Consider the following 121896-nt stretch of genomic DNA (forward strand, 5'->3'; position numbering starts at 1 on the left):
CACAACGTCATTTTAAGTTAAACCCTAAAGTCAATCTGTACGAAAATTACATTAGTCAGATGAATGCACGAGATAAATGAAACGCACTGCAGGTTCTATTGGTAGATTTTGGATTTGATTCGCAAGGTCTTTGAGTGAGATGAGAATGTTTGATTGATTTATTTGGTTTATTTTACTTCGCATTTCTGCCACTTTTCGCTAATCGCAAAGATGAGGATGGGCGATGATATCATGAAATTGATGAACACTCACATGCCCTACCTCTGGCGTCAAAGCGCGCTATGCCAACCCCTCCGCCACGGAGGCTGGAGAGGTGGGAATGTTTTGGATTTTCCTTGTAGATGCGAAAATCTTTAACTCTGACGCGCACATGCTTTTGCTTACATTAAAGTTTACCTTTTCACATAAACGAGAAATTGACATGTCACCCTAAAACACGCATGTATCTGCATTTAATACCACTACATACGAAAAGAGACCTTGGGCGGTTCTTCATATTGTCCACCAAAGATTTAGACTAAAAAAAAAAAAAAAACATTTTGAGCGTATGATTGTCCTTGCTTCCTCTGACATCTTAAGGATTTCGGTTTTGCATATGTAATGATAGTACTTTCAGTGCTTGAAGAGTGTCATTAGGTACAGCTAATTATATAACAAATAAATACTTTGTCAAATGTTTCACAATATTTTAAAGTTAGACTTCTTACGAGTTGGTCGGGAACCATCTCAACTCAGTTTATTTCTTTTTCTAATACAACGCCCTACAGATGTCTGAGTAAATACCAAATACATTGGATGTGGTACACATATGCCATAAATTCTTTAAAGATATTTTTATGCGTAGCTATGGGAATTCAAAATTAGAATGGACTGAACTCAAGTGGAACTCTATAGGTATGATATATTCATAATGTGGTTTCTATATTCAGTGCGTGGGAGCTGATTATTCCTGGTTGGGGTGGCTCAAGATCCTCCTCACCCCGTTTAATCTCAACCTGCATTAAAATGAATAGATGTATCTTTGTTCGCAATATTCACATTTCGAACTTCTGATTTTCCGTTCCGTTAAATTCAAATAAGGCCAGAACGAAGTCCAGAGCTTTATATGTTTCAGAATTGTTATCTGGTTTTAAAATCTGTTTAAAAAAAAAGTTCTAAGAAAAACAAAGAAAAAATAGTTATGCAAATTTTGCATTAAATAACAGGACATTCGTGTGTGCTGTTCTAAAATAGAATATTTCCCATGCCTTCACATTATACCTAAGTATCAAAGACATATTTAGGAGGGGTCCGGACACTCCCCCGAAAGACTTACCAAGAAGTAAAAGTAAATAATCAAAATATAATTGTTTAGCATTTGTTATATAATCGGTGGTTATTTCCGCTGAACTTATGGGAAGGCAAGGAATTTGGCTCATACGGCTTTGAAGGGTTCCAAAAGATTTATGCACACAACTAATGATAATATCCATAAAATATTATTCAGAAACTTTACTTTTCGTTAATTGGATCTCCTGTTTGTTATTCAATAAATATTCAATTATTTTTATATTTGACATTAAATTCCTTGCCAGGGCAGTTGTTTTTTATACAAATCTTGGCGATCTTAACTACATGTAACTTAGATAATGAATATATGCTTTTATATCTCTATTATTTTACTATCTCTTACCTATTCATGTAATAACAACAATACAATATTAATTAACTTACATATTTAATTAATATTTTTATTTAATTAAATATAATAATTATAATTATTTATTATTATTATTATTATTATTATTGCAACACTTGGTTGGACCCCGAAATGTATTTCTAGGTGCTGAAGCATGTGTGTTTGTACAATATATATGGGAGGCTGAATTTTGTACCCCCCCCCCCCCCAAATGAAAAACGTTCCTGCACCACTGCCTGGGCACACCATTGAATGCGTCCCTCCCAACCAAGACAAAGCCTACATCACGCCGGAAAAAGACAGCACGGAGTTTGGGGGTTGTTTTTAAAGAAATCGTTGACGCACGACATCACTATGGTCAATGGATTCGTCTCTCCCCCAACTTTCCCTCGCTCAAGGACGACTGGTCCCATGGGGTTCCTCTATGCTTCGCAAGAAGTCGTCCCTTCTCCCCGCAGGCAAGTTCCGTCCTGTTCTCTGCCTGAGAAAGCACATTTTTGCAAGGCTAAAGCGCTAAGGCTTTTGTTAACCCTCGCGGTCTGAAAATTCTGTGACGTCATCGTCGAAGCTCCAAGAACTTGCCTTCCTGTGATATCGTGTGAACTGTTCACGTGGAAGCACGTACAAGGGATACAAGATCTGTGGCGCATAGAAATATTAATGATTGATTGATTGATTGAATTGCTTTATTTTACTTCGCTTCTTGTGCCACTTTTGGCTAAATTTGCGAAGATGAGGATGAGTGATGATATGATGAAATTGATGAATGGACACTTACAAACATCCATGCCCACGCCAGGATTCGAACCCGGGACCCCTGCATAGAAATATTAACATCAGTGGCGTACGCAAGGGGAGGGTACCGACGTTAAACCCCCTCTTGAGTTTTTAAAAGATAATGGAAAATTATGTGGTAAAAATGGCAAGTTTATTATTATCTGCGACAATAATAATAATAATCATTTGAATTATTATTCCCATACAGCACAGCATTCCGTATATTTAAGAGTAAATGCCTTGAAAGTAATCACGAATTTTTGAAAATAAAATATGAGGGCAACTATGAATTAAAAGAGAAAAAAGTTTGTTTTGTATCTTCTGCTGCAACAATGTTCACCGAACATGTATTTTTTTCCTGTGAATAATGAGCATCAAGTAAAGAAAGTTCTTGGTCCATTGTAATCGGCTAATAAAGACAAAGGCTAGGCCGACAAGAATACGCAATAACCAGTCCGCCACCCTATTGTTTACTACAGCACGTTTGAATTTTAGAAATCGGACGACAATAAGCCTAACTATTGTGAAATATTTTGTTGGTAAGAACAGCGAGGCAATCCAGACGTAAATTATTGTACATGTGCATGGTAGATTTTGAGAGCGGTATTGGAGATTTCTCACGAATCTTTACAGTGTCGTTTGAGAACTTTCGATATGAATCCATGTAAGCTACCGCCACCGCAAAATTCAATTTTGTACCCCCCCCCCCAAAAAAAAGAAATCACTCAGTGACTCGCGAAAAAAAGGGGGAATCTAATCAAAATATCCGAGAGCTATTCATTGATTTCAAAAAAGCATATGATTCGGTCAAAAGAGATAAAATTATATATCATATTAGTCGAGTTTGGAATACCTAAGAAGCTTGTTAGGATGATAAAAGTATGCACAAGTGAAACAGAAAATAAAATTCGTGTGGGTATTAATGTGTCTGACAAATTTACAATTCATGATGGGTTAAAAGAAGGAGATACATTATCCTCATTGCTCTTAATTTTGCCTTAGAATATGCTGTTAGGAAGGTAAAAGAAACTAACCTTCATGCGGGCGCGCCTTTTTTTAAACACTAGTGGGCGCGGGGCGGTAATCTACCGCCACCTCGTTTTCACGTATTTTACCGGTTATATCTCACCATAAACCTTTGTAATCGTGGATATTTTTAATAGAATCGTGAACACACATATTTAACCATGAAAACATTTATTAAAACTTGATCAATATATAAAATAAAGTGCAATATTCAATGAGGTTTTTAAACTCTCTCACAGCACACAATTTATTTTATCTTACAGCAGGAACTAAAAATATCACTCAGTCTTTTAAGTATTTAGGTAACAAAAGTATTCAACATTGAAAGAAAGTAGTTATTCGTCTCACTAATTTAATCAAGTAACATAATGTGTAACGTGTAGCAGTGTTCACGTTACAAGGATGTATATAAACTTAATATTTTCCTTTGTTTGGTATTTATAATTTTTGGGTGTTAATGGTTAATTACCAAGAAAAGTGGAACCACCTCGTATATAGACTATACATCCAGATGTTAAATAAAAGTTCAAAGATTTTGTTTCTTTCTGCCAGCAAGCTGAGCTGGGAATTTTTTTTTATCGGTGACAACAATGCGATAAAACAATCGCTATTGTATAGAAGCCAGGCAGACTCAACTTTAAGTAAACGTTGAAACCGGGGAAAAGACGAAAGATTAGGCTGTCTTCCCCACGCTATATCTGTCGTGTCCCTTGGCGGACAATAAGTTAACTAATATCATATTAATCCCTGATTCTTTTACTGCAAGACGGTATAATCAGAATTTAGTTATGTTAAGGTAAACGGAAGTTATGCCCGCGCAAGACAAAACCTGTATTTAAAGAATTTTTTGCTTAACATTTTAACGTTGTAAACTTTCTTTCTTTTCTTTGTTGCCTTTTCGCGTGGCCGTTGCAGGGAGAGAGGGGAGTTGGAAGAAGCAATACTCCCTAGTCAAGTTAAATGCTGAGTGTAACAATTAAAATTATCTTGCATATTTAATATTCACGAAAGGTTAAAAATAGTAATTTCTGTATGTAGCTAATTATGTTCCTCTTTGATATTTTATTAATATGTATTTTATTGTAATGTAAAATTGAGGTAAAGATAAAAGTTGGTAAATCCTTCACGGCACCGAGAGATCCTATATAAGCAACAAAGCTCGGTGGCCCGGGGCCTTTGTATTCGAACTCCAGATAAATACGAAACTCGTATTACCGTCTTTTCTTTTCACACCCGTATTTCTGCGCTTACTTCCACGTCGCTACTAGGAATTAGTTTATTCTGGATTACCTTAGGACAATTACTTAGCTCTTCTGGTCAGAAGGCTTATGTTCTCTCGGTTCTATGCTCCTGGTCAGGAGATATAATTGAGAGGATTGTGATTGTCGTAGGATATACCAGAATTCGGGATCGGTCGATAGACTGTTAGTAGTCAACGTTTGTGTCCCTGGTCAGAGAACATCTTTTCTTATTCTGTGGTCACAGATTAATTTTCAGTTCTCTGGTCAGAGGCTGAAAAGAGAAAAGGAAGTTGGATACTTAACTGAATATCGACAGAACCTAGTGGGAAAAAGGATTGTTGATTGCTTATAGAATCTTGGTCAAGATCAGTGGCGTATGCTGAGACCAAGATCAGGGCTATCTCCAAATATAGTAGTGTTTGAATTTTAAATGAAAATGTGTCCGGCAAAAAAGAGGGGGGGCTCTTCCTCGTTCATTTTGGATTTTATTGTTTACATCGATATCTTGCCATTAAAAACAACAGTAGTAGGCAATGGACATAAACTATTTCGTGCTTATTTATAAAGAGGAGCGGTCTATAACATGCAATATGTAGGACCTACATGCGAGTATGAAATAATAATTAACTTCTTACCTTACTTGAAGGTAAACTCCATTCTTCTCTCCTTTTCCGTAAATTTTTTTTGTCACTTTATCGAAGAATGTGTCCTCACATGAATTTCTGATGTTGATTAGAACCCCTTTCTCAATAGAAATTATAGCTAAATTGCTAAGCCGCGCTTGTTCCTGTGTTGCTCATTGTGGCCCCTAAATGCACATTCTTGCTTCCCCAGAAATGCTATTGCATCAATTACTCTTCTTATAATAATTCTGTTTTCCTTCAATTTTTCATTATGCTAACTGTCAGCAATCTTCTTTTGCAAATTTAAGGAATGATCAATTCTTTGAGAACCGAATGTCTGTAAGTTACTGAACGCACGTATATGACTAAGTGATTTTTGGTGTTTATCGCAAGCAGTTACCAAATAGTTTAAATTACTAAATCCAGTTGTATTCTAAGGACTTTTGTCTGTAGAAAAAAGCAAACATGCCCAGCAATACAACTTATTAAGTGCACTCGACCCAGTCAACCAAAGATATTTTTTGTAACTGGTCTCGTGAAAACGCCTAATATATACCTTATTTTTGTCTTTCTGCACGACTGTAAGATCCGGAAGAGGTGGAAGAGGCCTGCCTGTCTCTATTATTTGCATCCTATCCTCGTAAGGAAGCCGTAAGAATGTCGTCTTGGAGACAAGTTCGGTGATTAAATCCATTTTCACACGCCCACGGAACAAAAACACAGAACAACACAGCACAAGAAAAGGGCCTCGGTCACTGAATTTTTTTTAAAAAGGATTTCCATCCATGAACACGATACGCGGGCGACACAAAGAACTCGGATCTCGGACACAACAAGTTTGACCATATATCCCTTCCTTTTGCGGAAACTACCACCGACCTGCGTGGTTGAAAACACGTGCTTGAATGGTTGCTACGACAACATGGATTGTTTATGTTGCCAAATGTATTTCAATGGGATGACTCGGGCCGAAACCCCCACCGCGAGGGCGAAGGTTTTGACATTTTGACAGCGGGGGGAGGTGGGAGGGGGGGGGGGTTGCTTGAAACAGAAGTAAACAGGATGGCAACATGGCTGACGTCATCAGAATGTCCCATATAGCTGCGACCCATGGTGGCTGCGACCGGCTGCGACCACAGTCGAATTTCATGGAGAAGCAGAGTGCCACCTTCAGGGGAAAATCACTAAATTTGGCGGATTTATAATGCTTGTATGTGACGAAATTCATGGAACTGGAAGAGAGACGGGCAATGCTCGAAGGGATGGAGAGGGGGGAGGTGATGTAATTTTCATGAGGCATCCCCCTAGCTTGAATAATTTGCATTGGCACCCCCGCCTATATTTTTTTTCCCCAGCGATTTAGCGAATTTCGTATTTCCATTGTTGGCAACACTACAACATCGCCAGGTTGTAGAGAAGTCTTCATTCTCCAGCGCTTGGGGTTGGAAGCCAGCACCAGGGACCACCAAGGTCGTCCCTGCCAGCACAAATACGTCATGGGTTGAAAGGACCGCCTGCTGGTTCAAAGACTTTTCCCTCAGACGAAGAAGCCAGGCGATAAATAAAGACGACCTTACACTATCGCTTTATCCCGTGGTCGTTACGTGAGAGTGAAGCATCGGTTAAATTTGCTAGTCTATTATTTCCTGTATTTTAATATGGGCTTCGGCGATAGCCTAGGTAGCCTAGAATATACGCGCCTGGTCAAGATCTATAAGTACATTGAGAACCTTTGACCTAGAATTACGAGGGACCTTACATCGAGGATTGAAGAAGCCGGAATAACCCGAACCTTGAGCCGAGGAGACTCAAGCCCCGAAGCGAAACTGAGTGTGAAGCCGAGGCTCTATAGACCCATCGAACCAAGTACGATCCAGGGCGGATCCTTACAAGTGGCGCTGCAACGTTTGGGGCTCGAAGTATATATCCGGTGGTTCTTCTGAAATTACGAAACATCGAGATGGCAACAAGAAAGTCTAAACGCAATTCATTGCCGACGATTGTAGAGGAAGACGGAAATTTGCACTTTGATTGTTGCTCCGATCAAGATGAAGATAAGGGGGCGTTTCGGTGCATTTCCTGCAGCCAGTGGAAGCATTTCGTTTGTGAATTTGAGGCTGAATCCGTGGAAGGGCAAAATTTAGATGCCGTCCGGTGTAAAGGTTGCCAGGGCGATGACGATGAGAATAAGGAACCTGCTATTGAACTTCCTCCGTGGTTGACAGTTTGGTCCGAAATGGAAGAAAAGAAAAGAAAGAAAGAAAGAAAAAGCCGCAGAAGAAAGAAAGCGACGTGAAGAGAAAGCAGAAGAAGAAAGGAAACGTCAAATAGAAAAGGCTGCAGAGGTGAAAGCTCGGAAGGCGGAAGAGAAAGCTAAAAAAATCGCTGAAGAGAACAGGTGGCAACAGTTCTGGAGTATATTAAGAGAAGAGAAAGCAGAAGAAGAAAGAAAGCGACAAGAAGAGAAAGCAGAAGAAGAAAGAAAGCGACAAGAAGAGAAAGCCGAAGAAGAAATAAAACGACGAGAAGAGAAAGCAGAAGAAGAAAGAGTTGAGTTGGTGTTTTAAGTCCACTTTATGCACAGTAAGGCTAATTGGGACTGGACCTACAGTTTAAAGTGGGATCCGAACCACTTGTGCCTCCACCGGGTATCGAACCCGGGACCCCTTGATTACAAGGCGACGACGCTACCACTGCGCCATCGGGGAGGCTGCAGAAGAAGAAAGAAAGCGACAAGAAGAGAAAGCAGAAGAAGAAAGAAAGCGACAAGAAGAGAAAGCAGAAGAAGAAAGAAAACGACAAGCTGATAGATCTGAAAATGAAGAACGGTGGAAACAGCTGCATGAAACTCTAAGCAAGGAACAGTCCCAAAATAATGAGAAGTGGGAGGTACTCCACACAACGCTTACAGTTGAGCGAGAGCGTGAAATAGAAGGAATTACTCGTTCCATGGACACTCTGGGAGTGAGTGTAACCGAGATTAAGGAACAGATGACTGCTTATCTAGGGAAAAATGAGGAAGTAAGTTCTAAGGTTGCTGAGTGCTTTGAGAGGTTAGAGAATTTTGGTGAAGAACTACGTCAAGGAGAGAGTAAGGTTTCCTCTTTCTGTGAAGAGATAAATACTAGCATTTCCAGCTTCCGTGAAGAAGTAACCCACAATATAACCAGCGTTCGTGAAGAAGTGGATAACATTGCAAAGAATAACACTTATGTGGCCACCGAGTTACGTCAGCTGAAATTAAACGTGGAACAAAACATAAGCTCCCTGAGAGGCAGGCTTCAAGGACTTCACATAGATCCATCTCAGCAGGAAACCGCTGTTAAGTCACCTTATGGCTTTGATAACCATCAGTCAGCTGGAGAGACGTCAGATTACGTTGAGTGTGAGGGTGCACGCGGATCTCCGAGTAAGAGAAAGATCTCGAGGAAGAATAATGTTAGGCCCACAGTGGAAGATCTAATTGTTCGAGGTATGGAAGAAAGAATTAATCACAGTAAAGTTGTGACCTCCATTGGAAACTCTGATGCTGGTAGGTTTGGGAAAGCCTCGAAGACAGGAAAAAATCGGAAGAGACCTTCTTGTGATTCCTCTTCCGAGGACGAAAGACCACTGACAAGGATTCGTCGGAAGAGGCGGAAACCCGGAAAGAACTCAACTCCATCTTCAGATTCGGAATTAGATAAAAAAAATCGGAGGACGATATGTCAAATTACCTCGAATATCTGACTTAAATCAACTCCCTAAGTTCAGTGGTAACATTGAAGCTCAAAGTGCACAGAAGTATTTGAAGGAACTAAATGTTAACTTTGAGCTTATGCAAGTTCCAGAGAAATATCGTCTCCAGTTACTATCCAGATTGTTTACCGGACAAGCCGAGCATTGGTTCCAGGCCCATTACGAAGAGTTTAGGGACTACAATGGATTTTGTAAAAAGTTTACTGCTACATTTGCTTCAGAGGAAGCAAAACAAAGACAACTGGACGTCTTGAGAAATAGAAAGTACACTAAAGGCTCCAATCAAACCATGGAAGAGTATGCGTGGGGAATCTATGCTGGGTTTAAGAATCTTTCGCCAGTACTCATAGAAAGTGAGGTCTTGAATTTGATAATTAAACAGATGTCTTATAAAGTCAGACAACTTTGCCTCGTTAACCCACCAAAGACAATGGAAGAGTTAGCAGCGTTCCTGAAAAGATATGAAGTGAATGAGGAGGCCGAAAGCTGGAGAGCCGATTGGTTCAAGAGAAGTGAAGCTGGGAACAGTAATAATGGAAGGTTTAGAAATCAGCAACCAATACAGAGAAATACAGCAGTGAGACAAGTCGTCCGAGAAAACCACGGACCTGCGGGAAGAAATATTAACAACAACGTCCGTAACCATGAGGAACCAAGGACAGGTAATAATGGTTACCGTCAAACTAGGGAGTTTAGAGGAAGGACGTGGTATAGAAGTCGACCTAATAGACAAGAACCCAGATCTGATCCCGAGACGAGAGCACCAGAAGGAGGTTACGTCGAGAGAAGAAGAAACTCTGCATCTCCTCCTCGAAGAAGAGTCTACAATTCTCCTAACCGGCAATTCGTGACTTCAGGATCTCAGACATATGAATCCGAGTTACCGAGGACCTTTGAGCAACAAGCTGTTGATCAGACTCGTCAGTTCTATTGGAGCGCTCCAGTGGTTCCCACTAACCAAGGTTTAAATGGGAATCTTGCTTAAGTTCCGTTCCGCTTGGGCAAGGAAGTAGTAAGGAACGACTAATATCCAATGGCGAAACTTTTAACAGGGCTTACGAAATCCATTACAGCTACTCCTTAACCAAAGTAGAAGAGAAAGCTGTGGAAGAAGGGATTAAGAGGTCTGTTGAATTAACTACTTTCCATAGTACGCCCAAAGTTAAAGCTCAAGTTGCAGACATTCCTGTCGTTTGCTTACTCGACACTGGGAGCGAGGCTTCGTTGTTAAATTTCGACATTTGGATGGAACTACTTGAGAAGTACAGGGGAATGAAACTACAGAAGGATCCAGAAATTCGAATAGTTGGAGTAACCGGTTCGAATCGGATAAGGATTTGTGGGAGAAGGAATATTAGCATTAAATTTAAAGACCAAGAATTGAACACTGAAGTATTTGTGATAAAGAAGTTAGGTGTTGATGTTTTACTGGGCATGCCGTTTCTTAAGCCCTATGGAGCCAATATCTGTTTGTTGGAGAACGAGTTGACACTGCAAAGTAGCTGCACCCCGCTCACTGTTAATATAGATTACGACGGAGGCAAGGAAGCCAGAGTAAACGTCGCTGTGTTGGATAAGTGGAGTGCCAGTGAAGATAAAATTAGGGAAAAGGTTGAAGAAAGTCAGTTCTTGTCCAAGAGTGAACAGGATAGTTTGTTCCATTTGCTTATGAAATATCACCATGTATTTTCAGAAAAACCTGGCTGTGCTAGAGACGTTCAGTGTGAGATATGGTTGAAAGATTTAGAGCCAGTGTTTAGGAAGCCTTATCCGATCCCTGTTGCCAAGCGTGAAGCTTTAGAAAAGGAACTAAATCTATGGAAGGAATGGGGAGTCATTCAACCTTCGAATTCTGCCTATTTGAATCCTTTAATTGTAGTGGATAAACCTCAAGGACAAATACGCCCGTGCATTGATTTTCGCCAGCTCAACAACAAAATGATAGTTCCAAGAAGTTCCGTCGAACCCATCCATGAGTCTTTGCAACGTTTCCGAGGATCCAGGTACTTTTCCAGCTTGGATCTCGCGTCTGGCTACCTTCAGGTAAAAATACACCCTAGCCACAGAAAATACACCGCTTTTTCTTATCGAGGTCGCTTATATGAATTTACTCGGATGCCTTTTGGACTTTCGAATGCGGTCAGCACTTTTGTCTCAGTCATGCACAAATATTTTGGTCCAGAGAGTGAGGAGTATCTGACCGTGTATCTGGATGATTTACTTGTTCACTCCAAGACGCTTCTAGAGCATTTACAGCATTTACAATTGGTCATAGAACGATTGAGAGAATGTGGAATGACCATTAAATTAAGGAAATGTGAATTTGTCAAAAAGGAGATTCGCTTTTTAGGGCATATAGTATCAGGAGAGGAAGTAAAACCTGACCCCGCTGGAAATGAAGCCATTTTAAGATTTCCTCGACCGACTTGTAGGAAAGACCTCCGGAAGTTCTTAGGTCTTGCTAATTGGAGAAGAAAATTTTACCCTGGATTAGCACAGGATGTAGAACCCTTAAGTCACCTCCTAAGGAAGGATGTTAAGTGGAGCTGGGGTGAAGAGGAAGAACAGGCGTTCCAGAAAATTAAGATTACGTTAGTTACTACTGGTGCCTTGTCTCAGCCAGACTTTAATTTAAGCTTTTGTCTACAGTGCGACGCCTCTGCTAAAGGGTTGGGCTGCATATTGTTCCAAGAACCAGAGGGTGGCGAGAAAATTGTAAATGTTATCCAATATGCAAGTCGAAAACTGAGGAACAATGAGAGACATTATTCCATCCATGAACTGGAGTGTCTGAGTATCATTTTTGGTGTGGAGAAATTTTCAGTTTATCTAAAAGGCCAATCATTTAAAATATACTCAGACCACAAGGGACTCGTCTGGTTAAAAAACTCTCAGGATCTTAATAGCAGGTTAACTAGATGGGCTTTGAAACTACAGGCTTACCAATTCCAGATTATTTACGTCAGAGGAAAGGATAATGAGATAGCTGACACTCTTTCCCGGTATCCTGTGTCCGATTCACCAGAAGGAGATATTCCGAAGACACTTTTTAAGGTGAACTATATTTGGCAAGAACGGGAAGAAACTGAGGAACTGGAGAAGTGGATTGAAGCTCAGAGGGAGGACTTATTTTGTCAAAGCATCTTGAAGATCTTGGAAGCACCAGAAGAGACTGATACCATTACTCAAGGTAGAACTAGGAAGAATTATTGTCTACATGGAGGTTTATTGTTCAGAAGAGTTCAGGGTGAATCCATTATTTGGAAGCTTTGTGTGCCGGCAATATTTGTTTCCCAGATACTTAGAGAAAATCACGATAACCTAGGACACTTTGGCATTACAAAAACCAAAGCTAAAATAAAATATAGATATTTTTGGCCCAAACTATCCGGAGATGTTATTCGGTATGTTAAGGACTGTGAGATGTGTGCCAAGACAAAAATGGATAAGATAGGAATCCTGAGAGAGAAGCTTCACATTTCACCCAAGGATCCTCATGAGATGCTGTCTATTGATATTATAGGCCAGCTACCAACTTCCCATGGGTTCTCCTACATTTTTACCGCCGTTGACATTGGCACGAAATTCGTTTCGGCCTATCCTCTGAGGAGAGCTACATCTCAGGAGATCGTGAATTTATTGGAGAAGATGTATTTTGCTCACTATCCTCGAGTAAAAGTCATCCTCTCAGACCGAGGTACCCAGTTCACTTCGACAACCTGGAGCGAGTATATGAGAAGGAAGGGCATTACTCATGTCTGCACTACAGCCTATCATCCCAGCAGTAATGTGGTAGAGAGAATTAACCAACAAGTCGTCCGTCTTTTGAGGCTGTTTTGCTACAGAGAGCATACTCGTTGGGCCACCTTCATCAATGATGTGGTTTGGTTATTGAACAATTCCGTCTCCTCTGTGACGGGATATGCTCCTTCTGAACTTTTCTTCAATAGAGCCATCCCGGAGGAACCTCATGAAAGGTTTTATTGGCCTGTACCACAGGATGAGAAGACGACTTGGGCCTTTAAATTATATCAAGCTCAAGGGAGAGAAAAAGCCCAACAGAAGAAGAGAAGAGTGAAGAATCAAGGACAAGCATTGATCTTGAAGGAAGGAGATCTGGTCCTAGTGAAGAACCGTAAGCTGAGCTCCAGTCGTCTCCAAACCATCTCCAAACTCTTCGAGGTGTACGTCGGTCCATACATCGCTACCCAGATGAGGGACAACTCCGCACTTCTCCTGCAGCCGTCTACAAAGGAGCCTGTAGATCGGGTTAACTACCAGAACCTAAAGAAGTTCACCTGCTCCCAGGAACGACGGAGAGAAATACTCGGAGAAAGCCAGATTTCTTGTGACTAGTGTGGAACGTCAAGAGTAGTCAGTGAATTGTTTATGAACATTAAGTGAAGTTTTGAAAATTTTCACAATTTTTCTGTGAAAGAGAAAATTGTTCAAATTTTCTCGTAGGAAGCGGGGCAATTGTAACGTGTAGCAGTGTTCACGTTACAAGGATGTATATAAACTTAATATTTTCCTTTGTTTGGTATTTATAATTTTTGGGTGTTAATGGTTAATTACCAAGAAAAGTGGAACCACCTCGTATATAGACTATACATCCAGATGTTAAATAAAAGTTCAAAGATTTTGTTTCTTTCTGCCAGCAAGCTGAGCTGGGAATTTTTTTTTATCGGTGACAACAATGCGATAAAACAATCGCTATTGTGTAGAAGCCAGGCAGACTCAACTTTAAGTAAACGTTGAAACCGGGGAAAAGACGAAAGATTAGGCTGTCTTCCCCACGCTATATCTGTCGTGTCCCTTGGCGGACAATAAGTTAACTAATATCATATTAATCCCTGATTCTTTTACTGCAAGACGGTATAATCAGAATTTAGTTATGTTAAGGTAAACGGAAGTTATGCCCGCGCAAGACAAAACCTGTATTTAAAGAATTTTTTGCTTAACATTTTAACGTTGTAAACTTTCTTTCTTTTCTTTGTTGCCTTTTCGCGTGGCCGTTGCAGGGAGAGAGGGGAGTTGGAAGAAGCAATACTCCCTAGTCAAGTTAAATGCTGAGTGTAACAATTAAAATTATCTTGCATATTTAATATTCACGAAAGGTTAAAAATAGTAATTTCTGTATGTAGCTAATTATGTTCCTCTTTGATATTTTATTAATATGTATTTTATTGTAATGTAAAATTGAGGTAAAGATAAAAGTTGGTAAATCCTTCACGGCACCGAGAGATCCTATATAAGCAACAAAGCTCGGTGGCCCGGGGCCTTTGTATTCGAACTCCAGATAAATACGAAACTCGTATTACCGTCTTTTCTTTTCACACCCGTATTTCTGCGCTTACTTCCACGTCGCTACTAGGAATTAGTTTATTCTGGATTACCTTAGGACAATTACTTAGCTCTTCTGGTCAGAAGGCTTATGTTCTCTCGGTTCTATGCTCCTGGTCAGGAGATATAATTGAGAGGATTGTGATTGTCGTAGGATATACCAGAATTCGGGATCGGTCGATAGACTGTTAGTAGTCAACGTTTGTGTCCCTGGTCAGAGAACATCTTTTCTTATTCTGTGGTCACAGATTAATTTTCAGTTCTCTGGTCAGAGGCTGAAAAGAGAAAAGGAAGTTGGATACTTAACTGAATATCGACAGAACCTAGTGGGAAAAAGGATTGTTGATTGCTTATAGAATCTTGGTCAAGATCTATAAGTACATTGAGAACCTTTGACCTAGAATTACGAGGGACCTTACATCGAGGATTGAAGAAGCCGGAATAACCCGAACCTTGAGCCGAGGAGACTCAAGCCCCGAAGCGAAACTGAGTGTGAAGCCGAGGCTCTATAGACCCATCGAACCAAGTACGATCCAGGGCGGATCCTTACAAGTGGCGCTGCAACGTTTGGGGCTCGAAGTATATATCCGGTGGTTCTTCTGAAATTACGAAACATCGAGATGGCAACAAGAAAGTCTAAACGCAATTCATTGCCGACGATTGTAGAGGAAGACGGAAATTTGCACTTTGATTGTTGCTCCGATCAAGATGAAGATAAGGGGGCGTTTCGGTGCATTTCCTGCAGCCAGTGGAAGCATTTCGTTTGTGAATTTGAGGCTGAATCCGTGGAAGGGCAAAATTTAGATGCCGTCCGGTGTAAAGGTTGCCAGGGCGATGACGATGAGAATAAGGAACCTGCTATTGAACTTCCTCCGTGGTTGACAGTTTGGTCCGAAATGGAAGAAAAGAAAAGAAAGAAAGAAAGAAAAAGCCGCAGAAGAAAGAAAGCGACGTGAAGAGAAAGCAGAAGAAGAAAGGAAACGTCAAATAGAAAAGGCTGCAGAGGTGAAAGCTCGGAAGGCGGAAGAGAAAGCTAAAAAAATCGCTGAAGAGAACAGGTGGCAACAGTTCTGGAGTATATTAAGAGAAGAGAAAGCAGAAGAAGAAAGAAAGCGACAAGAAGAGAAAGCAGAAGAAGAAAGAAAGCGACAAGAAGAGAAAGCCGAAGAAGAAATAAAACGACGAGAAGAGAAAGCAGAAGAAGAAAGAGTTGAGTTGGTGTTTTAAGTCCACTTTATGCACAGTAAGGCTAATTGGGACTGGACCTACAGTTTAAAGTGGGATCCGAACCACTTGTGCCTCCACCGGGTATCGAACCCGGGACCCCTTGATTACAAGGCGACGACGCTACCACTGCGCCATCGGGGAGGCTGCAGAAGAAGAAAGAAAGCGACAAGAAGAGAAAGCAGAAGAAGAAAGAAAGCGACAAGAAGAGAAAGCAGAAGAAGAAAGAAAACGACAAGCTGATAGATCTGAAAATGAAGAACGGTGGAAACAGCTGCATGAAACTCTAAGCAAGGAACAGTCCCAAAATAATGAGAAGTGGGAGGTACTCCACACAACGCTTACAGTTGAGCGAGAGCGTGAAATAGAAGGAATTACTCGTTCCATGGACACTCTGGGAGTGAGTGTAACCGAGATTAAGGAACAGATGACTGCTTATCTAGGGAAAAATGAGGAAGTAAGTTCTAAGGTTGCTGAGTGCTTTGAGAGGTTAGAGAATTTTGGTGAAGAACTACGTCAAGGAGAGAGTAAGGTTTCCTCTTTCTGTGAAGAGATAAATACTAGCATTTCCAGCTTCCGTGAAGAAGTAACCCACAATATAACCAGCGTTCGTGAAGAAGTGGATAACATTGCAAAGAATAACACTTATGTGGCCACCGAGTTACGTCAGCTGAAATTAAACGTGGAACAAAACATAAGCTCCCTGAGAGGCAGGCTTCAAGGACTTCACATAGATCCATCTCAGCAGGAAACCGCTGTTAAGTCACCTTATGGCTTTGATAACCATCAGTCAGCTGGAGAGACGTCAGATTACGTTGAGTGTGAGGGTGCACGCGGATCTCCGAGTAAGAGAAAGATCTCGAGGAAGAATAATGTTAGGCCCACAGTGGAAGATCTAATTGTTCGAGGTATGGAAGAAAGAATTAATCACAGTAAAGTTGTGACCTCCATTGGAAACTCTGATGCTGGTAGGTTTGGGAAAGCCTCGAAGACAGGAAAAAATCGGAAGAGACCTTCTTGTGATTCCTCTTCCGAGGACGAAAGACCACTGACAAGGATTCGTCGGAAGAGGCGGAAACCCGGAAAGAACTCAACTCCATCTTCAGATTCGGAATTAGATAAAAAAATCGGAGGACGATATGTCAAATTACCTCGAATATCTGACTTAAATCAACTCCCTAAGTTCAGTGGTAACATTGAAGCTCAAAGTGCACAGAAGTATTTGAAGGAACTAAATGTTAACTTTGAGCTTATGCAAGTTCCAGAGAAATATCGTCTCCAGTTACTATCCAGATTGTTTACCGGACAAGCCGAGCATTGGTTCCAGGCCCATTACGAAGAGTTTAGGGACTACAATGGATTTTGTAAAAAGTTTACTGCTACATTTGCTTCAGAGGAAGCAAAACAAAGACAACTGGACGTCTTGAGAAATAGAAAGTACACTAAAGGCTCCAATCAAACCATGGAAGAGTATGCGTGGGGAATCTATGCAGGGTTTAAGAATCTTTCGCCAGTACTCATAGAAAGTGAGGTCTTGAATTTGATAATTAAACAGATGTCTTATAAAGTCAGACAACTTTGCCTCGTTAACCCACCAAAGACAATGGAAGAGTTAGCAGCGTTCCTGAAAAGATATGAAGTGAATGAGGAGGCCGAAAGCTGGAGAGCCGATTGGTTCAAGAGAAGTGAAGCTGGGAACAGTAATAATGGAAGGTTTAGAAATCAGCAACCAATACAGAGAAATACAGCAGTGAGACAAGTCGTCCGAGAAAACCACGGACCTGCGGGAAGAAATATTAACAACAACGTCCGTAACCATGAGGAACCAAGGACAGGTAATAATGGTTACCGTCAAACTAGGGAGTTTAGAGGAAGGACGTGGTATAGAAGTCGACCTAATAGACAAGAACCCAGATCTGATCCCGAGACGAGAGCACCAGAAGGAGGTTACGTCGAGAGAAGAAGAAACTCTGCATCTCCTCCTCGAAGAAGAGTCTACAATTCTCCTAACCGGCAATTCGTGACTTCAGGATCTCAGACATATGAATCCGAGTTACCGAGGACCTTTGAGCAACAAGCTGTTGATCAGACTCGTCAGTTCTATTGGAGCGCTCCAGTGGTTCCCACTAACCAAGGTTTAAATGGGAATCTTGCTTAAGTTCCGTTCCGCTTGGGCAAGGAAGTAGTAAGGAACGATTAATATCCAATGGCGAAACTTTTAACAGGGCTTACGAAATCCATTACAGCTACTCCTTAACCAAAGTAGAAGAGAAAGCTGTGGAAGAAGGGATTAAGAGGTCTGTTGAATTAACTACTTTCCATAGTACGCCCAAAGTTAAAGCTCAAGTTGCAGACATTCCTGTCGTTTGCTTACTCGACACTGGGAGCGAGGCTTCGTTGTTAAATTTCGACATTTGGATGGAACTACTTGAGAAGTACAGGGGAATGAAACTACAGAAGGATCCAGAAATTCGAATAGTTGGAGTAACCGGTTCGAATCGGATAAGGATTTGTGGGAGAAGGAATATTAGCATTAAATTTAAAGACCAAGAATTGAACACTGAAGTATTTGTGATAAAGAAGTTAGGTGTTGATGTTTTACTGGGCATGCCGTTTCTTAAGCCCTATGGAGCCAATATCTGTTTGTTGGAGAACGAGTTGACACTGCAAAGTAGCTGCACCCCGCTCACTGTTAATATAGATTACGACGGAGGCAAGGAAGCCAGAGTAAACGTCGCTGTGTTGGATAAGTGGAGTGCCAGTGAAGATAAAATTAGGGAAAAGGTTGAAGAAAGTCAGTTCTTGTCCAAGAGTGAACAGGATAGTTTGTTCCATTTGCTTATGAAATATCACCATGTATTTTCAGAAAAACCTGGCTGTGCTAGAGACGTTCAGTGTGAGATATGGTTGAAAGATTTAGAGCCAGTGTTTAGGAAGCCTTATCCGATCCCTGTTGCCAAGCGTGAAGCTTTAGAAAAGGAACTAAATCTATGGAAGGAATGGGGAGTCATTCAACCTTCGAATTCTGCCTATTTGAATCCTTTAATTGTAGTGGATAAACCTCAAGGACAAATACGCCCGTGCATTGATTTTCGCCAGCTCAACAACAAAATGATAGTTCCAAGAAGTTCCGTCGAACCCATCCATGAGTCTTTGCAACGTTTCCGAGGATCCAGGTACTTTTCCAGCTTGGATCTCGCGTCTGGCTACCTTCAGGTAAAAATACACCCTAGCCACAGAAAATACACCGCTTTTTCTTATCGAGGTCGCTTATATGAATTTACTCGGATGCCTTTTGGACTTTCGAATGCGGTCAGCACTTTTGTCTCAGTCATGCACAAATATTTTGGTCCAGAGAGTGAGGAGTATCTGACCGTGTATCTGGATGATTTACTTGTTCACTCCAAGACGCTTCTAGAGCATTTACAGCATTTACAATTGGTCATAGAACGATTGAGAGAATGTGGAATGACCATTAAATTAAGGAAATGTGAATTTGTCAAAAAGGAGATTCGCTTTTTAGGGCATATAGTATCAGGAGAGGAAGTAAAACCTGACCCCGCTGGAAATGAAGCCATTTTAAGATTTCCTCGACCGACTTGTAGGAAAGACCTCCGGAAGTTCTTAGGTCTTGCTAATTGGAGAAGAAAATTTTACCCTGGATTAGCACAGGATGTAGAACCCTTAAGTCACCTCCTAAGGAAGGATGTTAAGTGGAGCTGGGGTGAAGAGGAAGAACAGGCGTTCCAGAAAATTAAGATTACGTTAGTTACTACTGGTGCCTTGTCTCAGCCAGACTTTAATTTAAGCTTTTGTCTACAGTGCGACGCCTCTGCTAAAGGGTTGGGCTGCATATTGTTCCAAGAACCAGAGGGTGGCGAGAAAATTGTAAATGTTATCCAATATGCAAGTCGAAAACTGAGGAACAATGAGAGACATTATTCCATCCATGAACTGGAGTGTCTGAGTATCATTTTTGGTGTGGAGAAATTTTCAGTTTATCTAAAAGGCCAATCATTTAAAATATACTCAGACCACAAGGGACTCGTCTGGTTAAAAAACTCTCAGGATCTTAATAGCAGGTTAACTAGATGGGCTTTGAAACTACAGGCTTACCAATTCCAGATTATTTACGTCAGAGGAAAGGATAATGAGATAGCTGACACTCTTTCCCGGTATCCTGTGTCCGATTCACCAGAAGGAGATATTCCGAAGACACTTTTTAAGGTGAACTATATTTGGCAAGAACGGGAAGAAACTGAGGAACTGGAGAAGTGGATTGAAGCTCAGAGGGAGGACTTATTTTGTCAAAGCATCTTGAAGATCTTGGAAGCACCAGAAGAGACTGATACCATTACTCAAGGTAGAACTAGGAAGAATTATTGTCTACATGGAGGTTTATTGTTCAGAAGAGTTCAGGGTGAATCCATTATTTGGAAGCTTTGTGTGCCGGCAATATTTGTTTCCCAGATACTTAGAGAAAATCACGATAACCTAGGACACTTTGGCATTACAAAAACCAAAGCTAAAATAAAATATAGATATTTTTGGCCCAAACTATCCGGAGATGTTATTCGGTATGTTAAGGACTGTGAGATGTGTGCCAAGACAAAAATGGATAAGATAGGAATCCTGAGAGAGAAGCTTCACATTTCACCCAAGGATCCTCATGAGATGCTGTCTATTGATATTATAGGCCAGCTACCAACTTCCCATGGGTTCTCCTACATTTTTACCGCCGTTGACATTGGCACGAAATTCGTTTCGGCCTATCCTCTGAGGAGAGCTACATCTCAGGAGATCGTGAATTTATTGGAGAAGATGTATTTTGCTCACTATCCTCGAGTAAAAGTCATCCTCTCAGACCGAGGTACCCAGTTCACTTCGACAACCTGGAGCGAGTATATGAGAAGGAAGGGCATTACTCATGTCTGCACTACAGCCTATCATCCCAGCAGTAATGTGGTAGAGAGAATTAACCAACAAGTCGTCCGTCTTTTGAGGCTGTTTTGCTACAGAGAGCATACTCGTTGGGCCACCTTCATCAATGATGTGGTTTGGTTATTGAACAATTCCGTCTCCTCTGTGACGGGATATGCTCCTTCTGAACTTTTCTTCAATAGAGCCATCCCGGAGGAACCTCATGAAAGGTTTTATTGGCCTGTACCACAGGATGAGAAGACGACTTGGGCCTTTAAATTATATCAAGCTCAAGGGAGAGAAAAAGCCCAACAGAAGAAGAGAAGAGTGAAGAATCAAGGACAAGCATTGATCTTGAAGGAAGGAGATCTGGTCCTAGTGAAGAACCGTAAGCTGAGCTCCAGTCGTCTCCAAACCATCTCCAAACTCTTCGAGGTGTACGTCGGTCCATACATCGCTACCCAGATGAGGGACAACTCCGCACTTCTCCTGCAGCCGTCTACAAAGGAGCCTGTAGATCGGGTTAACTACCAGAACCTAAAGAAGTTCACCTGCTCCCAGGAACGACGGAGAGAAATACTCGGAGAAAGCCAGATTTCTTGTGACTAGTGTGGAACGTCAAGAGTAGTCAGTGAATTGTTTATGAACATTAAGTGAAGTTTTGAAAATTTTCACAATTTTTCTGTGAAAGAGAAAATTGTTCAAATTTTCTCGTAGGAAGCGGGGCAATTGTAACGTGTAGCAGTGTTCACGTTACAAGGATGTATATAAACTTAATATTTTCCTTTGTTTGGTATTTATAATTTTTGGGTGTTAATGGTTAATTACCAAGAAAAGTGGAACCACCTCGTATATAGACTATACATCCAGATGTTAAATAAAAGTTCAAAGATTTTGTTTCTTTCTGCCAGCAAGCTGAGCTGGGAATTTTTTTTTATCGGTGACAACAATGCGATAAAACAATCGCTATTGTGTAGAAGCCAGGCAGACTCAACTTTAAGTAAACGTTGAAACCGGGGAAAAGACGAAAGATTAGGCTGTCTTCCCCACGCTATATCTGTCGTGTCCCTTGGCGGACAATAAGTTAACTAATATCATATTAATCCCTGATTCTTTTACTGCAAGACGGTATAATCAGAATTTAGTTATCTTAAGGTAAACGGAAGTTATGCCCGCGCAAGACAAAACCTGTATTTAAAGAATTTTTTGCTTAACATTTTAACGTTGTAAACTTTCTTTCTTTTCTTTGTTGCCTTTTCGCGTGGCCGTTGCAGGGAGAGAGGGGAGTTGGAAGAAGCAATACTCCCTAGTCAAGTTAAATGCTGAGTGTAACAATTAAAATTATCTTGCATATTTAATATTCACGAAAGGTTAAAAATAGTAATTTCTGTATGTAGCTAATTATGTTCCTCTTTGATATTTTATTAATATGTATTTTATTGTAATGTAAAATTGAGGTAAAGATAAAAGTTGGTAAATCCTTCACGGCACCGAGAGATCCTATATAAGCAACAAAGCTCGGTGGCCCGGGGCCTTTGTATTCGAACTCCAGATAAATACGAAACTCGTATTACCGTCTTTTCTTTTCACACCCGTATTTCTGCGCTTACTTCCACGTCGCTACTAGGAATTAGTTTATTCTGGATTACCTTAGGACAATTACTTAGCTCTTCTGGTCAGAAGGCTTATGTTCTCTCGGTTCTATGCTCCTGGTCAGGAGATATAATTGAGAGGATTGTGATTGTCGTAGGATATACCAGAATTCGGGATCGGTCGATAGACTGTTAGTAGTCAACGTTTGTGTCCCTGGTCAGAGAACATCTTTTCTTATTCTGTGGTCACAGATTAATTTTCAGTTCTCTGGTCAGAGGCTGAAAAGAGAAAAGGAAGTTGGATACTTAACTGAATATCGACAGAACCTAGTGGGAAAAAGGATTGTTGATTGCTTATAGAATCTTGGTCAAGATCTATAAGTACATTGAGAACCTTTGACCTAGAATTACGAGGGACCTTACATCGAGGATTGAAGAAGCCGGAATAACCCGAACCTTGAGCCGAGGAGACTCAAGCCCCGAAGCGAAACTGAGTGTGAAGCCGAGGCTCTATAGACCCATCGAACCAAGTACGATCCAGGGCGGATCCTTACAAGTGGCGCTGCAACGTTTGGGGCTCGAAGTATATATCCGGTGGTTCTTCTGAAATTACGAAACATCGAGATGGCAACAAGAAAGTCTAAACGCAATTCATTGCCGACGATTGTAGAGGAAGACGGAAATTTGCACTTTGATTGTTGCTCCGATCAAGATGAAGATAAGGGGGCGTTTCGGTGCATTTCCTGCAGCCAGTGGAAGCATTTCGTTTGTGAATTTGAGGCTGAATCCGTGGAAGGGCAAAATTTAGATGCCGTCCGGTGTAAAGGTTGCCAGGGCGATGACGATGAGAATAAGGAACCTGCTATTGAACTTCCTCCGTGGTTGACAGTTTGGTCCGAAATGGAAGAAAAGAAAAGAAAGAAAGAAAGAAAAAGCCGCAGAAGAAAGAAAGCGACGTGAAGAGAAAGCAGAAGAAGAAAGGAAACGTCAAATAGAAAAGGCTGCAGAGGTGAAAGCTCGGAAGGCGGAAGAGAAAGCTAAAAAAATCGCTGAAGAGAACAGGTGGCAACAGTTCTGGAGTATATTAAGAGAAGAGAAAGCAGAAGAAGAAAGAAAGCGACAAGAAGAGAAAGCAGAAGAAGAAAGAAAGCGACAAGAAGAGAAAGCCGAAGAAGAAATAAAACGACGAGAAGAGAAAGCAGAAGAAGAAAGAGTTGAGTTGGTGTTTTAAGTCCACTTTATGCACAGTAAGGCTAATTGGGACTGGACCTACAGTTTAAAGTGGGATCCGAACCACTTGTGCCTCCACCGGGTATCGAACCCGGGACCCCTTGATTACAAGGCGACGACGCTACCACTGCGCCATCGGGGAGGCTGCAGAAGAAGAAAGAAAGCGACAAGAAGAGAAAGCAGAAGAAGAAAGAAAGCGACAAGAAGAGAAAGCAGAAGAAGAAAGAAAACGACAAGCTGATAGATCTGAAAATGAAGAACGGTGGAAACAGCTGCATGAAACTCTAAGCAAGGAACAGTCCCAAAATAATGAGAAGTGGGAGGTACTCCACACAACGCTTACAGTTGAGCGAGAGCGTGAAATAGAAGGAATTACTCGTTCCATGGACACTCTGGGAGTGAGTGTAACCGAGATTAAGGAACAGATGACTGCTTATCTAGGGAAAAATGAGGAAGTAAGTTCTAAGGTTGCTGAGTGCTTTGAGAGGTTAGAGAATTTTGGTGAAGAACTACGTCAAGGAGAGAGTAAGGTTTCCTCTTTCTGTGAAGAGATAAATACTAGCATTTCCAGCTTCCGTGAAGAAGTAACCCACAATATAACCAGCGTTCGTGAAGAAGTGGATAACATTGCAAAGAATAACACTTATGTGGCCACCGAGTTACGTCAGCTGAAATTAAACGTGGAACAAAACATAAGCTCCCTGAGAGGCAGGCTTCAAGGACTTCACATAGATCCATCTCAGCAGGAAACCGCTGTTAAGTCACCTTATGGCTTTGATAACCATCAGTCAGCTGGAGAGACGTCAGATTACGTTGAGTGTGAGGGTGCACGCGGATCTCCGAGTAAGAGAAAGATCTCGAGGAAGAATAATGTTAGGCCCACAGTGGAAGATCTAATTGTTCGAGGTATGGAAGAAAGAATTAATCACAGTAAAGTTGTGACCTCCATTGGAAACTCTGATGCTGGTAGGTTTGGGAAAGCCTCGAAGACAGGAAAAAATCGGAAGAGACCTTCTTGTGATTCCTCTTCCGAGGACGAAAGACCACTGACAAGGATTCGTCGGAAGAGGCGGAAACCCGGAAAGAACTCAACTCCATCTTCAGATTCGGAATTAGATAAAAAAATCGGAGGACGATATGTCAAATTACCTCGAATATCTGACTTAAATCAACTCCCTAAGTTCAGTGGTAACATTGAAGCTCAAAGTGCACAGAAGTATTTGAAGGAACTAAATGTTAACTTTGAGCTTATGCAAGTTCCAGAGAAATATCGTCTCCAGTTACTATCCAGATTGTTTACCGGACAAGCCGAGCATTGGTTCCAGGCCCATTACGAAGAGTTTAGGGACTACAATGGATTTTGTAAAAAGTTTACTGCTACATTTGCTTCAGAGGAAGCAAAACAAAGACAACTGGACGTCTTGAGAAATAGAAAGTACACTAAAGGCTCCAATCAAACCATGGAAGAGTATGCGTGGGGAATCTATGCAGGGTTTAAGAATCTTTCGCCAGTACTCATAGAAAGTGAGGTCTTGAATTTGATAATTAAACAGATGTCTTATAAAGTCAGACAACTTTGCCTCGTTAACCCACCAAAGACAATGGAAGAGTTAGCAGCGTTCCTGAAAAGATATGAAGTGAATGAGGAGGCCGAAAGCTGGAGAGCCGATTGGTTCAAGAGAAGTGAAGCTGGGAACAGTAATAATGGAAGGTTTAGAAATCAGCAACCAATACAGAGAAATACAGCAGTGAGACAAGTCGTCCGAGAAAACCACGGACCTGCGGGAAGAAATATTAACAACAACGTCCGTAACCATGAGGAACCAAGGACAGGTAATAATGGTTACCGTCAAACTAGGGAGTTTAGAGGAAGGACGTGGTATAGAAGTCGACCTAATAGACAAGAACCCAGATCTGATCCCGAGACGAGAGCACCAGAAGGAGGTTACGTCGAGAGAAGAAGAAACTCTGCATCTCCTCCTCGAAGAAGAGTCTACAATTCTCCTAACCGGCAATTCGTGACTTCAGGATCTCAGACATATGAATCCGAGTTACCGAGGACCTTTGAGCAACAAGCTGTTGATCAGACTCGTCAGTTCTATTGGAGCGCTCCAGTGGTTCCCACTAACCAAGGTTTAAATGGGAATCTTGCTTAAGTTCCGTTCCGCTTGGGCAAGGAAGTAGTAAGGAACGATTAATATCCAATGGCGAAACTTTTAACAGGGCTTACGAAATCCATTACAGCTACTCCTTAACCAAAGTAGAAGAGAAAGCTGTGGAAGAAGGGATTAAGAGGTCTGTTGAATTAACTACTTTCCATAGTACGCCCAAAGTTAAAGCTCAAGTTGCAGACATTCCTGTCGTTTGCTTACTCGACACTGGGAGCGAGGCTTCGTTGTTAAATTTCGACATTTGGATGGAACTACTTGAGAAGTACAGGGGAATGAAACTACAGAAGGATCCAGAAATTCGAATAGTTGGAGTAACCGGTTCGAATCGGATAAGGATTTGTGGGAGAAGGAATATTAGCATTAAATTTAAAGACCAAGAATTGAACACTGAAGTATTTGTGATAAAGAAGTTAGGTGTTGATGTTTTACTGGGCATGCCGTTTCTTAAGCCCTATGGAGCCAATATCTGTTTGTTGGAGAACGAGTTGACACTGCAAAGTAGCTGCACCCCGCTCACTGTTAATATAGATTACGACGGAGGCAAGGAAGCCAGAGTAAACGTCGCTGTGTTGGATAAGTGGAGTGCCAGTGAAGATAAAATTAGGGAAAAGGTTGAAGAAAGTCAGTTCTTGTCCAAGAGTGAACAGGATAGTTTGTTCCATTTGCTTATGAAATATCACCATGTATTTTCAGAAAAACCTGGCTGTGCTAGAGACGTTCAGTGTGAGATATGGTTGAAAGATTTAGAGCCAGTGTTTAGGAAGCCTTATCCGATCCCTGTTGCCAAGCGTGAAGCTTTAGAAAAGGAACTAAATCTATGGAAGGAATGGGGAGTCATTCAACCTTCGAATTCTGCCTATTTGAATCCTTTAATTGTAGTGGATAAACCTCAAGGACAAATACGCCCGTGCATTGATTTTCGCCAGCTCAACAACAAAATGATAGTTCCAAGAAGTTCCGTCGAACCCATCCATGAGTCTTTGCAACGTTTCCGAGGATCCAGGTACTTTTCCAGCTTGGATCTCGCGTCTGGCTACCTTCAGGTAAAAATACACCCTAGCCACAGAAAATACACCGCTTTTTCTTATCGAGGTCGCTTATATGAATTTACTCGGATGCCTTTTGGACTTTCGAATGCGGTCAGCACTTTTGTCTCAGTCATGCACAAATATTTTGGTCCAGAGAGTGAGGAGTATCTGACCGTGTATCTGGATGATTTACTTGTTCACTCCAAGACGCTTCTAGAGCATTTACAGCATTTACAATTGGTCATAGAACGATTGAGAGAATGTGGAATGACCATTAAATTAAGGAAATGTGAATTTGTCAAAAAGGAGATTCGCTTTTTAGGGCATATAGTATCAGGAGAGGAAGTAAAACCTGACCCCGCTGGAAATGAAGCCATTTTAAGATTTCCTCGACCGACTTGTAGGAAAGACCTCCGGAAGTTCTTAGGTCTTGCTAATTGGAGAAGAAAATTTTACCCTGGATTAGCACAGGATGTAGAACCCTTAAGTCACCTCCTAAGGAAGGATGTTAAGTGGAGCTGGGGTGAAGAGGAAGAACAGGCGTTCCAGAAAATTAAGATTACGTTAGTTACTACTGGTGCCTTGTCTCAGCCAGACTTTAATTTAAGCTTTTGTCTACAGTGCGACGCCTCTGCTAAAGGGTTGGGCTGCATATTGTTCCAAGAACCAGAGGGTGGCGAGAAAATTGTAAATGTTATCCAATATGCAAGTCGAAAACTGAGGAACAATGAGAGACATTATTCCATCCATGAACTGGAGTGTCTGAGTATCATTTTTGGTGTGGAGAAATTTTCAGTTTATCTAAAAGGCCAATCATTTAAAATATACTCAGACCACAAGGGACTCGTCTGGTTAAAAAACTCTCAGGATCTTAATAGCAGGTTAACTAGATGGGCTTTGAAACTACAGGCTTACCAATTCCAGATTATTTACGTCAGAGGAAAGGATAATGAGATAGCTGACACTCTTTCCCGGTATCCTGTGTCCGATTCACCAGAAGGAGATATTCCGAAGACACTTTTTAAGGTGAACTATATTTGGCAAGAACGGGAAGAAACTGAGGAACTGGAGAAGTGGATTGAAGCTCAGAGGGAGGACTTATTTTGTCAAAGCATCTTGAAGATCTTGGAAGCACCAGAAGAGACTGATACCATTACTCAAGGTAGAACTAGGAAGAATTATTGTCTACATGGAGGTTTATTGTTCAGAAGAGTTCAGGGTGAATCCATTATTTGGAAGCTTTGTGTGCCGGCAATATTTGTTTCCCAGATACTTAGAGAAAATCACGATAACCTAGGACACTTTGGCATTACAAAAACCAAAGCTAAAATAAAATATAGATATTTTTGGCCCAAACTATCCGGAGATGTTATTCGGTATGTTAAGGACTGTGAGATGTGTGCCAAGACAAAAATGGATAAGATAGGAATCCTGAGAGAGAAGCTTCACATTTCACCCAAGGATCCTCATGAGATGCTGTCTATTGATATTATAGGCCAGCTACCAACTTCCCATGGGTTCTCCTACATTTTTACCGCCGTTGACATTGGCACGAAATTCGTTTCGGCCTATCCTCTGAGGAGAGCTACATCTCAGGAGATCGTGAATTTATTGGAGAAGATGTATTTTGCTCACTATCCTCGAGTAAAAGTCATCCTCTCAGACCGAGGTACCCAGTTCACTTCGACAACCTGGAGCGAGTATATGAGAAGGAAGGGCATTACTCATGTCTGCACTACAGCCTATCATCCCAGCAGTAATGTGGTAGAGAGAATTAACCAACAAGTCGTCCGTCTTTTGAGGCTGTTTTGCTACAGAGAGCATACTCGTTGGGCCACCTTCATCAATGATGTGGTTTGGTTATTGAACAATTCCGTCTCCTCTGTGACGGGATATGCTCCTTCTGAACTTTTCTTCAATAGAGCCATCCCGGAGGAACCTCATGAAAGGTTTTATTGGCCTGTACCACAGGATGAGAAGACGACTTGGGCCTTTAAATTATATCAAGCTCAAGGGAGAGAAAAAGCCCAACAGAAGAAGAGAAGAGTGAAGAATCAAGGACAAGCATTGATCTTGAAGGAAGGAGATCTGGTCCTAGTGAAGAACCGTAAGCTGAGCTCCAGTCGTCTCCAAACCATCTCCAAACTCTTCGAGGTGTACGTCGGTCCATACATCGCTACCCAGATGAGGGACAACTCCGCACTTCTCCTGCAGCCGTCTACAAAGGAGCCTGTAGATCGGGTTAACTACCAGAACCTAAAGAAGTTCACCTGCTCCCAGGAACGACGGAGAGAAATACTCGGAGAAAGCCAGATTTCTTGTGACTAGTGTGGAACGTCAAGAGTAGTCAGTGAATTGTTTATGAACATTAAGTGAAGTTTTGAAAATTTTCACAATTTTTCTGTGAAAGAGAAAATTGTTCAAATTTTCTCGTAGGAAGCGGGGCAATTGTAACGTGTAGCAGTGTTCACGTTACAAGGATGTATATAAACTTAATATTTTCCTTTGTTTGGTATTTATAATTTTTGGGTGTTAATGGTTAATTACCAAGAAAAGTGGAACCACCTCGTATATAGACTATACATCCAGATGTTAAATAAAAGTTCAAAGATTTTGTTTCTTTCTGCCAGCAAGCTGAGCTGGGAATTTTTTTTTATCGGTGACAACAATGCGATAAAACAATCGCTATTGTGTAGAAGCCAGGCAGACTCAACTTTAAGTAAACGTTGAAACCGGGGAAAAGACGAAAGATTAGGCTGTCTTCCCCACGCTATATCTGTCGTGTCCCTTGGCGGACAATAAGTTAACTAATATCATATTAATCCCTGATTCTTTTACTGCAAGACGGTATAATCAGAATTTAGTTATGTTAAGGTAAACGGAAGTTATGCCCGCGCAAGACAAAACCTGTATTTAAAGAATTTTTTGCTTAACATTTTAACGTTGTAAACTTTCTTTCTTTTCTTTGTTGTCTTTTCGCGTGGCCGTTGCAGGGAGAGAGGGGAGTTGGAAGAAGCAATACTCCCTAGCAGTGGCGCAGGAACGGGGGGGTACAGGGGTACATTGTACCCCCGCAAATTTTTGAAGGGGGGTACTGTACCCCCTAAATCCGTATATCGAGTTGTACCCCCTGTACCCCCCTTTGGTAATTTGACAGCAGACGGAAGGTGCTACTGTTAAAATTACCTATTACACTGGGGAACAGTGAAATTGCGGCACAGTGTTTGAGAGCTAATTTAGGGCAATTTCATGCTGCTGAATAATGATATAATAATATATTTCCTTAATTGGCTCTAATTTATGAAATAAATGCAACTAAACCAAAATGGCGGAAACATAAGATATACATATAAATGAACTTCCAACAACAATTTAATATTTCTTTTTGTGATTACAATCATTATTATAAAAATAAATGTATATAGGCCTATGATCCAAATAATTAAGAAAATATGTACGGAATGAAGTAACACACTATGTGAAACGTTTTCTATACGATTTCCTGCTGTATTGCCTTTTAGGACAATCCCTCTGTAAGCTCCAACAGTAGTCGGCCATCATGTGGCGATCAAACCGTCCCTGGTACCTTTCGTCCATTATCCTTATATCCTGATGGAACCTTTCTCCCCGTTCTTCACTAAAATCACCAACGTTCTCAGGGAATCTGTCAATGTGGCTATGTAGAAAATGCATCTTCACACTCATATTAGCTCCCAATTTCTCAAAATTTTTCAACATATTTCCAACTATATCGGGGTACTTTTCTGCGCTGTGATTCCCCAAAAAGTTTTTGACGACGGACACAATGCTCAGCCAGGCCTCAGATTCGATGTAAGACATGTAAGTTGTAAAATTGGCATCATTTATAAGTGTACGAATTTGTGGTCGTCCGTCAAAGATTCCTGCCTTCAATTTTTCAATACTTAGTCCTGGAAAAGTGTGGCATATATATTTGAAACAATCAACACTTGTATCTAAGGCCTTGACAAACTGTTTTATCAACCCAAGTTTGATATGCAGTGGCGGAAGGATGATTTTGTCCCTATCTATCAGCGGTTCATGAATGATATTAGCTTTTCCCACTGTAATATTTTCCCTTGGGGGCCAAACTTTTATCGTCCAATGCTTTTCTCTAGCACGACTATCCCACAAACATAGCAAACAGGGATATTTTGTGTACCCACTTTGCTGTCCTAGTAAAAAATTCACCATCTTCAAATCCACACACACACGAGCCACTTATGTTCAGCATATTCAATTTTTTTCTAAAACCATTTTTATGTTTTGGTATTCTTCCTTAAGGTTTGTTGAGTGTCCGATATATTGCCTAGCAATGCTTCATAAGTTGCCTAGCAACAATTTACAAATAAATAAATAAGTTTCTTATGGGAATTTCAGCCCATTATAAATTTTGATATTACCGAGAAAAGCGTAGAGTAATTTTACCTCCTACATTTTCCATGGTGTGTTTATTTTTATAACTGGAGTCAATTCAACTGAACCAATCATACAATTGGGAATCACAGCTGTTTTGTGTGCTGAAACTGTTATTAAACTTTATGCCGCAAAATAAAATCTTTTTTTTGTTCCCCAGTGTTATCAATTCGCCCAATAAAAAATGTATTATTGTTTATAAATTTTAAGCATTATAGTCCTTACCACAGAAATTCAAAACAGTTAATTGTAAACTTATTATACTACATTGTGCTTGCTACTAGTTAGTTCATTGACCTAAGTTCTTGGAAACCTCTTTAACGAGATAAAAATTGTTTAAAATGTGTGTAGAACGATGGAATCCAGTGACGTGCGGTGATGTCGACACTTGGGGTAGCAATCAGTGGCTTGCCCAAGGGAGGTTGGTGTGGGTCATAATCCCCCTCCCCCCTTTAGGGCTAAGTATTCCTAAAAATAGAACGTCAAAGAAAGGAAAGGATTGCAAAATGAGGAAGAACTAGTGAAAAGAAGCATGTGTTAATCCCATCCTCTTTCGAAAATCCAAAACATGTTGATTTGACTATTAAGCCAGAGATCTCGGGTTCGAATCCCTACCTGGGCATGGGTGTTATTTGTGTTTGTCCCTTCATCAATTTTATCGTACCATCTGAACGATTAGCCAAAAGTGTAGGAAAAGCGAAGTAAAACACACCAAATTAAACAATCAATTAATGATTTGATTTATGCTACTTAGCGTCGCTGTCACATTTGGTTAATCGCGAAGATGGTACAATACAATTAATGAAGAGACAAACACAAAAAAACACCCATGCCGAGTTTGGGGTTCGAACCCGGAACTCCTGGTGTCATAGCGTGCAGTGATAACCACTACCCCGCGGTTGGTTAATTTGGTGTTTAAGTTCACTTTATGTACATAAAAGCTAATCGGGACTGGACCCACAGTTTAAAGTGGGATCCAAACCACCATGTGCGTCCACCTGGTACCGATCCGGGACCACTTGCACTTCCCCCACGGAGGTCGGCCGACAACAAAGATGAGTGGAAAGCTCAAACTATTCGGATACTTGGGTATCGGAAAAGCAAACTGCGTATTTATTCAGTGGTACGTAAATTTCAATTGGATTTTTGAAACACCATATTTGCATATGATTAACATTTTTCCAAAAAATTTGCATTCCTTGATTTCCCTAATTTCTTCATCTCACGATCTCGTTACTGAAGGATCCGGGCTCGAGCCCTGGCCTGTGCATGAGTGTTCCTTTTCATCCGTTTATAGTAATCAACGTTCATCGTCATGGCAGAAGTTAGGTAAAGTGATGGAAAAGCAACGCTAAAGAAAGGAAAAAGAAAATACAAATAATTTCCTCCCAGTGCATCTGCAGGGCACTGTGAAATCAGGAGTCCAGAGTTCTCTGTTTATGATTGTCCCTCGTGACTTCCATAAGCTCATTAGCTACTTATCGCGATTAAATCTATACAGCTAGAAAAAGTTATGGAAGGTGGCAAAAATTAAATATATTAGAGGGGATGAACAGGTAACAAATCACACTTTTTTGTAGTTTCTTCAACCATATTCATTTGGCTTTTTTTAGTTCTGGGATACATTTTACATTCCAAATTATTTCATTATTCACTGCAGAGTACAAGATATAGGAACAAGAATGCGCGCTCGTCACGGGTTAGAATCCCGGCCTGAATTGTTCTTTGTGATGTCCCTTCATCAATTTCATTATATCATCACTCATCCTCATTTTCGCGATAACCAAATGTGGCAGAAAGGTGAAGTAAAATAAACCAAACCAACAACAACAATTAGAATGCGCGTTTTCTTGCCCAAATTAATACATCCGTATTCATGACTGTTTAACTTACCCATTTTTTTATTGGAGGCCAAATTATTATAATATTTAAATAAAATACTACTGAAACGAGAGCGAGAGAGAGCGTGAGCAAATATTTGTTATTTAATCTGTCACGGGCTGCTAATTTAATAATAACTAATTAACTCAATTGACTCAACTGAACTGAGCTTAGCAACGCAACAACGAAGAATCTCTTGCCTCACCTGCTGGGCGAATTAAACATTACATGAAATATAATACGGTCAGGATAAGTGCCTAACAGTCGGAGTTACCGAGAATAAACCTAGGAGGATTTGATTTTAAATACCTGAAATGACGTTACATAATACTACGGTGTTTCTGAATATACATTTATATTAAAGCACAGATAAATACACAGTACATCTTGCCCTCTTTCACTCGATCTCACATTCATTCTCTCATTCCATGGCATATGGCGACAATATGACAATTACAAAGGTTAGATTATTTACTACTTTGACCATACTCTTGCTATGTCTTGGCTACATTGCCTTTTACAATTTATCGTTTAGGATTTTAAGTATAAAGTGAATAATTGTTCCTTGTGCGAACCCCTCCTATCTTTTTCTGAAGGTATAATTATATTTCAATGAACTATTGTTTGCTGTTAACATAAACTCTCATCTTTAACATTTGATTACTCCGCCGGAAAACAGATGTCTAGGGTTGCCATAGCACTGATTTAAGTTATGCAATGATTTGATTCACGCAGATTCGCGGTAGATAGTCGTCATCTTTCTCACACACGCACATGGTTGGATCTTACCTTCGCTGCATTCCCTCTAACCTGGGTTGGGTGAAAGTGGTCCTACAGTTCTGGAAGACATCTGCACTCCAGGGTTGCACTTCACGGTTATCCTGGTCGGCGAAAGTGGATCAGTCGGCGGCTCCATCTGGCCTCATCGGATCCTGGCTTCAGTCGTGCACTTCGCAGGGACGTCCCGGACGGTACACGTTCACTGTCGACTCCATACGACAACTTGCGCAATAATAGGTCAGTTCTTCGCGGTCACTCGTAAGTACAGATACGTGACTTGGGCGATGAGACAAACATACGCGATGAGCCATTCGCGGTTTTACATGAATATCAAATATTATTAACTTTCACTACTTTGGACGTTGTTTCGGACGATTGACACGGGTGGACGTGTCTGGCGTTATTCTCACATAACCACACGTATGTGCACGGATGCGTTGACGGCAAGGGGAGGAGGACCCCCTGGTTCTACTTTGCTCTACTCCATGGCTCTGAAACACTCACTCGAGGAAAAACAAATCCAGACCTCGAGTCTGCTTGCAACTCGCAGCTCGGTCGCGCGTAGCTCACACTCCGGTGGCGATTGTAGGCAAAACTGTGGCAAACTGTTCCAAATCATCCCTTTTATTCCAGATTTGAACGTAGTGACGCTGTACCCTCTATGATCAGGTGCTTGTTTATTGTTTCTGGTGCTTTGACCGTTGTCCTCCTATCTTGGCCAATGCTCACTCAGGTCCTTAACCTCTGGCAGCAGCTCCTCGCGCAGAGATTAGGCTAACTCTTCCTCTTTTGTATTCAGTCACGAAAACCAAAGACAACTCGGCAGGGTAGCTTCTCCCTTTCAATCCGGCGATGAATCTTTAATAATTCATAACTCCCGTAGTTCTGTTCTGATTAGGCTCAAATCTTGGAATCAGTACTTTCATGAGGTGTTCTTCCGCTGGTGAAAATCTCATCCAATTCGGTCCATTGGTTTAGAAGTTGCATTTTTCTTGATATTCCCATAAGAATGCATGTAAATCCGAATTCGGGCGGAAAACTGTGGTTGAGCAAGCTAGTGCTGGCTAAGACAGTTCGCTGTATTCGCGACGGATATTAATATTACAAATTGCAATTAATTCCTACTAACGGGCAATTAGACTAATTACTTGTCACTCAATATTTGACCGTTATAACATTCCCCTCCTTTTAATTATGAATTTTTTTTCAGAACGAACTTGCGAGTGACAGGAAAAAATTCATACCACATATTAATGATATTTGTTAATGATCGCACACATAGGCGTCTGAATAGGGACTCGAACCCTGGACTGTATAACTATTAACTCAACATTAGAATGAAGTTATACTTTCTGCCATTGTACTATAATTATGAGAATATAAACGAATATAATAAAGTATACAAGAATACAATATAAAGCACATTTTAACATCAATATCTCAACGTATACTACCACATACCTAGTAACTTTGGGTACACCCTGTAGTTTTATACATAATAATGTGAATACTGAATAATAAGCTAAATAAGATACAAGTAAATATTTGATTTGCAATTTGTTCCCTCTCACACATATGTTTGCATACTTCTTGCATTAATTATAAGAAAGGTCTACATTTTTTGCCTTTTAATATAAAAAAAATAATCTCTAATTTTCCTATTGTTTACTTTACAATCGGAGTGGCTCTAGTGCAATATTTTCTTCAGTGTCTCCTTTGACATGAGCCGGACTGACAAAGGAGTCTTCTAGTCTCCTGTCGGGCCTTGAATATCGGTTATCTGCTCCAGAGATCGCTGTTCTTGCCTCAGTCCACTTCGTCTAGGTTGGTAATCCGGGGAGAGTGAGTCCAAGTTACGGCTAGTAGACGGTCTATTCCAGTCGGGTAAATTAGCAGTAGTCTGTGGGGACACGACTGTTCTAACCGCATTCACAGCACGATTCCTCTCAACTTGTCTCGGGTTGTTTTGACCCCTGCAGTGTTGCCATCTCGCGTTTTCTCCATCCCTATCATCTCTGAAGTGTTGCTGTTGTGGGCGGTGATTGCTGTACTGGCCTCGCTGGGGATAAGCTTCTCTATAGTTCCTCCCAGAGTTCTGTCTCCGACTATTGTTTGTCGCCAAGTTTACTTTCGGGAATCCCCCTTGCCTTCCTTCATCAAAATCTCCAAACTTTCTTCTGGGATTCTTGTTTTCCCAGGATGCTCGTTTCTCTTGCTCCAGCGCGTCCAAATCACAAAGAATCATCGACATCGTGTCCAGGTTGGAAAGTGCGTCTCCGGTTAGCTGGCGTTGCACATAATGCGGAAACATTGCGCGTATTGCGGCTAACATTTCAACTGGCTCAATTCCGGGCTTCAGGGCGTGGAAATCACTCACTCGCTGCCAAAAGAATTGTTTATAGGTGATTTTCTGGCTCTCATCAAACCTGCGATTTCTAAGTAAAGTGATTTTTCTTTCTACTAGCTGGCGACCTTGAAACTGTTGTAGAAATGCTCGTTCAAACTCTTCAAAGCTATTAAATTGTGGATTACGCTGCTCGAGCCAGATCCTTGCACTCCCTTTGAGTAATTTTCGCATTAGCCTCAAGCAGTCTGGGCTATCGACACCGTACAATAAACAATCTTCCTTGAAGTCCCTTATGAACATTGACGGTAAAGTCTCGTCGTGATCGGGGTTGTACGTTTGAAAATTATCTATGCCGACTTTTGAGAAGATTCCGCGAGTATTCGACTCCGGGTTGGAAACACTGCGTGTCTCCTGCTGGGCGAAAGCGTTCAAGCTCGGCGAGCTCCCGCTCCGGCCGATGACGTCACGCGCTGCTTGGCGATCCAAGGAAGTTGGTGCTGATTGACAGGTCAGCTGGTTGGTCACGTCTGCTGCGACGAGCAAAGGAGTTGGGCTCGCATCCCTGGACGTTGCCTCCAATCGGCGAATCTCTTCGTCCTCATTTCTTGTCCGTTGCGTGATTTGGAAATCCTTCATTTGGTCAATTTTTGATAGCAGCACTTGGAAACGGCGATCCAATCTTTCTTCTTCTTCTCTCCTTTCGGCAGCCTCTATCTTCCGCCTTTCTTCTTCTTCTCTCTTCCTCTCCTGATCTCTTTCTTCATCTCTGGCTTGGATATAGCTGATTAGCTGAGAGAACATGGCCTGCACGTCCATCTTCTCTGGAACTGGCAACCCTGTTACCGACTGATCTTTCCCTAGATCCTTATCGACGTTATCGGTTAAGGAAGCGCCTGCGTCTGTGGAATGCTCAACACCTGGGCGGTCCATCCTATTGTCGGCTAATCTCTTGCGGTGACGAGTGGTCCTTTGCATGCCAATCTTCTTCTTCTTCTTCTTCTTCTTCTTCTTCTCGTGGCTGGCTATCGCCGAAGGAAAAAGATATCAAAATTCTTTTCCTGGTTTCTGGTTTCAGATCCCGGGGATCGCACCCCTCACCTGCTTCCGTGTCATAACGCGTGTCCTTTTGTCCTTTATCGTCCGAAGTTAATAACGCCCATTGTTAATAAAATAATAAAATTCTCTAATAATTCTGCTATGGAAAAATGCTATAGTCGCAACAAAGTATTTCACTATTACACCATAAGAAACACACAAAATGGTTCTAGCTACACATCGATTGCATATTCAGTTAATTAAAATCACCGTACAAATTACACATTAATACTTTAAATGAACACGTCTTTATAGATTCTTATCAGGATTTTCAGTTACAGGTTGCAATTATTTAATTTTCAACAAAAAAATCTTAGTTCCCCCTTAGCGTTAAATTCTGGTACCCTGTCGTAGACATTCGTAGGCTGAAAACTCTCTTTAACAACAAGTATTAAATCCCCTTGGGTAATAGACATAACTGATTGTTAACCATTACAATCAAACTTCATAAAAATTCACATTGAGTAGATAAGCAACTAATTAGAATACTCGTGACCTCCAGGTTCCTTACTAGCCTGCCTGTAACATCGTTCTACGAGCCTAATTCCTATTTGCTTCCTATTTGCCTACTCTTCTATTTGCCTATTCGTCGATTATTCGGGCCTACTTTTTACACCCCTACTTGTCTATTCACATACTCGTCGATTATTCGGCGTACTTTTTTACTTGCCTACTTATTTTATTTGCCTACTCGTCGCATGTTCGGGCAACCTTTTATATGCCTACATATTTATTTGCCTACTCGTCGCATGTTCGGGCGCCATATTTTGTCACGGGCTGCTAATTTAATAATAACTAATTAACTCAATTGACTCAACTGAACTGAGCTTAGCAACGCAACAACGAAGAATCTCTTGCCTCACCTGCTGGGCGAATTAAACATTACATGAAATATAATACGGTCAGGATAAGTGCCTAACAGTCGGAGTTACCGAGAATAAACCTAGGAGGATTTGATTTTAAATACCTGAAATGACGTTACATAATACTACGGTGTTTCTGAATATACATTTATATTAAAGCACAGATAAATACACAGTACATCTTGCCCTCTTTCACTCGATCTCACATTCATTCTCTCATTCCATGGCATATGGCGACAATATGACAATTACAAAGGTTAGATTATTTACTACTTTGACCATACTCTTGCTATGTCTTGGCTACATTGCCTTTTACAATTTATCGTTTAGGATTTTAAGTATAAAGTGAATAATTGTTCCTTGTGCGAACCCCTCCTATCTTTTTCTGAAGGTATAATTATATTTCAATGAACTATTGTTTGCTGTTAACATAAACTCTCATCTTTAACATTTGATTACTCCGCCGGAAAACAGATGTCTAGGGTTGCCATAGCACTGATTTAAGTTATGCAATGATTTGATTCACGCAGATTCGCGGTAGATAGTCGTCATCTTTCTCACACACGCACATGGTTGGATCTTACCTTCGCTGCATTCCCTCTAACCTGGGTTGGGTGAAAGTGGTCCTACAGTTCTGGAAGACATCTGCACTCCAGGGTTGCACTTCACGGTTATCCTGGTCGGCGAAAGTGGATCAGTCGGCGGCTCCATCTGGCCTCATCGGATCCTGGCTTCAGTCGTGCACTTCGCAGGGACGTCCCGGACGGTACACGTTCACTGTCGACTCCATACGACAACTTGCGCAATAATAGGTCAGTTCTTCGCGGTCACTCGTAAGTACAGATACGTGACTTGGGCGATGAGACAAACATACGCGATGAGCCATTCGCGGTTTTACATGAATATCAAATATTATTAACTTTCACTACTTTGGACGTTGTTTCGGACGATTGACACGGGTGGACGTGTCTGGCGTTATTCTCACATAACCACACGTATGTGCACGGATGCGTTGACGGCAAGGGGAGGAGGACCCCCTGGTTCTACTTTGCTCTACTCCATGGCTCTGAAACACTCACTCGAGGAAAAACAAATCCAGACCTCGAGTCTGCTTGCAACTCGCAGCTCGGTCGCGCGTAGCTCACACTCCGGTGGCGATTGTAGGCAAAACTGTGGCAAACTGTTCCAAATCATCCCTTTTATTCCAGATTTGAACGTAGTGACGCTGTACCCTCTATGATCAGGTGCTTGTTTATTGTTTCTGGTGCTTTGACCGTTGTCCTCCTATCTTGGCCAATGCTCACTCAGGTCCTTAACCTCTGGCAGCAGCTCCTCGCGCAGAGATTAGGCTAACTCTTCCTCTTTTGTATTCAGTCACGAAAACCAAAGACAACTCGGCAGGGTAGCTTCTCCCTTTCAATCCGGCGATGAATCTTTAATAATTCATAACTCCCGTAGTTCTGTTCTGATTAGGCTCAAATCTTGGAATCAGTACTTTCATGAGGTGTTCTTCCGCTGGTGAAAATCTCATCCAATTCGGTCCATTGGTTTAGAAGTTGCATTTTTCTTGATATTCCCATAAGAATGCATGTAAATCCGAATTCGGGCGGAAAACTGTGGTTGAGCAAGCTAGTGCTGGCTAAGACAGTTCGCTGTATTCGCGACGGATATTAATATTACAAATTGCAATTAATTCCTACTAACGGGCAATTAGACTAATTACTTGTCACTCAATATTTGACCGTTATAAATCATTATATATTCCATATTTGAAAAAAAGAAAAGAAACCATAATATTTTTGTCTGCACATAATACAAGTACGTTCCCATTCATATACAAATAAAACTACATTCCATATTATACATACATATTGTACAACGTTTAAAATGTTGTGTAAATACAGAGAACATAAGTACTGCAGAAAATGTTCCCCTGAGTTCTTTAGAGGATTTACAAAGGAATCGAAGGGAAACCAATCCCCTATCTGTCCTATAGGAGATAGACTGGAGGACCTGAAACCACGGGCTTTCAACCATGTGAGCGGGGGGTGAGGGGGCAAGGGAGGTACAGGCAGAAATCTTCCCTTTCGCTTCAGGCGGTTGTCTATACCTGGAACTGGTAAGGCGGAAGAAGAGCCAGCTAGGGTATTCAGCCTTGCCAGCTAATCACATCGAGGGACGAGAAGCGCGTGGAAAGAAATGTTGCATATGAACTGAGGCTTCAAGATAATAAATATTGTGATTTGAAAATAATTAGAGATGTGAGATTGATTGATCTATCTCTGCTAGACTAGCTACTCCTCAGTGACGTCACTGATGGAATCAGATTGACTCTCAGACAATTACGCTGCAGACGATTGCTGCTTTGCGTAAGGGGGGGGGGGGGGTTACACATTTCTAAAGCAGTGGTCGCGTCGATTCGAAGATAAGATACAAATCTTCATCTGAAGAGTGTATGACTGACCCCATTTTCTTTTGAATATTTATAATGGAATTTTCCGAAACGGAACACTTACACGAACGAGACGAGACACGACAGACCAACTGGGGGGGTTACAATGCACTCCTGTACCTCACCCATATTTCTCATAAATTTGTAAGATGGTGTTGGGAAAACTATACTTAAACCTATATATTAAGATATATATTTTTTAAAAAAAATAGAGTGCCGATTAGCCTATCTGAGAATAAGGTAAATTTGGAATAAGTTTTCATAACTTCAGAGTGGAAACCGAAAGAAAAATAAGCACAAACAAGAACGAGAAGGACCTCACCACACATACATGATGAGGCTGTGACAATTCTCGACTCATCGCATCGCGATACCATTCCTAGGTGGAATGAAATCTTTCCTAGACATTTAAACAGGGTGCAATTTGCGATTTTATCAGAGGGGGGACTATTTTTTACCTATGTATTAGGTATACTTATAATTGAACATAAATTGCTTAAAATCTAATTGTGATATCGAATGCAACACAAACACAACGCCATTTTATGTTAAACTCTAAAGTCAAATTGTAAGAAAATTACATTAGTCAGATGAATGCACGAGATAAATGAGACTCACTGCAGGTTCTATTGGTAGATTTTGGATTGGATTTACAAGGTCTCTGGGAGTAAGATGGGAATATTTGATTGATTGATTTGGTTTATTTTACTTCGCATTTCTGCCACTTTTGGCTAATCGCGAAGATGAGGATGAGTGATGATGATATGATGAAATTGATGGACACTCAAAAATAACACCCATGGGCAGGCCAGGATTCGAACCTGGGACCTCAGGCGTCATAGCGCGCTATGCTAACCCCTCCGCCACGGAGTACGGCGAGGTGGGAATGTGTTTTGGATTTTCTTTGTAGATGCGAAAATCTTTAACTGTGACGCGCACATGCTTCTGCTTACATTAAAGTTTACATTTTCACATAAACGAGAAATTGACATGTCATCCTAAAACACACGCATGTATCTGCATTTAATACCACTACATACGAAAATAAACCTTGGCCGGCTCTTCACATTGTCCACCAAAAATTGAAAAGAAAGAATAAACTTTTGAGGGTATGGCTTTCCTTGCTACTTCTGAGAGCTGAAGGATTTCGGTTTTGTAAATGAACCGAATGATATTACTTTCAGTACTTGAAGAGCGTCATTAGGTGCAGCTAATTATATTACAAATAAATGATTTGTCATATTTTTCACAAATATTTCAAAGTTAGACTTCTTACGAGTTGATTGGGAACCATCTGATGTCATTTTTTTCTTTTTTAATACAACACCCTATAGATGTCTGCGAAAATACCAAATACATGGCTTCTAAAAGGCATTGGATATGGTACACACCTGCCATAAATTGTTTAAAGATATTTTTATGCGTAGCTATGGGACTTTTAAAATTAGAAAGAACGGAACTGAAGTGGAACTCTATGTAATGTAGTTTCTATATCCAGTGGGTGGGAGATGATTATTCCTGGGTGGGGTGGTTCAAGATCCCCCTCACTCCTGATTTTCTGTTCCGTGAAATCCAAATAAGCCCAGAATGAGGTCCAGGGCTTAGCCTTATATGTTTCAGAATTGTTATCTGATTTTAAAATCTGTTTTTTTTTTAAAAAAACTTGAATTCTAACAAAAACAATGAAAAATATTTATGCATATTTTGCATTAAATAACAGGACATTCGTGTGTGCTGTTCTAAAAGAGAATATTTCTCATGGCTTCACATTATACCTAGGTATCAAGGACGTTTTTGTGGGGGTCCAGGGGGCCGGACCCCTTCCCCCCAAAAGACTTACCAAGTAGTAAAAGTAATTTATCAAAATATAATTGTTTAGCATTTGTTATACTCAATTTTCATCAATGCCAATACCATGCTTGAACAGCGTAACAATTAAAAGTTAGGGTGCGGCAGAAATATCTCCCGGATTTCATTTGTCAATAACAAAGCAACGATAGATGTTATGCAAAACTTTATTGCACAGTTGGAAAGAACAAGGTTTACCATTTTATTGCGTAACGATTGCACATTTGTAAAGAACAAAATGTTCCAATTATTTTTTACAAAATTGCCACAAGTCACCATTTTGTGTGACATAGTTGACTTTGTTTTAAAATGATATCGTCCAAATGCCGATCTGCACGGTGTACGCATTTCTGAAGTCTCGCCCTGAAATTCTGCATTACCCTCCTAGTTATGTCTGGTCGGTATTGCCGCTCTTTTCTGTCTGATACCATCTTTCAGATCATTGGCTGTCATCGGCCTTCCTTGGTAAACTTTAGCCTGCAGGTACTCCCACAGAAAGAAGTCGCAGGGTGCGAGCTCGGGGGAACGAGTTGGCCATGGAAGGTGACTTAAAAGTGAGATCAGACGCCCTGGAAACATTTCACGTAGCACGTTCATCGATACGCGTGCTGTGGCACCATCCTGTTGGAACCACACAGCCAATTTGCCACGTTCGTTCGATTGAGGCTGCAGGAAGTTGCGTAACATCCATACATAACGGTCAGACGTTACATTAACTGAGTGCCGTCTTACTCAAAAAAGTAGGGGCGTTCATGGAGTTGTCTCGGTACATATGGGAAACAAAATGTTCCTCCACCAGGTATCGAACCCGGGACTCCTTGATTAAAAGGCGAAAATGTATTCACTGCACCATCGGGAAGGCAATTATATATATCTGATACATAAAAAAACTACCAAATTAATTCCCTTATATGTATTTCATACTAATGCATTAAATTATTACAGAGATAGCTTTCAAGGTACCTTTTTATTTATAGAGTGAACATTTAATCAAGGGATTTCGGTTCGATTTCCAGTGGAGCCACTGCCATCAATGGCTCGATTCCAGCTATTAACAAAGTCCACTCCCGATTAGCCTACCAGAGAATAAAGTGGACTTTAAAAAAACTGCCATTTTTTTCATTTCCCCCATTACTTTAAAATGTGTTGAGGTTGAAGCAATTAACATTCTAATTTGGTTTGAAAAGGTATTAGTAAATGATGTTTGTTTCTTTCACTTTATTTCTAACCGTAGCTCGCGTGTGTGATTAAATAAGATACATTAGTGTTACAATGTTTGAACTTGACGAACCTATAGTAATTTTGTTGGAAAGATTTCTTATTACTAATTGTTGGTGCACACAGCATGCTCGCACAAACAATGCTAAGAATTATTAATTTTGAGATGAAATTGGTATTTCTATTTCCATATTTTTCAATTAAATTTAAGCTCGATATTTTGCAGAAATCAACGTCATAGAATAACAATTTTCAGATAGCCATTCGACTGTATTATTATTTAACATTGTAAAAAAAAAAGAATTAATTAAATATTAAGATTTTTATTTGCCCTTAAAATATACAAAATTTTCCGAAGTGGTAGAAGTTTACCATTTCAACATCAGAAAATTCATTTCTTGTACTGTACTGAAAATTAACACACGTGCCACTAATTGCCCAAACATAATAGATTCTCACATATACAATATCAAGTTACCTCTTATAAGCACAAGTGCTACAAGCAAATAGATACAAATATACAATTGTACTTAGCTATTATGGATTATATAACAATGGCACATCAGTTAACATGTTCCATATGATTGCAAGTAAAAATTATATTGTTATACATTTCTCATTTTTTTGACAGTTAAGGTAAGTTGTTTTTATGTCAATCAACAGTAATTAGGCTCTTCTTTCACCGTTGTTATCAGGCATTCTGGTAACATATATTAAGAATAGCAAGAAATTAGTGCGGTTACAAACACTGCTTTTGAAGGGCGGAGAACTCATTATGAGGGTTGTCACTGCCTCCGCGGTCAGCTCGAACACTTTCTCCCCAGAGCTCAACTTGTGGCGCGAGACCTATGACAATAGGTCTGGTTACGACTGACTGTTGTATAAAGCTTAAGTATTTCGAAAATTTAATAATTTAAAAATGAAATCAAATTATCGACATTCAACAATTACTGCGTTTTTATCCAAAATATATTTGTGTGTTTTTATCTCTTTTACAAGTTTAGTATGTGACACTTATAACTGTTTATGTTTAACCCATATGAGTTATTTGTATTTTTGTGTTTGCATTTTGTTCTTTTTATTGTAATCTTACTCCTTTTGTAATATTTAGTATTGTATGACGTTTTCCACACCCATGGATATGGGTCTACGGAAATAAAGAATTTATTATTATTATTATTATTATTATATAACGACTTTGGGGAGGATGTGTCGACGGCCTTGGGGGAATGGGCACCCCTGGGTCTTCCCGTCAGATTCGCCAATGCTTACAATATGCCTGTTTTTGGAGAAGAATTATCCTAAGAGAAAAACCGCAAACACAAATAATAAACCACTTGACCCCACGGAAGCCTATTCACGCTTTTACCTGGCCATTCCCCGCCCCCTTCCCTCTTCCCAACACGTGTTTGCAGCGACTGGCAACAGGCGGAGCTGTTATTTTTAACTCCCCAAATCGAGGTTAAGGCAAGAAAGGAAAGAGCTTTCTTTGAATGGTCTGAATTGTAAAAGAAGGTATAGACCATCAAAACCTTACATTTCCTCTGATTTTTTGTATATTTATTATTTTCTCTTGGAATGTTAACGACTTTTGTTTCTGACAGAAACACACTTGTTTGGGGGTAGTGATCTCAAAAGTAAAAGCCCATACTTGCCCGCGGGGAAGAAAGGGGAGGGGGATTTCTTCTAGTGATGTAGGGACGACAAGTTGTTCCTGAGCGAGGGAGGGTTGGGGGTGAGACGAATCCCTTGAGCATACTTTGCCGGGTGTCAGATTTCTTTCTAAACAAGCCCCGAAACTCCACGTCGGTTTTCTTGTGGGTGGGACGCATCCAGTAGCGTGCACGTATGTCAAGTGGAAATCGCCACATATTAATAAATTATAAAATTATACCTCAGACGTTTGCACATCGTTAGCACATGAAAACACACTATTTATTTTAATAAGCACAGAAATATTAATAAAGACATTACTTAGTTTATTGTGGCGATTCTGGCTTGATATCAAGATAAAATCGCCACAAATCAAAAAAATATTTTTGAGCAACCAAATTGTACTATCTTTTAGGCATTCGTTAGCACAGGAAAGCACACTATTTATTTTAATAAGCACACAAATATTAATAAAGATATTAATGAGTTTATTGTGGCGATTCTGGCTTGATATCAAGATAAAATCGCCACAAATCAAAGAAAATATTTTTGAGCAACCAAATTGTACTATGTTTTAGGCATTCGTTAGCACACGAAAGCACACTATTTATTTTAATAAGCACACAAATATTAATAAAGATATTAATGAGTTTATTGTGGCGATTCTGGCTTGATATCAAGATAAAATCGACACAAATCAAAAACAATATTTTTGAGCAACCAAATTGTACTATCTTTTAGGCATTCGTTAGCACACGAAAGCACACTATTTATTTAAATTAGAACACAAATAGTATTCAACATCTTTGACATTAATACCTGAATCTTCAGGATTTTGACTTGATATCAAGGTAAATTTGCTGCAAATCAATTTTTTTAAGCAACAAAACTGTAAATATAGAAATTTTACCTATTTGATAAAATCTACCAATCACGTCAATTCTGGAAAAATAACGTATGGTGAACACTGATCTAAATTAATGCAACGGTACTCGGATATGCTAATCGACACTGGACCTGCAGTTAAAAGTGGAAACAACCCACCTACAGTGAATTTTTAACTGACAACAAACCTGATACCCTTTTATAACTAAGCCACAGTGTTGCCACGATAACATTGGGTACGTTTTTATTTTTGCTAAGTAAAGTAGGATACACAAGTATTTCTATGTAAATTTCCATAATTCTCCTATGGCATCCAACTTGATTTTAAAAATTTAATTTCTACTTATGTTGCTCTATAGGCACATAGATCAAGATAAGAACAAAACACAGCTTGTTTTGAATTTTTTACAATACATGAGGATCGCATTCTATTAAACAAGTAGAACAAACATTGTGATGGACAACATTTGCAGGGTAATACTTATTCATCCCACTTATCAAGCCTGCACAAGAGTTTCTCAATTTTATTAAATAGGAAGAAAAACAAACGCAGTATATTTTAGGTATTTAATATATTCTTTCATTGCGGTTTATGCAACAGATTTAATATGCACAATGAAATTTCAATATATCGAAACCTTACATTTTCATGTTAATTTTAACCATCATAGGCACACATTTTTTTAAAGTTATGGAAGTAACATATTACCTAGGTAAATATGATTGAAGTACAAAAATTCTGAGTGACATTTGACAACGAATGAAAGCATAATTCAACTTCAGAGAATACATTAAGTTTTGCTACACAAAACATTTATAACAAACAATAAATGGACAAATAACACTTTTCTACACACATTTTGTTACCGAAATGAAAGTAGCCATTCTTTAATAATTTGAGAAGATATAATCTTATCCAGGGCCTCGAAATAGGTATGTTTTTACGCCACTTCATGCAAAGAATGCTTACATTGCAAATAATTAAATATATGACACGTGGGAGCTTTCGAAGAATAAACATAAAGGATGCAGCAAGTAGGCCAAAGGCGTATCCATGCATGGGCTCACCGACTCAGGGCACTTTTTGCAAAACTACCCTCCTGACGCAAACACAAGAGGCGTTCTTTATGGATTTGGGAGTGTTGAATTCGAAAGTGAAATTGACTTGTGTTGGTTGGTTCTTGTCATATATCCTTTAAATTTTCCTACATTACGGGCGCACGTAGGATCTTTTTCAGGTAGGACACAATTATCGATGAATAATTTTGAGGAAGGAAGTAGGCAAGTACACAGCAGAAAAGAATAATGAAGTAAAGTTATCCCCTGTAAACTGTACCGTGTCATTAAAACGGTGTGTAGAGGTAGGATCCTACACATTCTCGGTCTCGGCCATAGTGGATGTGATGTTATCAGTTAAGCTTCAACAGTCTTTAACCAATTGCTTAGAGGCTGATCTAACTTAAAATCACCGTTATCCCGTGACAGTAAGATACCATAACGATCTGTGTGGTCAGAATGCATACATTATTAAAGATAAAGCATGAAGTTAAACTTCAAGGAATACATTACAAAAAATAAATGTTTTAGTTAAAGTTATAAGTGATCCATTAGACAAAATAAAATATATTGGTGATATGTACAAAGTAATAATTAGATGAGATGAAGCATGTAGGTATTCTACAAGGAATACATTGCAAGAAAACTGTCACATACACAACATTTTAAAAGAAGCTTCAAATAATACTTCACAAAGATAAAGCACATAGATAATGTTCAACTCATATAATACAAAAATAAAGCAAATAGGTTACCTTGAAAAGACATTACAATAGATAAAGATCATTGGATAAATTTCAAACAATACATTACAAAGAATAAAACCATTTCTATTCCATTAATTAAAATATTATCTAAAACCTATGCAATAATTAAGGGACAACACATCCTCCATGATAACACCTTTGTTATCTATATATACAGTATTGTGTGTGCTGCGAGACTATACTCTCACTAGACATCTTCACGACAGACACCCAATTTGATGCATAAATAATGTATCACTACATGATATTAAAATATTGAACAATTACTTATAAATTTTACAAAGTAATAATTTTGTATTAAATTTTTCCATACGAATATTGTTTTCTACGAACTGTTAAAATGATCAATAGTAATAAAAATCAACATGTACATTATTTTTGTAAGTTGATATTTCAAATTAATTTTAAAGCTTAGAGTGAGCTTGTAATTTTGCAAAAGATTACACAAGTATGCGACCAATTTGCTTCAGCGAAAGTAATTACATTTTCAGAAAGCTTACCGTCAGTGATGACAGAAATGACATTTCGTTCCTTTTCATCACGTCAGGATTTTTTTTTTTACGCTTTTTCAATTTCTAACGAAACTGCCTTTTTGCTAGTATAAGACAATTAGTTAGGATATATCTACTTAGTAATTTGCAGTTAATTTCAATTTTGTTTTAAGAAACTTGGCGTCCAACAATGGCCTGATATTGACTTTCAATAATGCCCTGATATGTGCTTCAACAATGCCCGAGTATTGCTGATACAACAATGTCTACCTATTGTTTCAAAATGCACGTCAAAAAAATACTCATTTCTTCACTGGCGTTTGTTAATTTCATTTGGGAAATGCTGCTCACTTGTTGAACAGTTTTTCTGTCTTGGATTTAACTGCTTTCAGGTGGTCTATATGTGTTTGTGTGTGAGCTTATCGAGGAAACCTAGTTTTGAGATTGTAGTGTGAAGTGGTGCTGAAAAATGTCTCACCGGGCGTGTAGAAATCACCCCGATAGTTTCTGTTACACTTGTGGAAGTTATATGTTGCCAACACAGAGGAGAAATATTACTTCTTTCTGCAAAAAGGCCTACTTGGCATATTTTGGTGTTCGTCTAGGCCAGTGGTCAGAAGTAGCGAGCTACTTGTAGCGTCGCTACTGTAGCTAGCTACAAAATTTGTAGCTGTAGCTGTAGCGACGCTACATTTTGAAAATGGTAGTTGTAGCGGTAGCGAAGCTACAAAATTCCAGTAGTTGTAGCGAAATTTCGCTACAGCTACATTTTTCCCCGGCATTTTGAGGTGAATTTTGAATGTGGCAACAGCGTCAGAAAAATCGACAATAACCCTTAATTTTGCAGGAGGTTCATAAAGACAGTCTATTGCATGGAGATACAGATTATCTAGATTGTAGATTATAGATATCTGCGTAATTTATTTAATTAGTATCTGAAGAATTCAGATATCCAGATAACTAACTGACATATATGAATATATTCCTGCTAACAGCTACGTTTTTCTAGCTGCATCGCTATTTTGGGGGAAAACATGCCTCGTTTGCTGCACCACTGGAAAAAAGTGCCTGGTTTGCGTCACCCCCGGAACAAATCCTGTGGATATTCATGGTGTAAGACACACCAAAATGTCATTAATTGCTGTGTTTTGTAGTGCAAAAAACGAGCGATGGAATTTCCACTGCACTGACAAGGGAATAGTGCCACCAATAAATGGCCCAGTACGTTAACAGCATTGATCATCGTCAGTATATAGGATCTCACCAGCAAGAAATTATTGTTACAAGAATGATAAGAGTTTCTGGAATTACAATTATTTTCGCGATAGTATTTGTTCACAAATTTTAAAATTACAATACGTTTAGAACACTCAGGTTTACATTACAGTTTCCTCAATAGTTTTATCATATTGCAAAAAGTATGTACGAGTTATTAACTTTCCTGCAATTTTCTTTAGTTAATATACATAGTTTTCAAATTTATGTATTTCTCCTACTTTTGCGTCACTTTTCTGTAACTTTTCCTAATCATGACATCATCATCATCATCATCATCATCATCCCTCGCTGTTTCCTGCCTCTGGCTGGGTCGGCATAGAAGTCAAGCCTTTCCATTATTTCCTGGTCTTTCACAACTCCTCTCTTTTCAAGGTGTTCCAATATAGTCTCCTAACACTCTCCACTATCTGCTCTTTCCACCGACATCTTGGTCTCCCCCTTGGCCTTATTCCCACTCCTTGTGCATTGTAAGCTCTTACTGGTAGTCTTCTTTCTGCATCCATCCTCTTCATGTGTCCGAACCATCTCATCTGTGCCTGATCTATTCTGTCCTGAAGCTTCACTACACCCACTGTCTGTCGGATCTCCTCATTTCTTATTCTATCCCTTCTAGTCTTCCTCAAAATACTCCTTAAAAATTTAATCTCAGTGTGGGGAATGGAGGAGCAGGAGCATCTGATCCTCCCAACTTGGCGTCTTTCCTAGTTTTTGTTTTGAGTCCATTTTATGCATAGATAAGCTGATCGAGACTGGATCCTAACCACTATGTGCCTCCACTGGGTATTGAACCTGGGGCCCTTTTGTAGTAAAGGGCTCCAGGTACTTTTCATTCAAAATGCTGACTTCATATCAGTCTATAAAAAATGAAATATTTATTCGCAAGAAAAATATGTTGATGTGAACATAAATACGTAATCCTACCAAATTTTAGTTGTGTATAGTTGTAATAATTAATTTGGGTAACACCCTAATTGCAATATTCATATATCAAATTTGAATTGATATGCCACTTGCATAGGTATGGTATTCTCAAAAACTATAGTAAAAATAAGTAACTGAAGTAACATTGCTATCAGAATTATCGAATGACTGGAATCATGATAATAAATAACAGAATCTATTTACCAGTAGTAGGGGATTTTTTTAATACCCATATCGTTGTTTTCATTTTTTTTTATGCAGAAGTAGCGCAAAAAGTAGCGAAGTAGCGAGTAGCGAACAGGAGTAGCGTAGCGAGCTACTTTTTGGTAAATGTAGCTGTAGCTGTAGCGATGCTACATTTTGGAAGAGTAGCTGTAGTTGTAGCGAAGCTACTTTTAAAATGTAGCGTTCTGATCACTGGTCTAGGCGATCAAGACAAAGCCTGGGCACCTCATTACATATGTAGAACGTGTTCAGTGAACATGAATCAGTGGGTGAAAGGAAAACGCGCTTCACTGCAGTTTGGTTGTCCAATGGTGTGGTTGGAACCTCGAGATCACACAAGTGATTGTTACTTCTGTTTATGTAACTTGCAAGGCATAAACAAGAAGAACAAGAAATTCGTGAAATATCCCAATCTTAGATCAACCATCCGCCCCCTTCCACACAGTGATGAATTGCCAATCCCTGCACCTACGCAGCTGGAGGATAACAGTGGTGAATCAGAAGAGATCTCTGAACACGAACATGATTCTTCATTTCAAACAAGTGGACCTTCTTCTCCTCATCTGTTCACACAAGGTGAGTTAAACGATTGTTAGAGACCTGTATTTAACCAAAATTAGTGCTGAACTTCTTGGATCGCGACTCAAAGAAAAGAATTTACTTGCTACGGGAACTACGTTTGCTTGGTACAGACATAGGGAAAATGAACTTGTACATTTTTTTTTCAAATGTGGATAAACTGGTGTACTGCAATAACGTGGTAGGTTTGATTGATGCCCTTGGAGACGAGTATAATGCTGCTGATTGGAGGTTATTTGTTGACAGTTCGGTGAGGAGCATGAAAGCAGTACTGCTTCATAACGGCAACTTGCTGCCCTCAATACCTCTAGGATATTCAGTAGTTTTGGAGGAAACGTACATAAACTTGAGGTTCATGTTGGAAAAGATAAAGTACAACGAGCATAACTGGAGTGTTTGCTCTGATTTAAAAGTGTAAACAATTGTTCTTGGTCAACAAACTGGTTTTTGCTAAGTATCCCTGCTTTATGTGTTTCTGGGATAGCAGAGCACGAAATGAACACTGGACGAGAAGACACTGGCCAAGACGTACTGATCTTATACCAGGACAGAAAAATGTTGTGAGTGAATCTTTGATTCCTAGAGATAAAGCTGTCCTTCCTCCACTCCCATATTAAGTTAGGTATCATGAAGCAATTCATAACAAGTCTAAGCCAGCAAAGCAATGTCCTTCAATATCTGAGGTCAAAGTTTCAAAATAAATCTGAAGCCAAAATTCAGGCAGGTGTATTTGATGGCCCACAGATACGCATTCTTATGAAAGACCAACATTTCCCTAAGTGCATGAATGAAGTGGAAAAATCAGCATGGATGTCATTCAAAAGTGTATGTGAAAACTTTCTGGGCAACAAGAAATCAGAAAACTACGAACAGATTGTTGACGAAATGCTACAAAAACTTGAAATTGTTAGGGTGCAGAATGAGTGTTAAGTTGCATTTCTTGAATAGCCATATTGATTACTTCCCTGAGAATCTTGATGCAAAAAGTGATGAGCAAGGTGAAAGATTCCACAAAGATATCAGAACCATGGAAACAAGATATCAAGGGCGGTGGAATGAGGCCATGATGGCTGATTACTGCTGGTGCCTCAAGAGAGATACTTCTGTCAATTACAGTAGAAGCTCAGTGAAACGGCGCAAAATATCTTCTGTTTGATCTGTTAGGGTTCACTCACACTCTATGAACTTCTCTTTATGATGGTGCACTGACATCAATAACAAAACTTGTATGAAATATGTAATTCCTATGACTGTTGTAATACTTCAGTTTCATTGAAAATACTCCAAACTTGATTAATGTACATTAATTTTAAAACCATATTACAAAAGAAATTGACGTGATAAGAGAAAACTGAAAGCAGATCTGAATTCAGCACACATAAGTTTATGTAAATCAGTTCTTACTTGCAGTGAAGCAGATAAAAAGTTTCAAAATGCATACTTGTGTTATTAGTTTCGAAACACATAATGTGCTTATTAAAATAAATAGTGTGCTTTCGTGTGCTAACGAATGCCTAAACGTAGTACAATTTAGTTGCTCAAATTTTTTTTTATTATTTGTGGCGATTTTATCGATATCAAGCCAGAATAACCACAATAAACTCATTAATATCTTTATTCATATTTGTGTGCTTATTAAAATAAATAGTGTGCTTTCCTGTGCTAACGAATGCCTAAAAGACAGTACAATTTGGTTGCTCAAAAATATTTTTTTTGATTTGTGGCGATTTTATCTTGATATCAAGCCAGAACTGTAGGTGCAGTCCCGATTAGACTTACAGCATAAAGTGGACTTAAAAAACCAACTTAATCAAATCAGCGTGCGTCCCGTAGCCAGAACCCAAGGCCTGGCAGAGACACGTGCTGAGTTTAGTTACGGTAGGGGGCTGGGCCACGTATAATGTGATGGGTGCAAATAACTCAAGTGTTGACGTAGCCAAATCAATCAAAAAAATGAAAGGACAATAGGGTCTCTGCAGCGCCGTCCCTGACTTCGGATACTGTACCAGGGATACAGGGCTCATAGTATCGCCAATTCGATTTCAAAGGTAACAATTTTATTTCAGAATATATTATGCATATAAATACTAATCAAAATTGAATCAGTAGTTTTAGATGTGCTTCAAAAATTAATTTTCTTACACAGAATCTAATTTGTCCACTCTGACGGTACTGCAGAAGTTGTTTTCTAACCTTACAAATGATAATTAATTAACATGTAACTGCGAGCAAGCATATTGATTTTCGCACCTGGGCCTCCCTGATGGTACAGTGGTTGTGTCGTCGCCTTGTAATCAAGGGGTCCCGGGTTCGATAGCCGGTAGAGCCACAAGTGGTTCGGATCCCACTTTAAACTGTAGGTCCAATCCCGATTAGCCTTACTGTGCATAAAGTGGACTTAAAACACCAAATCAAATCAAACTCATGATTTTCGCACCGTATTGCAATGATTAGTTGATTTGATTTGTATTACGGTCCACTATATGCACAGAGGTCCTCCTCCGTGGCCGTGCAGCCTAAGTCGCTGTTCTTTGAACTCCGACTGCGGGACGGCATAGGTTCGAGTCCGCCTGGGTTCTCGGCCTGTCTCGGCCTGTGTATAGGACCGGTGGCAACCCACCATCGCGAGGAAATTGGGGAGCTACGAGTGAGTAGCGTAATCCGGTCTCGGAAATCTCCTATAAGGCTGGGGATTCGACGTGCTGACCCCACGTCATCCCATTACCGGTTAATAAACTCCAGACCCCTAGGGTAGGATTGTGGGAGGGAGACTTGCAGTCGGGAGATAGGCCTAGGGCTGTCGAGCCACGGATTATTATTATTAGAGGCTAATCAGGACAAGAGCTAAAACTTCCAGTGGAATCCGAACCACTTCATGAAATGTTACCTCCACAGGGGATAGAAACCGGGACACCTCGATATCAAAATAACCGTTTTATCGCTAGACTATCTGGGCTGGGAGCCCAATTTTAATATTTCGAATTCTTAGCATTTCAAAATTAGGTAGTTGTGTACTCTTTGATTCCTTAACATCGTATTTCTCCCTCTCGAATATTTGCAGCGAAAAGAATAGATATAACGATGAAACCAATGAGGGAGCATCGCTAACACTCATGCAATTGTCAAAACTGGAATGAGGAACTAACGAACAGAAAATGAATACTGTATAACGTTCTTTAGGTTTTGAACGTCGTCATAAATATTAATTTTTTATGCTTGTTAGACCTACTTCGAAATATACTGATACGATTTATAGAGGCTAATAATGCCCCAATGGAAGTTTTATAATGGAAAATGTAAACTTCTACTTTTTAAGTTTTCGGTCCGCAGGTTGTTGCCCCAAAGATGTTTTTCCCTGATTGTACATATTATCCGTTTGACAATAAATAACATCATTATAATGTATAATGCATATGTTTAACACACACGCATGTAGGCTATATATACTAATTATATTTTACATTGCAAAGGTTATGTGCAAATGTAACTGTTGATCAGTGTGTGATTGGGTTCCAAAACTAGGGGGGCAAGGTGCAAAAAGTGGGGGAGGGGAGGGCAAGAGCAGTTTACTTTCCCATGGTATGTAAGATTTGGTATAGTGCTAGGGTAAAAGTGGCAAAAAGTGAGGGGAGGGCAACTGTTCCCCTAATCGCCGCCACTGCTGTTAATACATAAACAAAATGAAAGATCACGAAAAACAAATGGAAGAAGAAAAATCTCTTTTTGTAAAAACTGTGACTGACGACTCATTGCGAAGGTAATTATTTAGCCTACTCTAGGCCTATTGCGAAAATTGTTTTTCAAATAATTGTTTCATTAAAAATAGCTCAACATTGTTTGTAATAATATAGTATATTACAATTATAGGACAACCTATTGCATTTGCTTTTGTGATGCAAAAATAAAAATAATAAACAATGAGTAAAAAAATAAGTATATTCTTCCGACTATAATCTTTTTTTCTTTAGTTTGAAACATTTATTTTACATATTATGCTGTTCATTAGATAACATTTTTGTAATCTGTAATTTTAAAGGCAGTGTATTGTTTGTAATAAAATATTCCAAACCATATCAAGGGTAGAACTACAAATATTGTCAACTGACCCCGAACATATGGTCAATTCACTCCACATACGAGGTGAATTTACATTACTGACACTCTTCGAAAATATAGACAAACTCTTACAAGTTTTAGAAGTATGGTGAATTTTTAATTCATAGTGATCGAAGAAACTAGAGGTATTGTTTGTTCATAGCATGTCGTCAATAGTAGATCTTATTTTTTAAGAACTTCAAAAACAGAAGGGTGCCTTAGAAAAATTGTTAAATGTTTCAAATTTCGCCACGACAGATAAATGGAAATAATGGCGATACACTTGAAATCATGGAGTTTATTGTTAGGAATATAGTCGAAGTCTTACTTTCAAGAATTATATGGCACGTTTGTTATTCTGATTTAACGATACAAGTGTTGCAGAAAACACATGCTGCACTCATGGCCGTCCGGAAGGGGGGCCGTGTCCCATTCCTGGAAAATGAAAGTCAACAAAAAATTATCTATTTTTCACATATAATTTCATTTCAGCCACAGTAATATGTGTTAATTATTGCATGAATATCATAAATTCAAATTTAAACAATATTTTTTGAGGGAGCAACACTATAATTGGGGAAAATGTGCATTGTTTGCCATACCCCCTGGAAAAAACTACTTTCCTTGACCCTCCCTGGAAAAATACTGTGGACGTCCATGGCTGCACTCCATATTTTAAAAATGATAATGAAAATTTCCATAAGAGAACTTGAAATATTAAATATATATATATGTGTGTGTGTGTGTGTGTATGCATATATATTGAGAACTGAATTTGAAAATTCAGGCGCCAGTTGAAAATCCCTACATTTTACATTACCAATTTCGCCTTAAAATAAGCACTCAGGGAAGCTATTATCAATTACACAGGACAGGCAAAGGCAACCTTATTTTCACGTAAAGATTCGGAAGAGTTTGTGGTGGATGACACGCATCGCACACCCAAACCCAGAGCTATAGATCGACCACAAGGAAAAAAACCTTGGGACGGGAAGTCCCCGCGCAGCTTTCCCTTGTTCCCTTCTTCCCTCCACCTCGGGCCATAAGGAAGCATGGTCCACTCTCCCCCTCTCCTCTCGCGGGGGTAGGGTGCACAGGAGTCGCGGCTTCGTCGGGTACAAGAGATCTGACCAATAAGGACGTTTGAAACCCACGTGACTGTCACCGAAAGAGCTCTCCCCCCAATTTGTGCTGGAAACAGCAAAAGAAGACGGCCGCGCCATCTACTGGCCACCGATGGAAATGCAATTTCAAAGCGCAGCGAGGTTTAAATGTGGGGTAATCCTCTACTCCCTAACTTCTCTATGGTGTCATTGTAGGGGTAGGGGACCCACACACATTCTCGATCTAGGTCATTTTGGAGGTGATGTGATCAGCACCACGCTCCGGCCGCCTGTACCCCCCACATGGTTTCCACCAGCTACACCTGGGTGAGCCCCAGAGCTGTTTTATGCGGGGAGAAGGCCGAAAAATTCTGACACATCACCCAATCCGGCAATCGAACCCTGGCCTCCCGCGTGACAATCAGACGTACTACTGTCCGACTAGACCTCCGCGGCTCCACCTCGACATATTGTAGGTCAGTTAATAATCTTACAGCATAGAGATACATTTCTCTATAATTTTACAGTCATAATCCCTCGGTCGAATGAAATCAATGTGGAAGTAAAGAACGCTGTGTAAAAAATAGAAGTAGAGTTGACGTCATTACCCAGAATTCTTCATCAAGACTTCCGCATCATTCATGATTTCATGTGCGGCGGACATATTGTTCTGTGTGAGGTATTGTATAGTGTAGTGTTTGTAGTTTTTTAATTGGAAGGAAGTATTTCTGTAAATGGCCACGCCAAAGCAAGAAAACCAAGCTTCTTCTGCAGTCAAGTCAGGAGCAAAACCTTACGGTAGTGTTGTGTTAACGTTGAAGAACTGCCTGCTGCCTGAAGTAAAATTATCGACGACTCCATCTCAATTGGATGGATTAGATCCTGAAACTGAAACAGATTTAAGAGTTCTAGGATGTGAACTAATTCAAACTGCGGGTATTCTACTTAAATTGCCTCAGGTAAGGTATTAAACTAGTTCCGTTAATGTATTACGTTGTAATGTACCAAGTAGCAATTAGCAATACACGCCGCCGACGTAATGAGAACGTTGAGAATATTTCGAGATACCTTTGAAGAATTCCGCCCCAGGAATACTTAATTTTCTGATGAGATTATAGTATATACATACATATACGCACGTAATTGTTGCTTAAAAAAAAAAACATGCGTTAAGCTAATTTATGGTCCCACTGGAAACACAGTGGCAAATTTTAGTTGAAAATAACTTCGTAGAACATTAGGTATCTGATTTTTGTCTTGTATAAATGGTAGCCTGGTAGAAGCCCATAAGGAGAATTTGTTGGTGAAAAGAAACTACGTGTTAATGAAAATAGTAACATCTTCATGATACTTCATACTCTTGATTTTTCCATTCTGTGATAATGAATAGTCATACAGAAGAAATGTTCATACATTTTTGGGTATAACCTCGATACGGTCCCAACGGATTTCTTCATTTTTACACACACTACTTACAGAAATAAGCTTGTGTAGCATTTGGAAATTCGTCGAGGTATTTTCTTTCATCGTGGAATCTATATCACCGGGAAATTATGTACTTTTGAACAGAAACATCTATCCGACGCACAGTTGTCGTTCCTTTCATTTCCTTGCACTATGTGAACCAAATGTTTTGAATGTTTGATGACATAACTCCCGTCTCCAACCACGTGGATTTTTGCGAGAAGATTACAATTTTAACTGTTTGCATGACATAACCTAACCTTGCCGTGTATGGTTTTTGGGCTATTCATGAATTTGGGCTATCCGTGCATGGTTCGTGGGACTATCCGTGAATGGGTCGTGGGGATTTTTTGGTTGACAAGGTTAGAAACACTACATATCCAATGATGATGTACCACGCTGTCTCGTCATGTCACAAATTAAAAGGAACGACTTAAGATGATCGGACCCCCCTCCGATTTTCTTCATATTTGGCATATTCACTAATTGAGGCCTCCTAATCATGAATCTGAAGTTAAAAGTTGTCTGAAACGTCTAGAAATTGCAAATTAATCTAAAATAAGGCGTTAGTTTTCGGAATGGAAACGGTCTATTTTCGCGAAATTTTTTGGGTAACTGTTCCGATTGTTTTTTGATTTCCCCTAGCACAAAGACTGTTATCGTAGAATTTTGGAAATCATAGTCACACGAAATGTGAACCTTCCTTAAAGTAATGAGCACTGTTGGGACTCGGAAAAAGGTTATTTATGTTGAAAAAACAACTTTAAAATTACCTTACGCACTTCTCACGGACAAGATATTCTCAGTCTACAAACGACAGTAAATAACAAAACCCTAAGTAATCGCTAAAACTCCGTAGTATGTGTTAACAGACGTATATCGAAATCGAACCACGTAAAAATTGCATTCGTAGCATGTTGAAATCGCAATAAAACAAAAGGAAATTGGGCCATTTTTTTGTTTCACAAGGAAATATATATATTCCTGATACTACCACGACACCAAATTTTAACTATGTTTGCCTAACCTAACCACACATGTCAATGGTTCGTGGGGCTAGTGTCAATGGTTTGCAATTATTTTGCAATTTCTAGACGTTTCCTACAAATTTTAACTTCAGATTTGTCATTAGCAGGCCTCAAATAGTAAGTATGTCAAATATGAAGAAAATCTGAGAGGCATCCAGTCATCTTAAGTTATACCAATTGAAATTATTTTAATGAAAAAGCAAAATACCACCTTGAAGAATCTTTCATAATGCAGAATAGGTAAGTACGAATGTTAAAAATGACGAAAGAAACTTGTGAGGTGTGTTGGGACCATACTGAAGTTTTATTAATTTTTGTAGTGCAGAACTTTACATTTACCGAGTTACGTAAGAATGAATATATCCAATAAGGTAAAGTATTCCGTACTATGAAGCATGAGCAACCTTTACATTGTTTTTTCTTCATACACACAATTCTTTGATTAAGCCGAGCCCAAGACTATTTATCATTAACCACTTTTCTGTTTAATACATATCTTTATTCATATAAATAATTGTGGTCATTTTACTGTGTTCCACAAGATGTGAGCAACAACACTATTCTACTATCCTTCATACATGCATTTTGCCTCCATGCTAACTATGATTATAGGTCTTATCAGTTATTACGGTGGACGCTCTATAATCTGGCAAGGGGATTGGGGATGCGACCAATCCAGCACGATAAGAAACTTATGCCCACCACATCGTATCTCTTGGCACCACCACTGACCACTGCTGTCTGGTTGGTCTGCAGCGTATTCCCCGCTTACAACTGCCCTTGCCAGCTTGTAGAGCGTCGACTTTAAGAATTGAAAAGACCTATAGTACTCACGGGCCAGGTCAACTTTTGTTTCTCATCTTGCAATCCCTCAAAATGAGTGTTTTTTTTAATGACTAGGTTACCTCGTAATAATTTATTCTCCCTCCCCCCAATTGTTAGGCAGTGTGCCTCTTAAAAAATAATCAAAGGAAATTAGGTGAGTAGGTTAGGCAGCCATGTTCAATGACTAAAACAATAATATTTATTTTTCATTGTCCCATGTTTGTGATGTCATTTATTTCTCTTTTTTCCGTTGACCTTTTGTGAGAGGGCATGGATTTGGAAGTGATTTAATTTATGAATCAATGAAATAGCATGAACATTTCACCAACCTCCCCTGCAAATGTAACAGCTGTAGTGTGAAATATGTAACAATTCAGAAAGCCCAAGTTCTGGTTCTTTAATTAAGATTTCATTATGGTACACAGGCAATTATTATGGTCCAATTTATATTTGTCTTTTAACACATACTTCGTAATTTGATGACTTGCTGCAAGTTTTCTTGAAAATGGGTATTCACTTCCATATACTCCCATGATTATTCTATTGCGACGAGCCATTTGTTTGCTGCTATAGGGCCACATATGTATGTGGTGTAAAGGGGTTCCCTAGTTAAATTAGTGGAGTCAGGTTTAGGGCTCTTAGTATTACAATAATTTTCCTTTAAATATGCCATCAAATTGGTGCTGCTCTCAAGCATGACACCCCTTTGAGCCTCGTGTCTCCGGTAGTCTGTAGAATACTTTGTCGATGGAAGCAGGTGATATTTGCATAAGGTACCTTTTAAACATCTTTTCGGAGCTTCAAAGAGTGCTAATTGCTTTCAGAAAGCTTTAAATTTACTTTCACAAATTTTTTCACTGTTTTATGATACTTCGTATTTCTCCTGTGAAACTGAAAAAATCATCGAGACATTCAGAACAATTTCCATTCAGAATACATGCTAATGTCATTTCTGTAAATGCACATTCCCTCACCTTGATTACTTCGGTGATCCTCCATGGTCAGGCCTGTTTGAAACGTCTGATTTCAAAGTTCTGTTTTTTCTTTCTTTCTCCAAGCTACATAATGTAGCTTCCAATTGCTGGATGATAGTTTCATTAATCTTGCTCCAGTTCCGCATGATAATAGTTTTGCGTACAACTGTGCTACATGCCTCTATGCATATATGGAAGAAGTTTAATAAAATACATTCTGGCTAATCACGGTGTTAGGCCAGCGATTGTGTTCATTGGTGCAGTTATGATTGACTGGTATTTCAGTAGTTGTAGTTTTAGGTCTGCAGCAAACCATATTTGACAAGACGTAAGGTATCAAGACAACTTGGTAGTAATGCTGTCTCCTTGTAATGATGGGGTCCCATCAAAATTTATTATTTTCTCTACAAATACTACAGTGCTTTTCACAGTCAAGTCGTCCGGAAAGTCATGGCTAGCACGCCAGGCAGTTTGAGTGTCTGTGCCGGCATATAGACCCACAGGATTCAAAAGTTATGCACGTTCAAAATCTCAATTGCGTGACTTGAACATCCCGTAGAATCATGAAGCTTATTACCTCAGAAAGCAAGAATGACAAAGAATTCCCTCCATTGCTAATCACCAAGGGTTCGGAAGAGTACAGTCTCACTTCCATATCTTCATTCACCAATCAGTATGCACAACAAAATCAAATGAAAAATGAAAATGATACATCACTCCCCCTTCAAATTTCCAGACATTCTCTTTGAAGATAACTGATTATAAAGAAACTTATCAAAAGTTTTTTGGAGTCCAGAAACATAATTTATGGAGTGTGGTGTTTAGAATATACACTCACAAAAAGTTTGGAATATCGTGAACATGACTAGAAAACAAGGCCATACAACTTTATTGTACCACAATATCATACAGCCTGAGAATGTACAGTGTTAAAAATGCAAAACAAACACAAATGATGCCAAAAAAACAAGTGCATTTGTGTCCATTGGGAAACTACTGATTATGTTTCCATCCAATAGTGTTCCAACTCACTTGTTCACAGTGCCTTATAAGTGTATGACCTCCACATGCACTGTTCAGTTCTCGACACGTTGAGGAATCCCTGTGATGGGTGCATCAATGGCATCCGGGGGAAGAAGGATCCATTGAGTTTTTTTTAGAAACCTGTTCAAATTTCTGATGTTAAATCCATTAATGAAAATTACAAAATGAAGCAAAAAATAAAATCTACTTAAAATGACATGAAGGACATAACCAGACAAGTAGCAGGGATTACTCTTATTTTTTGTGTGTACAAGGTTGACTACTAGATCAGGCTGCTCTGTATTTGTCTATACCCTACAGCATGTGATCCATGTAGTTGGAAGGGCAACTACTTTTTACCTACCTGAAATTTACATAATTTTGCCGAGGAATTGTGCTTGTTTTATTAGTTATCCTGGAATTGTTGCAAAGGATATCAATTTTAACCTGTTTCAGCTTTATTTCAGACCATACATTTGCTTGTATATTTCAGATCTTAATGTTACCATCTTCTTTATTTTCTTTCAATTAGCTTTTAAGATCCATTGCGATGGCAAAATTCAGAGTTTGATTTTTTTCAGGTGGCAATGGCAACAGGTCAGGTGCTTTTTCAGCGTTTTTACTATTCAAAGTCATTTGTTAGGCATGCTATGGAAACCACAGCTATGGGATGTGTATGCCTAGCATCAAAAATAGAGGAAGCCCCTCGAAGAATCAGAGATGTAATCAATGTTTTCCATCATATCAAACAAGTGACAAGTGGAAAGTAAGTATATAATTCTATATTTGTCACTTTTCTATTATGAGTAGTTTTTATATTTCGCTAGGTGTTGTGTGCTATGTATTGTTTCACCTAATATAAAAAGATTAGTTCTTTCAGTTGACTTGCTCGATTATCACTTCTTAAAAGCAACTTATGTGCATTTAGAGGGCAAATATAACATTGGTTTGCCTATAAACTGTAGTATGTTTTTCATATAAAGACCTACAAAATGTCCAGTGCTCTAATTTTCTGTCCCACATTTACATATTTCTTTGAGGAAGTAACAACTTGCAGCTAAGAATAAGCAGTCCATCAAAAGTTTGTGTTTAAAAAATGAATTGTCATATTTTCACCCTTGCATGATATTTTCAATATTCTTTTCTGTACTACTTGGAAATAGTTGCTATTAAAGTAGTAACTTTTAGACACAACTGTTGTTAGTGTTCTGCTAAATTTATTTTCTTGGAAATATTTTTTATATAGCCTATAAAGCTATTGTTTCTGCCAGTTGTAATTGTGAAGTACATAGTCCAATCACAGTCTTGGTGAAAAACTAGCTTTAACATATGGTGACTTTCTGAAATAGAAAATGCTACTTTTTTGTTTGTTTCTTTAGTAAAACTGTGCAGATATTAACTGTTATTCATTGTCTGTTTATGACAGCACTATGCAGAATTGTATTCTGGTATGGTTTTACTTTCATTATAAAAAGAAAAGAACTTGTGACCATATATTCGTTGTGAACATAACTTTCAAATTAATTGCACATTAATTAAATTTCGTATAAGTTGTGTGTTCAGGAAACATTGAAGGACTGTTTATCTTACGTTGTTTACAGTTGCACTTAATAAATTAACATAGAAGCTAAGGCATTTTAGCTGAATCTGGATAGATATATGTAACTGGATGTATTTGCCAATTGTTTGTACAGTATACCCATACATATATCTCATGAGGTTCTATAAAATGCGTTGTCAGCACATCGATTAATATGGGAGTTTTTTAAGGTAGGTGTTGCTCAGAGAGCTTTTACTTACTTTTCACAGATCTCCAAGGGTGAGTCAAATCATCACAATTTCCTTCTGAAGCCATGGTGTGCCCATCTGCTGTGGTGGGTCGATGAAGCCAAGGTTAACACAGCGAGCCAAGATGACAATATCGTAGTTGTTCTTACAATATAATTTGCTAAAAATCATTCCATTGGGCATATTTTCAAATGTGACATACTTAGTTGTCCTCTAACCATGCAGGGGTGCAGAAAGTACAAATCACAGGAAATTAGTGTCTAATTGAATGATTGTCAATAGTATAAGTAGGCAAAATAATTTGCTATAGCTTCTAATTATTATGTTATGAATTTAAGTTAGTGACTTAGCGGATCGATCATATTTGAATATTTTACTCCATAATTGAAAATGTTCAATAAGTTAATTCATAGGAATAATGTATTTCAATCATTAATTTAATTTAAAGCTAGTGTAGTAATTCCTACATTATTTAAAAATGCACATTGCTTTTATATACACACACTCAGACTTGAAAGTGTGAAATGTGTGTGTGTGTGTGAGAGAGAGAGAGAGAGAGAGATTGATGTAAAATTAAGGGGCTAGATTAAATGAATAAAGAAAATTCACTTTCAGACATATCATGTACAGTTGCTCACAAAATTGAACATGCACCTGTGCATGTCTTCTTTGAAAATGCACAAAATTAATTTGGCATATACCTTCAAAATCTGTGAAATCTAAATGAATGTATCATTTTTGTACACCTTGGAAAACATATATATTTCAGGATTATTGTAGGTACAATAGAAAGCAGAAATGGAAGTGCTTAATTCTACATTCCAAACATGCTTTCCTTTCAATGGTGATTCATGCATGTTGAGTTTCTTACTTTAATCACAGTTTTAAGTTTCTATGTACCTATGTTTCGGAGACTGATTCTTGTCTCCGTCCTCAGGGTAGTGTGCTATTCTATAATTAGTAATTATCTTATTGTAGTCGATGAAGGCATGATGTGTTTGGGGCAGGCATCTATGTGATATATATTATAAAAAGCTAGTGCCTAGGCACCACCAAGTCAGAAAAGCTAGAAGTTGATACTGGCAGTAATCTGTGTGAAAGTTTATGTTCAATCTCCTTCAGTGCTGCTTTCTTGCAACTGTCTATCTGTGAATGGTTGCGGGTATACAGTTATCCCAGTGCATGTGCTACAATAGCCAAAGCAGCGTTGTGGATGCCTCTAGTATCAGCTCCTCTATTTTTTTTTTTCGACATGTAAACTGGGCCACTGCAAATATAATCCTCCGTAGAATTTTACACTTTAAAGAGCAGGTAAGGTACATTTTCCTAGAACTATCGTGCGACGAATGCCATGCACCGTGCCAAATAGCCTTGACACATTTTCTATTGTTTCAGTTGCATGTGCTTTCCTAGCTGCGTCTTTTTCGTTGAATCTCTGCGTGACTATAGTCGTCTGCGTTGGGTGACAGTTCTAGGAAAATGTACTGACTGACAATCAGACAAGGTGGAGCCTCGGACACAAACAGTAAAGTTCAGTTTGTAAATTTCTGTCTGTTGCACATTGGACCCTAAGTTTCATCAACCACCTACAGGATATTATTTTATAACAATGGAACTGTTCATTATCTATTAAACTCCAATAAAAAAAACTATTTATACTTTATTAGACATATAAATAACACTCTTGAAGGTATGTATCAAGCACAGAAACTGCCCTCCAAAAGGCAGAAAGACCAACAGAGGTTTTTAGAGCTTTTGATCTCAGTACTGCAATTTTAATATGTTTTACACGGACAGGTCCAAATCAATGGGATGTGCCTTTGTTGTAGACTCCCGAAGGTACAGTTTCGCCCCATATACTGCCTGGTGGCAGAACTGTATGCAGTCCTAAAGCTATTTGATTTTGTTGATATTCACATCCTGAAGAAAGGTCTGTTTTATGCACATATTCCATCAGTGCGTTCCAGTCTGGAATCACTGAATTCCCAACATCCTGTAGTGCAGCAGCTTACCGTTTGACGGCTAGTATCCTTGTGTGCTATAGCTGAAGTTTGCTTTTGTTGGATTCCTAGTCACATATAGGGGAATGAAGCAGCCAATGCTGCCGCAAAGTCTGCTGATGCAGACAGTGACGTTCTCGTCCATCTTCTGCCAGCTAGGGACCTGCAGAATATTTTTTGTTGTTCTGTTCTTGAAACGTGGCAGGCAGAGTGGGATGAGATATGGGGTAACAAGCTTCGAGCTATCAAGCCCATCTCTTGGTGTTCCTTATCCTGTCCCTCCTGCCGAGAAGTCATCTTAAAGTGACTCCGAATCGGACACAGCCATCTCACACATCATTTGCTGCAAGATCTGGATCCTCCGTTGTATCATACTTGCAACGTTGTTCGGCACATTCTTCTCGAATGTACAGATTTTAGTTACCTCAGATAGGGTTTTAACCTTCCCAGCAATTTGTTATCTATGTTGTGAGACAATAACAGTTTTTAGCAAATGTTTTTAGCTTTTTGAGAAGAGCAGGCCTTTTCCACGGGTTCTGAGGTAGTTTTTAAACTATCCTTAACTTTTGAGTGTGTTGTGTTTTGTCGTGTGCAGGTTCATTTATGACCTGCATTTTTAACTTTTCCCAAGGGGCTTTTTACACCCCCTTTTTTAATTTTGAGGTAAGGGTTTTAGCTAAGGAAGGGGATCTTCCCTGCATACACTGAAGGGTGCAAAATGGCCACACTTGCTGACGCACCCAAAAATTTTAAATCAAGCAATCAACGAAAGGTACATGTTCTACCATGTTGAATAGAGATTACGTGGACAATCTCTAAACCCTCCCCCATAAACACACCCATGTACATATGTATTCATCTGCTTGCAAGAAAGTGGCATAGGTTTGTTTTCAACATCCAGTCATATTGTTCTTGTGTTTGCCCTTAATTATGTAAACATTACACAAAGTGACTTTCCATCTCATATTTAGGTCAGTGTACGTTCAATTTTGTGAACAACTGTATTTTTAATATGGATTAAGAGTAACCTTCTTTATTGTTTAATTGGGACATACGAACGATTACATACTGATTTTACTTCCAGTTTATATATATATGTATTTTTCTTAGTAACTATAATGTTTTCATGATTGGGAAAAGAGAGACGCGGTAGTATATAAATACGGAGAAACTAGTACTCACTTTTATCCGCGAAGCTGTTTTTTCTTCTTTTTCGATTAATTTCAGTGGCCACTGCCACCATCCTCGTTGGAACTTGCAAGTTCCAACGAGGATGGTGGCAGTGGCCACTGAAATTAATCGAAAAAGAAGAAAAAACAGCTTCGCGGATAAAAGTGAGTACTAGTTTCTCCGTATTTATTTATAATGTTTTGTATTTGCAGCCAAATTAGTGACACAAATTTGATATCTTCAAATGTTTGCTTATTTAATTTTACTATTTGAGACAGTTTTCTAGTATTATTTTAAACTATGATGTTATTGCATTTATATCTATAGTTGGCACAATGTTTATTAATGAATTGAAAGAAAACTATAAAATAGTGAAAAATTCCAGTTATGTTCTTGTGGATAGATACAAACATTTACATGAATATTCTCATAATTTGCCTTTGTCTTATCATAACCCGGGATTACTTTTGGCATTTAAAGTATGTGTAAGACAAACCTCTGCAAGATTTTGAGTAACTTTCAAGAATTAATTTCTGTATTCCTTCAAAACAGTTCTAGTTCATTTTTTACACTTCCCATGTAATTACTGTAACATGAGACCGAAATAAAAAAAAACTACACATGTACAAAAATATCACCTGACCATGGATCTGGAGAACCTGTTGCCAGTAAAGGTTATAGTTAATTCAATTCAAACTCTTGTTTGAATGTTGATGTACACATAAGTTATAGAGGTGCAGGCATGATAAAGAAAATAAGAGCATGATGGAAATAAAAGAAAGAAAACTATGAAATAGTAAAATATCTCCTTCAAACATTTACATGAATGTTTTCATAATTTACTTTTGTCTATCGTAACCCTGTAGTACTACAAAAACCTTCATCGCCAGCCTTTTTGAAACAAGGTAAATAACTTATTAATATTGCTGAATACACACATACAATTTTCCATCAAGTGTGAGAAATAGTTTGATTGTATCCACTTTGTGGATGATTTAGTACTTTTAATTATGATCAGTTGACAATTTCCAATTATATAATATTGCTCAGTCGTTAACCAGTTTTCTAGTCATCTGATTTGTATGATTTTTCTGCTGCTGATATTGGCAAATATTTGAATTCTTTACTGCATATTTGCATCCATATCATTGTCTAGTACTAACTACTTCGACATTAAGCATATACTTCCTCATGGACACACACTTTTCACTATTCAATGGAAAAATTCTTGAAATGAAAGTAAGTTTGTGTCATGATGTGTTTTTATGAATTTGCACTTTTTACTCCATATGCTTTAATGTGTTGTATTGGTAACACAAACAAGTTAATATACTTTGTAACAGAGAATGTTACGTATATTGCACATCATAGTTTACATATACTATTCATGTTGAAGTGCCCAAAGTTCTATTTTGTTTACATTTGGACATATGTATTTGCATATTTGAATCGTATGTCGAACAATATTGATAAACACAATATAACAACAACAAAATCCTATTTGACAGTAGTGCACTGCATTTCTAGAATATTATTGACCTAAGTACAATATTCCACCAATTTTAAAATCTTTGTAATTATAATGTAGTGTAATTTATTCTTGTAATGTACTGCAGTTTTTACTTGGCATTCTATATTTTTTAAATGAATTGAGGTATCTGTGGAATTAAAATTGCAATATATATATATGCTGTGGAACGGCTCATGCTTGCCTGACAAATTGTTAAATATGTCTGTGGAGTTGAAAGGGGTTCAGCTAGTACTTCAGGATTTCTGGCCTTGAAATTTCCAAAATATGTTAATTTTACTCGAATTTATATTGGGGCTGGTTGGCATGTATATTCTTAGGTTGTACAGCCCCTGGCCAAATTATTAGACGCACCTCCAAATTTTATGCAAAATTTTAAGTATATGTTGTTATCTCGTGTAATTTTTTTTTGTTATTCTCTATTTTTTATTTTATTACATGAAATGTTACATTGATTACATGTGAACCTTAACAAAAAACAACGATTACTTGATACGTTAATAATTACAAATATAATTTATTACTGTTTTTCTTGAATATTAGCTATACAATACATATTACTGGAAGTGAGTTTTAATATTTGGTGGAGCTGCCTTTGTCCTTTATCAGTGCTTGGATTCGTCTTGGCATACTATCAACACATGCTTGTACTGTCTCCTTCATTTGAGGATGGTGATTCCACGCTTGAATTATTTTTTTGAATTAGGCCAATTCTTGTCGTAATTGTTTGCTTTGCCACTTCTTTTTTCACTAGGTACCAAACATTTTTAATTGGGTTCATATGTGGAGAGTTTCCCAGCCAGGGCACGAGAGGAACATTTTCATTCTGTAGAAACTGTTTTATTGATTTTTCGGTATATCATGAGGCTCCATCCTGCATGAATACGAATGGTTCTCCATTTGGGAACCATTCTCTTACTTGAGGTAGCAACTTTCTTCTAAGCACTTCCCGATACTGTTCTTGCCTCATTGTTCCTTGAACCAAATACAGACGTCCTCTACCTTTGCCACTAATGACTGACCAAATCATAACTTTTATCGGATGTTTGACAGTCTGCACACAACACAATCAGGATTGTATTATTCACCTGGACGTCTTCTCACAAACCGAGATTTATTCCCCAAGATTTCACTCTTCACTAAAGCAAATAGATCTCCAAAAATTTAAATCTTTTTCTTTGTGAGCTTTTGCTCAGTGAAAACATTTACGAATCTTAGCCGGGTTAATTTTGGCTTCTTAGCAGGTATGAGTGAGTGCCTTCAGGTTCATATTGGAGAGCCTATGCCTTACTGTTCTTTCAGATGCACGAACACTACTCTTTTCAAGTTTATCTTTAAGTTCCTTTGTACTTGCAAATTTATTCATGAGGCAAATGTTCTTCAAACAGCGTAAGGATCTTGGAGTAAAAATTGTTTTACACCCACATCTGTCCTTCCTTTGTGGCTCACACTGTACTGTCCACCATATTCAATGTTCTTCTTTATTCGCCTCACAGATGCTTGACACAGAATCTCTCGGTTAGAGAACATTTTAGTCTTTATTAGTGTCTTAATTTCAGCAATCTTTCTCTGTGCCAAGTCACTTTTTTACCCATGACTCCCTAATGTTAATAGTTAAATTAAAAATATACTGACAGTGTACAATAACAATATCTCTGCAAAATTTAGCACAAACATGGTTCACTATTTGCAAGACGTTTTCCTCTCAACTCAGCTTGAATTGAACTGCAGCATTTTCGTTCAACAGCAGTGACGTTTGGTGTTAGTGGTATTGTTTGTAACAACAGTACCCCCTCTTTTCATATTGTTCATTACAATAATGAAAGTTCAGCCACAAAGAACCCCATTGCAACATTTTTAATGTGATAAGTAAACGAACTGTTAAGTGTCCACTGTGTCGAATTTCATTACTTTGTATTACTATTACTGCTGTTATCAATGTGCAAGAAAGTGCATTTGTACGTATTACTCGTATTTGCCAGGGTTCAAATAATGTACATGAAACTTTTCAAATAACTAAAGGTCAATTTTATATAATTTTCCCCTTCAAAACTCTTATTTAAAAAAAAAAAATACTGTGCATCTAATAATATGGCCAGGGACGGTACTCTCATAAACCACCTCACATCTTGTAAATTGCTGTACAGATTCCCATGATATCATGTATTTGTGATGTACAGGTCATGAAATTTGAAATGTGTATTGACATTAGCTCACCTGTAACTTCTGTGAATGATTTTGCATGGCAGAGATTTCACACCGAAGTGACAAGTGGTGTATAGCACAAGAGCAACATGTACACATGGTAGCGGCATGACAGGCTACACAAGCCTGCATTTGACTGGTGAAATCATCAAGCGACACATGTCATCTGTTGCTTGTCGCTTTGGTGTGAAATCCCCCTGAGGGTATGCAACAGTGTACAATGCCCAACCAAAGGGGGATTTGGGGGGGGGGCCTCAACCCCCGAATTTCAATGGAAGAAAGAGGAAAAATCTGGAGTTTGCCCCCAGACACAGAACACAGCGCACTTGTCTACTCGAAGCTCGGGTCGTATCTGTTGTGACCTGCCTGTGATACAAAAAGAGGGAAAGTGTGTGTGGGGGGAGGGGGGGGGTTGGAGTTGCACAAATTTCACCTACAAAGAATTCCGAGCCTCGAATTTCTGAGAAAAATTCCTCGCTTCGCCTTCTGGCATCGAGTGTTCTATTTCCCTTCCTTTGTTGAAGTCTGGCGTCATACGTGCTAATGGCTCAGCTAGGTCTATTCTCAGACCCTCATGGTGCCAGACATCCAAGTCAGCCTCCCGCAGATAACCCTCGGGGTTAATGGCAAAAGCAAGCATTGGGTTACCCAAGCTTTCACTTGCTGGACGACCAGGAAAAACAAGCTCAAGCTCAAAAACTGCATGTGTTTATTGTCCAGCTGTCAACCCTCGCTTCCCACACGTGACCTTCATCAGTTGCAAGGTGGGGGGAATGCAACATGCATCCTAGTGACATTTCGAAACATTCACGAAACGAGTGTTAGTGTTTCCAACCTAAAATAAAAGGATGAAGGTCCTAAAAGCCCCAGAATTTTTAATTCTGTCGAGTGTTACATATATGTAACAGCGGCCAAGTAAAGGTTAAGTGTATAAAATCCCTCATTCCCCCCAAAAGTGAACATTCATGTTTTTGAATATTCAAGGTCAAATTCACATCAAGTGGCATGGAAGTAAAAATTTAAATATTTTCACATAAAGCTTTTTTTTATGAAAAGTATGCTCCCTTAGCTTCAAGATAAGCCCAGGGTGAAATTTACACCACAATCAGAAGAAAAGTTATGAATTGTTTTTGTTAACCTTGTAAGCCTGAATTTTACATTTTTTTTAATATTGCCAACCCTGCTGTATGAAAACCATGTATCACTGTTGGCTGAAATTTTACCCATGTAAGATACTTAATGTCTCGTACCGTTTTACCAAGTTTCATTAAAATGTGAGATGGTCAGGTTGAAAATTGCAAGTTTTTGTGTAGTGATTTGGCATGGAATTACCCTAGTGTAAAACGATTTGGGTATGTTTGGAGGGTGTAGTAAATATACTGCTGAATATTCTTCTACATTTACACAAAACTTGCACGAGAAAGAAGTGGTAGAAGAAGGAGTTCAGGAGGCCAAGATGGTGGTGTATTCACTCTGAAGCTATTGTACTTGTAAGTCGTTATTCAACACAAGACTACATTTCACAATTAGTGCTTTCATGTAGTACATTTTGCTCTACTCACAGTTGCAAACCATTGGTCATGGTACATGTGAACACAAGACTACATTTCTCAATTAATGCTTTCATGTGGTACATTTTGCTCTACTCACAGTTGCAAACCATTGGCCATGGTACATGTGAATTTCAAAATACATTTTCTCCTTTATATGAAATTTTCGTATGATGCAGAAGAATATCTGAAAATGAGGAAAACTGTTTGTGCGTTTTCATGTTTTTGCTCTTCAATTTTAATCATTAAACACTGTCCAAAAAGTACCGGGAATTGTTAAATAAAACACACAATTTTCATTTATTCATTTTGTCGCCTTCAAAGTAGGCCCCATTTAATGCAACACATTTGCCAGCGTTTTTCCAGTCTTTGAAAAATTTTTTATAGGCTCTTTCCGGTATGGCCTTCAGCTCCTTTCACGAATTTTGCTTTATGGCTTCAATCGAGTAAAAATGGGTACCCCGGAGTGGCAATTTTAGTTTTGGAAACATAAAGAAGTCACACAGGGCCAGATCTGGTGAATACGGTGGTTGTTTGATGGTATTTATTGTGTTTTTGGCCTTAAATTCGGTCACAACTGTCGCTCTATGTGATGGCGCATTATCGTCGTGTAAAATCCACGAATTGATCTTCCACAAATCTGGCCGTTTCTGACTGATTTTCTCACGCAAAGGCTTCAATACGGCCAAATAGTATTATTTATTGACAGTCTGTCCCTCTGCAACGAATTCATGATGCACCAAACCATGAATATCGAAGAAAACAATGAGCATCACCTTGACTTTTGAGCGACTTTGACGTGTTTTTTTTTGTTTTGGGTCTTTCGTCCTCCATTCTGATGACTGTTGACTCGTTTGCATGTAAAAATTGTAGACCCATGTCTCATCACCAGTTATGATGCGTTCCATGAATGTGGGATCAGAATTGGCGCGATCCAGCATGTCTTAAAGAGACCTGCTCACGGTACTGTTTTTGCAGAAAATTCAGCTCTTTTGGAACAAGCCATGCGGCGACGCGTCTCATGCCCAAAATATCCACCAAAATCGAACGAACAGACTCGTGGGAGATGTTAAGGTCAGTAGCTATCTCTCTTAAGCTGGAATGGCGATTATCGAGCACAATTTCCTTCACTTTTTCGATGTTTTCAACGGTTGAAGAGGTCAAAGGTCGTCCAGTACGAGGCATGTCTTCAACGATCTCTCGGCCCTCCTTGAACACTTTGTACCACTCGTAAGCCCGTGTTTGTGATAAAACTGATTCACCATAAGTCTTTTCTAACATTTTTAGCGAGTCAGCAAACAAAATTCCAGTCGCAACACAAAATTTAAGGCAAACTCTGTTCAATAATTTCGTTCATTGTAAAAATTGTGATGCACTACTGAAGTGGACTGATTCAACCTGCTGCTGTAAACAAACTGGTTGGCAGATTGCGCTCATGTTTGGCATAGTAATTAAGTGCAGAGCTACCAACTTACAGAAAAGAAGATTTTTAAAAAATCATTTGGGCGGGCCTTTTAAATTACAAATTCCCGGTACTTTTTTGATAGAAGGTATATACATTTGAAAATACTGTGTTTCACAAACAAGTGATTTTAAAATCCCTAATTTTAATCATAGAGGTCAAGGGTTAGTACCTGCCTGATTTGGCATGGATTCACTCCTATGCAGCATTGCTAGATGGCACATAATGGTTCAGATCCAATTTAAACTGTAGGTCCAGTTCCGATTAGCCTTACTGTTCCTAAAGTGGACTTAAAACACCAACTCAATCAAAACCTCTGGGTTATACAATCCCGTTAGCTTTCGATGGAATTGTTACAACCCTGAAGTGTCAGTGACTGTATCTGGATTTTTCAAGATAATGCACTCAACACTCTCAAAATGCAAATTGTGTAATTTACTTGAATTGATTTCTTTTTTGGAATATTAGTCAGGAAATAAACTACTTGTGTGATTGTAGTTAGACAGATCAAATAATAACTCAATGCAACATAAATTAATTCATTTTATTGACCTGTCTTGCCATGAGTAACAACCAAAATGGCCCATCAGTTTCTTGGAAATTATGAAATGTCAATTTTCGAAAATTGATACCTTAGCAAAGGGTAGCTTAATGCAGCATAAATAATTTTGATTGGTCTGCCTGCCTATTTGTTATTTTTGTATTCTTCCTTTGGCGCACTATCTCCCGAGGTGGAAGATATCCAACCAGTTATGGGGTAACGTGTGGCCACACAACAAATCCCCAGTCGTTGTTTCCGTGACAGTTACGCTGCTCATTCTTAGCTCCTCAATTTCCTCACAAGTGGGTGGCCACTTGTCCATACACAGGCCAAAATCTCGGGAGAAAAGCTATGCTTTCCCCTGAAGACTTGAACCTGCACATGTCCCCCAAAGCATGATGCCTTATACCGCACAGCCATGGTGCGGGATGAAGGTATAACATTACTGGTATGAAAAAAATACATATTTATTGCTACTAATTTTTAACAAACTTTTTTTCAAAGACAATCTTTTTCCAAGAAAGATTATGCATTGTCATATAAAACAAAACAGATGAAGGGGGTATTACTTTTCAGTGACCATTTATTGCTGGTATATTTAATTTTTACACATATTAAAGACAAAAGAATTTGTTCACAATGTGTGACAATTGACGTTTCAGCAGGAGACCTCTGGTTTTCAAAATTACCTAAAAACTATGCATTTTTTTGTCCAAAGTGGAGCGGGCAGCTTTACATTCACCCCCCCCCCCCCCCCCCAGTTCTTTACTGCTTTCATTTGATGTTTACGAGTTTATGAAAAACATAAAATGTTTATTTTCTCAAACTTTTTGGCACAGCACAGTTGGACGCCAGGAGTCCCAAGGTTGAATCCTGACCTGACCGTTCTTTGTGACTGTCCCTTGATCATATCGCTCATCTTCATCATTGCGATTAGCCAAAAATTGCAGAAAAGCAACACTAAATAATAAAAATGAAATCAGACTTTTGGGGGGATGGGTGCTGTAGCCCATCGGCTCCCCCCTGTGGTTACACCTGTGATTGCAGGTGATAATGCTTAAAACTCAAAATCTTCAAATACATTCAGTTTGAAATACGAGAATATTTGGTGCAATTAAAATTAGACCAGATACTAACAAATAATTTCAGTAATGAACAATAACTTACTATTATTCACTTTCTCCTTGGCATCGAATCCTTTGAAATTGGGATTAAATACAGTATATTCCTCTACCCATTCGTTTTTCTTTCAATTTTTCTGTTTATACTCCTCCAATGTTGTATCACAAATTGCTTTCCTCTTGTTCATCTCATCTATAAACTGTTTGGTTTCAAGGCTTAAATCATCCATTTTCACATGAAAAGTTCTATGCAACTAGACTCAGTAATCCAACAGACTGGTTGGGAACGTTGATGTATTGGTTAGCACAGACCACTACGATGCCAGGGATCCTGGGTTCAAATCCCAGCCTTGGTGTAGGTGTTTTTCTTGATTGTTCCTTCATCATATTGAGACGATTAGCTAAACGTTGCAGTGACTCTAAATAACAAACAATATAATAAGAATAACATTGATGTCTGAATTGGTCGAAGGCAGAAAATGCTACGTTTGCGTAAATTGACCCATTAGCTGCCATGTACTCTGAAAACTTTTTTTTGTTTGCTTCTGGCATTTGTAGGTTGTTTTTCAAAATACACGGCAATGCATAAAATGAACCATTTGTTTCCACTGTTTTACAAAACTGGACCACTTTTTTCATTGTGCAATGGATCCCAGATAATTTCCACATAAAAGGGCCAATAAACTATGAAAAAGATAAATTCTTTCATTGTTTTCATCTGGCAACAATAATGCTGGATTTTTATGTGTAACATATACATGGTACATTGTATATGTAGCTATTGAGCATTTGTGTAGGTATGAAAGGAGCACAGGTAATTAAGATACATTTATTATTAGTTACTACTTTATATTAGAATTAGATATATTTTAAGTATGTTTGGCTTAGTCAAAACAAGCAATTGTACAAAAATGAATGTATACTTTGGTACAGTGAAGATCTCATAGACAGGGGATTATCTCTCTGCGAGATCAAGGTGGATAAGGTATGTATTGTTGTATAGAACACGTAGCTTATATTATGATGCTCTCATTTTGCATTTTATTGTTTAGATGTTATCCATAAAGTCTCCTAATTCTCTTTCCTGTACATAAGACTGTAGCTCAAAACATAAATGTCCATTCAGTTACAGCTTTGATATCAACTAATGTGATAGGAGACCACAATAGAAAGTGTTAAAAAGAATCACTGCAAGCAAAACATAATTGTCAATTATGAGATGACGACATTAGAAGACATTTCCATGGGCACTACAAATATGTGCTACAAGGAAACTTCAACTCAACATAAAGAAAAAAAACTTAAAATGTAGAAGTATGCTATATTTTTCTTTTTAAGAGTGGTAAGGATATCAGGAAAGAAAAAGTGTGTTGCACAGACTTTGTAGAAATAGAGTGTATGTTCCTGTACATGGGTATACATACACAAACATTAGCTGATGGCCTACACATTTAGAAGAGTAGTGGTAGAACAGCCACAGGCTGAACTTCGCCCATGGATAAAGGATTTCTAAAGAAGTAACCACTGTGGCTACATTCACTTAATGTCATTGTCATATATTGACAAGAAGTAACCACATGACTAAGAATAGCATTGATATTGATGTGTCCCCAAAAGGTGACTCGTGATGGTACATATAGGCAGGCATCCCTTTGAATTAACCATTCAAATTGTTGACATTACTTTTTGTTTTGCTTGCATACACCACTTTGTCATCAATATTGTATGAAAGTGTATTTACCATGATGCCCTAAAAGAGAAGAAAAATTATTATCAGGAAAGTAAGTGTGAGGTTTGTGGTTATTCATCTATTGGATTATATATTAGTGTGCAGGTGAAACACAAATATTTATTAAGTACGAGGGTCATCCAGAAAAAATTAACATTTTGGTGTGAAACTCAAACTACAAATGATGTGTGCAAATAATTTATGGTACAGAAACTACATACCTTACTATACTTTTGCACATATTCGCCATATCCATTCAAGCACTTATCATGCATGATACCGTCATTGTATTCTATTGCTGCCAATGTGCTTTCCAAAAAGAAGGAACATTCAACTGTAACACGCAGCACACTCCAACTAAGCCCCCTTAGTTTGAGCCAAGCAGCAAGACCGTGCAGTACATGTAGGGAATTGAGCTATGAGCCCTGAACATGAGACAAAATTCCAAGCATGAGGTGCGGAGTGTGATAAGGTTTCTGAATGTGAGAAAAGTTTGTGCCATTGAAATTCGTAAGGAAATAACGGAAGTGTACAGTAATGATGTGGTGAATGCCACTTTGCCACTGCTGATGAAATTTAAAGCTGCTGTCACTACAATGTTGAATACATTGGCGGCAACCAAGTACAATTATGGTATCAACAAACTGCTTTAATGGATATGGCGAATATATGAAAATGTAGCGTGTATGTACTTTCTGTACTATAATTTTTTTGCACAACTTTTCTGGATGACCCTCGTAACAGTACTTGTTTGTGAGAGAAAAGTTTTCAGTTACTCACTTTGTAGTTAATAAATGAAAATTAAATATTTTTTTTCATCATCAAATCAAGAAATGGTCATTGGACAGGTTGGATTGAGAAATTATTAATGGAAAGTTCTATTTATTATTTGCACATGTGCGTGTTTCATGTATTTGTGTGTGCAAGTCTTCATTTGAATCTTATTTGTCTTAATTAGTACTAATTTTTATCTTGATGTATGTAGGCTTCTACGAAGTTTACTTTTTTTATTACAACATTTGTTTAAACTGATTAATAGAATAGTCTTGGAATTATTGTTCGTACATTGTTTAATTATACAGTTAAAGGAAAAAGAGATAGCATCATCCTTTGCAGATCTTGTAGTCACCACAGGAAGTGGATTCTTGTACTTGACTCGTAAACACTAGTGCTAGTTGTGTTAAACTGCTTTCTTCATTCACTGGCATACGTGATGGCAGTCTTGCTGCAGGTAAGTTATAATATAAGATTCTTACAGCCAATTCTGTCTTAATGTTTATCAACAGAATTTTGTGAAGCATCATCTGCCTTCAACTTTACATTGTACAATTCTTGCAAAGTATAATGTGTAACATAATTATGGTTTCAGTAAAGAAAAAAAGGTGTTTCTTCAATATTATCCTGAGGTCAACTGTCAAGCTGATCAAGGTTCCATTTCTAAAGGGTGACATATTTAATTTGCGGCAGTGTGTATACTTTGTTACTTTCCAGTAATACTTCCAAAATGTTCTTTTCGACTGCTTTTCTTTCAAATAATTGAGTTCATATATTCCATTTTGAGCCAACATCCATGCTGGAGTGGTTAGCCAGCATGCTATGATGCCACAAGTCCCAGGTTCAAATTCCAACGTGGACATGTGTTTTTTTGCGAGTGTCCCTTCATCTATTTCATCCTCATCTTGCAATTAGCCAAAAGTGGCAGGAAAGGAATGCTAAATAACATATATACAAATACATTTTCCAAAATCAAAATTGTTGGTTCTGTCTGTTGTCCTTATGTGGGAAGAATGTTTCATTGCAGCCTTTGCTTTTACCAAAAGTATAGAGATTTTAATATGGTTTTGACTTGAGCTACATGTACTGATTTTACTACTGATCTTCTCACAAATAGTTTTCATGACATTTTTTAATTTGCAAGCCTTATGTTTTGTTGCCATTTTATGGTGTGGGATCCAGAGTAAATGCTGATGCACTCAGCCAATAGTAGCATTCATCTTTTAAAAGACATCTCAAACTTCAGCATGAAAATTGTCTTTTATACAGTGAGTTGTAGTGATTATTCATCACATAATTCAATTTCATCACTATTTATGAATGTTCTTCATCTTTCATATCTGATAGGCTGCAGTTCTGAAGCACAAAGTATATGTTTTCAAATTTGTTCCAGAAGTGTTGGTAATATTTCTGGCATCTGCATGTTGCAGAGTATTGCAAATCAATTGTGCCTTTTATTTTCTGTCTCGGGAGCACTGGATCATCTGCAATACCAGACAGTCCATAGATTATTTCTGTCTTCCTTATTGATTCCTTTCTTCTTTATTATATAAAAAAATGCATATTTCACATTAAAGGAGACTTACTTCTGAATGCAGTGTCAGCATTTTACTTATGTACCACTGATACAAATTTAAATCTTTGCAAATGGCGCAGGTATCCATATTATATATTTATTATTACCACGGATTTCTAAGTAAATTTCACTACCTACCTATAACTTTGATATTTTTCTCTCTATTCTGAAATGTAAATAGTTCATAGTTTGCATGTAGTTGAATGCTTCCAGAATAATCTATTTTAATGTATCTTTAATTTCTAGAATTATCCATCGAAGCCAACTACTATACGTGTTTTACATGGGTGAACAACATTGATAGAGTATGCATAATATTTATATATTTATTCCATTAGCAAAGAACTTAATGTTGCACTTTTCAGACTAATTCATCAATATTATCTGACATATATTAGTATTTTTACACAACTTTATCTTCGAAGTTGAGTGAAGAAACTAACAAAATTGCAATACAAATGAATAGAGGTTAAGCTGTATCTGTTCTTTTAAGTCTCAAACTTGGGACTTGTCATAACTTCACTAAATTGTAATCCTACGTTAGTGTTGCTTTGTAAAAGCGTATTTTAGTATACTTCATGTCCAATGTTCTGCAGAAAAGTGTAAAATGCCGTTAGTTTTGCATCATTGTTTACAAGTAAACTTAAAAGAAGGGATTACAATAAAAACTATAGTTCATTTATTCATTCATTATTCTCTGCTTAGTGGGCAAGTTTTTCACTCAAGGCTTTCCTATCTAGTATCATGTGCTTCATTGCATTTTTTCCACAGTACTTCGAAGTTTATTGTTCATTTTAGTATATCATGTATCACACAATTCTTAGCCATTGTCCCAACCAAGTTCTTTTTTTTTTTATCAGCTCTTTCCAGTGCTGGATTGTTGCTTCATTCTTCACATTTCTAGAAATTCTAGCAACTTTACTTCTTCATAGCATCCCACTTTCCTTGCCTTAGATGCTACTCCATGCAAAGCACATCATTATTCTTTTCCTCAGTACTTGGTCCAAAAAGTCTACAAAAACATATTTATTAAAGTATTTGACCATTGCTATTCCTGCTTTGATTTCCTAACTACATCTCATGTCTCCGCATATGATCTCGAAATGAAGCTATCCACTAATTCCATTGTTTCATCATAAATTCTCATGTTAATGTTACTCATTTTTCTTCTAGTAATCACTGCCTTCGTCTTGTTCATATTTATTTTCATTCCATGCTGCTCAAGAGTGTTCTATTTTTTATTTTTACTTTTTTAAAGTACTGTTCACCATTTTATTCTTCTGCCAACAAGGAGGCCATATAGTCCATAAATCTGACACACTTATTCTTCTTTCTCCTATTATTACCCCTTCAGTATTCTGGAAAGAGTTTTGACTAATATTTCCAAGTATGTATGTATGGAAGAATGTAGGTAATGGTTACAGCATCATTCACACTCCTCTCCAGATTGCATTTCCCTCTATAATATTTGTCTGTTATCACTTTAATTCAGTTTCATGCACAAATTGCTTTTGATCTGTACAGATTTTCTTCAGGATCTCTTACAATTTCAATTCATATTGAATTTTGGCAGCTCATTATTCATATTCTTTGTTACTGGTTCATCAAAATAGAACCAACCTCCCCAATGGTGTGGTGGTAGCGTCGTCACCTTGTAATCAAGGGGTCTCTGGTTCGATACCCGATGGAGACACACAGTGGTTCGGATCCCACTTTAAACTGTAGGTTCAGTCCCAATTAGACTTAATGTGCAGAAAGTTGACTTAAAACACGAACTCAATCAATCAATCGAAATAGAGCCATGTCTCTCAGGAATTTTTCTCCTAGCATTTCAGTTTCCTTATCTTGCAAATTTTTTTTAATACTTTTCTGTCCAGCATTTTGTATTGGAAGAGAGCAGCTTTCCTCACAACAGCTTTTTGGTACAGATCCATAGCTGGCTTCAGTCTTTAAAAATGCACTTCTTTGGCTGACCAACTTGTCAAGAAAAATGAGACAAAACACTGGATTGGTCACTTGCAATATCTACCATGAAACCAGTACTCCAAAACTAGCTTACTACTTACTAGTGTGCAACGATCTAATCTGGAATCTTTCCTGGATTTTTAAAATTTTACAGCAACCGGCAAATTTGTCGTCTCACCTAAACTCATGCTTTACTAAGAATATTGAGCTGGTAACCCCGGTTAACTAAGTTATTTGAACAAGATCATAATAAAGTAACCAGCCACTTGACATAAGTGCACAACATTACTAGATCAGTGTGTGGTCTTGGACTTCTAGAGTTTCTAAAATTGGTTGCAATTAAAATGTTTCAGTTCCACAATGGATTAAGTGAAATGAGCTCTTTGTATAGCTTTAGGGAAGAAAATAATTTTGTTTAAATTTTTTCACTGTATGTTGCCATTTCTGTTTGTTGGATTACTTCCAAGGCATGGTAAAGTTAACATTTATATGTTTCTGTAAGTTGTATTATTTTTGATACATTAGCAGTTTTGCATAAATCTTCTATTGCATACATCTTAAAAATGAATTGGTTGAGATTTTATAGATATTGTTGAGGATGACTCGTGTAGGAACTGTAAAGTACTCTTCTTATTTTAATTAAATTTTATTTAATTTCGGCAACCGTCCTCTTTTGCAGTAGATACGGTGATGCCAATATCATGGAACACCAAAATCTACCATGATGTTGCTGATAACTCTTGGATCTACCACCATGCCAGCCACCATACCGATGGGAGTACTTGTTTTGCTTCATGTTGGTAAAATGTGAAAATCACTCACTGAAATAAAATGAGCATATAATTCTGTGTAATAGTGATTTCTATCATTTCGACAAATTTGAGGGCGAGGGGGCTGCAAATTTAACTTGTTATTTAGAATGTTCATGTGAAAGGCTAGATACAATTATTTGTAATTTTATATTACCCCCCCCCCCCCTTTGTTTTGTTTGTTCTAAGTTCATGAAGTAAATATTAACAATTGGTTAAAGGTTGATACAGGCTTGGTCAACATGCTGCACACTCGTATGCACATGTAGACTGCAAAATGACCAGCATTGCAAGAGGGGAAGGAAGGAGGGAGGGAACAGGCAGGGGGCTACGTCTATGACATTTGTGCAGTATGCATGTGGCAGTAGCATCAACTTTTGAGAAATATTGGGTGGGCTGAACTCTTGAGAGATTTGTTTTATAATTTATGCAATAATACATGCCATAAGTAGGCTGAGGATATGCTGTAATATGCCTTGGGTGGGGGGAGGTGGGGTCCTGATTTACTTTTAATACCAATTTCAGTCCATTTATGAGAGGAAGACATGAATTTTATACTGGCTATTTTTGCCTATTTTGAACATAAAGTGCCTATTAGAAGGTAACTGCTTTTTGAGTCTGTAATCTGGAAAAATGAAAATCTGTCTTATCACCATTTTTAATGACTACTTGGTATTGTTCGGTTCTTTTTGCATGCCTGTTTTTAAGACCATCCTGGTTATAAGCACTAATCCTGCCTTTCCTAATAACAATGTGACCGTGGATAGTGTAAAGAAGATAAGATACTGGAAAGCATCATATTGGAGATGTAAATTTCCTTTAAGTGTATAAGGGTGAAACAGTCTGTTTTTTAAAAAGTGGGGATATTCTTTCTAAAATAAAACATGACATAACAACAACAGGTTTATTATTGGTCACACAGGGGAACATTTGTGGCAATCACTCAACACAATGAAGATACTGAAAATTTCTAGTAAATCCTTTTTCTTTCAGGCTTAGCAGCATGTAATATGGAATGATTCATTAAGCTTGAAGTATTGTTGCATGGTATGATGAAATTAATTTTGAACATGCAACACATTATGTGTTTGAATTATCTTCATACGAGGGAGTTTTCATAAGTTTCCAGCCTGAAGGGAAGTATCGGAATAGATGAAAAATCTTTTTAGGATGTTGTGAGTCAATGTTTCAGAGCATGTTGTGCAAAATTTGAGACAAATACTGCAAGTAATAGTTTCATGTTACGAGTTTAAAGTAACCATTACAAGGCAGAGTGTGCAGTTTTCCAAGTTGGAGGAGAGAGCTATCACCAAGTACATCTTGAAGAATATGGGAGGCAAGGAAATATACCATGAATTGACACAAACATTGCTCAATTACTGTCCTTCATACAGCACCGTAAAATAGTGGGTGGCAGATTTCAGGAGGGGGAGAACAAGCACAGAAGATTAGGAAAGGCCAGGAAGACCCAGAACAGTAGTAACTGAGAAAATTTTTTGATAGTGCCCACGACCTGATCCTTGCAGACAGGAGGATTGGTCTGCAATGTGTAGTAAATGCACTAGGCATCAGTTTAGAGTGGATGCACTACAAAATACTTTCTGCGAAGTGGGTGCCCAAACTTTTGACAGCTGATCACGAGCGGAGAAGGGACTGCTAAGAAACTGTTGGACCATTTTTCACATAGTGCAGCCAGTGTTATTGAACGAATAGTGTCAGTGGATGAAACTCCATTGCATGTATGATCCTGAGACAAAATATCAATCCTTGCACTGATGACATAGTGCATCACCATGGCCCAAAAAATGTGACCGACAGAAATCTACAGGAAAAGTAATGGGTGTGATATTTTGGTATTGTGAGGGGATAGTATTCAGCGTAGTATCTGGAAAACGGCACCACGTTGAATGCTGAACGTTATGTGGTCATGTTAGATCAGTTACAGGCATCATCCTCTTCCTCCAAGACAATGCTCTTTGCCACAATGCAGAACTCATTGACCACCATCCCCTCCATCTGGTCCCCAAAGACTATTTCCCCAAACTCAAAATGCACCTAAAATGTACTGAATTTAGATACACCAGTGACGTCATTTCATCAGGAGAGGCATGGTTTGCAAACCAAGATATAACCTTCCATTACCATAGGTTAGGATAGCTGCCAAGTGTGTCAACTTGAAAGGGAACCATGTTGAATAAAATGACATTCATTTTCCAGGGATGCCATTATTTCTTTCAGAGGCCGGAAACTTATCAAAACCCCTCGTATATGTGCAAACAGAGTTATACAAGACATGCCTTAACCATTAGTGTTGGAAGTATTTGAGATGTCATCAATATCGGATAATCTCATGCCTTATGTTCCGAACTTTTAGAATTGACCATATATGATTTGCATACACTCAAACTTTTAGAAAACCCAAAGGATAAATCTGGAGACGACAGCTTTGTGGGGTGCATTGTCATTTTACGTATTTTTCGTGTGTTGCATAAAAATGTGTCATCGGCTAAAGGTTAAAAGTTAATACAAACTACTGTATAGTAGTGTAGGCTTACTTATATAAGTACCATGATATCCAGGTGTAATTTTTATAAAAGAAAAAATTCATAAATTTGCAGTAGAAAACCTGGTAACAGGTAAGTTTTTAATGTTGATCTGCAAGGATGATGATGTCTCTGTTGTTTTTAAATATTGCATTTGTGTGAAATGGTAGGTATTTTGTTTCTCTGGCAACGTGACCATATGAACTATGGTAACTATGATGATTGCTTGTTCTTGAGAAGAGTTATTTGTAGAATTTGTTCATCTATTGTGAATCACATTTCAAAGTTGAATTTGTGTGTGTAAACATTTTATTTACATATAAGTTACTTTACCATTTAAAATTGTAATAACTTTTAGTTTGATATTGTGTATTTTACAACAGATTTTTTTTTTTTTGTAATGTACGAAAATGCTATGTTAGTGAAGAATGTGAAAGCACATTAGAAAGTTACCCATTCTTCCAAAATTTGCCTTGGGAGTTCCACTGTGGCTCTTGGAGCACTGATTTGGATAATTGAACACAATGTTTTTTATCAATGGTGGATTTGTTCATAATAAATTCCAGGGAACTAATATTAAACAATATATAATAGTAACCTAAATTTACCAAATTTTTTAATAAAGAGTCTTGGGCCACTTCATGTGTATTCGTGTGTGTACCATATTGATTTTGGCTTGCAATACTGTTTGGATTATTGGTAAAATTGTCAATAGTTATAGTAATTTGATTCTATAAATAGTATGTAAATGACGTGAGAAAATTTATGTGAAAGTTTAATTGATGTACTCTGGTTTGTAAAATACGACTTTAATGTGCACCTTTTTTTTCCCAAAGGAAGAAAATATCGGACAAATGTTAAGGAATGATTGAATGAATCTCTCGTGTTCTTCATGAAATGCTTTCTATTTATATTGGATTGCTATTTGGTATTTGTGTACGGTATTAGTGTTGCTAACAATTTCATGATCATTCCTGTTTATATCAGCATGGTAAATTAATTTGCTTAGCAATTCAATTGAAAGTTCAAATCTTTTCTGTTGTGGCAGGAACAATTTAAATAACATTTGAACACTTGCCCTGGCAGATTAACATAAGCTTGCTTAATATGCAAGGTAAAATCGTATCAGATTGGTAGAGAACAGTGATTAGCTATCATTATTTCCTAGTGATGAATTTAACAGGAAGCCTGCTCGCTGAATAGATCTGTACAACAGACTGGATATTGGAGAACTGCTTACTTTGATCATGAACAGACTGTCTCATGATGGCCCTGTCTGCCCATGCACATAGTTTTTATCGCTGCACTGGACATTGTATTAATTCTGTGCAAATTATTATGAGCAGCTTCGTGGTTTTGTAAACTGTTGTGAGAGTATCAAATCCATGCTCCTTGTTTTATCTATCGCATGACCAACCTAATGCTTCTCCATTTTATGATGTTCAGTCAGCAAACATTAATTCAATTATCATATAATGATTGTACGTCACCATGTTTCTCTATCAGTGTTCAGGTGATCATTAACTTAATTCATGACCATAAGTGAAATAACCTTGATGATTTGAAGAAATTTATTGTTCCTGTGAGTTGGAGGTGATGAGATATTAAATAGATTATAACGCCATTAAGCTTTGTTTCCATGATTTGAAAAACTCCATATGCTGACCAAGGCAGTAATTTTATTATAAAACCTAAACTAAATGTAACGTTTCAACCTTCTAGCAAGGTCTTCTTCAGACTCTGCACCAAGTACAAATGTAACAAGATGCAAAAACAGGAAGATACATATACCCAAACATTACTCCCCTCCAGACTATTAGAAAGTTGTTCTGGAACATTCTAGCAGGTGGCTTTCCCTTGTCAACTGTACTTTCACCTAAAAGGCTAATCATATTTACTTCCATCTAGAATGTGGTTGGACTCTTTATCTCACGCTCTTTTTCCTTCATTCTTCTTTCTTCCTCTTGTCCTTTCCACTCTTTCTAACACCTTCTTCCATTCTTTGTTTATCTTCAGTCCCCCATTCCAGTTCATTGTGTCTTCTTCACCTTTTTCCTCTATTTCCTTGGCCTCCTTCCATTTTCTCACTAGTATTCTCTTCTCCCTTCCTATCTACTTAGCCATAGTCATAGACATAGAGTGGGATGAGGCTAAGCAGATAGGAAGGGAGACGAGAATACTAGTGAGAAAATGGAAGGAGGCCAAGGAAATAGAGAAGAAGACACAACGAACTGGAATGGGGGACTGAAGTTAAACAAAGAATGGAAGAAGGTGTGAGAAGAGAGAAAGAGGAGAGAAGAAGGAAAAAGCATAAGATAAAGAGTCCAACCACATTCTAGATGGAAGTAAATATGTTTTAGCCTTTTAGGTGAAAATACAGTTGACAAGGGAAAGCCACCTGCTAGAATGTTCCAGAACAACTTTCTAATAGTCTGGAGGGGAGTAATGTTTGTGTATATATATTGTCCTGTTTTTGTATCTTGTTACATTTGTACTTGGTGCATTACATTTGTACTTGGTGCAGAGTCTGAAGTAGACCTTGCCAGAAGGTTGAAACAAGTTTAGTTTGTTTTATAATAAATAAATTACTGCCTTGGTCAGCATATTGAGTTTATTAAATAGATGTTGCAAAGTATTGTTTTTGTCCTTGCATGCTTTTTCACTAAACTTAATATAATATTTACAATAAATTAGGGTGAACAAGGTAAATCATCGTTCAAGATCTTAATGAATGTTGTGCATATAAAGTTCAAATATAGGAATGAGTTCAAATTCAAAGGAGTCCTCACTTCCTTCTTCCAATTCCTTCATATTGCACATTATCTGTATATCACTAAAGAGGAAATTGCAAGAAATTCAGGAGCCCTGTTTGATACGATTGAATGCCTTTAAACATGTTAATTTTTGTAGCTAAGATTGGAAGTGATAATCAGCAGGTTAGCTGAATAAATATATATATTTATTTGTGTGTGTGAAAGATACAGGTGCTCTTTGTAAGTTAGTTTCCTGTGGTGACAATGATATTGATAGTTAACCATAAGAGGTACAGAATATCCTTCATACATATTCATCTATATTTGTTTTGTATGTGTGTACAAAATGAGACTGAAATAGAAAACACTGGAAAAGTTAAAAAAAATTCTCAGCAGTGTGCCACATTCTTAGGTATAGGAGAAAAATTGTGAAAATGGAAGTGAGCATTGAACCTGCCACGTGCACCATCTTCCTCTTACACCTGATAATGGGGTCAACTGCTGTCAAAAATGAACTTTTCTAGTGTTTGGTGAGAGTTTTCTATTTCCCTATTTTTTAATACTAGTCCTTTAGCACCTCACATGTACAGTGTAGAGGGCATTAAGGTGAACAACTTTTCTTCATAATGGTTTGCTGTTACAACCTTCTTTTAATGCTGGAGCCAATCAAAAACAGAAATTTCCAATTGCATGCTTTCACTATTCTGTTATATGAAAGGAAAAAATATACATTGGTAACCATGAAACTTATTGCATGCTTGCATGCATACAGGGTAAGTTTTCTTTTTGAAACTTGTCGCATCAAAAGAAGGCATCAGTAAAATATTAAGATTTATTTGCCTTAATGTCCCCTTTACACTGTGAAAGTTTGTCAGTATTGTATGCTAATGCCTTGATATAGTGATCTCTGAAATTATGAATAAATTATATAATTTGCTTCAACCTCAAACATTACAAGTAACTTAAGTACCATTTTTTTTAGAACTTTTTATTGATTTTTATGAACATGTTTTTGTCCTGTTGATTTGAATTTTCTGTATTCTGCAAAGGTGGGGGTAGGGACTGGTGGATTTTTGGGGGCTTACCATTTACAAATACATGTTGGGCACTATCTAGCATTTTTAAAAGGTTTGAAAAGTGTAATACATAAGGAGTTGATGTTTGTTTTCAAGTTTGTAAGAAACAAATAGTGCAGCATATCTTGGCTCTGGCTGGTTGTAATTATAATTAATTTTAATGTTTAAAATATAGTTTTTCAAATTTACTTGGACTAATTTTTCTTCTTTAGCTATTCAATTGCTGCTTGGAAATTGCTACTGTAGAAATCATATAATGAACAGATGTTGACATAATCTCTGTATATTATGAATTTTAAACTCTAGGGTAAATGCATTTACCCATTGTTAATCAAGATATTGTGACATTGCTAGACATGAAGACCTATTATGGCTATTGTTTATATCATCACAATTCTAAATAAATGATTCGTGAAGTTTTAGTTCATTGTTATATTTTTAATGGTTTTGAAGAAACTTCAGTTCTTGTTTGCAACGGTTCTCTGCACTTTGTCATATGTGTTTCAGAATTTTTTAGATCATAAACTGAAGTAAACAATTTCTCTTTCCAGAACAATTCAACCTATGATCTTGGATCAGAATTACATAGCTCTGAAAACTCAGGTCATCAAGGCAGAAAGACGTGTTCTGAAAGAACTCGGATTTTGCGTCCATGTCAAACATCCACACAAGGTAGTGTATTCATTTGTTTCTATATTGAAGTGCAGTGCTTAACATTGTGGCAACTCTTTTTTATTTGCTAAACTTTTGAACACTTATCTGAATAGAGGTGTGCAGAGTTATTTGTCATAGGGTTTTATATGTGAATGCCAAATGTGTAACTTGGGATATAAAATTGTTCTTTTAATGCCTAATGTTTTGATAAAAAAATTAATCCCTTTTTTAAGATTCTCACCTGAAAATATTAGAAACAGAATTTTTTATTAGTATTGATTACACGCTGAAAAATCTTATGTATAGTGAAGAGATTTATTTGCTATTTTGGCTCCAACCTTGTGCATAACGCCAAAGGTAATGCGACAGTTTGTAATGGTCTTCCTTATGTGCTCAGAGCTAAGGTGATCTAGTTTATTTCCATGCATCCAGTTGATTGAAGTCTGAGTAACCCTTAAGCTATTTGAACCAGACAGTCTCGAAAAAAATTACCTGAAATAACGGGGATCAAACTTGGGGTCTGCTTCAATCATTGTGATGATTATTTTTAAAATATACAAATTAAAAGAGTTGCCATATATGTTGCACTTATCTTGTGGGTTATGGGGAGGGCAATAATTTTATGGTTCAGCGGTTATTGTATATTTAATGTGTTTGTTTGAGACTGTATGCATGCTGTTTAGAGGAGAAAATAGTTTTCCATAACTTTATTGCTTTAGTCAGCATTTGTGTTTCTAATTTCAATTGAACTTGTTTTTCGAAGATCACAGGATTGAGCTGCAGGACACAGAAATTAATATATAATTGCAAATTCCTTCAGTCACTTTAATAGTATAGAGAAACATATCAAAAAACTTTATGTGTGTGGACTAAAGAAGCACTTTGTGCTGGCTAATGTGGGAGGAGGCTAACATTTCATGCTCTTTGGAAAAAATTAGCATTGCCTCTTTTTGTTCAAGTTCTGCAACGAGAGTGCTAAGTTGTGTTTACATAAAGTGTTACTTGTTCTCCAAGAATTTAATTTAACTTTTGGCTTAGGCTAAACATCATTATTTCAGTTATGGTGCCATGGCTAACAAAAGGTTATTGAATTTAGAATTTAAAATTGAAGAAATGTGACAGGTCGTGTATGTCTATCTGGTATGTGCACTAGCATTTTGGGATTAAATTGACTAATCAGCTCCAGTTTTCACTAGAGGTTCTCGTGTCAAGTTAATTTCTATTTCAATCCTATTCAAGTTTTTTTGAATACTGAATGTGTGTAATTTGCGAAAAGCTGGCTCACTAAAAGAAAAGTTCATTCATGTTTTTGAGAAATTGAAATTCATGGTATTGGATTCAGCAAATGACACCATGTCTGTTATTTTACAACTTAGGGAGCTTTCAGACCAAAGCAACATGCAACAAAGTGTTGCACCGAACTAATAAGCAACAAGGGGGACGAATTAGTCTGTAAGCAAGCATTCACAGTGCATGTACAAAAAAATAGACAAAGGCAACATGCAAACAAGAAGCAACATGTACAGCTTATGTCTCTCTGGTTTGAAAGGTTGCACTGATTACTGAGGGTTCACTACTTCTAAGTGACATATGTTGCTTGTTTCCTGATGCATGTCACTTCTGTTTGAAAGCTCCTTTTAGTTCTGCATTACGAAAAGAATTTGAGTTAATTATGGAATGATGATCAAGTTTGATGAACTTATGAATGGAGGCACAGACTGTAATAAAAGTGCTTTCAAGAAAGGGCATTATGGAAATTAAAAGGAGTAGTTTTGTTTGTAAGGTATATATAAGTGTGCGCAAGCAAAGCTAGAATTATTCAACTATTATAGTTACATCACAGTAACATAATAGTTGAATTTTTATACAATTTAGTTCTAATTAGTGAATTTAAAGCATCTTTGGCACTAGTTTGTAGTGTACGGTATGTAAATTGATGAAAAGTTTTCTTTGGTTTAAACAAATATTGCATATAAGGTAATTTGTATCAGGTCATCCCATAAGTAATGTCGTATTTTTGCACCGTGAGAAAAAGAACGATAACTGGCCTGGAACACTACTGTTAGGACAATAGTCTCCATCGGACTCCACAACACTGCCACCTGTCAACCAGTTGTTGAAACCCCCACTGAATGAAGTCTCCAGTTTTGGAGGCAAAGAACTGGGTCACTGTTCGTCGCATGTCATCTTCATCTTGCAGTGTTTAACCGGACAGGTGGTTGTGCAGGCTGCGAAAAAGACAGTAGTCTGTTGGTGCAAGATCTGGTGAAAATGCTGGGTGGGGGGAGTTTCTTCCAGCCACATTCCTTCACCTTTGCACAGGTCCTTCTTGTTGTGTGTGGGTGTGCGTTGTCACCGTGGATGAGCAAAACCTTGTGATGAACCAGAGCAGGACATTTTTCCAACCATGCAGTCCGTAGGCGTTCCAGCTGCTGACAGTAGACATCTGCATTGATAGTCTGGTTACGTGGGATATCCCACGGATGTCCCACCAAACACTCAACATCACTCTGCGAGGATGGAGGTCCTGTTTTTGGCATAGTTCCTGCAGCTCCTCCTCTAGGTACCCACTGCCGTTTGCGTGTAATATTATGGTAGAGGGTCCACTTTTCATCCCCCGTCACCATTCTGTCCAGAAATGGCTCACATGTGTGACGGGTGAGCAGCAAACTGCAGATATCCACTCGATTCTGCTTCTGCTGAAGCGTTAACGCATGGGGTACCCATTTCCCGAGTTTCGACATGTAACCAAGGTCCTGCAGATGACGACAAACTGTTGAATGGGCCAGTTTTTCAACAGTGTGCATTGGATTTGTCTCCACCACTGCTCGCAGGGCATCGTTGTCCAGCTCAGCAGGTCTCCCTTCTCGTGGCTTGTCGGTAAGTCTGGTGTCTCCAGAATGAAACCTCTGGCACTTCCGCACATCAATAGCACCCTGCCCATATACGGCATTGATGTTTTGTGCCGCTGCGATGGCTGAATGTTCCTGGTGAAATTCATACAGCTTCACATGCCGTATGTGTTCCTCTGACACTGCCATGATCACACGTACGCCACTGTTCCAAAACGTGAAGTGGATCGTTCGCCCTCTATGCACTCATGCACAATGACGTGCCCTATATCACACAACTATGGCACGTGCCATATACCTCACAATTCACTCGTCAGATGGCATCTTTGCAGTGGTGCTCGAAAAACTACATTATTTATGGGATGACCCGATAGAATATTGACAATCTCTCTTTCTTCTGCCTTGAATGGAAAATCTGTGTCCATTTTATTTTTTACACTACATGAACTCTAGTATTTCAAATTTTATTTTTTTCACTTTAGTACTACTCTAGTTATTTGTATTTTTCTCCAGGTTGTTTTTTGTAATGAGAAAAATAAATCAACTTAGCTTCCAGCTTATAATCTAAATTTAGGTGTAGTCATGAAAATTTATTCTGTATTTGACAGACTGCAGAATTGCAGTGTTTTGCCTATCAAGCCATGAAGTGTGTCCCCTATTGAAAGAGTTTTTAGACTTTTAGAACAAGACAAGCACAATGTCTGCATGCAGTAATCTATTGGGTGCTATCTCTTATTCTTATCACTGTTCTGCACCTTCATTATCAAGCACACCAATCTGCAATATATTAGATTATCCAATGGAGCTAACTGGTTTATTATTCATAGTTACATCCATTTCGGGAGATCTCGCAATCCTTTCATCAGATGCTTGTTGATAATTATTTCTGATTTACAAATAAAAACCTGATGAAGGGAGTGTGTGTGATGAAACGAGATGCTAGAAAAGTTGATGTACTTCTAGAGAACATACATAAGTAGAAGCTATACAATGCAAACGGCAATAAGAATAATTGTCAAATATAGTTTAGTATTTATATACTCTTTGTAAAACAGAGTAATTGTTCGGGGAAAAACAACTCTGCTAGCTTTTGTATATTAATGTTATTTGTTAATTTTTTTTTGCAATTTTTAACAGTAAAAAATTCATTTCAGGTTTTCGTGTGATTACATAGCAAAGAGAGCTACCATAGCAATGTCTTAAAATATAATAAATATAATTAATGTTTTACTGTGAAATAGGCATTCATTAATTCAGTGTGTGCGTGTATGTGTGTGTGTGACAGAGAGAGAGAAAGGACGTGCATTTTGTGAATACTATTGTATGAACTGATGTCAGTTCACATTACTCCTTCACTAGATGTCAAGATACAATCCGATATTATATATCCTTGTTACAGCTCTAGTTCCAACTTTTTTGATTCGTACAATGGATACTTGCATTTTGAAAAAAATCTTTAACATGTGATTACATTTAGTGCTAAGTGTAGTTTTACTCTAATCTGCTTTGCTCTGCTAATTATTAACAGTCATAAATAATGGCAAACAATTACTCATTCCTCATACTCCATTATCGTGGAGTACAGCAGTTGGTTATAACACCAAATTTGTCATAACAAATCACAAGTCTGCCATAGGTTCAATCCCCACCACCAGCAAAAAGAAATTTGTTCATGTGGAGACTAGAGAAGAGGTGCTCTCTCTCGAAAGTGTTAGAATAAGTATAGTTTAAAGCACTAGACATTGGATGATGTCCAATTAACATTGTGTGCTAGGAATCTCCTACTCTTGTGTTCTAATATTTACAACTATTCAGAGTAAATTTGCCAGACTTCAAATATCAGTGTCAGTAGGAAAGTTACAAGAGTGGTATAGTCATTGTCCTGTTATGTAAGAATGAGGAAATCATGAAATGAGCCAATTTGTGCAGCTTTTGTAGGTTGAGTCGAGTTAAAGTTATGACATGTATTTTGATGCCAGAATATGAATTAGTGGTGAATTTGACATAGCCTTGAAACTTTCCTGACAGCGGGAAGTGAATAAATTCTCTCTGGCTATCAAGCAGGTCAATTCTGAAACAGTTTCCAAGCTTTCGAGAGCTAATGTCACTCTTCATCTTCTACCCTGAAGTCCTGTTCCGGAATTGACCTGATCGATAGCCCGGGATAATTTATTCATGAGATATAACATCCAAAGTTGTTCGTAGATTTCTTTTGTATGATTTATTCTTGTGGTCGTATGGAGGGAGGAGAATGTGGCTACTTACTGTTTATTTTTGCTTAATTATAATTTGTAAAAACAACTTGTATTATTTTTCTTCATTAAGAATCTAGGATCAGTGGCACCAACTAAAATAATGAGGATTTTTCTGCACATTAGAAAGAATGAAGATGATGTTTTTGAACTCTTGTTAGTAATTGTGACAGTAGTACATCCTGAACAAATTCAACAAGGAATTTTTTGCCAGTTTTTCACACCAGTTTCATTGGTCTATTGACTATTATGTCAGCTACAGCGTTTTCATTTTTCTGACCATCCATTGGTCGCAGTGTTCATGATATGTCGGTCAAAAGTTTTGAAACTGAGTTCCCTACATTTGAGACTCATAAATGAAGACAGTATTCTGCAGTATTTTTTTATTTACATTTAATTGAGACTTAGTCGAGTAAATATTCCTTGTTCTTTACAAAACATATTTTTTTGTTGGCCTAAATTATGTACAGTTTTCTTTAGAGTCAGGTAAATAATGACACTAAAAGTCAGCTATAGAATAAGTGCATTAAAGGGCAATATTTCATCTAAGGTCTTCCTCTTATTTAGGCATCACCAGGCACAGACCTCATAAAAGTGGTGAGGTGGTGATGCGACAAGCCCAAATACCATATGAAGTGACCAACTCATGGTAAGATATGACAAAGTTTGTTCTAGAGGAGCGAGAACAAACAGGAATACCGCAAAATCCATCAGCAAAAGTAATCTGGTATGCTGCCTTCGTAAATGACCTAGAAGATATAAAATTCTGGATATTAAGAAATAGATAATATGGCATACATAATCAATAATACTATTCACGGCAGTCTTCATGTAGACTCTATTTCCAAGGAAAAGTCTTCATCTTTACTGTATAATTGGAGACTGGAAATAATTCGCATGAGATTTGGCATTGGATTGTAAGTAGAATCATGGTAAGAACTTTGGTATTAACTTGTAGAAGGTAAGTAATAGAGTATTCTTAGTCATTAAGAAAATATTTTTTTTAAATAACTCAAGTGCTTAGGTAACTGAATAATATTTTTGATAAGAAATATATTTTTTTAAGTAACATAATTGTATTTGAGAAGTTGTATCTTCATATTTGCATTTTTATGACATAATGTTGGTCATAATTGCTCACTTCTACTTGTAATTTGTCTTTTTTTATGAAAAATACTGTTGAGAAAGTGTTTTCAATGTTCATATTTTTGCATTATCTTTTTTGCCTTTTTTAAAAATGTAAAATTAACTGGTTGTTAGAAACATATACTTAGCATAGTTATATTTTACGTCATTCAAATATGTCTTAAAATACAATTTGAATCATCATATTGTGTGGAATATTTTCAGGGCAGTTTATGTGCTAGTCATTTCCAAAGTTCATTTAAAAAATGCTTTCTTCTTATACCATTATTATCATGCACTTCATATTTCAATCAGTTGATTTAACTGAAAGTAGTCTTCATTCATTCAGCCAATGTTTTGTACAAATTATATCTTCTTAGACTGCAGTAAACCTTTGCCATAAGTAAAACAACTTCTTCAGAATTCAGATTTTTGCAAAATATTTTCTTGCTTTTTATCACTTACCTCATTGAGAGCGTCATGTATGTGGACAGTGAAAAGTTTGTTGACTGGATCAGGGAAACTTTGGTGTGGAAGGGCTGTGTGCTGAACCTAAATTGTTGTATTGCTGATTCAGTGTGTCTCTCCCCCTTGCATAATCAAGAAATTTAAGTTATCCACTGCCTTTTACTCAGTGAGGAACTTCTTAATTTGGGGAAGATAATGTTGATTCATAGAAAACTTGTTTTGTAGCCACTTGAGGATTGCATTATGTCTAGTTACGGCATGGATCGCTCCTCTTTCTAGTGGCATCTCTTCTGGTTCATCTTTTCTCTTAATACTTCTTGCGATGCAGTGTAGGAGCTAGATCATATTTTTTTTCTTCGATTTTATGTATTGAGCCTTTCATTTCTGATTGCCAAAAATAGCTTTTAATATGCTGCTCACAGATATTTATTTAGTGCTTACATATTTACATATAATAGTAGCTTTTTCGAGAAAAATAATACAATGACGGTACATTTTTAAGAATGAAGTTTTATGAGGTAGGTTGGGTATACCATGCAGAGAAATGAAATATCATGGGTTAAATAGAAACTTCATGTAATTTTAAATTTTTGATTTAGTTTATTCATATTTTGGGAGTTCTCTTGAGTACCAGTAATGTTTTTAACTGATTTATTGAAAGGTATAAATCACGTGTTGGCTTACCTTGTGGAAATTTTAAACATCAACAGAATGAAATTACATCTAAGCTTTTCTCAGCAGGTGCAGGCAAAGTAGTGGAGGAGGTAACTTCCACAATCCAATGGGTACTGCCCAAGATGTGTTTCATCTTCTGGAACATATAACTGCTATGAAAAGTTAATTTCTCTTTAATTTTGGATCCTACTGTGTTTTGGAATGAAAATTTGTGGATTACATAGAGCATAGACAAGTGGAATAACATCGGTAACCCACATCGGCCTCTACTTGTTTATAAAATCTAATCATCCACTCACCTTTCAAAGAAGAAAATAAAGAAGCAATTTTGTTAGAAAACCAGCACGCAGTTTACCGTACACACCCAAACTGAAAAATTGAAAGTGATGATAAAGAAAACAAAAGCTCGGTGTTTTCAATTGTTTGTGCTAATCTTATTTTCTCATTTCAATAAAATATAAGAAAGAAACCTGGAAGTTTTGCAATAGGACATATCCGTTTGTAACACATTGGATTATGGAGTTCCTTTCCCTACTCTAGCCTGTGCTCAATGACCATGAAGAAGCTGAGAAAATATCCAAATCTCCAACATTTTTCTTCTCTTTTAGTGGGTGCTGTGCTATTTAATTTTTTTATTTTTTTTTGCTAGGTAAGCTTAATGTAGTTTGATTTATATTTTGCACGTATAAAAATTTGATGTATAAAATAACAGTAAGTTATTATGTACAAGTTTACTATTATGTAATATGCAGTAAAAGGAAAATTCTCAAATCATGGATATATATCTGTTTTAAAAACATGAAAATATTTCAAATAGTAAATTAACATTGTTCCTAATTGTAAATTACATGCTGAAGGACATAATGGTGGCAAAACATTCTTTCTATTCATTTTTGTTCTTTTTCAGTATGTTCTGTTGATTAATTTTTACCACAACTTTTCAAACTTTATTTAAAATCAGATATTGATTAGATGCGTAATATGTAATATAATTTGATTGGGAAAGAAGAAATGGTAAGATCTAATTGCATTCATCATTCAGAGCAAGGAAATTTTTTGGTCATAGTAAAGGTAATGAGGAATGTAGTACTTTAACATGCATACGTTAACAGACAGAATAATATGGATACCAGCAAAGTGATCCCTTCCCCCCAATCCTTGCATTCAGTTTTTGTTTGGCTTGTGCCACCCTTATTTTACAGGATGGCTATTCACTGGGAATTCTGCATGAGTGATTGGCTCTGAGAATTGCGCGTGAATTTTTCTCCGTAGACGTGAAAAACTGCAACTTTTATTATTCCAAATCCCATTCAATTCATATATATTTCTAAATACCCTGAAACAAGTTATTCACAGTTTAACTTTCATTTTTATTGAGGAAGGGATGGAAAGCTGTGTGGAAAATAAAACAGAATTCTCGCAATCCGTTTACTTTGTTAGTGTCCTTCGTAGAACAATTTATCTGACAGCCTGGAAGATTATTGCAAGATATCTTGAAGGTGATTAGGTAAATTTGAGTCTGAAATTCTTATAATATTTATAATTTTTCATAGATTAATATAACCTGTAACATTTGTGACTTGTGTTTGTATATGTAATTCAAGTCTTGAGTATGTGAAATGGCAAATATGAACTTCGAACCTTAAATTAAATATTTTAAATACACAATACCATTTAATTGAATTCAATTAGGATGTTTGGATACATTGGAATCATATTGTTAATATACAGATGGTGATCAAAATAATGGAAACACTTTACCGATCTTGCTTAATATGTCATAGAGCTGCGGAATGAATGCATACAATTCGTGAATTGTTTCCAGAGGAATTTTGCACCATTCGTCATGCAGTGCAGCACTCAGTTTTGCCAGCGATGATGGGGGAGGATATCTGCACCGGACCCGCTGCTCTAAACTAAACCACATAATGTTCAGGTTGGAAAACTGTGCAGGCCAGGGGAGTTAAAATTCATCCACATATTCTTCAAACCATGCCTGAACAGAGCCAGATGTGAATTGGGACATTGTCGCCTTTGAAGACTGCATCTGCATCCTTGTTAGGGAACATCATCTGTACCAGAGGATGCACTTGGTCACCTAAAATGTCCACATAATCCTTGGCCGCACATCATCTGTTGAGATTAATAATAGGACCAAAGGAAAGTGCCTGCAACAGGGTGTAACCATTAATAGAGAGCTAAGACAAATTTGGGCACAATGACTCAAATGTCATTTGTGCACCTGCTGCTCCAGTACCCAGTTTCATCATAAGACATGGGGAAATTCATAGAGATTTGAGAGTACTGCAACATATAATGGCTGTTTCTAACTTTTGTTTCTAAATAGTTTGCTACATTTTTCATACATGACTTCACAGTGGCTGCTTTATGCTGCCAATGAAGACATAAAATATGGTTTGAAGTTATATTCTTCTTCCACTTTGACTACTATTGCTTCACAAAGAACGTACATTGCACAAGGCAATGCATCTGCCATTTTTCTTTTTCTGCCACTATATAAATATATAATTATTTACGAGGGTCACTATTTATATTTTGAGCCTAACAATGAAAAAACAGGAATTTGGCATTGAAAACTGCTTTATTGTTTTTCGAAGTATTCTCCTTTATGGGCAATATACTTTTGCATTCGTTCGAACCATTTGTCAAAGCAGTTTTTCCAATCTTCTTGAGACACCTCCATAATATGGTTTTTGAACGCATGTAACGTGGTTGTTGCGTACGTAAAAAAGATAGTGAAAGTTATTTAGGAAAACGTGCAAAAGGTCCGGGATCAATTAACGTACGTTCGTAGAAACGAATAACAACAAACCAGTTACAAAAGTCACAAAAATGTTGAGGTTAATGGCAAGCGTTTTTCACTGCCGCCTCAGTCTCTATTGAGAACCAATGGGAAAAAAGGGGTGACACGCGTCCGAAGATACGGGACCCTCCCAAAAAACCTGAGCAAGACAAAAGGTACGCAATATGTTCACAGAGTATCGTGGAAAATTTCACACTATACCGACCATTCAATTTAGGTACGTGTATATTCATGTACGGGAGTGTACACAGAACACCCAAAAAATGCATGCATTATTAACCAATCAATTCGTCTTTTCATTTAACGTTGGTAAATCTTTCATTCTTTGTTAGCAAGCAAGGTTCCAATATCAAACACAATGAAAAAGAAAATAAAGTTCATTTGAGACCTCAAGTCAACATTTATTGCGTTAATCTCGCAGCGAAGACTGATTAACGTCCCAACATGAAAACATGTACATCAAACAATATTTAACAACCTCCCATTTTAACTCACGCAAAGTTATTTCAATATAAATTCAACCGTTATTTTTCCTCCTTCACTTACTTCATAATTTCATACAGCAGGTCGTTTTAGTTACGGCAACAAACAAGAATAAATTCAACCAAACCGTAGAATGATATAATATCAAACACCTTTAACAAGCTAAAATTCTCAACAACACGTTATAGCAAAAAACTCTTATTTCTTCTTGTAACAATTTATCCCCTTTTTACTTTGATGCTCCCTAGTTACTTTATTTTAATATATTTATTGTGCCAAACAAACATTATCTCTCATTGTATTCTGACACCCCTTCATGCGACGCAATAATAAATTGCCCTAGTGTACGCCTTGCTTAATTAATATTAAGAAGATAGAAATTCTTCTTTATTTTTTTTTGTACACGAGGAACAGTGACATCGACGCGCTTGCCCAAACAATTACGTGATTAATTCCATTAAATGCTTCCGATAATTCGACGCTTACATTCTCTTTCTTTCAATTATTCGAACTGTAGATTCAAAGTATTTGAACCCGACGCACTTCACTTTATTTGATATGTCACAAAAGAGGGATTTGACACAGTACATACCTCAATAGTCCATTCAAAACTGTTCCATCTGTCCAATCAAACTCTGCCATCTGAGCATCGAATGGGATTTGGCTTCCTTCTCGTCCGGTCGTCTTTTTTCCTTCACATTGGCATGACGAAACTCAGCTTCCCCTTAATCTCGGTTCCGTAGACAGCTCCATAGAAGTAGTGACAACGTGTATCCTGTAGAATACGCCGAACAGTCTGTTTTCACGTCAAACGGGACTCGGTACACGCAAATTAAATTCCTCTCAAAATGTAGTCCTTCCGCTACTTAACTCCAAATGCGAAATTGTGAGAACGAATCACTTTGATTGGTAGTACGAAGTACGGAGAGATAGTCCAAAACTATTGAGTGCAATTAGAATCCAAAAATGCAAGTCTCGTCCAGCGAGACACCGTTCCACACTAATCGCACGTCATGCTCCTATCTCTCTCGCTCGTTTCCTGCGAGGAAACACTCGCTGTTACGTGAAAGTCGGTCGGATCGGAACTGATTCAGCTTACACGTTCGTAAATGCAGCACTGGGCAAAGATAGGTGGAGACACCTAGCGGCGACTGGCGCAACCAACAAACAAGCGAGACGCAAGGCGTACTACGAAGGAGAAATGTGAGGTCTTTTCTGCGCGAAATATGACGTAATACTTCTTTATTACAAATCGCGCAGGAAAAAACGTCACAAACTCCCCCGACTAACAAATACAAAAGGAACAAATATATATATTAATAACAACCATAATAATTTGGCAAGAAGGTCATATGAACTAACCAGACACAGATATACCATTTCGGGAGCATCTAATTATATATGTAAGCAAATTCCCCTTAATCGAAGAAGAAATACCCAAATGCGTGTGTTTTTAAAGAACCATAAAGACACATAATAAATAGAGAACACACAGACCATGTGAGAATATATGCTAACAAGTACCTAAAATATATATATATATCCCACACAAATTGATTAAATTGAGACTAGATTGAATAATATCAAAAATATGCACAATGTTGATAACCAATTTAAACACAGTAGATAATAAGATGAATAAATACTCTATAAAAAATGATTGCGAACAATGTGAGCATGAAAAGTCGATTGCAATCGTATTAATGAAATGACCATATTGGATGAAAAGTTAACATTACAAATAAGAATACTCTTAACCTGAGATATGAGTATATGTGCCATTAAAAAAGGCATTACATCAAAGTAAACATTCAAGTTTCACAATACACTCAATATAAAGATACCTGTTAAATAACACCTGTAAGTAGAAAAGGAGAGTGCAAATAAACACTATTATGTGGAGAATTTCTCTAAAAACAGAGGAGACGTTTTACAATCAGATTAGCACTCCAAGAGAGTAATATGGTGGTTGTTTTCCATTTTTGCGTCAAATAATGATTCCAGGCTGGCACACTCGATTTTTATGTTTCCTCAATAAACATGAAAAATAAACAGAAAAAAAGGCGAATTAGAATAGAAGAATAGAAGAGAAGAAAAAAAAGGGATAGGAAAGAGGAGAGGAAACCAAAACAGAGGGGAATACAATGAGAAATGGGAGCACCAATTACAATTGTGATTAAAACAGTCATCCTACATATACACCAAAATTGCAGTAAGTAATATGCCATAAGAAAATTATTTACCAATGAAATCATGATTGACATCTGACAAGAAACATTAGTCAAAAAGGCAAAATATTACACATAAGCTAATTTAAAACATGAAAAAAAAAAATAGTAACATAGAAATCATGTATACACCAAAATTGCATTAACATATATATACATCTTCAATATTCTTAATATTCCAAGTCAAATACACAGGACCAAAATACAAAATCCAAAGTTGTGGCATTCCATGCATTTCTTAGATGCGAGGAACTGGGTCATGAGGAGAGTGACGGGTGGTGGGGGGACGACGTGATACCATATGGCACGTATAAACATAGGCCAGGGGAATTTCTCGTGAAGAGAATCATACCAAGTATCCCGAAGGAGTCCTTGCGTGGATGTAAATGCCATCAGCAGTAAAGATTCCAAATCAATGAGGTTTAGTTTGAAAATTTTATGGAGGTTCAACAAAAAATAAAACAACTTGTCAGGATCTGAACCGTCCGTCGGTTGTAATACCCGTAAAAAATCAACAACGGTTGTGTATCTAATGTAATTTGTAATATATGAATAATCGGGAGGCAACAAAAGTTCTCTGGGTGTGTGAAGGTTTGGGGTCTGCAAAAATGGTGAAGGTTGTATGTTAACGGGCGGGAATGGAAAAGAAGTCGACCCAATCCCATGCAAATGACCTTGAAGGGGGAGCGACATTATATTTGTTCCGCGATGAGGAGATCCAAAAGGTGTCAAAAAATATAGCCAAAACAAAAAGGGGACTAATAATATCCAAAATACAAGGGAAGTGCAATAATGCAACATCAAGATATACTGTAAAATATTGAAAATCAATAAACAAAATTTCTTATGTATGAATCTGTACAAAAAAAATATTTTCAAAAGAATGTCTCAAAAAAAAAGGGGGGGTAAATCTATCGTCCAAAAAAAAAAAAGGGGGGCTCCAAGGTTAACAAAAAAAAATTATTAAGCACCAACACTGTATGGCCACAAGGGAATTTAGTGCACAAGAAAAAGGTATAAACGGAATGTTGGTATCACCAATACTGCCAAAAATAGTAGTGTGGAGGGAAAAAAATTTTTGTGATATTTGTAGTATATAAATTAATAAAACCAGCTCTGATACCAGGAACTTTGTAACGTGGTTGTTGCGTACGTAAAAAAGATAGTGAAAGTTATTTAGGAAAACGTGCAAAAGGTCCGGGATCAATTAACGTACGTTCGTAGAAACGAATAACAACAAACCAGTTACAAAAGTCACAAAAATGTTGAGGTTAATGGCAAGCGTTTTTCACTGCCGCCTCAGTCTCTATTGAGAACCAATGGGAAAAAAGGGGTGACACGCGTCCGAAGATACGGGACCCTCCCAAAAAACCTGAGCAAGACAAAAGGTACGCAATATGTTCACAGAGTATCGTGGAAAATTTCACACTATACCGACCATTCAATTTAGGTACGTGTATATTCATGTACGGGAGTGTACACAGAACACCCAAAAAATGCATGCATTATTAACCAATCAATTCGTCTTTTCATTTAACGTTGGTAAATCTTTCATTCTTTGTTAGCAAGCAAGGTTCCAATATCAAACACAATGAAAAAGAAAATAAAGTTCATTTGAGACCTCAAGTCAACATTTATTGCGTTAATCTCGCAGCGAAGACTGATTAACGTCCCAACATGAAAACATGTACATCAAACAATATTTAACAACCTCCCATTTTAACTCACGCAAAGTTATTTCAATATAAATTCAACCGTTATTTTTCCTCCTTCACTTACTTCATAATTTCATACAGCAGGTCGTTTTAGTTACGGCAACAAACAAGAATAAATTCAACCAAACCGTAGAATGATATAATATCAAACACCTTTAACAAGCTAAAATTCTCAACAACACGTTATAGCAAAAAACTCTTATTTCTTCTTGTAACAATTTATCCCCTTTTTACTTTGATGCTCCCTAGTTACTTTATTTTAATATATTTATTGTGCCAAACAAACATTATCTCTCATTGTATTCTGACACCCCTTCATGCGACGCAATAATAAATTGCCCTAGTGTACGCCTTGCTTAATTAATATTAAGAAGATAGAAATTCTTCTTTATTTTTTTTTGTACACGAGGAACAGTGACATCGACGCGCTTGCCCAAACAATTACGTGATTAATTCCATTAAATGCTTCCGATAATTCGACGCTTACATTCTCTTTCTTTCAATTATTCGAACTGTAGATTCAAAGTATTTGAACCCGACGCACTTCACTTTATTTGATATGTCACAAAAGAGGGATTTGACACAGTACATACCTCAATAGTCCATTCAAAACTGTTCCATCTGTCCAATCAAACTCTGCCATCTGAGCATCGAATGGGATTTGGCTTCCTTCTCGTCCGGTCGTCTTTTTTCCTTCACATTGGCATGACGAAACTCAGCTTCCCCTTAATCTCGGTTCCGTAGACAGCTCCATAGAAGTAGTGACAACGTGTATCCTGTAGAATACGCCGAACAGTCTGTTTTCACGTCAAACGGGACTCGGTACACGCAAATTAAATTCCTCTCAAAATGTAGTCCTTCCGCTACTTAACTCCAAATGCGAAATTGTGAGAACGAATCACTTTGATTGGTAGTACGAAGTACGGAGAGATAGTCCAAAACTATTGAGTGCAATTAGAATCCAAAAATGCAAGTCTCGTCCAGCGAGACACCGTTCCACACTAATCGCACGTCATGCTCCTATCTCTCTCGCTCGTTTCCTGCGAGGAAACACTCGCTGTTACGTGAAAGTCGGTCGGATCGGAACTGATTCAGCTTACACGTTCGTAAATGCAGCACTGGGCAAAGATAGGTGGAGACACCTAGCGGCGACTGGCGCAACCAACAAACAAGCGAGACGCAAGGCGTACTACGAAGGAGAAATGTGAGGTCTTTTCTGCGCGAAATATGACGTAATACTTCTTTATTACAAATCGCGCAGGAAAAAACGTCACACGCATCAACGGCATCTCCCGCGGACAAAAATCGTTGTCCACGCAATTTATTCTTGACATTCAAGAACAAGAAGAAGTCATTAGGTGCCAAATCAGGACTGTACGGTGGATGACCCATCAATTCGATTTTTTGACTGTTCATAAAGTCTGTTGTTAGACGAGATGTGTGACAGCTGGCATTGTTTTGATGAAGAATGATCCGACGGGGTTTGTTTGTTTTCCGTATTTGACCGAAGACCTCTGGCAAACAAATTGTTGTGTACCATCCAGAGTTGACCGTTCTACGTTCCTCTAAAGGCACAGTTGCCACATGACCAGTTTTCCTGAAAAAACAGGCGAACATTTGTTTCGATGTGCTTCGAGCGCGAACAACTTTTGTTGGATTGGGTTCATCTTGAAACACCCATACAGTCGACTGCTGTTTATGTTCCGGGTCATATGCATATATCCATGATTCGTCACCTGTTACAATCTTATATACGTCTTTTGAAGCACCACGATTGTATTTATTGAGCATTTGTTTGCACCAATTGACGCGAGCGTCTTTTTGAGTTTTTGTCAAATTGTGTGTGATCCAACGAGAACATACCTTTCTCACAGCTAAATGATCATGTAATATTTTATATATGCTGGTGGAACTAATGCCTATGGTTGCCTCAATCTCACAGTATGTCACATGACGATCTTGCAGTATTAGGTTTTGCACAGCATCAATGTTTTCTTGAACAACAACTGATTTTGGACGACCTTCGCGAATCTCGTCGGTGAGCGAATGGCGGTCACGATTAAATTCGTTATACCAGCGTTTCACAGTGGCAAAGGATGGGGCTTCATCGCCAAATGTGGAAGTAAGTTGATCAATGCACTCTTGTCTTGATAATCCACGTCGAAAATCGTAAAAAATCATCGCACGAAAATGTTCACGAGTTAATTCCATTTTATTGTTGTCGCGCAATCTCCAAGGCAACATAAACAACACAAATGAAGCTATTGACAAAACATTTGAAGTACGTTATGGTCAATAATGCCAGATGATTCCGTGTAAACGTCAAATCGCGCCTAACTTCAATCAGTGTTGTCAAGGCTCAAAATATAAATAGTGGCCCTCGTACCATATACAAGTAAATGGTTGAGTGGAAGAAAACTCTTGCCTTGACTCCATAATTGAAGAAATACCTTAAAATACTTAAAATAAAATACAATATCACTTCATTATTTTCTTACTCTTGAAGTTTAGACCTAGTGTACATTAACTTTGATTTTTGGAACTTTTTGCACGTAAGAATACATATTTTATGTCTGATTCTTGTCCTGTATACTTTGAAGACTGGCACCGTAAAAACCTTGATTTCATGTTTAGGAAATGTGAAACCAGTTATGTTTGTTTCAGAATATTTATTTTCAGGAAAGACGTTGAAGGTACTGGAAATTGTTAATGCATGTTGCAGTTCAAGACATGATAATTGCAGGAAGAAATAAATTCCGAGGACCGAAGTACTAAATTGATGAATTAAGCCAAAGCATATAGCCACATGCATATATGTTTCATAGCTAATATGGTGATTGTAAAGACAGTATTTATATACTATTGTACTTAAAAAATATCAGTTTGTAGTCCTGTGGAATCATATTTCACCTGCAGAAAACGCATTCAAGCCAACATGAGGGAATAATTGTGTGGCAGAAATAGGATGTTTATTTCTCGCCCAAACAACTCTTCAGATAATTTATGTATTCACATACATATTAGAACCAACAGTATTAAAGCTGTTCTTGCAGTGGCATTACACATGCATCTTTTGAAGAATCCTACACAGGATACAACTTGACCTTTAATTAAAAAATTCAATCGCAAAGTATAGTCTTATTGTTTTTCTGAAATTCTCTCTTCTGAATTTATTTGAATGGTCATAAGCATAAGCAACTTAAAGAGTTCCCAAATGATAATTGGGATTTTTTTGTTTTTATTGAAATAGTAATTAAATAAAATTATTTTAAAATTTAATAATTAAATTAATTGAATATTGTTTTCAGCTCAGATTGTTAAATTTTTGTGTGACACAGCACTTGCCAGAGTGAAACTTCTCAGTGTTGCCACACATTTGTGTCTCGGTGGCATAAATAACCAAAGAGAATGGTTACAAAATTTTAAACACAATTTCAGAAACTACCACAGACTGCCTGCATGGAGTCCTTTTGATAAGAATTGTCAAGATTGGTGTCTCGATTGGTGGAAATGTGTGTGTGTCCTAACACACACACACACTGGAAAAAAGTTTTGTTGAATTTTGACCAACAATTTTAGGTGTGCAGTAAATAATTATGATCAAAATTCTCAAGTTTCTATGTTTTTTTTTAGAAGAAAAGAAAACTAGTGAGACTTGCTTTAATTAACTAATTACAATACTATTCTGCTTGTATAAGTTATCATATATAAATTACATGCAGTGTTAATGTTTGCTTAGCATATCTGAATTGAGTAAAAAATTAAATGTGGCAACCAAAGTAGGGTGTTAAATATCACATTTTTCAACTAAAAATAATTAAACTTTGAACAAGTGCTTTGTCAGACAAAATTCAATCAAGCTGAGCAGAAAGGAGCAAATGAAATTTGCCCCTCTGGTCAAATCTTGCATCAAATGTCAAGAGATATTCACAAAATAATAGGCCTAATATATGAACGTCATTACCTTTTCGGGGTGTAAGGGGTGACCTTCCACGTAGTACACCCAAATGTCAACCTCCTTCCACATTAGTACTCCCTGGACTGAAGACTAACGAGGCTCTGGCGACTGGCCCCATGGTCAGTATAATTTTGTTTGTATTGTCCTGTTCTTTTGTCCTTATGTGTGCTGAGTGCCCCTTTACAGCCTCAGCTTTTAACGAAAGTCAGAACATTTTAATATTTTATGATTTTAGTTCTGCAACGTTAGAGTTGCTATTTGTAACGATAAGGGGCTGGACCCCGTATAATGTGACGGGTGCAAAATAGGCTTACTGCTGACGCACCCACAATTTTAAATTCAAATTCAAATTTTGTCCTTATGTGTGCTGAGTGCCCGTGTGCAGCCTCAGCTTTTAACGAAAGTCAGAACATTTTAATATTTTATGATTTTAGTTCTGCAACGTTAGAGTTGTGATTTGTAACGATAAGGGGCTGGACCCCATATAATGTGAAGGGTGCAAAGTAGCCTTAGTGCTGACGCACCCAAAATTTTAAATTCAAAATCAAAATCAAAAAAGTTATTACCTTTTCACATGGAGAGATTGTCAGTATACATTGAGAATGTTTAGTCAGTAGACTTTTATTTTTTGGGTGGGGGGGGGACAAGTATATAAATATAGTGTTCATTGTATCCCGAATGTGAATTAATGAAACATAATTTGCCTCATGTAAGTACAGTTTCAACAATACCAGAATTCTAAACTGCATACTTAAAGTACCCACCTAGTGAGGCTCGTAACACCTACAGTAAACAAGTGTGGGTACCTGGAAAATCATTTTGGCAGTCGACTAGGAGAAAATTGTAACTAATTTTGAAAGTTAGTTTTGGATCCTTTTCTGCATGTACAGGAAGATCAGTTTTTTTTAGATCAAAGCCTTTGCTTTTGCCTCCTATATTTTGTTAAAGGTTTTTGAAAACCTAAATAAGGAATTCTCATGTTTTTTACGTTTTTAGTGTGGTGTTATACATTTTGAGAGATATTAATTTGAATTTTTACGTTGAGTCTTTGTCTTATTCTTAAATGTTCTCATGTGCTTATACCTCCGGATCAGAGAAATTTAATGAAAAGTTTACACCAGTGAAGATAAATGGAAACAGAATAAACTGTACAGTAAGTAGGAAGTAATACCATTTATTGTAGTATAAATATTCCAAAGGTAAAAACATGTTCACTCTGAGTCCAATATGTAAGGTACTACATACATGTGAGAGTGTATTAAAATAAGATTATTCATTGTCATAAAATTAAAATAAACATTTGCATGCCAAACATTCAAGATAGCCATTGTTTTTGGTACATAAGTTAGTATTCTTATTTAAAAGGATAATTCGGTCATGGAATCGTATGTGATAGAACAACACAAATGCTGACTAAACATAAGGTAAGATGCTGGGAACAAAAACTGGCTTAAGTATGCATACATTACAATATTTGAGAGTTGGTATTATATTGATATGTTTAAATCATAAACATATCTTCCCTCATACTTAGTTACTTTTATCTGCTATACTTATTTTTATCTGCTAATAGTAGCATAAATAAAAAGTTGGCTAATGCTTAGTGTGGTAAGTAATAAATTTTATGTTTTTCCTTTCCGTTAACGTTTCTTTTCTTCTTCTTTATTTGCAGATCATTGTCATGTACCTTCAGGTCTTGGGATTTGAGAAGCACCAAAACCTCATGCAGTGGTCATGGTGAGTAGAGTATACATCTACCATGAAAATACCCTTACAGTAAATGAACTAAGTTTGTGAACGATAGAATAATCAAGTTATTGCTCTGAATACATATTTAAAATATGAGTATATTGTAAACATGACATACCATCCCACTTAAAATGTTGCGTTCCAATATAATACTTGCTTATTAGACGAAAATGTAAATAAATAAATAAAAATATTAATAAACTACTTTTATTTAATTCTAAAGTCCACTTTTCCTGTACAAATTTAGTACTGGAATTAGAATAACAAGTGTCATCTTATATCTGTGATTATATTAAAAACACTATTTTGATGTATTCAGGAGACTCATCCTCAATCCACCAAATGAAAGATTATCCAGCATTACTGTTATTCTTCATTTTCTTAAATTTCATATGTTAATACACTATAATTTTGTCACTACCTTCTGTGTACCTTGTTCAAAAAAATATCTTTGAAAGTGCGAAAGTTTAGTTGTTTGATAACCCAATGGAGGTACATATTGGTTCGGATCCAACTAAACTGTCCAGTTACAATTAGCCTATATGTGCATAAAGTGTACTTAAACCTGATGGAACCATATATTCTTTGGATTAAGTGGTAGAATATGAAAACTCTAAGTTTTAAACTGGTTCCTGCATTTTACATTCATTTTTTTGATCTAACTCATTTTTTAAATTTTGTTGATTCCATTGTAATACTAAAAAAACTGAACTTTTATTTCTGACATCTATAAAAATAATACTTATTTGTTTTTTTGTCTAATGGAAATAAACAATGCCAATTTCTGAGGGAGAGGGTTGATTGATAGGTTCAATCCCCCTTTGCAACACCCATGACCAGTAAGGATTTATGAGAACTGATATTTCAGTATCACCTTACCCAGCAAATGGAAGCAAAATTTTAATGTCCCTTCCATAGTTTAAGGTGTACACCATGAGAGAGAATCTGTGTAAAGTAATGAATTACCCAAATATAACTGCTATTAGGTTAAGGAATAATGAAACTTCATTCAAGTAATTGTTTAGAAATATCTTGTCCTGGATTTCTTACGTGATCTGGAGCTTTAGCAACATTTGTGTTTTCTTTTGGTTATCTCATTTGTTGGTTTATATTTCAGGAACTACATGAATGACTCCTTGAGGACTGATGTGTTCGTGCGTTATCAGCCAGAAACCATAGCTTGTGCCTGTATATATCTTACAGCACGCAAATTGAAGATATCACTACCAAAGAACCCAGCTTGGTATCACATATTTGGTGTTGCTGAGGGGGACATACAGGATGTATGCTATCGAATTCTCAGGTTATATAAAAGACAAAAGGTATGTATTAGATTAAGAAAAAAATGACTGTAATTTTTGTTTCTCCTTACATAAGGAACAGTAGCTAAATGGAGTTAAAAATCGCGAGAGATTGGGAAATTATTACTCAGATGAGAAAGTGGTGATGCTGCTGTTGCCTTGTTATTAAGGAGTTCTGAATTCAATACCCATTGGAGGTACATGCCACAGTGGTTCAGTTCCTACTTTAAACTGTTGGTCCAGCTAATTATGCTATCTGATCATAATGTAAACTTAGAACAAACTCTGATCAGAATTACATAAAAAAATCTTATTCTTGACACAATAGTTCAACATTCAGCTCTCTTGGATCCAGACTGTGGAATAGTATTCATTAATGAATGTATAATGTTGAAAATAACAAGCTTTTACAAGAAATGTCTTGAGACCACTTTGAAGTGAAGGAAAAAATAGAGAGGTGTTAACATATGAAATACCCTAATTTCAATTTGGTGATGACAAATAAAATGATAGTATTTTGTGTATATTCAAGTCAGGGGAGGGGTCAGGAATAATGCTGTTCAAGATTGATGTGAATTAATTTTGAATAAAGGTTAATTTCAGGAATGGGAAGTATCTAGGGTTTTTGATTTATTAATAGTAATGTAATCCATATTGAACCATGAATGTGAGCATTGCTTCCTCTTTTAAAAACAGACCAAAAAGCTATAAATATATGAGAATATGGAGCCACCAACATTGTGAGAATCCTCAAGATCTCTTTCTCAAGAGAAAGTTCGTGTGTGGGGGCTTGATCACATAATACAGTTCTCACTTGATTTCAAATGTTTATTTCGGCTCTACTTTTCGGTAGGAATGCTACAACTAATATTTGTAAAAATTCTGCTAATTCTATTGATCCAAAATTTCTATGAATAGACTGCATAATTCTACTTTTGTTATTATGTGATGTAAATGTCTATGAATGCAGTTTCTAAGCTAAAACCTATTGCAGTAGTGTAGTTACATACATACATTAATTAGAGAGATTATTATAACTCTCAAGTTTTTCATGGAACATTTTCAGTTTTATATTGAATCAGTAAATTTTATACAGTCAACTCTTGATACAACGACCTTTCACAGTTCCCGGAAAAAGGGTTGTTATTTGGAAGGGGTCGTTATTGGAATTTGCACTTATTTTCAGCTTAAACGGAGCTCAAACTGACACACAGATTCCTAAGAGACGATAACACCATTTATCCTGGTAGTTATACGACCTGTTATGCACAGGATGCATGTTGTCAAGGAAAATAGAACATGAATAATCCAGCCTGAAAAAGGAAACATGCAACTTGCAATCTGCATCCAATGCATATTCTAGGACACATTAAACAGCATTGCATTCGGCTTTGGAATTGGATTTCATTAAAGTGAAACTCTATATTTAGTCCCGATTAGCCCAACAGCATAAAATGAACTCAAAACAAGCTTTATGAAATCTGCGCATTTTCAGATATCAAAATGGGAGATCGTTTTTACTCTCACGTTGATAGACGATTTAATTTTTGGATTTAGGACTATTCTTGATGTCAAACACACGCTCCTCCAAAAGATTTCCCCTTGAATAATGTTTTTTAATGTCTCTGTGACCATTCCTACATTGAGCATTTTTTTTTTAAATTTTTATTTTTATTTTCTTCACGAATTGTTCTGAAGAAAAGTGGCGTTTCCTTCCAACACTGCTCTGAGTGTTCAGAAAGTTTATTCTTGTGTCGGATGCAAAATAAAATTTGCAGTTCTGCTTATCAGAAGGTGCAGAACATGAAGTTGTTTGAACTCTTGTTTTTTTCGGTTTTTTTTCTGGAGATCGAATGTCTTTGTCTTCAAATCAAGACAGCTTTGCGATTTAAAACAATTACTTTTTCCTTCCTGCTTGATGAGTCATTGCTGTTATCAGCAAGCCACAGCTTAACAGATGCTAGACAAAACACTGGTGCCAGCTGCAGTGTAAGAACAAAAAGACTGGTTGGAACCTGCTGAAATCTAGGTCAGAGCTGGACAGATGGGCCAGAATTCCAGCTGCCATGCATCTGTATTTTGGAACATTCCTGTGATTTTACGTCTTATTTCTCAAGGTGGTGTATTTATCGATGAATGAGCTTGACTTGCCATACACATTGACAAAGACTGCAAGTCCAGCAGTCATTTCGGGCTACTCCCCCACCCCTGCGCAAGTTGTCAGCAGCTCTAAGGACAAGGAAACAACTCCAAGGTTGATTTAAAACAGAGTATAGAAGGAATAGAGAGAGCACAAGTGTGTTTTCCGGATCAGGGGAATGAAGCCGTGAGGGGAAGGGGGTGAGGTAAAACTGCCATCTTGGGATGTGCCACAGTTACATCTGATACAGTGGTGGAAGTAGGTATTTGAGCGTGGAATGTTCGTTTATAGTGCATACTATCTGTACATTTAAAGGCACTGCGAGTAGACAATAAATAAGAAGCTACGCCTCTGTGCGCAGCTTTCGGATGCAACAATAGAAGTGGCAAGAAATGTTTTAAAAAAGAAGGAATTGAGAGGTCCCCAGATAAACATGCTTACAACATATTCACATTTATTATACACGAATTTCTGTTGATTTTATTAGCGGTATTATTATTAATGGTATGTATAAAATTTTAAGTTCAAAATTGTGACATCGGAATAGGAAAAATCTTTCTCACGTTTCCTAAAGGTAACTATTGCAAATGCTTATACCGTTATACATGTTGAGAACTTTGTGGAATGTAAATTCATTGAACGAACAAAGAGACTTCAGACATGGAAAAAGTTAGATGTGTTGCTTGGAAACAAACCATCAGAAATAAATGAGACCTTCCGAACCGAAGCGACACGCCAAGCTGCACGTGTCGCTAGGACTGGCCTGTTTTCTTAATACAGTAGTCTATCGTGTCGCCTCTGTTTGTTGATGGCGCATGGACTTTTTTTTTTTTTTTCTTTCTTCAGACTGCTTCAGTTTGTCGTGTTGTCTCGGTTTAAAAAATTGCATTCATTTCTGTGAGCCTTGCCAAGAGATACGTGTCGCTTATCACTTTTTGCCTGTCACTTCGGTCTGAATGCTTCCATTGACTGACGGGCAAATGTCTTTTGTCGCCTCTCAAGTGTCGCTTATCGCCTGATGTTTTGGTCCGAAATCTAACTGTAATCTCGACTTAGGCTTGCTTATTGAGGTGGCATAAATTGTGTTATTAAATCATGTTAAACCTTTGTACATAGCTCATATATTTATATAATAATGTTTTGTGATGCATTTACGAGTGTAGGAGTTATAGTGCAACTCCTATTTTGATTCTATTGTTATTTCATTAAACTCTTTCTGGTGACCTAACGAGGTATAATAGAACATTACATTTCGTAAATGAACATGCCCCAGTACATAAGAAGGTCTAGATCTCTTTGTTTTTCATCAAAACTAGTTACTAAGAACTTCGTGTCCGTTGGGTGCAGGGTAACATTGTCCCACTTTGGGGGAGGGGAGGATAGGGCAGAAGTCAAGTGCTATTGGATATCAATTAAGCATGGTGTGGTGATGGCTATCTTTAGATCAGACCCACCTGCGAGCGGTAGAGCGCTTGTGTAGGGAATGAGTGCGACTAAAATGAGTTGCAAAAAACGTATTTTTCGGCCCATTTCCTTCAATTTTACAAGTTTCTTCCAAATTTTTCACGATTCCCAGGAAAAGGGTCATTATATCCGGGGTCGTAGAATCGAGAATAATTAGACTGTATTAGAATTTTTATCAGTCTCTGCAAAAATTCCATATTAACTCCATCCATATGCCTTTTTAGTGTTAGATCAAATTTGCACAAGTTCCTTGTGTTGCATCATGCTATGAAGTCGGATAGGGGGGGAGGATATAGAGGTAGGACCCCATACACCCCACAATCTCTTACATTATTTATCTTTTTTTAAGGTAATGTGATCAGCACCATGCTTTAAATATTTATAGTATTAATAATATATTTTTTACTTTGCTAAGAAAAGAATTGGTTTTGGTATGTAAAAATGATATCAAATTTTAAAACTCCTGAGGGAAAGAATGTTTGCTTGATTAAATTTGATATCAAACTAGCATTTTATTGCAGTGTTCCAATCCTTTCAGCAGCAGTTTCGTTTGTTGCCACAAATGGTTTATGTATTTGTATTTTTTGTACTTTCAGCCCAATGCGGATGAGCTGGATCGAAGGGTTGATGAATTGAGGCGACAGTACCAAGAAGCCAGACTTAAAGCTCGAGGGTTGGGTTACTCTGGTAACAACACACCTGCAGGCGGAAGCAATAGTCCCAGTTCCCGACCGTCTTCTCCATCCAGATTGCATGGCAGTCCTAACAGAAAAGACAAGCATGGTAGTTCTGAATCACCAAGATGGGGATTTATAAGGTATGATACCTTAACACAGAATGAACTAGAATTAAAAATTGGTGTGCATTTGCCAAGAATATTTTTATTGGAAGTCAGTTTTGTACCGTGTCAAATATACAGGAGGATCTACTGACCGGGAATTCCTCGAATTTGTTAAATTACACATGGATTTTCTTTGTAAACATTAAAAATATCCTCCACATGTAATTCATATTTGTTACTTTGTGTGAAGTACAAGTGGCAGTGAAGCAGATCGAAGAGAAATTTTGCTTCCAGAAGTCCCAACTTCAGTGCAAGTATTTCACCCCATTCTGTCTTGCATTGGGCTCGGTGGGCAAGGTTGAACTTAATTACATGTATTTTTCTATTTTCTTCCTTGTTCCACTTCACATTGCCGCAACCCCATTGGGCATCAAGTAATCTGTTACCAAGTGCAAATGTTCCCTCTGTTGCAGTTGATTACAGATATTTTTCTCAATGTTCCTTCCATCTTTTTCTGGCTCCAGTGCGCATCCAGCCTAAATTAGCAATTTATTAACACTTAGATGTCTGACAGTTAATTCTAAAATTTATAAGGGAGCAAGATTACCTTTTTTTAAAACTTAAAATTAGTAATCAGCATTAACACTTGTGTTTGACTGTTGGTTTGTTAACTTAAGTGATCCAGATTAGGTGGTTGCTTAATTTGGATGTCAAAAAGGTAAGGGAAGGAAAGTTGGAAAGGCCAACTCAGAGAATTCAGGGTGAAATTGTATTTTTTGATGTCCAGTGATACATCATCTAATTTGACTTGTTAGTTTTATCATCTTGGGGCAGTTACTTACTAAGATGTATAAGGAATGGTACGAATGGTTAGTGTAAAATATTACAAATTAATTGTCATAATTACTTTTGCATTGTATTTTGCACCTGGAAACCCAGAACTATACTTGTAATTTTTATCTAGGTCATAGAGAAGCCACCTTGAATGTAGTAAACATACTTGACTGAATAATAGATCACAGCAGGAAAATTAGACTGCTTTCAGGGGAACAAGTTAAGCAATATTTAAGAAACAGGACAAATTTTGAATTATGTGGAACTTGGATAAGTTATATGAGTGTACTCCAAGGAGTTATTTTAATTATTGACCAAGTGAATGCTGACAGTGGCTGCGAAAATTAATTGAACAAAAAAAATCAGTCACCCTGAGAAAGTAACTACCTCTTTTGAATATACTCATAAATAGTGTGATTGAAAAACTGAAATATCATAAATTTTTAATTTTTTTTACCCTGAGTAACAAAAATGCTTTAAAATTATTTATTTTATTTTTACAGTAAAAATAACCACACAGTAGACAAACATGTGCATGGAAAAGACTCGCGTAGCCGAAGCCGGTCAAGATCCAATAGCCACAGTCCACCTCTGAAGCACAAGAAGCTTGGGAAAAAGGGCAGGTGAGTTGATTAACTTTGGAGATAGTAATTACCATATTTACTCATGTATGATGCACACTTTTTTCTGAAATTTTTGCCCCTGAAAACTGTGGTGCATATTACACATGGAATAATTCGGACAGCCAACATGAAACCGTACAGGTATATTCCATGATTTTGTAACGTTTGCATTGATTTTTCATGTTTACGGAACATTCAAGATGGTGACACTAGTGTGCAATGCGGTTGAAAGGAGCTCATCATTTATTAAATTAAATAAAGGAACATTCTAATTTTTATGGTACTTCGGATGAAAGAAAAGAAAAGAAAAAAGAAAATAATAATTAAAATGTATTACTGGCCAAATAATATGATATGTATGGAGTGTGTAAATGCCTTAATAGAAGAAATCTTGTGATTCTAACTGCTAGTTTGAGGGTCCTGAATGTGCTTCGTATAAATGTTACGTTGATCATGGAAAGGTATATACATATTTTGAAGTATTTTAGAAAAAGTAAAGAATGAATGAGCAAAAGCAGGTATAAAAGTTTAGAGGCCATTTCCCACGATTTTTTCTTTGTAATGTAATTTTCTGCGACACCAAGAAAAGCAGTGCCATTCTGGCGGAATTCAAACATGCACCTCCCATCACATGGGATACCTATCAGCAGTATTTGTTGGGCAAGAAATAATAGAAAATAGCTTCCTGAGCACTGAAATCGATAAGGTAATTTTGATCTTGCTTTCTACTATTAGAAAATAGTTAAGGTGGTTAAAGGGTGAAAGCTTTGGGATGTTAAACACAGTGGAGGGAGAGGGGGAAGGTGGCATGGGTTGGTGACTTATTGTTTACACAAGAGGATATTCTCTTCTTGGTTCACATAGCAACAGGTGACTGTCGTTCACTCTTGATCAGCATAGCAACAGCTTTACGACCTACACTAAGAAAGCCATTTCTTGAACCTTGATTGTACTGCGCAGTATATACAAGACACAATTATTTGTCACTTTTCCCCGTCAAAAATCAGGGTGTGCATTATACTCGCGTAAATACAGTATGAAGACTAGCTTGTTCTTGTTTAATGATTGCAAACATGGTTGTAAATTGTCTTCAGAATAGTAAGGCTTTGCCCTGGCAAGGACATGGAAGTAAAAAGTAAATGTACTTGTTAAACAATTCCATGTTGTTACAGTACTAAAAGTACTATTATGAAGTTGCACTTGAAAGGAAAGACCTGATTTGCATAAGTTGCCAAATTCTTCTAGATAATGGAAAAAAATAGGAACTAATGTTAATTTATTTATTTTCAAATTTCAGTGATGTACCTAGTCGTATCATAAATACTGACACAAAGTTTGAGGCAGTGTGTACAACCGGTTTTCAAGGTCGCGGCCAACCTTCCTGTGCAAGAGGCTGGAGTGGGCCATTGTGAGTTGAGCTGTCATAGAGGAAGTGTGTTCGTAAAAGTGTAGCTATGGAGTGGGGCGATTACGAAAATCATGTGGCAGTAATAGCGCTTCATAAAGTGGGTCAAACAGCCCCCATGATATTCAGAACACTTAAAAAGTTTAATATCAGCAAATCTTTCGTGTATCGGACCATCAAGCGATTCACAGAGACTGGGACAGTTGATGATCGCCCAAGGCAAGGTCGACCACGCAGCGTACGAACCAAAAAGTTAGTGCAAGCAGTGGCAGCCCGTATTCGGAGAAATCCTGTACGAAAGCAGGCAGTGCTTGCTCGTGAGCTGAACATTCCCAAAATGTCAGTGTCTCGTGTGTTAAGAAGTGATTTGGGGTTGAAGGCTTACCGGCAAAGTACAGGTCACTTCCTCAATGTACGTCTGAAAGAGCAGAGGGTGATAAAAGCAAAACGCCTCCTGCAGCGTTACGCCAACAATGGCCACAGGAAAATTCTTTTCACAGATGAAAAGATATTCAACATTGAGGAAACTTTCAATTGCCAAAATGACCGGGTGTATGCGTCAACATCCCACGAAGCTCTGGAGAAAGCCCCAAAGATCCAGAGTGGTCATCATCCGGCCTCAGTCATGGTTTGGTGGGGCGTGGCGTATGATGGCACCACCAAGCTGCATTTTTGTGAAAAAGGGGTGAAAACTGCAGCCAGAGTGTACGAAAATACTGTGTTGAACTCTGTTGTGAAGCCTTTGAGTGACACTTTGTTCAGGAACCAACATTGGACCTTCCAACAGGATTCCGCACCAGCCCATAAGGCACACACTACCCAGGAGTGGCTCAAGAGCAGTGTCCCGGACTTCATTGCTCCAGCTGATTGGCCTGCTAGCAGCCCTGACCTCAACCCGTTAGACTACAAATTGTGGTCAGTGCTTGAGGGCATGGTCTGTACGAGGAGGCATGCCAATATTGACAGTCTGAAACGGTCCCTGGTGAAGGCAGTGGCGACTTTCCCTACGGAGATGGTGCGTAATGCTGTAGATGAGTGGCCGCAGAGACTTCAGGCCTGTGTGAAGGCCAAAGGTGGCCATTTTGAAAAATGATTGGTGTTATGTGTTTGTTAGACCTGTAAGTAACCTATACAATCAGGACATTAAAGTATCTTTAACATTTTCGTCATAATTCACTTTCAATGTTGTGTCAGTATTTATGATATGACTAGGTATTTTTTTAAATGAATACATTGAATGTGAAAGTACTGGAGGGAAAATTGCATGTAAGAAGTTTTGAAGGCTGACATTTTACAGTTAGAATTATCATATACTGTTTACTACTTAACAATAAAGCAAAGTTCAAAGTTTTTTTTCCTTTCACAGGAAAGTTACCTTAAAACATACAATCAAATTTACTAAGAATGTATATTTTTTGGTTTTCTAGGTCTAGTTCCAGTTCTAGATCAAGGTCACGTTCCAGATCATATGAAAGGAAAAAGAAGTCCCACAAAAATAGACGCAGCTATTCCCGGAGTCGTTCACCAAGTTTATCACCACACAAAAATAGTAGGAAATCTCACAGGTGCGTAGGTGGTCTTTTTTTAAACAAGAAAAACCTTTTTACTAGCCTGTACTCGAATCTTCTATTTGGAACTTTGTTATACGAGGTTAGTTTGAAAAGTAAGGTAACGAGTTGGAGATGGCAGCACCATAATCTAAACCAATGCACGGGCGATAAGTTTGATCCTTCTAACAAGCCCTTGCAGAGTTTCAGCCCAGTGCGTTTTGAGGTTTCTATTTATAAAATTATTGCTCCTGGTCTGCAAGAAAAGCAGTTCACAGCATGAATCACTTCATTGTTGTCGGAAAATCATTGTCCTCCGAGCCAACCTGAGGTTAGGGATGTATTGCAATTGATAAAACGAAAGAAATTAAGAAAAAGAAAAGAAATGCTGTTGCATATAAGTAGAAACTTGATTTTTTTGCAATTAAACTATTGGAAAATCTGCAGAAAATATTTTCTATTTTCTAACACCCAACAGAATGTGTAACTATACACTATACTCAGTCTTCATTCAGTCTTAATTTTTGAGCATTTACCATCTCAATTGAGTTATTTCAAACCAGATTTGTGTGTAAGAAATGTAAATTTTGCCATGTTTTGTGTGTGATGTGTGTGAGCACGTGTCTGTATACTGTGTTCCGATTGAACCAAATGTTAGGAGCCCTCACTTTTAGCTGGTCTAGTTGTGAGGTTGATCCCTTGTGACAACCACAGATTTCTGTGTTGCATTCCAGGTAGGTCGTGTAAGAAGCTATGAGCTACAGAATGTTTCTAAAGTCAGTCGGAATTACATTGCATGTTAAGATATTGCAAATTCCAGCATATGCTTAAGGGTTAAGCTTTGCTTAGAATGCTTGTCTTAGTGAGCAAGTCATTCAGAATTACACACATCAAGATAGTTAGTGGATATATGTAATTTTGTGCGACTATATGCTGAGACGATAGATATACTATTATGAACTAGTTAACTACAGAAACAACTTCTTATTGTTATAGTGATGTAAATTTCAGTCGTTACATTAGAAATTTATTTTTTGTTCCTTTTTGTCTTCTAGGGATAAGATTCGATACAGATCAAGATCACGCTCACATGACCGCGAGAGGAGAGACAGATCACGATCCAGGAGTCATGATAAATATGATCGTTACGATAAGTTTCACGACAAATACTATGAGAAGAAATCCAAAGGAAAACACAGGGATGATGACCATATCAAATCAAGGAGCAAAGATCAACGAAGATAAGCACTAGTTTTGAAATCTGCCTCTTGAATGGGTTTTTTAATTATTTTATATTCATGATAATGTTGTGAAATTCTGTTGACAAGCGATGCAAGTCATACAGTTCTTGCTTTGTTTGCTTGCAACAGTCATAATATAATTGCAAACCACGCCACCAGGTGGGAGCAAATGCCTTATATTGTAAGCTACCGTGTAGCAATGAATTATTAGCTGATGGTGTATATAGTGTAGGACCGACCAATTGTGATATTAACTTCCATATGTGCAAAGTTTTTCTTTGCAAATTGTAATTTATTCGTAAAGAATGGCAGTGATTTGTAAGGGAAGAATGCATATTTTCTGGTAAGGGAACAACCGTTAAGATTTTAGTTCCTCGTTTACGTGGATGTGATTTGTGTTTTATTGATTTTTTTCCAAGATGTACAAAGGTTAACATGAAGCTTGCCATACCAGTCAATGGAATAAAAATATATAAAATGTGTATACATTAATTTTGCCTCATAATTTCAATTTGTATACCATATATGAACTTCTTTTTGTATGTTAAGAAAAGCTGGTACTATTCATTTGGTAGTGCCACAAGAAAAATAAGAAAGTTGGCATCTTATGATCTAATTTTACAAATGGAGCTCATTTTCTTTACTGTTGTATATAAAAATATAAAAAGTATGTATGTGTGAAAGAGAGGATGTCCTGTGTATTGTCCATTGATAAAAATTGATTTTGTAATAAAACAAATTCAAAGAAAGAAAAATAATATTGGTAATTGCAGTACCCTTTTTGAAAGAATCTTCTGTGATTAACAGTTGACCACTATCAGATATACCATATTTCAAATTATCATAGCTACTAGAAATAGCTTATGACACCCAGAGGAATTGCAATAATGTATTGTAAATTTAGTGAAAATTATGGTGCAACAAAGAATCAAACCCAAGTCTCTAGTACGAACAAATCTTGTAAGGTAAAAATTGTAGGAAGCTCACTGATTGACATGGTAGCTAATTGCTTTGGGCACTAGTATGGATTTTTCCACCTTTTCAATAGGTTAGAAACATATTTTTCACACAAGTAGCTTTAACAATATGTGCTGATCGTAACATGCCAGAA

General features: G+C 37.8%; 1 protein-coding gene across 1 annotated transcript; it reads left to right on the top strand.

Annotated features, from left to right (window-relative positions):
- The first annotated feature begins 57191 nt into the window (after window positions 1-57191).
- On the top strand, window positions 57192-121519 carry LOC145998739 (cyclin-L1). Its single transcript, XM_083135285.1, has 9 exons — window positions 57192-57521; window positions 62458-62642; window positions 89018-89138; window positions 109373-109437; window positions 110567-110771; window positions 114951-115171; window positions 116473-116592; window positions 119425-119562; window positions 120600-121519. The coding sequence occupies exons 1-9, from the start codon at window positions 57297-57299 to the stop codon at window positions 120787-120789; spliced, it is 1470 nt and encodes a 489-aa protein (XP_082991411.1). The 5' UTR covers window positions 57192-57296; the 3' UTR covers window positions 120790-121519.
- The last annotated feature ends 377 nt before the right edge of the window (window positions 121520-121896 follow it).

Source organism: Lepisma saccharinum, chromosome 14 (assembly GCF_977018435.1).
Source record: "Lepisma saccharinum chromosome 14, izLepSacc3.1, whole genome shotgun sequence".
Classification (NCBI taxonomy): Eukaryota; Metazoa; Arthropoda; class Insecta; order Zygentoma; family Lepismatidae; genus Lepisma; species Lepisma saccharinum.

Coding starts and splice junctions, on each gene's coding strand:
- LOC145998739 (XM_083135285.1), top strand. CDS start 57,297: ATGGCCACGCCAAAGCAAGAAAACCAAGCTTCTTCTGCAGTCAAGTCA. Junction 57,522..62,457: donor TTCTACTTAAATTGCCTCAG/GTAAGGTATTAA, acceptor GATTTTTTTCAG/GTGGCAATGGCAACAGGTCA. Junction 89,139..109,372: donor ATGTCAAACATCCACACAAG/GTAGTGTATTCA, acceptor CTTTATTTGCAG/ATCATTGTCATGTACCTTCA.